The sequence below is a fragment of the Salmo trutta genome, chromosome 21 (genome assembly GCF_901001165.1).
Source record: "Salmo trutta chromosome 21, fSalTru1.1, whole genome shotgun sequence".
Classification (NCBI taxonomy): Eukaryota; Metazoa; Chordata; class Actinopteri; order Salmoniformes; family Salmonidae; genus Salmo; species Salmo trutta.
The window spans coordinates 27,614,453-27,744,774 of NC_042977.1; the positions used below are offsets into that span (position 1 = coordinate 27,614,453).

At 42.7% G+C, this 130,322-nt stretch overlaps 1 protein-coding gene across 2 annotated transcripts; it reads left to right on the forward strand.

Moving 5' to 3' along the window:
* Positions 1–62,543: 62,543 nt before the first annotated feature.
* Positions 62,544–119,558, forward strand: LOC115157098 (pre-B-cell leukemia transcription factor 1). Of its 2 annotated transcripts, XM_029705024.1 has the most exons (9): positions 62,544–63,228; positions 64,210–64,283; positions 109,857–110,110; positions 111,353–111,543; positions 111,708–111,843; positions 112,133–112,292; positions 113,418–113,530; positions 114,558–114,647; positions 116,665–119,558. In XM_029705024.1, the coding sequence occupies exons 1-9, from the start codon at positions 63,044–63,046 to the stop codon at positions 116,755–116,757; spliced, it is 1,296 nt and encodes a 431-aa protein (XP_029560884.1). In that variant the 5' UTR covers positions 62,544–63,043; the 3' UTR covers positions 116,758–119,558. The 2 variants fall into 2 exon arrangements, with proteins under 2 accessions (XP_029560884.1, XP_029560885.1); XM_029705025.1 differs by lacking the exon at positions 113,418–113,530 and having other exon boundaries at positions 62,546–63,228.
* Positions 119,559–130,322: the final 10,764 nt, after the last annotated feature.

The following is a 130,322-nucleotide window of genomic DNA, read 5'->3' on the forward strand; positions in this document are numbered from 1 at the left end:
CTCACGGGAGTGAATCCCATGTGGCTTCAGCCCAGGGAGGAGCGTACCCTAGTGGTGAAGGGTCCCAACATTTGACCTACGGTTTACACTTATGATATCCAATCAATGGAGATTGTATGGATTATCGTCTCATTCAATTTAATAAGTTAAATTGTCGAACATTCCTTTCTAGGTTCTTCCAATTAAATGAGACAACTTAAACTTTGCATATTAACCTGGATGAAGCAACCTCTCAGGTAATTCAAGTTTAATACCCAGATAGCCTACCCAGGTAGGACTAATCATTGGCATTGATTAATTCAATTTGCTTTTGCAAATTCATTCACGTCCTACTTCCACAGTACTGTACAGTACTGATGGTTCATTAACGTCTATAAATAGATTAAAATCGTCTTTGCAGCTCCCCACATTCCAAAACCAAATTTTGGAAAATTAGGAAAAACATTTTTTCCTTTCAAATGTTCTAGTAATGTGCAAGCTATCAGAGGGGGTGGTCCCCACTCGCCCGCTAATTAGTGAACCTCCACCCGTAAATGGATTGATCTCTGACCTCAGCAGCGATAACAACCCTAATTATGCCATTAGTGGAAAAGCAGACAACAATGCTTTCCAAAATCAACCATCGGGCGCAGGCCTCGTAAAGGTTCTCTCCAGTCTAGCTCTGATGTCTTGCCATCCGAGATTGCCATCTGTCCAATACCGCAGTGCACAGCTGAAGCACGAGCAGGTAACGGTAGACATAAAGGGACAGGTGGAGAGAACCGGGAAACCAATGACCAATGCAGACAAGGGAAAAATTCTGCTAGCTATGGAACTGCGTTCGAAAACTGAACAATTAAATGTAATTGCAAAAACGTATGACGATGAACAAGCACAAGCTCTTCAACAAAATCGTTTTCTACAGGAACAAAATCATATGCTACAGGAACAACTCGATTTAGCCAAAACTAAATACGATGATGTCCACGCCAAACTAGATAAATCTGAAGAGTTATCTACAAACAGGAGCGCTCAACTTGACAACATGCATGCTGTTTTGTTGAATGTTACTCAAAATAACACGGTTCTCCTCAAAGCGCTGCAGACCAAAGACGATCAGTTAATGAACACAGTGACAAAGTTGGATGATTAATCAGCAGAACTTATTGAAGTCGCTGACCAAATGAATGATGAGAGAATTCAGGTGATGAGGATGGAAATATTGATTGCTAAGCAAGCAGAGGAAATCTCATCACTGAATCTCTCGCTCCGTACTCAAGACCTCTATCTGCAAACCATGACAGATAAGTTTGAGACCGAAAGGAGCAGGTGTGACACTCACGTGTCCAAAATCAGTACTCTAAGCGCTCAAGTGGACTCTGCAATGCAGCAGAATTCCACCCTTAGGAACCATCTGGAGGAAATCCAGAATGGTCACGCTCTACAGCGCGACTACCCATCCAAGCAACCGGAGCCCTGTACTCACAGGAGTGAAGACAATAGGTTTCAGACCTTGCCTCCCTCATGTGTCCCTCAGTCTTCTCCTCTTGGCCCTTTGGCCCTGAGTAATATGGCGCCTCTTGGCCAACAACAACAAGGCTTGGCTTCCTCTCTTGGCCTTTCGGCCCCAATCTCTCCACAGGATGAAGCCAACCCTCTCCGCCCGCTTGGCGCAGAATACCTTGACAAACTCGTCAAGAATTTCCCCACCTTTGACCCCGTTCCAGGTCAGCCAAACGATACTGAGACGTTCCTAGCTGACATAGAGGACGCGTTGGATGGCTACCCGAACGCTACGGGTTCTGACAGGGTTTACCTGTTGAAGCGAACGTCGAATAGACATGTGACGAGTTCATTCGTCTACAACAGCAACACGTGCTAAATGACTACGCTAAACTTGCCACAGCTTTGAAATTAGAATTCAGTGGTTCTGCGACTCGCAAACACGATAGCTCACTGGCTAACACCGTCAAACAAGCTCGGAACGAACACCCACAAGCTTACTATCATAGGCTTCGTTCAGCTTACTTTGGCCTACTCACTGAAACAGGAATGGAAGAGCTGTTACCATTCAAACAAATGTTTCTGTCAAACATGTATCCCACCTTCATTACCTACTTGGGCCCTGCAGCCCACGTTGGCTTGCCTATCTTACAACTCAGAGAGCTTGCAAGCACAGCTTTTGAGGCATCAAAAGTTCACAACGCTAAGAGCCCTGACCACTCGGTTTTGAAGTTTGACCAGGAGCACTCACTCCAGTTAGAGGGTGCATTATCAGGTATTGGAGCGTCGAGAGATGACGCACAACAACAGTTTCTACCACGAAACCATGGTTCCAATAACCTCCGCGGTCGAAATAACTGTAAAGTACGTAGCCATCAACATGACTACCGCTACAATCGACCCGTTCGCTACGTTCCTGCACCCAACCCACAAAAAGTGTCAGAGCACAAGGGTAACAAAGGGTTGAAGGACGATCAAAACGTAGACCAATGTTCTCCAGAAGTCCCACTACGGGAAGAACTTAAGCGAGAACAATTTGAGAAAAGGGTAAAAGATAAGTCACAAGAACTAGACGGGGAATTACTGGACACCAGGTCCGCAGGAATTAACACCCATAGCAAGGACGTTAAAGTTCAAATTTCTCCCGCTCTCATTCAAGACCCTATCCAGGGCCCGCTTGATCAAGAAACAAGCCCCCGGGCTCTGTCTATAGACTCTGATACAAAAGTTGCGAAGAAAAAGGTTAAACGCTTCGTTAAAGCCAAGCCCACTCAAAATCGGAAAAGTCAATCTGCTTCCATCTTGAACAAACATGGCACATCACGTCGTTGCGAACGACCACTCCACTTTGTGGGGAATATGTCCACTAACCACGAATCTAAACGGCCATACCTGGAAACAGTCCTGGAGGACTGCTTAGCTTGTCATGCGCTAATTGATTCGGGTGCGACAATATCACTCATCTCTCAAACATTGTTTGATGATCTCAAAAGGGCTTTGAAGCCAACTAAACGTTGGTTAAAAGTGGAACGATGCGACACTAAACTTCGAGGGGTCACTCAGACTACCTCGCCTCTCACATTGAGAGTTATGCTGAAACTACACTTCCAGGACGTATCGCTCGTTCACCCTGTGTATGTTACCAGCCTCGAAACTGTACCCCTGCTACTTGGAGCAGACTTGATGGATCGGTTACTCCCATTGATGGATTGGAAAACCAACCAGGTATGGTCACAGGCCACAGTGCCTTCTCCACTGACCACACTGTCTTCCCCTAACGCTAGCTGCAACGCAGTCCTTCACGAGGGGTATCTGTCGAAAGCACCCCTTGGGAAAAAGACGTTTAGAAACCTCTTGGTACAGAATCCGATCCATGGAGATATTACGATATCTCGACACATTCCATCAGCAAACCTGATTGACCATTCTTTTCATGATTTCGAGCCAGCTGTCTCTGTGAATGAGCAACTTCCCTCCTCCTTGCAGTCGTGCAATACAGTAGTTGAGATGAACTTCTCTTGTCCTTCGGACACTTCCGCAAGCACTGCGGCCGTCTCAGCAAGTAAAACATTGATGCACAGAGTATACTCTGCTTCCGATGATACACCTTCCGCTTTGTTGGGGACTGTCACCCCTTACAATGACACTAATGGCATCAGTCCAGCAACTGACCCGATGACTCCCACTGGTGAAACACTTTGCGATATCACAGACCGATATCCTCGTCTCAGTTCGCAGGTAATGAAGAGGTTGCCACACGCGGACGCGGTGGTGACTGACATGCCTCGACAGCCACTGAGCGTTTTGAAGCACAAACACCAGGAGATTTGGTTGAAAGGCTACAGCCATTCTCATAACAACGCGGCCGCTGAAAACTCGTACGTAGGGTCCGATCTTCTCGTTTGCGCATCGGACACCAACACCACCCGCTGGTGGGGGGGTCCCGAGGCACAAAGGGGGGGAATAGTAGCCCAGACCCATGATGAGCCTCATCGAGGCCGGTGGGGGGGTCAAGACATGGACAACACCGTACGAGGCCGCCAGAGCATAAATCAAATCTAGTTGTAAACTCCCCTATGAGAACAGTGAGGAGCAGACAGGCCCCTAGACGGGGATTATCTTAGAAGACATCTAAGAGTACTGAGGTGTAACACACTGGTCGTAAAGGAAGTCCAGTGGACTTGTCCACCTCCAAAACAAATGGCATCAATAATCATTCTTTGCCATGTGTAGGTTCAACTACAATACAACTAGTAAAATGCTCCAATCATGTGTTCCGGTAGATAATATTTCAGAATAATCGGTAGGATAACTGGTCCCCTTGAGTACCAGTACCAATACTAGCAACAGTCAGTCCCGCTACAATCAGTAAGAAGGTTAGAGACCTAACCAATCAAATTACCATTGACAACAGCGACATAGGAGTCACTCAGAGTGCAACACGTGGAGGGGAATCTCCAGTGCACTCTCCCAATGGTTAACACACATGTCACTAATAAATAGGACCCTCCATTCAGGAGGAAAATTATTAGAAGTCATGAACCATGATCACACCACGTATGACTGGTCCAATACTTAAAGAGTACTTCCGTCGTGAGGTTAGCTCCTCCGTGGATAACATAGCTATGAAATAGACTTCCTACCTATCGCCACTACAATAGTGGAAGACACAGTGACTTGTAGAAAAACTACTACAGACTCCCTTGACACCAATTCTGACTGACCTCCAGGCATTGACCTGAAAATTACCTGACTACGTCAGACTCATTCTGAACAAGTTGTAATCTGCCCGGATACTTGGTTTTCTTCCCTTGACATGCGCGCTTGTGTAAGCATAAGCGCACATGCACAACGGAACATCCAATTAGGATTTATGCTAGGACCACTTCAGGGCCCAAGCAATATACCAGCCTTAGTAAAGTTGAACATTTACTTCTAGGCCTTTGACTCTACAGCACTCACCAGTTTTCTTCCCAGAAGTCCATAGGTCATCCTGTAGACTGCACAAAACTAGTGCATTACAGATGTAGACTTATCATATAGTTATCAACTTAGGATAGCGCCTAAGCAACACACCAAGTAGGAAAACCCTAGATATGGCATTAGAGACAATGCCATGATAATCATTTTGCCAGAACATTGGACGTATATAGAATACAGTCCAATTAGATGATTTTTTTTGTGTGAGAACTATATTTTGTATATTTTTTTTGTTTATGCTTTCATTCCTTTTCGGTTCAGTTCCTTTGACACTTAGGAAGTGATAGAGCCATAAACAAAGTCCCCATACAACCATCACTTAGTGCCACAACGCCGCTCATTTGGGAATTAATGTAATTATATATATTTAATGAGTGTGTGTGCGTTGTTAACATCTGCCTAAGTTACTGCCCAGATCTTCCAGTCTGGACGACGGGTCCGGAACGGCGACCCCAAATCCGGACACCCACAGCCTATCCTTGTGGCGGCATGCCCGCTGTCAGAGAGCCTACCAAGGTAAACCACCAGAGGGGGGGGACCGCAACGGCGATCACCAACCAGGACATCCCCTGGCCCTTCCTGGGGTACTTTGCAGCTTCCAGGGAACCTACCAAGGTACACCACTAGAGGAGACAGCAACGGCGACCACCAACCGGACATCAACTGCCCATCCTTGTGGTGGACTGCTCCGTTTCCAGAGAGCCTATAACAGTTCAACCACCAGAGGGGACTGCAACGATGACCTACCAACGGGACATCACGTGGTCATGATTTTATGTTGATTTGTAACTTGCAGGATAAAGAAGATCCAAACCACCAGGGGGGGTATGTCATGACGTTGGCCTCTTTGGGTACAGGGAGGACAGTTGACCCCCTCCCCTTTGTACCATCCCCCAACCTACCTTCCCCAACCACCCAGGCCCTGTGTGAAAGGGTTGTAAAAACTCTAAGAGGAGAATCTCCTACCACATGTTTCATAGAGAGACAAAGGAAATTCTTCCAACTCATAGAATTGGAGAACCGAGCGACATTTGTGTTCTGGAGAAGGTATGGAAGATTGGTGAAGAATCCAGCTACGAACTGGTCCGCTTGGAACAATTTTGTGATACTCAGAAGAGACAATATAGCCATATTACCATAAAACTGTTTATATAATAGCCTCAGCGATGAGACTTGCATCCACATGGTTGTATAAAATGTATTAATAAGGATAAAGCTATTTGTAATACATTGAGATGCTATGTACTGATGTTAATGTGATAGAATTGTATTTCTGTACCAAGCTTAACTCAGTCATCGGCACGCCCCCCAGGGACACAGACAGGACCAGGCGTCATGTGACATGTTCACTATAAAACTATACCCTGATTTACTTTCTTCAGACCATGCCTCCACTCCATTAGTGAGTTGGCCAATAGGTTTTACCATCCAATTCCTCTACTGAAAGTGAACTACACCACGTGGTTAACTTTTAGACTATCGAGACCAACAGAATAAGAACAAGTCTTTGATATTAATTATTAGTCTGCAGCTACGTAAATTATATCATCGAACGCGAAGACCAACGTAACATCCATTCTATGAGGACATTAATGAATGTCGCTCTGAAAGATCCATTCTAACCGAGAGAGAGAGAGAGAACGCGGACAAAACTCTCCAACAGAACGACGCTCTGACAAGGATCCCGGCGACACACTGAGCGTAAATATATAAGGGCACATTCCTCTACCAATTCTTTGTGACGATAATTACTGTTTGTATGTTTTCTGTTAATTACTTAGTGTAGTAAATAAATGATTTTAAGACAATTGATGTATGGATGATTTTAGTAAAGACTGGGTTCGTGCAGATACAACAATTTACGATGTTTGGAATGAGACTGGACGCGAGGTAAAATACACCATTTAAACCAGAAGGTAATCGGCCTATACTATAATATATAATGTTATAATATAGGAAAGTTATATTAGGAAAATTATAACTTTGTAATCTGAATATTTTCCTTGGTGCCCCTAGTTAATTACAATTAAACGATTAATCAGTTTAATCGCGTGATAATAATTACAGGGAGTTAATTGATAAACATGTCTTCAGTTTAATGGTACCCCAAAGACACGACACCTATGTAGATATTTCATAAAAAATCTGCTGTTTCCAGCTACAATAGTCATTTACAACATTAACAATGTCTACACTGTATTTCTGATAAATCTGATGTCATTTTAATAGACAAATTTTTTTTTAAATAATTTCAAAAACAAGGAAACTTCTAAGTGACCACAAACTTTTGAACGGTGGTGTATTTTTGTTCAGTGTATAAAGCATGATAATGACATGTTTAAGCCACTGCAAATGGTTCTCAAAGTCAAAGCAATTAAGATCATTGAGTGAGCATTTGTGAAGCACTACCTGCCAAGTGAGTGAGACCATGTACAGTGCATTCGGAAAGTATTCAGACCCCTTGACTTTTTACACATTTTGTTAAGTTACAACCTTATTCTAAAATTGATTAAATATACTTTTTTCCCTCAATCTACACACAATACCCCATAATGACAAAGCAAAAAAGTTTGGAATGTAGTAAAAAAAATATTTACATAAGTATTCAGACCCTTTGCTATGAAACTAGAAATATAGCTCAGGTGCATCCTGTTTCCATTGATAATCCTTGAGATGTTTCTACAACTTGGTTGGAGTCCACATGTGGTAAATTAAATTGATTGGACATGATTTGGAAAGACACACACCTGTCTATATAAGGTCCCACAGCTGACAGTGCATGTCAGAGCAAAAACCAAGCCATGATGTCAAAGGAATTGTCGGTAGAGCTCAGAGACAGATTTGTGACGAAGCACAGATCTGGGGAAGGTGTACCAACATTTTTTGCAGCATTGAAGGTCCCCACGAACACAGTGGCATCCAGAATCTTCCTAGAGCTGGCCGCCCGGCCAAACTGAGCAATCGGGGGAGAAGGGCCTTGGTCAGGGAGGTGACCAAAAACCCGATGGCCACTCTGACAGAGCTCCACAGTTCCTCTGTGGAGATGCGAGAACCTTCCAGAGGGACAAACATCTCTGCAGCACTCCACCAATCAGGCCTTTATGGTAGAGTGGCCAGACGGAAGCCACTCCTCAGTAAAAGGCACATGACAGCCCACTTGGAGTTTGCCAAAAGTCACCTAAAGGACTCTCAGACCATGAGAAACAAGATTTTCTGGTCCGATGAAACCAAGATTGAACTCTTTGGCCTGACTGCTGAGCCCCACGTCTGGAGGGAACATGGTACCTACGGTGACGCATGGTGGTGGCAGCATCATGCTGTGAGTATGTTTTTCAGTGGCAGGGACTGGAAGATGAGTCAGGATCGAGGGAGAGATGAACGGAGCAAAGTACAGAGAGATCCTTGATTAACCTGCTCCAGAGCACTCAGGTTCTCAGACTGGGGCCAAGGTTCACCTTCCAACGGGACAACAACCCTAAGCACACAGCCAAGACAACGCAGGAGTGTCTTCGGGACAAGTCTCTGAATGTCCTTAAATTGCCCAGCCAGAGCCCGGACTTAAACCCGATCGAACATCTCTGGAGAGACCTAAAAATAGCTGTGCAGCGACGCTCCCCATCCAACCTGACAGAGCTTGAGAGGATCTGCAGAGAAGAATGTGAGAAACTCCCCAAATACAGGTGTGCCAAGCTTGTAGCATCATACCCAAGAAGACTCAAGGCTGTAATCGCTGCCAAAGGTGCTTCAACAAAGTACTGAGTAAAGGGTCTGAATACTTATGTAAATGTGATTTCAGTTTTTTATATATAATATATTTGCAAAAATGTCTAAAAAACTGTTTTTGCTTTGTCATTATGGGGCACTGTGTCACGATCACTGTCCTCGAACTCCCTGTCATAGATCAGCCAAGGCGCAGCGTGCCGGTAATTCCACATACTTTATTTGTGAACCCGAACAAAACAAGAAACAGGTGAAAACAGAAAGAAACGTGACGTTCTGGGGCTGCTCAAAGGCAGCTACACAAAAACAAGATCCCACAACTCAAGGAGGGAAAAAGGGCTGCCTAAGTATGGTTCCCAATCAGAGACAATGATAGACAGCTGCGTCTGATTGGAAACCATACCTGGCCAAAACATAGAAACAAAATACATAGAATGCCCACCCTTTATCACACCCTCACCTAACTAAACTGAGAAAAACGGCTCTCTCAGGTCAGGGCGTGACATACTGTGTGTAGATTGAGGGGGAAAAAAACTTCTTAATCCATTTTAGAACAAGGCTGTAATGTAACAAAATGTGGAAAGTGAAGGGGTCTGAAAACTTTCCAAATGCACTGTACATTGTACATGTATCACCATAGACACTCTTGCTCATCTCAACAAAGTGCATCAGCAAATGTTTGGCATAATCAAGGTCATGTCTCCTCCTGTCATCTGAATCTAGCAAAATTGACATGCCTATACTGCAGGACATAATGGTGATAGACCTCTTTGAAAACAACATCCTTCAATACTATTGGACACGTGTAGAGCAAAAACTGCCTGTACTCAGTGGCCTTCCATCGGTCAAGTTCTGCCAGTGACAGAGGTTGTCAGGCAAATTATTTTGGCAATAAGCCTCAAAAGGAGATCAGAGCCTCTGACAGTTTGGTTTTCTGAGAGGAAGATGGTCTGCATGTTTTTGGACCTCGTTTAAGGAAAATCAACATCCTCATGACACCTAGGCACACCATATAAATACAATCTAATGGAAACCCTGAAATACAAGAAACGCCAGTGTCTATCAATGGAGATGCAGCTACAGTCATTGATGGCTAGCCATATAGGCCAGCCATCATTTATCTCCCCTCAGAGTGCAACACTATCCTTCAGTTCCAAGAGCCTTTACTCTGATATCTTTCACATGCAAAATATCCAGTATAGAACTTGATAGATTTTAGCATGGCTCGCACTGGTGCATCAAAGAAAAGCTTTGATTGTGACATAACAATGACGATTTGTCAGATTGATACTTGAAACTATGAGCACATTCAACTCAGTACACCAGTCAGGTGATCATCCACAGGGACTGGCTTATCCTCTCCAGTGAATAAGGCAACAACAAAAGAATGGAAATCATTAAAGCTGCATAAAATAGGCCAAAGTTGGCAGCTAGATGATTTGGAGAGGAACACCAACATTGATTTTCAGATCCTCAATGAAATCTGAATGCTCAGCGTCTTCACTATACCCTGCTTAACACCATAATATGGATAGTTACCAGAGGTGTGGATTCGAGTCACATGACTTGGACTCGAGTCAGACTCGACTCACAAATATGATGACTTGCAACTCGACTTTGACTTTAACACCAATGACTCGTGACTTAACTTGGACTTGAGCCTTTTGACTCGAACTGACTTGATACCCTCCCCAAGCCCAGATATAAAAAATGATGCTATTTAAAAAAGTGTGCAGCGCATCAACTCTTCATTTAACGGATTACAGTTTGAATCGGACAGCAGCCAATCAAATTGTGCCAGCTGAGAAAAAGTGGCGCGTGGCAGTGCAGAGGAACGTCGGCGAGTGAATTCAGATGGAGCCCTTGGAAAGTTGATACCCAAAATTATTATTTTCGGATATAAAGACTATGCTGTGTCAACAAAAAACGGATTGCAACTTGCAAAACATGCAGGAAGTAAATGACAGACGGAGGCGCAACATTTTCCAACTTTGTTCGACATTTGAAGCTGCAAAAAGAACGGTAAGTCGTGGCTAATATAGCCAATGTTAAATCAATGAGCCTCCACACAGTCAGTCAGTGCGGGAACGTGTTCATTGCACCCAAGATTGAGCTACAACTGGCTAGGCAGTTGGTAGCCTAAATCCTGCCTGATGTTACTACTGTTCCAAAAGCCATTGACATATGTAAGCCTACTGTAACCAGCCATTGACATATGTTAGCCTACTGTAACCAGCCATTGACATATGTTAGCCTACTGTAACCAGCCATTGACATATGTTAGCCTACTGTAACCAGCCATTGACATATGTTAGCCTACTGTAACCAGCCATTGACATATGTTAGCCTACTGTAACCACACACTGTGTGTGTGTGTGTGTGTGTGTGTGTGTGTGTGTGTGTGTGTGTGTGTGTGTGTGTGTGTGTGTGTGTGTGTGTGTGTGTTAAGGTTGGGCGATTGTGTACAAGCCTGCATCGCCCCATAGCGATCCTCAATAGTCGATCGCTATTGAGGGGGGGGGGTCTTTCTTATGGCTATCCATGTATTTCCATGGAAATATAAAAGTTCATTTGGAAAGTAATAAATATATTTTTAAAAGCATTTATGATTTGTAATTAAAATTAAATGTAACATACTAACTATTAATCTTGTTAAAAATATGAAATGGTATTACATTTGGTGAAGAGCACATTATGACTTGTTTAGGACTCGAAACTCAAAGTTTAGGACTTGAGACTTGACTTGATACTTGTCGGTCTTGTCGGTCTTGACTTGAGACTTCGGACTTGCCTGTCTTGACTTGGGATTTGACTTGGGACTTGAGTGCTAGGACTAGAGACTTACTTGTGACTTGTAGAACAATGACTTGGACACAACTCTGATAGTTACCCCCACATTTCTCAATAGGGTTGTACTCTCTGGGTGCATGCTAGCCAGCAGATCCGACCCACTTGCTTACAGCTGCACTAGGGTCGGATAGACTTCCTGTGTAGATTAAGACATCGCAGAGTCAGAGTGAGATGTCTCTGAAAATATACCTCAATAAGAAATGCTTCGTACTCCGAATTGTCCCAACTGTTACCCGGGGGTGATTGAACGACTGCTACTTAACTAGAGAGAATTACCTCTCAGAGAATTACCAATTAACAACTTACCCAAGACGCCAGCTTCACACATATACCACCCTTTGTTGCAGTTTGAGAAGATGCTGCTTCACACACTATCAGACGACCTCTCAATCGCATCACTATCAAACAACCTTTCAGTATGATCACTTATAACACTGGAGGAGGTGTCACTCAAGTTACCATCTACACTAGTTTCAGTAGAAATGTCAGATGTTCCGTTACTGCTAGACTCTGCCAGAGCTACAGTAAAACATCTGCATGGAATTTACGCCACCGTTTATGATTAGCCAGAGCTAAATTGCAGTAATCCAACAAACAATCAAACTAAGTACCATTTGCATTCATAGTTGACCAAATTATTGTGTCTTACCTCTTCAGCCATTGTCGTCTTCTCCACAAGGCTTGATTAGCTTGAAATTGGTTGTGCTCTGTGTTAATGATCATAGGATACCCATACTAATAAGGCAATCATGTCATTCGGCTGCATCTCTCAGACGACGTCACAAACAGGTTGACAAGCAGCATACCACTCTGCATCTCACAGCTGGCTTGCTTCTGAAGCTAAGCAGGTTTGGTCCTGGTCAGTCCCTGGATGGGAGATAAGATGCTGCTGGAAGTGGTGTTGTAAGAGGCACCCTTTCCTCTGGTCTAAAAAAAAAATCCCAATACCCCAGGGCAGTGATTGGGGACATTGCCCTGTGTAGGGTGCTGTCTTTCAGATTGGACATTGAATGGGTGTCCTGACTCTCTGTGATCACTAAAGATCCCATGGCACTTAGTGTAAGAGTAGGGGTGTTAACCCTGGTGTACTGGCTAAATTCCCAATCTGGCTGTCACCTTATCCTCTTCCCTGTAACTATTCCCCAGGTCATTGCTGTAAATGAGAATGTGTTTTCAGTCAACTTACCTGGTAAAATAAAAACAAGATCTGTTTTTCACTAGTGTGGCAACACTTCATGCAATGTAAATCACAAAACATCACATGGGGACTTAGCCCTATAAATAGAATGCCAAATTCATGATAATACATTTGGATTTGTCTTATCCATATATATTATGAATAACATATTGATAAAGACAATATCTAATGGCAAAAGTTTATTATTAATATCATGAATTTGGCATGCTATTTATAGGGCTACTTTTGAACTTCTAAAGATCAATCATGAATGAATGATTGTATACTTATCTACACATTGAAATGATGGTGTGCTTTGGGCAAATCAGATGTCAATGTACTACATTGAGTGTAGCCTACATAAACCCAACCTCACTATCAATGTACTTTCACATAGATTGTGGAAAATAAGTTAACTTTCAACTATTCAATGTTAAGGTAGAGCATAGGTATGCAAATGAGTATGAAAGCTGATCACTTTTGTAGATGTTGTGTTGACATGATAGCTCAGTAGAAACGAACACAGCTTGTTTCCAAAGCTAAGCAGGGTACATAGAGGTAAGTATCTGGATGGTCGACATGTTCTCATATACCAATAGGAGTCACAGTTTAGGCAGGAATTGTTGACTGTGGCTTTAAATATACCTCTAGGTATCTCTTTATTTTGGTTGATGGCATGACATTGAAATAATGACGTTGATTCAAACATACATACACTATCAACATTGAAACAAGGTCAAATAAAATATGTCTAATCAAATATGAAATTCAACATTATTTCAACCACCCACCTTTTGAATATAGGATGAATAACAGATGTTGATTAAACAGTGACAATATACAAAAATGTCAACATCTAAAACATGAAAATGGGACATGGATTGTATGTTGCATGTTCAAAATATTTACATAACCACATGACTTGAATTGTGTTGTAATTTCCACTTAGATTCTACATTCAATTTTTTTCCATTCTACGTGGAATTTTCAATGCAATTTCAACATATATATAGTTTTGATGATTGTGTTAATGAAATTGATGTAACAACCTGTTAGTTAGGTTAAATCATTGTATTTAAGTTGAAGTTTTCCCCTAATGTCAATGCTGGTTGAAATGATATGAAAACAGTACTGGTTGATGACTATTTGCAAATCCAGATTCAACGTGATAATACACTGACAAATTACGTCGAAACAACATTGATTCAACCAGACTGTGCCCAGTGGGTTACTGTAATTTTCCATTAAAGTATTTCTCACGCAATCATTTTGCTAGGAATGTCTGGGAGTGGTCTGAGTGGGGAGGGGAAAACTGAAAACTTGCTGTTATTGACAGAGGTTTGGAACCATCTTCGTCTATATTAACTAAGCCAAAACTCCACCCATGTAAAACCTGCTGATTATAAGGTCCTGTGTAGATTGTATTTTCAACCAGCAACTATCAGGAAATAACAATGATAAAACAAATTACACACTTTTACAGTGTTAGATTCATCAGCTTTTGTACAATATGATTTTATTTTATTTTTATTAAAAAAAGCATTTTGACTGCACTGTGCCTTTAATAAAACCAACATTTTGGCACCTTATCCTTTGCCTCCTGCTGCCTGCCTGCCTTCCCTTGAGACCGTAAAACCTTTTCATACACTGAGCCAAGCTTATTATTAATAACCAGTATTATTTTGGTCCCCTGTCTGTGTGTCTGTCATTGTAGAGGATTATTTTCAGTGCAGTGCCAACCTCATCTCACAGATCCTGAAGATGAGATAGGTTCCTCCCAGCTCCCTCTTTGTTGCTCAGGATCTGGTTATCAAATCTCTGGAGGCAGACTGGTAGGCAACTGAAAGTTGATAAGTGGTATCAATTTTCCTTATTTATTACAGCAGTTTATATTATATTAGTTCATTTTTAATGCCCTTTTTCTCCTTGCTGTTCACCACATGTAGGCCAATGTGAATTTGAGCTATCTTTCGACACTATCTGCAGTATGCATGACACCTGCCTTTTACAGAGTGAAGTTGGATCATAACATGCACACAAAACAGAGGTAGGCAGCTAGATTCAGCCGCAGGCTGATTTTTGTTGGAGCAGATGGTTGGGGGGCCAGAACATAATTCAAATAATTTGTACACTGCAAATTGACCACAACTAAGCCCCAAAAGAGATTTTAAAATAATCATAATTTCATACCCTGATTACATTGAGTCATGATCACATTTGTCTCTTTTTTTATTCGTGGGAATACTTTGGAACAGATTTCCTAAATTAACAGGTTTTCCTGAATTACATATTCTTTTATGAATTCCTGGTGATTTTACAGTCTTTTCTGACCCAAAACTAAAATCCTTTCTTTGGGAGGCCCCCCAAAAAATCACTCACGGGACGGTTTTGGCTCACGGGCCGCAAGTTACCGATCCCTGCAATAAAACATGCATATTTTCCAACAGACGTTTGACTGATTGACTTCAAAGCATTAAAGTTTAATGGACACAGATGTTATTTTGTAAGGCAAAATTGTGCTGTCCTCTTTTGTACTAAGTAAACACTTAGATTTTTCTTTATAATTTATTAGGTATGGCACAGCAAAGTAGCAAAACATTATGATGTTGTACTATTATGATTAAGTCTATTTGAACAGGGACAATGTACAACAAAACAGAAGTCTCAGTACACTTGAGAAAATATGTGTAATACCAGATTTAGCCAACAGATCATTTCCGTCTGCAGTTCCCGGGCAGGTGAACATATAAACATTATTTACGAACAGACAACATCAGTACAAACATCAGACATACATTTTTTTCAATCTTTTTTTTAAGGTCGGGACATACAGATGAGTTTTTCCACCAAACTTTTGATTTAACATTCTGTCATAAAGAGCGCATGTTCAACTGATCAGAGTCCACCTGTAAGAATATACAGTAGTCCATAGTGTATACGCCTATTAGTGTGACATCACTGAACATTTCTGCTTAGATCCTCACAGTCTAAAGCAGTGGTTCCCAAACTGTTTATAGTCCCGTACCCCTTAAAACATTCAACCTCCAGCTGCGTACCCCCTCTACCAGCAGGGTCAGCGTACTCTTAAATGTTTTTTTTTTCCGTCATTGTAAGCCTGCCACACACACACTATATGATACATTTATTAAACACAAGAATGACTGTGAGTTTTTGTCACAACCCGGCTCATGGGAAGTGACAAAGAGCTCTTATAGAACCAGGGCACAAATAAGAATATAATAATAATCAATAATTTAGCTCTTTATTTAACCATCTTACATATAAAACCTTATTTGTTCATGGAAAATGGTGAATAACAGGTTAATGAGAAGGGTGTGCTTGAAAGGATGAACTCTGCAATGTTGTGTTGGAGAGAGTCTCAGTCTTAAATCATTTTCCACACACAGTCTGTGCCTGTATTAAGTTTTCATGCTAGTGAGGGTCGAGAATCCACTCACACATAGGTACGTGGTTGCAAAGGACATCAGTGTCTTAACAGCACGACTTGCCAAGGCTGGATACTCTGAGCGCAGCCCAATCCAGAAATCTGGCAATGGCTTCTGATTAAATTAAATTTTCACAGAACCGCTTGTTGCAATTTCGATGAGGCTCTCTTGTTCAGATATCGGTAAGTGGACTGGAGGCAGGGCATGAAAGGGATAACAAATCCAGTTGTTTGTGTCATCCGTTTCGGGAAAGTACCTGCGTAATTGCGCATCCAGTTCACTCAGGTGCTTCGCTATATCACATTTGACATTGTCTGTAAGCTTGAGTCCATTTGCACACAAAAATCATACAATGATGGAAAGACCTGTGTGTTGTCCTTGTTACCGCAGACAGAGAAGAGCTCCAACTTCTTAATCATAGCCTCAATTTTGTCCCGCACATTGAAAATAGTTGTGGAGAGTCCCTGTAATCCTAGATTCAGATCATTCAGGTGAGAAAAAACATCACCCAGATAGGCCAGTCGTGTGAGAAACTCGTCATCATGCAAACGGTCAGACAAGTGAAAATTATGGTCAGTAAAGAAAGCTGTAACCTCGTCTCTCAATTTAAAAAAACGTGTCAATACTTTGCCCGTTGATAACCAGTGCACATCTCTATGTTGTAAAAGCGTTACATGGTCGCTGCCCATATCATTGCATAGTGCAGAAAATACACGCGAGTTCAGGGGCCTTGCTTTAACAAAGTTAACTATTTTCACTGTAGTGTCCAAAATGTCTTTCAAGCTGTCAGGCATTCCCTTGGCAGCAAGAGCTTCTCGGTGAACGCTGCAGTGTACTCGTTACCACTCCACCATGTCTCTGTCAGTAGAATTCACACAAGAGGGTAACAGTTAATGTGATTGGATTTTAATCATTTGACTGGTCTACCTGTATTTAACATTGTGTTGTTATTTCGCTGAACACTAGACGGTTTAATTTTATTTTTGGCAGTGAAACGAGGCTACTCAGGCGAGAAAAAAACCTCACTCAAATGTATAGCCCCGTTGGAAAATATAAATGGACAGTTTGAAAATGTGAAGAAAAAAAATGTCAAAACATTTTTAAAATGTGAATCACATTTTTATTTGGCATTATCCCCAGTACCCCAGTTTGGGAATATCTGGTCTAAAGTAAATTCCCCTGAAAATCTTCATTTATAAGTTTTAACATTTTAAGAATATAGAGACATTTACATCAATACAACATCCCCAGTCCTTTATTCCACCCGCCCGCCCATCCCTTCCTCCCTCCCATGTACCCGCCCGCCCACCCATCCCTTCCTCCCTCCCATGTACCCGCCCACCCATCCCTTCCTCCCTCCCATGTACCCGCCCGCCCACCCATCCCTTCCTCCCTCCCATGTACCCGCCCGCCCACCCATCCCTTCCTCCCTCCCATGTACCTGCCCACCCATCCCTTCCTCCCTCCCATGTACCCGCCCACCCATCCCTACCACCTACCCACCCAACCAAGGCATCATACTAAAAAACAGCACAAGAACAATGACAGAAACAAAAAACTAAAAAAATATATGCAATTAATTAAATAAATAAGATACACAGAAGAGAAAATAAAATACAATGAATACAATAAAATAGGTGTCACAATAATAATGGAAACCTATTTACACAATGTATCCATTGACATATGACATCAGCCTATACTGAAAAAAACTATAGCCATTCTCCACTAGCAGAACAAACACCATCTGTCCCATAACAGCGTCCCCCAGTCCTGGCCCCCATCCATGCCCCCGCATCCAACTCACTCGACTCCAGTCAGAAGTTAGGTCATGAGTTGGTAAATTTAACCAAGTGTGCCGACGCTGGGGCAAGAACAAAGACTTGCACCCAGGACCAGGAGAATTCAGTCCATACAGAAAAAAGAAGGCAACAGTGCTTGGATGACAGAATATTAAAAAGAACAAAGATAATTAAACAGGTATGACAGTACCAGTGGATTCCTATTAACACATCACAGCCACTTACACAGGACATGACTGCCTATACTGACATGTGAGAGCTAAACTATGTGAAAGATAGGCTCTCTACATGTTCAAAGAAAGGGGACCAAACTTCTCTCGGGAGCCCCACACAGCGTATCTAACCATTGCTAGTGGCAGAGATGACATCACCTCCTTAACCCACTATGTAAGAGAAGGAGGTCCTGCCGACTTCCAATTAAAGAGGATAAGACGGCGAGCTAGAAGTGAAGGAACTGCTACTGCATTAGTCTGGTGGGTGGTAACAGTACAAGCCAAAGGTGGTATGCCAAAAATAGCACTGAACACATTGGGGCCAACAGTTTTGTTACATAGATGTGAAAATGCCTTAAATGTGGGGTCCCAAAACCCCCTCAGAGATTGGCATGGCCAAAACATATGCCCCACAGTTGCTGGACTCTGATGGCATCTCAAACACTTTGGGTCCACATTTGGATATATTTTTGCCAGTCTGTCATTTGAGTAATGGAGACTGTGTAAGACTGAATGAGTCCATGCCTTATGCAAAATGACGCTCTATACGACGTTGTCATATGTCATCGGGTAGCTCGCCACCCATGTCTTGTTCCCATGCAGACTTGGTATTTGTGCAGAAAGGCGCAATAATGTTCCGTATCCTAGGGGTTAAGGTCTAAGCACCTCTCAACGTGAATATTTGCAGGCAGGGGCGGAAATGATGAAAATGTATTTTAGCAAAGCTGCAAGTTTGGAGATACCTAAAAAAAAAGTTGGTATTGGGAATATTATGGTCAACCCACAGAGTTTCGAATGAGACAAATGTGTTATCAAGGTCAGTAAAAAAACACCAGGCCATTCCTATGTCAGGACTGGAATGCCGTGTCTATCTGCGATGCTGGGAAGAGATGTTAATGGGGAGAAGCAGCTTGCTTGGTTAAGTCTAAAGTTATTTTGGAACTGGGACCAGATTTTAAGGGAGTTCTTGACAATGGGATTCAAAACATGGGTGCCGAGGTTTATAGGCAGTGGCGAGCACAGTAATAAGACAGGAGAAGTTGGGAGGCTTGACTGTAACTCCATGATAGCCCAAGTTGGACCATCCTTGTTTTCAGATAAATCAAATAAACACATTTAGAAATGTTTTCTGACCAGTAGTAGTTTAAGAAGGTTTAGGTCTCTCTAGATATACCTTCCTCATTCTTGGATTTGACTTCCAAATGTAGTTGGAAATGTAGCTGTCCAGTTGTTTCAACATTGACTTTGGCAGAAAGAAAATGATGATTTGGAATAAGTACAAAACCTAGGTAGGACAGTCATCTTGACAGAGTTAATGCGACCTGCTAATGAAATGGGAAGAGACGACAGTCTTATGAAATCCTGCTTATTGCGTTCCAGGTGTGTTTTGAAATTTTGTTTAGTTTTTTTCTGCAGTTGGGTTAATACAACACAGTTTAATTCAAATGTATATAAATTGTCCTCATTACATGGTTATATCTATGAAATACAATGTTTATAGAAATTCTTGGAGTGAATTTGAGAATAAACAAAACCAATTTATATAGAAGCTGTATTTGTCTCTTCAACCTCGTTACCATCTTCAACACCATTACCCTACTCTCAACCTCGTTACCATCTTCAACACCATTACCCTACTCTCAACCCCGTTACCATCTTCAACACCATTACCCTACTCTCAACCCCGTTACCATCTTCAACACCATTACCCTACTCTCAACCCCGTTACCATCTTCAACACCATTACCCTACTCTCAACCCCGTTACCATCTTCAACACCATTACCCTACTCTCAACCCCGTTACCATCTTCAACACCATTACCCTACTCTCAACCCCGTTACCATCTTCAACACCATTACCCTACTCTCAACCCCGTTACCATCTTCAACACCATTACCCTACTCTCAACCCCCTTACCATCTTCAACACCATTACCCTACTCTCAACCCCGTTACCATCTTCAACACCATTACCCTACTCTCAACCCCGTTACCATCTTCAACACCATTACCCTACTCTCAACCCCCTTACCATCTTCAACACCATTACCCTACTCTCACATCTTCACCCATTACCCTACTCTCAACCCCGTTACCATCTTCAACACCATTACCCTACTCTCAACCCCGTTACCATCTTCAACACCATTACCCTACTCTCAACCCCGTTACCATCTTCAACACCATTACCCTACTCTCAACCCCGTTACCATCTTCAACACCATTACCCTACTCTCAACCCCGTTACCATCTTCAACACCATTACCCTACTCTCAACCCCGTTACCATCTTCAACACCATTACCCTACTCTCAACCCCGTTACCATCTTCAACACCATTACCCTACTCTCAACCCCGTTACCATCTTCAACACCATTACCCTACTCTCAACCCCGTTACCATCTTCAACACCATTACCCTACTCTCAACCCCGTTACCATCTTCAACACCATTACCCTACTCTCAACCCCGTTACCATCTTCAACACCATTACCCTACTCTCAACCCCGTTACCATCTTCAACACCATTACCCTACTCTCAACCCCGTTACCATCTTCAACACCATTACCCTACTCTCAACCCCCTTACCATCTTCAACACCATTACCCTACTCTCAACCCCGTTACCATCTTCAACACCATTACCCTACTCTCAACCCTGTTACATGACCATTTTGGTGATAAAATACTGGAATGTTTATGAAATATCAATTTAATGTTTTTTGAGCTCAGTCTGAAATATTTAGAGTAATAATGAGAATATTGATTTTAGTTCAAATTCTGAAGTGAAACCATACTTTTAATAAAAAAATTATGAGGCTGCTGACACACAAAGTGTCCATTACAGGCTTTAATATAGCAAAAGTGTGAGATTTTATATACATTTTATATTTGCAATTATTGAATTAGTTTGAGGGACATATGGGAAATGTTGATTTTATTACAAGTATCTTTTATAATCACATTCAGACAACGTCCATATTGTCCATAACTGGGTTGAAGACAAATGGTGTCCATATCAGAAGATAATGAATAATAATAGGTCTTTGATGCCTGAGATGGGAAAATATGTTTTCTTGGAGGTTAAATATGTCCTTCATGTCATGGGGTGTTCAAGAAAATGATTTATTTTGGTAAACAAATTGAAAAATGTAAAAGTCCAAATGGTACCGTTCTGGTGGAATGACCCACACATACAAACGATGACATCATACAAACATTAACTACATCACACCTGCCCAGACCCACTAGCCCTCACCCCTAACTCCAGCACCTTAATACTTTCCGCCACATGGCAAAACTGTCTCTTCATTGCACACGCATTTTCAATTTTTAGATAGTAAAGCATTTTACCTTTCCATTGCGTGAATATCAGAGGATAGGTAGATTTCCAGTTAAGAATTTGTTTTTTAAGATGATTGTTGAGAAAAGTATTGTCCAACCCATCAGGTATCTCATTGCACTCTCATATGCCATGTCTTGAAATAGGAAGACAGACAAATTAAAAGTACATTTACATTGTAATACTTCTGACAGCAATCTTTCCAACTACACCCTCAATTCCTATTGTGGCACGTCTATATTTCTCAAATGTTAACTATTCGTTTATCACAAAATGATTTCCTTGTTTTCTTCTTGAAACATGTGTTGAGCATCTTCTCAGGACATTTTGACCAGGAGCCAGTTTGAGGCCTACTTCAGACACAACTGGCGTGACTTCTCTCTAAGTAAGTTCCCCTGTTTAGCTTTGCCATTCCGGTATTTGACTTGTGGTGTAGCTAATGCTATTAGGGATAGATTTAGAGTTAGGGTTGACAGTTTATCCTCTGTCGCCCATCTAGTAACAAAGGTGTCTTTTCCCATGTTTCTCAGAGTGCATGCCGTTAATGAAAATGAGACCCTAGTCTCTGTATGACTTCTCTGTCAAAATAAAGGTTTTCAAAAAAATGGAAAGCCAGCAGATTGAATCAGTCAGCTTGTGTTCAGAGGATGGAGAGTCCTCCCACTTGAAGAGGTGGGTCGACAACCACAAACTGATAGCAGTGGAATTCCAAGTCAACGACCTGTCATTTTACCTGGAGCGAGAGAGTTGACTATTGACGATTGTTTTTTTTATTATTGAATATGGAGATGATTTTATGGAGAAGGATTGTTTACTAACTGTCACAGTTGTCTTCATGAATGGACCAAGGCGCAGCAGGTATGTGAATACTCATGGTTATTTATTACCAAAAAAAGGAGTAGAGCATCCACTTGAAAAACCCAATGACGGTGACAACAGTAGCAGTTTTACAGGCTATACATGCAGTGTAAAAACAACCACCCACAACCCCAAAGAAAAACACACACACCTATATAGGACTTCCAATCAAAGGCAACTATACACACCTGCCTTCAATTGGAAGTCCCAATCATCCACACAAACCTTTAACAAACACAAACCTGCCACGTCCTGACCCCAAAACTAAAACACTAGCTCCATCTGCTGGTCAGGACGTGACACTAACTTGAATTGAATTTTTTTTGTCAACTGAATATGGAAAACGTATTCATATTTTATGAATATTTTGCCTACTTACCATAATTGGATCATTAAGTGACAGAGGAACTATTTTTGTGTTTGTGTCTACTGTGAGGGCGTGTTCGTGTCAGGAACATGGCCGACTCAGGCCCTATAATGGCATCAGTGGGCATGAAGTGGAGAATGACCATGCCCTCCTCCACCAGAAAGCTGAAATGATCTGCAAACTGTTCCTCAAGTCAGAGATCTCTCCCGAACTCAGGGTATGTTTTCTTACTAACTCATACTCTGACTGTACTGTATCCCACCCCGCTCAGTCCCCCTGACCTCCCATTGGAACGCTCTTAACATATTACAGCTGATCAATAACATGTGAAGTACTTACCTTGCTATTTACATTGCAATTCAAGGAGGATGATATTAGATTAAAAACTAATGAGAACACAGATATAGTTATAATTCCATAATTTTAAATCCTCTATGTCTATCTCATCTATCTCATGATTCTGATTTACCGGTATCTGATAGTGTCCTCATTGTCTCCTATAGATCAACATAGCAGAGAGTGCCAGGGAGTCCATCCAGCAGGCCTTTGCCATGGGCAAGGTGGACTGAGGACTCTTCTATGAAGCCATTATGGCTATCTTCCCTAACCTTGTCTTCTGTTGTAAAAAGTGAGTGTGTGGGCATCATCTTGTCCCAAGTGTGCCCAGTACCTTCTAAAATGCTCCCCACCTTTTGCCCACAGGAATGATAAATTATGACTAAGGTCAAATGTTTTTTACCGACCATGTGACCTTTACTATCTGATGATGGCTGTATTTTCCTTGCAGGTTCTATAGCCAAAAGGTGAAGAAAGGTATAGTTGGAGATAATGCTGAGAAAGAAGCCTCCACAGCTCTTCCTGACTACCTCCATCCCTTCATCTCTGACTGGTACCAAAAGGTCCAAACTACCAAGACAGGTGAGTCCTGAGCGATGTTATTTCAACACAGTGTTTCATATAAAATGATGAACCCTTATATAGTTAGGCTTATGGAAAGCGAATTATTTAGTGGTGTGTAGAGTTTTGTGTTGTAAGTCTGTTTATTTAAATACACTAAGATTGTCTTCTATCTCTGTCCACAGACGAATACACCACCCTTAGGTTTACAGTGCATTGTGGTCTCAATATGGTCCTTGCTCAAATCCGCTCCTCAGAGTAAGTACGAAGTTCCCAACCCACTGTCATGAAGTAGTGGTGACCCATGCAGTGATCAGTTCAGTTGTTTCTCTGGGGTTTTATTGACTTCTGTACTTACTGTTCATCCGTTATCGTTTCTGTTAGATTTCCACCACTGGAGGTGTCCAACCAACACAGAGTCTGCATGTCCCATTCTCAGGTAAGCCTATAAAAGCACCTCATAGAGCTTAGTGGTACATATCTATTACAGTGCTGCAGAATCCATTTTGTTTTATGTTGTTTTAGTCCTCAAACGTCTCTGCCTCGTTCTGACCTAATCCACTCGTTCTCTGGATCCTCGCTCTCAAAAATCCAGGAGGACGACTAGTCTATCTTTTAAACAATAGAACTAAAGACTATATATTTTCTATATGAATGATACGGCAAGTTTGTTAAAATATTACATGAATGGTTAGGATAAATCAGCACCAACAGCTACAATACAGATGTGAATGGGAAAAGCCTTTTTAAACACGCCTGCTCATTCACCAGCAGGGGGAACCACTGACCAATACAGAACACTGCTATAACATCTAGGACATTGATTATTTGCCATATAGATTTTTAGCATACAATATTGTTTTGGTAGTTATTTCTCTAATTCCATTAGTAAGAAAATATATTTACTGTAGTCAAACGTTTAGTACGGACTGTGTGTTGAAGTGATGTGTGCTGAAGTGCCTCATCCTGTACAATAATCTCGCTATGGAGCTTTGTACTCTTTGTCCCAGGAGGGATAGAGGTTTGTCTGAGGCTAAGATCAGTAGAGACAAAGCATTAAGCGAGATTCACTTTCCATACAAGTCTTTCATCCATGACACTGACCCTTCCCTTCCCCCCAACCTCCCAACTGCACAGACTAAATCTTTTCCCCCTCTCAAAACACTCCTCCCCTCCCCTCTCTTCTTTCACCCATCATCCCCCTCCACAACCTCAACCCTTGTTGTCCCATGTCTGTCATATATCAGTATGTCTGGCGATACTCAGGACCCATCTAAGCTCAGGATAAGAGTCCACCTTCAAAATGAATGAGGCTAACAATGTGCCTGTCTCTTAGCTTTAAATGTCCCATGCATTATATCACTAAACCAATGACCCAAGGTCTTCCCCTGTGACTAGTCACCACTGGAGTTGTAAATCAAAGCTAAAGGGGTATTTTAGGATGCTGCTTCTCTAATCCGCTTAACAATTTATTTGGATCATCAATAACCAAAGACCATACATTAATTAATATGGCATCATTAAATACTGTAAATTGTGCTTGAAAAGGCCATTTGCACTAATATTGCTTGGATTCAATACTTAGTGCCGTGACTCAGATCACAAAGTGCATGATTTTCATTTAGAGTTTATTTTATATTGTGGTTACAGTGAGGTCCAAAAGTATTGGGACAGTGACACATTTTTGTTTTTGTTTTGACTCTGTAGTCCAGCACATTGGATTTGAAATGATACAATAATCATGAGGTTAAAGTGCAGGCTGTCAGCTTTAATTTGAGGGCATTTCATCCATATCGGGTGAGGTAAGAAAATTACAGAGGCATAAATATCATACCCCACCCCCCAAAAAAAAACAAATGCTAACCTCCCATTTATTGGTAGTGGAGGTTAGCATGTCTTGGAGGTATGATCTTTGTGCCTCTGTAACTTTCTCACTCAAAATCATTCATGATTCATTCAGGATTATCCGCAATCATGGTAGCATCCACGTTAATGTAGCATCCACATTAAGTGTTCAGAAACACACTCTACTGTTATAAAATTGACACAATACGTTATTTGACACAATACGTTATTTACCATTAATTTCTGTTGGGCACAAAAGAATCTGAAACACACCCAAAACAAACTGCAAATGCAAATGTGGTTGACTGTGAGCCAGGCCTAATCACCCAACATCAGTGCCCGACCTCACTAATGCTCTTGTGACTGAATGGAAGCAATGTTCTAACATCCCAGAAGAGTGGAGGTTGTCATAGCAGCAAAAGGGGAAGCAACTCCATATTAATGACCATGATTTAGGAATGAGATGTTCGACGAGCAGGTGTCCACATACTTTTGGTCAAAATCAAGATGTGATTTTTGAATGGAGACGTTGAGATTTAATTCCCATGATGCCTTCTAGAAGGATGAGGCATTCTACCTCTTCTATGTCAATATCAGAGCTGCTGACGGAGAAAGAGGCTCAGTGCTAGGCATCATGGGTTTTATTTAATCCAGCTATTTTCTTTGTGATAATAACTTTTTGCTTCATTCTGGACCTTGTCTGTCAGCTTGACATAGCAATATCTTCCAATTCCACTGTTTCATAGTCAGTTTCATTTATTTCAAAACACCATTTCACACCCTGCTGGCTTTAACTAGGTATAATACAGCGTTTGGGGAGAGGGCTGTAGATTGAATCGTGACAGAAACAAGGTCTTGTCCGGTGAAAAATAAGTGAATATTGTAAATGGCAGACTGTATAACATGTTTTTTTGTCCCTTTTCTCCCGATGATTTTTATTGTTTACTGTTCTTGTCTCTTATATCCGTGCTTTCTTTCATAACTTCATAAAATTCTGCTTGTTCAAAAGGCATTGCCATTCATTTTGTCTGTCATTATTGTTGGATTTTAGCATACACTGTACACTTTGGTGATGCATCTCCAAATCCATAGAAAACAATCAACACAAAGTTAGTTTTTTTTATCTCAAGCTTGTAATATTTCTTTGTAATATAATTGTTTAACCAATGAAGTTAAAATCAGAAGGGCAGATGTGAAGTTTGTCCATTGGATTCCTTTTTGTTATTTATAATACAGGAAGAAATGCACTTTTAAAGGTCCAATGCAGGCTTTTTTATCTCAAAAGCTAAATATTTTGGAGTAAAACTGAAGTACCTTACTGTGATTGTTTTCAATTAAAATGGTCAGCAACCAAAAATATATAGCTTCTTAGCAAAGAGCACTGTCTGGGAGTGGTCTGAGTGGGAAGGGGAAAACTGAAAATTTGCTGTTATTGGCAGAGAGGTATGAAACTCTCTTTCTTATTGGTCTATTAACGAATTTACCACATGGTGATGTCACCAGGCAGGCCCGAAGCTCCATCCCACCAAAGCAGGCGGGTGGTCTTTTGAAATAGCTCTTACACTAAAAGGGCATTATCATAATTTTCGCAATTTCACAGTATTATTCCAACCTAGTAGGTGGAAATATATATAAAACACAGGAGAATCATGTTTATGACTGTACTGGGCCTTTAGCTTTTTAATCTAATCCTCTTCAGTCTGTTCTTTTCCCTTTTGAGTTGTCTGATATTAGTCTGTCCTTCAGTAAAAACCCAGCCACTGGCAAAAGTCAAATATTATGCTAACATATTCTGCATCTTCCAGTGCCTCAGTGTATAATGAGACTAATATCCCCTAAGCATTACTGTGATTGGAGAGTTTTGGAAAGGGACTGCTGGAGTTTTGGCTGTTGCTTTGGCTGGGGGCACAGCTGTTGTCCTCTTTGACACACAAAAAAATAAAATAGTGTTTTGATGGCAGCTACTTCTCAGCTGAAGGTTGTTGAACTGTGGTGTGAGTCTTTGTGCTGTATTTATGAAACACATCTCAATAGTCGTGCATTCAAGTATCTTATTTAACCTTCAAACTAAACCATACAAGTAGCCTTCAGCCTCATCGCAGTACAATCGGGACTGTAGATTACTGGAACTCTCCTCAGCTTTGTACATTGAACAATTGCCAGGCAAACCCATTCTGACATTAACAGACAGTTATGGGTTTTACTGTCTGTGAAGTATTGATTCATACTTCATATCCTGCCTGTTTACAGTCTGATCATCACCTGGTGCTACCCTCCAGTGCCCCCCGGGGCCCCCTTATGGAGCGAGCTGCCCAGGGCCGGGTGTGCCAGGCCAGCCGGTGGTCCTGCCTGTGGGTGGGTGGGTCTGCTGGATTGGGTTCAGTCCCTCCTGCTGCTGCTGCTGACATATCAGCTGTGTTTATTAAGAGGATGACAAGTATATCAGGTCCCATAAGCAGGCCCTCATGCGCAGGAATTCCTTTGTTACTTTGCGAGGAGGGTGTCATCAATCTTGCTGCCAACGCTCCTCTCCTGAGCTGTTTATGTCAAACTCAGATTCCCTTCCTTTCTGCCTGGCCTCTTCCGCCTCTCCTCTTCTCGCCTTGCAGAGAGAGAGCTCCTCACTCTGACGGGGGGGGGGGGGGGGCAGGGACGGAGGGGGACCGAGCGTCAGCCACCACGGGTGGATAGGCTAGGTCTAGAAGTAAATGAGAAAATGTGATGAAAAGATATTGACAGGTGGTGCTTTGGTTTGTAAAGTTTCAAGTTGTGTTAATCGTATGTACAGGATACGCATAGTATACATCGTCCAACGAAATGCCTTCTTTCTCGACAATGCAACAACAATAAGAAATAGTAAAAAATAAGAATACAAACATAAAGTAAATGGCAGTAGAATAGAATAAACATTCTAGCATAAGTATAATACACGAAGGCTCAATTTACAGTACAATATTTACACATATATTAGAGAGGGAGGGGATGGGGAAAAGTGTATAAATTGATCAGTATAAGAAGAGTCTGGTAGCAACAGTGAGGTACGGTGTGGAGAATCAGAGCAGGTGGTCAGTCCAGTTCAAGTGTTCATTTGTCTGATGGATTGTACATAGAAACTGTCTCTGAGCCTGTTGGTATCAGACCTCATGTTCCGATACTGTCTGTCTGATGGTAAGGGAGAGAACAGCTCATGGCTCAGGTGTGTGGGATCCTTGATGATGCTACATGCCTTGCTCAGGCACCAGTTCGAGATTATGTCCTGGATTGGTGGATGCATGGTCCCAGTGATGTACTGGGCTGTCTTACTGCCCACTGGAGGGCCTTGTGGTCGTAAACGGAGCAATTCCCGTACCAGCCCATAATGCAACTGATGCTCTCGATGGTGCAGCGGTGGTACTTGGAGAGGACCTGGGGCGGCATACCAAATTTCTTCAGCCACCTTAGGATATAGAGACGCTGTTGCACCCTCTTGACAAGAGTGGTGGTGTTCTCAGTCCATGTCAAGTCCTCTGTGATGTGAAGATTCCTGAAGTCAACAATCAACTCCTTTTTCTTGAGTGAGAGGTTGTTGTCATGACACCACAATGCCAGTTCACGTACCTTCTCCCTATAGGCTGACTCGTTGTTGTTGGTTATCAGGCCTACAACCGTGGTGTCATGAGCAAACTTGATGATGGAGTTGCTGTTGTGTAAAGCCTCACAGTCGTGGGTGAACAGAGAGTATAGCAGAGGACTGAGGACACACCCCTGGGGGACCCCTGTGTTAAGAGTCAGTGTGGAGGAGGTGTTGTTGTCAAACCTTATAGCCAGAGTTGTGACTGAATACATACATTTCTCTCTGCTGTGCATTCTAACACACACACACACACACACACACACACACACACACACACACACACACACACATGCACACACACACACACACACACACACACACACACACACACACACACACACACACATGCAAACACACCCTTTCCAGGCAATTGGATACAATTGTGTTGTGTACCGTATGTGCTTCACATTTATTTCAGTATTTTAATTTGATCTTCTTATGTAATGAAATCATATCTTCCCACAAGTTCCCACAACCCATTATCCGTAGCAAGTGAATCCTTAATTCCCCTTAGCATGGCCACATGTGGTTGCTGTAGATGTATGTACAGTACTATATCTGTAGTGTCTCCCGTCCTCTACTGGACTCCATGTACTGAGCCTGAGACTCAGTGTGTTTAACAGAGATGGACTGTGATGTATGGCCTCCCCACTCTAGGATTGACGGAGGTCAATGACTTCATACATTTGTTTGACAAGTCTGTTATTTCTTTCTTTAGTGAAAGTTCAAATCAATACTCAGGGCAATAGTACTGCCAAGATATCTTATGATGGCTTTTCATTGTTGAATATTTGAAAGTTAGGCTGAAATGTTAAGGAGAGATGAGAGAAATAAGAGATGGAGAGAAAAGAGGAGGAGAAAGATAAGGTTAAGTTGTAATTGTGGCTGTCTCTTCATTCTTAAAAAACTTTCTCAGAATGTGGATGATGATAACCATAGAAATATAAGTTATGGTGATAAGCCAGACAATAATGTTCTGAGGATCACTGATTGTCTATGCAATGGAGGAGGGAACAGTCCATAGAAATAGAATTACTATTCTATTGAATTACTATTCTATTTCTATGGAACAGCCTCAGAGACTAGATTTCCATTTTATTCTCAAATCAAGGCCAAGCTGTTTCATTCGTCAGTCAACAATAGGCAATAACAGGGGAGGTGTGAGGCTGTGCTGCCTTTGTGTGCGAACTGTGCATACAACGCCAAAAATATCAAGTCAATCTCTTACATTAACATTGCAAATGTGTTTGCCAATGGTTTCCCAGACGCTGTATAATTGTCTAGGAGATATTGTTAGTTCAGGTGTTCCACGTAATTGAATTCTGTAATGACAATCCTGTGAATGTGAAACGGCAAAATCATTTATTGAAAATAATAATTGTGTATCTGAGGTTTCTTAGAAAGGGACTGATCAAACCTCTCTAGATTGGTGGGTTCATTTCTTTTCTCTATCAATGTGTAATATTAGATGCAATTATAGTTGCCTAATTGTTTGGCTAATGTATTTTACATAATCATGTGGAACACAATAGTTTTTTTTTCAAAAGTCCATAGTGGAATTGGTCCCCGTGTGTGAGTCCACGTTAATGGATGGTAGTTCGTATTCCTCATGTGTTCTCATGTTGATTATCACCGTCCTTAGTTAGACTTAGAGGAGCATAGTTGATCCAACTTTTTGATTAATAGCTTGTCATATTTCAAATGTTAGAGGTGGTTTTCAATTATAATTATGTCCCTGTGTAAGTGATTCGGTTTGCTAGTATTGTCGGGGTAACTTGCATTGTACTTCAAAGAAGACAGATTTGTACCATATTTCATTTTCAAATTAACAGACTCATTGAATGACATTATATTGATTACCTAGATTTATTGTTCATTTTCCACAACTACTAATATGTGTTCCATAAGTGTTCGTGTTTGTGTGTGTGTGAGAGCGTACTTCTGTGAGTGTGTCTGTCCCTCTTCATATCCACATGTGTAAGTATTAAGTTTACTGCATCCAGCTGGACGGAACTGTTGACAGAGCCAGACGATATATCTGATAATAGTTGGGGGGAAAAGCCTTGACTTAGTTTGATTCAGCTGCCCAGTGCTGACCTGCTGCCTCGGCCCAATCAGTCACCTTGTCCTCCCTTTGACTTCTCACCCCCTGATCCTTCTCTCCAGCCTCAGAGGACCAAGAGAAAACAACCAGAGAGCAGTTCGCCTGTCAACTATCTCTAGCCTTCCCTTAATCCCCTCCCAACTGCTAAAAGCTTTTAGTCACTTCCAAACTCCCCGTCTCCTCTCTGCTAGAAATGAGATTGGAAATGGAGGCGATTTGATATCTCAAGGCCCTAGGACAGTGAACAATCAATGTAGGGGAAAACAAACAAGAAACACCACATGCTGTGAGATAATGCTTTATATACTTTATACTGGAGTTAGGACCTCCTATGCATCATGACTTCTGAATCTGTGCTTTCTAATTCTATGATTGTGTATTTGCCTACAGCTCAACTCTTAGGGATAAGCCCTATATGGTATTTTTCCTCTGCATTTATTAGACAGTGTGAGTAGTGCCTAACAACGATCAATGACGGAGATGTTCCAATGACGGGACAGAGAGACAGAGTGCTATTTGCCATAACTGACATCTTCATTCGATAACTTTCCTTGTTTCTGCACCTTTGTGAATGCTGGCATCTGTGGTGTTTCCAGGTGGATACGCTGCAGTGGACTGGGAATTCACAATATTCAGACAAGGCCACAGCAGCTTGGGCAGGTGGAGAGAGAGAGAGAGAGAGAGAGAGAGAGAGAGAGAGAGAGAGAGAGAGAGAGAGAGAGAGAGAGAGAGAGAGAGAGAGAGAGAGAGAGAGACAGAGAGAGAGAGAGAGGTCTCTCCAAGACCGAAAAGAACCAAGACCTCCTTTGTGTTTTGGGTATCTCATCATGAATAAATACTGAAAAAGAGACAGCTAGTGAATAAAAGAACAACATGAATCAAAACCAAAAAGGAATTGATTGCGAGCAGAGCTGGCTGCTGGAAAGACTATTGTAGCACTTTATCCACTGAATAACAAAAACACAAATAGGAAAGTTGGAGAGAAAAATATATAAAAAGGCCATGCAGATATCAACCTTTCAAACACGTACCCTCGATAAATGCCAAAGTATTTCTGCACTCTCAGCTAGCTTACTCAATTTAATTAATTCCCCACAGTTTCGATTACATTTGAATATGATTTATACCAGCAAGTATGACAAACAGGCAAAAAAACTGGCTTCATAAATTGCATACAGTGCTCCTAGTAATAAGAAAATATTTTCCTTTGCTCTCATCTGATACACAATGTACTGTATGCCTTATCTGTACATTATATAGTATGTTTATTTTTATGAAACGTTTTTGCCTTGCCCTGGCTCAAAGGTTCATACAGTACGGCTCTGTTGAACCTTTTGTAGTAGAGAATAGCTTTTGTTCCTAGAACACTCGTAGACTACCAGTTTCAGGGCACGTTTGCTTTCTCTGTGGGGGAGAAACGTCTGGTTCGAGACTACGACACCAGAGATTGTCCTTCTTCACGTAACACATTCATATGGATTAGTATCTATCAATGTCCCCGCTCGCTATTTCTGCTCTAATTAGACAGTTAGACAAATGTGAAATAGATTAATTTGTAGATACACTATAATTATCTTGGACTTTTACGACTTGCAAGATGTAAGTTTCACATCTACTAGTTTTGGTCTAACCTCTAGGTCAGTGCTGACTCAAAGACAGACAGACAGACAGACAGACAGACAGACAGACAGACAGACAGACGCACGCACGCACGCACGCACACACACACACACACTGTCTCTCTTTTATCTACATCCTTTCATCTGTGCCGTCTTTATACTGCTCTCTGCTCCAGAGATGTTCGCTGTGTCCGACTTCCACACACTCATCCACTGGCTGCTTTGATATAGTCCTATATGATAAGTACTGTATATGAGATGTTTTCTGTGGTGCACTGTAAGGAATGTTATTGTACATACCCAGGGTTAGGGCCAATTCCATTTTAATTCCAGGCAATTCAGAAAGAAAACCAAATTCCAATTACAAATGTTCCTCATTGAAAAGCATTGAAAGGACTTCCTCAATGGACTGGAATTGAAATGGAATTGGCCCCAACCCTGGTACATACTCTGTTGAGGCATCAGTTCAGTCAGTACAATGCTACACAATTAGACAATAGAGCAGCGCTTCTTAAACCATTCTTGAATGCAGCTTTCTGAATCAAACTCATCAGAAACACATCAGTATGAAGCATTAAATGGCTTTATTGTGCATTATGACATCTGAACATCCTTCATGACGATATGGTTGTCTTGTTGGTAATTGAAGGACAGTAGTTGTGTCCTGGAGAGGGAATAACTTCAGGAGTAATTTGCGTCCTGCGAATGTCTTCAGTTATTTTTCGTCAGCACTTGTACAGACAGAGTGGATGTTTGTAAGGGTCAAGAGAGTAAACTCAGGCTAGTTAACAGAGCCTGTTGTGTTGCCAGAGACCCACGGTGTCTGACCCTCTCCTCTTTTGTCCTTACTGGCACTGTGCTCTGTTTTTCTTTATCTCCATGGCAACCACCAGTGCATGTCATTGTGTTGGTGTTTGTCCACTGCTAAGGTGTTGCCTGTGTGTTTGATAGACCACAGCAACACAAAGGCTTTGGGAACCACTCTGCATCTGCATTGCCCATTTTCCACAGTCTGCTAGCATGCCACAGTACATTCTGTGCCCAAGCTAAATTACTGCCCTCCCAACCTCTACCAACATATCAAAGGGTCCTTTCACTCAGCAGGCAGCGGGAACACTGACATTTGCATAGTGCGGAATAGAAAGGATATAACCTGTACAAGTGGTATACTGTAGTCCTATATTTGTGATTGTGGATTCATGTCATTATAATGTTTTTAAAATTGATTGACAGAGCCAGAGCAACGTTCCTGTCATGTAGCTCTATGGGTTTTCCGTCTGAAAAAATTGAGAATGCTTCTCCTCCATTATAGCTTTTACCATTTTCCTGCAATGAAATGTGAATCTAAGTCTTGCAGAGAAAAGCCATGTATTGTAGTTTAGGGAGACAATGGTGCATGGATTTAACAATCAATAATACAGAAAGCCTGTTAAAATGGCAAGAAATAATATCTGAGCCTAATGTGCCACAAATTCTCATCTAAGACCCGGTGTTCTAACCTCCTTAGCGCAGCCCCTTGAGGAAATGGGGGATATGATTAGGAATTCGTTAGCAGGCTTCTATTTTTATGCTGATGACACACTTTCTCCTCCCGGGCTCCCAATGTTGCTGGCTCTTGACTTTCTCACTGTCTTTCTAAAACTAGATCAGCTCTTTACCACCATGTTGAAACGTGACATGAAGTTCACTGACTCGAAGTGCCCAGAGGTGCAGAGTGATACCAGTAGAACTGAGGAAGGGGAAAAAATGAAATAAAAACCCTTTCATCTAGTCTGGTCACACATGTTGACTTCATTCATGATCTTCTTGGATTTTTTAAATAAGAAACAGCTACCAAGCACATATTGGCAGACTTGATTTAGATTTTATTCTTTAGAGTCCTGCGTGCAGCTCGATTAAGCCTATTGATGAAATGACACACAAAGGACAGACAAAACCAATACACAGAGTTAAATGGTTTTGTTGCTATTCAGCCTGTTTACATTGTGTGTGTATCCCATCATGTTTGGAGTAGATTACAGTGTCCACAGCCCCTCCTCCTCTGGCTTGGTCGAGCCCTCTGTGGTTCAGTTATTGTGTACTTTCCAGGCAGGCAAACATAGCCTTTTCACACTATCGTGCCAACCCGAGCCGTACTGTGCTGGTTTGGTTATTTTCCTTTCAGAGCACAATTCCTTTCCAGCGCAGTTCCAGAAACTATGGTGGATGCATAAGCGGTACAATACAGTTTAACTCTGCTTGGTTTGGCTTGGCTTAGTAGTGTGAAAAAGGTAAGGCTTGCCTTGCAGCTCATAGGCCCTGTGTGCTGAGGGAATGGACAGACAGTCACTAGCCGGCCGCAGCATTTGTTTCCCATTGAAAAGGATTACAGATCCTGACGGCCATGATTAATCACCCAGCAGCAGACATCTGAATACAGCCCGGGAAAGGTTCAACTTTTTAATTCATCCCACACGCAATCTATTCAAACCAGCTGTTGGCGGCTCTCCTCTATCCCTCTCCTCATTTCCCTCTCTCTCTCTCGCTTTCTCTCTCTCTCGCTCTCTCTCTTCTCAGTGACCACAGCCTTCTACCGTCTTTCTCTCCTCATCTATGCCTCACATAATTATCTGGGGAAAAATGCTTGTTGCAATTGTGCTGGTTTTGGACATCATTTGGGGCTTTTTTTCTGTTAGAGATGGATTTCTTTCTTCTTTTGTGAGAGAATAGTTAATTGACTTTTTTGTTGATGCGTTTTGGGATCACAGTTCTCTCAGCAATGAAGGACCTTTATGGAGCTCTGTGCATCACATTGTTTGCTATATGGGTGTGCAGGGTCCTCACTAGGAAAATACAGTTCTTCTCAGTACAAGGTGTAGAAACATCAGAGTCAAATAACTTTTGAAAAACACATTTTATTTTGAATCAATAACACATATATTTAGGGGTCATTATACTGTAAATAACTACTGTATATGTTTAGAAGCAAAGCTGTCACCATTTTCATAACCGGCAGCCATATGATCCTTATGAGTCTTATTAAGAGTCAGCAGGTTATATCATGGTACAGACAGATATCCCAGAAGCCAAATGAACAGGGACAGCTACACTGCTTAATGCAACGTAGCCTAGCAACAGATACCGTGATGGCTGTTGGAAACATACTCTCATATTTATGTTTACATGAGAGAAGGATTTGTCTGTCAGCCTGATGGTTCCTAATGTTCTCTTCTCCCAGGAGCATTCTCTTTGCAGCGAACCCTGGCTGACACTCACACTTAAGGACAGCCTGTCCCGTCCTCTCTTCCCAAAAGTCATGAATAGTTAATTCTTTAATACTGTAAGTATGTAAATACTGGGAATGGCATTTGATGTGGAGCAGGGTAGCTTGAAAAGCACTGAAAACAAGACGTGCGTTGAAAATTGTGAGCATGTGAAACAGTAAGAAATTGAGAACTTACAGTACAAAGAGAAGGCTTGTTGGCTGGATCAATAAGTAAGCACTATAAATATAACATGTGGGAGCAAAGAGAGAAAGTTATTTTACAATCAACCTATTCTTTATACCTGGGAAAAGGTTTTATGGCACAGCAAAGTGCATTTTACAGCATCCACTGAATCTGGTGTCATGTCCATATTAGCATTATATAACAATCTTGACACAAGCGTTGGATTTCCTGGATGACGATAATTAGTTTCTGAATAGCTTTTTTCTGGTCAGGTCACATGGTCAGAAAAAACTCCTAGTCATAGATCTATAACATCTTGGGCCTGTTTCCCAGTTTTCCGTGGAACATGCTTTTTACATAGTCTATAGGCTTAATCGTGTCCGGGAAACTGACCCATACAGTAGCCTATATGTACTGTATATATGACTTAACAGATCTCCTGTCTCTCTTTACTGTATGCAGAGATCCTCTAGGGACACACAAGGCCTACATCAACTCAATTAACTGGGCACAGCCCCAGTATTACCACCATAGATTAGATTTCACTGTGCGTTGTTTACCGGAGAAGAGTGGCCCGCAGAATAATATCTTTACAATTTGTGTTAAAGGAAAATGATGATGTTATCATAGTGCAGAACAATAAAGATAGACCTACTCCTGCGTCTGGGTTAGAGATAACGGCTGTAGGGGGGACTCGTAGAAATAGAAATCAACCTTTTGTCGCAGAGTTCATACCTACACCTGGGAAAGTTAGGATCTTGTCTCCATGGTTACATTAGTGCTGTTGAACTGGTGGAAACCAGATCGTTTAGCTGATGGACCTTTACATGGACTCTTGTCCCATCCTCTTTTGATTTTCAACCAGCATACAGTAAGACAAAATCAACAATCACAAATACTTTTAGGTATTTTGCCAGGACTGAAAGGCTGAAAAATAAGTGAAAGAAGTGTACTGCGCTTGACTAGTGGTTGACTTAGGAAAGGCAGAATGACAAAGTGTCATCTCATCCAGTGAAGGTCGTCTAAAACTGTCAGTCTCTGTCATTACAAACAGAATGCATGAACGCAGCTTTGGCTACGTGCTAATGGTTTCCCCTAAAGATCGATCATTGCTGTGTTGTTAGCCACATGCTAATGTATTTATATTATGAGAGCTCCTCAATGGCATGCTGTTAGCTTCATGCTAATGGCCTTAAAAGAGAGTTAATCACTGCTGTGCTGTTTGCCACATGCTCATCTATTGCTACAGCATCACAGTGATGTGTTCCAGAGGTTAGCAAAACAGTGACTTAACACATGATCGCTCTTTATGAGTCTGGGGCCAGGAAGAGAGAGAGGGCCCACAGACGATGCTAAAAAGACGCTAATGACAAGCCATTCAACGCAATCCAATTATGCAAAAGGGGGTCTAAACAATTCCATCATCCCCTAAATTAGATTGTCCTAACGAGATAAAGGCACCAATTAATCCTGGATTAATATCCACAGCTCATTTTCCCGCAGAAAACACTCTAATATGCAAATGAAAAATAGAGAGAGACATACAAGTGCCCTTCTGCAATTTCAGATAGGTTGTTGTGTTTTGGGTTTAATTGAGCTTAGCATAGAGGTCTGTCAAAAAGGAAGAAAGATAACAGGAAATGGGTGTTGGGAAAAGGAATAATTACTAACAAATCTGAATTGATTTCAGTGGGTTCAGTTTGAGAAAAGGGTCACAGGTGTTTGTGAAAAGATCCTTCACATACTAAGGGATTCTGACCAACTCAGGAAAGTGAGAAGAGCATCATTAGAGTCAACAAGTGTGCTTCTGCTTCTGCAATACTTAGGTTGGAATGTTAACTAAGCAGATTTCAAATGTCCATATATGCCTGGGATTTCTGGCATTACTTCTGCTTAAAATATTACATTTCAATAGATAATAATCGATTAAATAGATACATACAATTTAGACCTGAGCGCTGTGTAGGCCGTGCACTAGTCAGAATTTCCCTGCTTTCTTTAAAAACAAAGCAATTAAGAATTCAGTTCATCATCATCATCATTATCATCTTCACAGTCCTAATTGTTTGCCTGCCAGCTGTCGAGAGTGGTGATAATTGAGTATTCTGACAAATTTTTTACTATAGCTTTTCTCAAAACAACCTTCCATCATGAGTGAGCGCTTGTTTACAGAAAGGCACAATTTAGAAAGCTGTGATTCACATAGTTGGTTTTTAAGACATTCACTCAGATCTTCCATTCCCCTGATAACCTTATCATTTCAGTTTGAGACTAATGGTCGAGGGAGAGAAACAGCCATGAGTGCTGGTCTCACTAAAGGTGAAACATTTAACCCTAATGTGACAGGTTACAGGATTATCGTAATTTTTGACAAAAACTGTTCTTTACACTTTATAAAAGTACAGACTCGGAGCTTCAAAACTGGATATCATATGTATCCACAGTAAAACGAGTCCTATGTCGACATAACATGAAAGACCGCTCAGCAAGGAAGAAGCCACTGCTCCAAAACCGCCATAAAACCCAGACTATGGAGAATGGTGAATAAGAGCACCTCCTCCCAGCTGCCCACTGCATCGAGGCTAGGAAACGTTGTCACCACCGATAAATGCACTATAATTGAGAATTTCAATAAGCATTTTTCTATGGCTGGCCATGCTTTCCACCTGGCTACCCCTACCCCGATCAACAGCCCTGCACCCCCCACAGCTTCTCGCCCAAGCCTCCCCCATTTCTCCTTCACCCAAATCCAGATAGCTGATGTTCTGAAAGAGCTGCAAAATCTGGACCCCTACAAATCAGCCAGGCTAGACAATCTGGACCCTCTCTTTCTAAAATTATCTGCCGAAATTGTTGCAACCCCTATAAGATACCCAAAGATTGGAAATCTGCCGCGGTCATCCCCCTCTTCAAAGGGGGAGACACTCTAGACCCAAACTGCTACAGACCTATATCTATCCAACCCTGCCTTAATAAAGTTTTTGAAAGCCAAGTTAACAAACAGATTACCGACCATTATGAATCCCACCGTACCTTCTCCACTATGCAATCTGGCTTCCGAGCTGGTCATGGGTGCACCTCAGCCACGCTCAAGGTCCTAAATGATATCATAACCGCCATCAATAAGAGACACTACTGTGCAGCGGTATTCATCGACCTGGCCAAGGCTTTCAACTCTGTCAATCACCACATTCTTATCGGCAGACTCAACAGCCTTGGTTTCCCAAATGATTGCCTCGCCTGGTTCACCAACTACTTCTCTGATAGAGTTCAGTGTGTCAAATCGGAGGGCCTGTTGACCGGACCTCTGGCAGTCTCTATGGGGGTGCCACAGGGTTAAATTCTCAGGCCGACTCTCTTCTCTGTATACATCAGTGATGTCGCTCTTGCTGCTGGTGATTCTCTGATCCACCTCTACGCAGGCAACACCATTCTGTATACCTCTGGCCCTTCTTTGGACAATGTGTTAACCAACCTCCAGACAAGCTTCAATGCCATACAACTCTCCTTCCATGGCCTCCAAATGCTCTTAAATGCAAGTAAAACTTAATGCATGCTCTTCAAACGATCGCTGTCCGCACCTGCCCACCTGTCCAGTGTCACTACTCTGGACGGTTCTGACTTAGAATATGTGGACAACTACAAATACCTAGGTGTCTGGTTAGACTGTAAACTCTCCTTCCAGACTCACATTAAGCATCTACAATCCAAAATTAAATCTAGAATCGGCTTCCTATTTCGCAACAAAGCATCCTTCACTCATGCTGCCAAACATACCCTCATAAAACTGACCATCCTACTGATCCTCGACTTCGGTGATGTCATTTACAAAATAACCTCCAACACTTTACTCAACAAATTGGATGCAGTCTATCACAGTGCCATCCATTTTGTCACCAAAGCCCCATATACTACCCACCACTGCGACCTGTACGCTCTCGTTGGCTGCCCTCGCTTCATACTCGTCGCCAAACCCACTGGCTCCAGGTCATCTACAAGTCTCTGCCTTATCTCAGCTCACTGGTCACCATAGCAGCACCCAACCGTAGCACACGCTCCAGCAGGTACATCTCACTGGTCACCCCCAAAGCCAATTCTTCCTTTGGCTGCCTTTCCTTCCAGTTCTCTGCTGGCAATAACTGAAACGAACTGCAAAAATCACTGAAGCTGGAGACTCATATCTCCCTCACTAGCTTTAAGCACCAGCTGTCAGAGCAGCTCACAGATCACTGCACTTGTACATAGCCCAACTGTAAATAGCCCATCCAACTACCTCATCCCCATACTGTATTTATTTATTTATCTTGCTCCTTTGCAACCCAGTATCTCTACTTGCACATTCATCTTCTGCACATCTATCATTCCAGTGTTTAATTGCTATACTGTAATTACTTCGCCACCATGGCCTATTTATTGCCTTACCTCCCTTATCCTACCTCATTTGCACACACTGTATATAGACTTTTATGTATGTTTGTTTATTCCATGTGTAACTCTGTGTTGTTGTATGTGTCGAACTGCTTTGCTTTATCTTGGCCAGGTCGCAATTGTAAATGAGAACTTGTTCTCAACTAGCCTACCTGGTTAAATAAAGGTGAAATAAAATAAATACGGTTTGCAACTGCACATGGGGACAAAGATCGTACTTTTTTGAGAAATGTCCTCTGGTCTGATGAAAGAAAAATAGAACTGTTTGGCCATAATGACCATCGTTATGTTTGGAGGAAAAAGAGGGAGGCTTGCAAGCCGAAGAACACCATCCCAACTGTGATGCACGGGGGTGGCAGCATCATGTTGTGGGGGTGCTTTGCTGCAGGAGGACTGGTGCACTTCACAAAATAGATGGCATCATGAAGCAGGAAAATTATGTGGATATATTGAAGCAACATCTCAAGACATCAGTCGGGAAGTTAAAGCTTGGTCGCAAATGGGTCTTCCAAATGGACAATGACCCCAAGCATACTTCCAAAGTTGTGGCAAAATGGCTTAAGGACAACAAAGTCAAGGTATTGGAGTGGCCATCACAAAGCTCTGACCTCAATCCCATAGAAGGTTTGTGGGCAGAACTGAAAAAGTGTGTGCGAGCAAGGAGGCCTACAAACCTGATCCAGTTACACCAGCTCTGTCAGGAGGAATGGGACAAAAATCACCCAACTTATTATGGGAAGCTTGTGGAAGGCTACCTGACACGTTTGACCCAAGTTAAACAATTTAAAGACAATGCTACCAAATACTAATTGAGTGTATGTAAACTTCTGACCCACTGGGAATGTGATGAAAGAAATAAAAACTGAAATAAATCATTCTCTCTACTATTATTCTGACATTTCACATTATTAAAATAAAGTGGTGATCCTAACTGACCTAAGACAGGGAATTCTTACTAGGACTAAATGTCAGGAATTGTGAAAAACGGAGTTTAAATGTAGTTGGTTAAGGTGTATGTAAACTTACAACTTCAACTGTAGCTGTATCGTTTCAAAAATCAGCAAAAGTTGATCTGTAGTGAGCTCCAAAAGATTGGGACATTGACAGTTTTGGCTCTATACTCCAGCATTTGAAAGGGTACTATGAGGTTAAAGTGCAGACTGTCAGCACTTTAACCTCAAGGTGTTTTAATCCATATCGGGTGAAGCTTTTAGAAATTACAGCACTTTTTGTACATAGTCCCCCCATTTTAGGGGACAAAATGTATTAGATGAAAATACCCTCAAATTAAAGTTGAAAGTCTTGCACTTTAATAGCCTTACAGTCACTATCATTTAAAATCCAAAGTGCTGGAGTACAGAGCCATAACAACAACAAAAATGGGTTACTGTCCCAATACTTTTGGAACTCACTGTATATACTGACTGACCACGAAAGCCCCCATGCTGTTCTAGACAGAAGCCTGTAACATGAGAGACCAGTTAGGACGCATCTCTCAGCATATCCAGCCCCTCATTATCTCAGCTAATAATGTCTAGCCTAGAAGGATCCTGTCTTTCTTTTCAGATCACATACACATTTATAATTAAGGCAAATGAAAGTTCACGTGTAAGCCTAGTTTTGAAATGGAACAATATTTTTGTTAGACTTTGCACTTGGTAACGTTACTTTTTTACATGCCTATACTGATTGAATCTTTCTCTTTTCATTGACCTTGTCCCTGTCGGGAGAAGGGAAAACATTATTATTTTGTTTGACATCATAACTGGCTGTACATACACTGATGATGTTTCATAAAGTGACAACAAAGCGATCTAAACACAGCTGACCTTAGCACTGCTGTTCCTGTTATTGTGTCCGCTTTGACTTATCTCGGAACCCAGAACTAAATCTTGTGCCAGACTAGTTTGAGTGGAAAAGTGAGTGAGAAAGTTACAGATGCACAAAGATCATGCCTCTAAAACATGCTAGAATGTCACCATTACCACGGGGAGGTTAGCACTTTGGGGGGCCGGGTATGATATTTATGCCTCTGTAACTTTCTCACTCATCATCATTCACGATTCATTCATGATTATCCATAATCATGGTAGCATCCACATTAATGTAGAAGTGTCCAGAAACATGTTACATTCTTATTTACAATCAAAGTGACTCCAAAATGACACAGTACATAATCTACCATTAATTTCTGTTGGGCACAAAATAATCCATAGCACAACCAAAACAAAGTGCAAATACACCCAACAAGTTTGTAGAGTCACAAGCTTGATGTAATCATTGAGTTCCAGGAATATGGGACCAAATACTAAACTTTTGACTACATTTAAAATATTATAAGTACATTTGTCCCAATCCTTACGACACCTTCAAATTGGGGGACTAGATACATAAAGTGCATTATTTTCTGAACTATATAACTCACTCAAATAAAAACTGACATTTGATCTCAAATCCAAAATGCTGCAATTTAGAGCCAAATTAAAAGTATTAGCTTCACTGGTCAAATAAATATGTAGGGGAGGGAGTGTATATATTGTGTAAGTGTCATTTTCACATAGGGTTTGTTTACACTATGTAGATCGCTTACAGGGTCAGTAGTATTCTCTCTTCATGTTTTTTAGTCTGTGATGTCTCCTCGCTCACTTTGAGCCTCTGGAATGAGAGAGGAAAGACTAAACCAATGAACTGTGACATGGAGAAAAGATCATCAGAGATCAGAGCCTTTCTTTCTTCCCACCTCTCTCTCCCCTCACCTCTCCCCTGTTCTCCCTCTCACCCTTTCCATGTCTTCCTCTTTCTCTCTCTGTGCTGTGCAGTAGTTATTTTTCATCTCTGTGAGGCGAGGCAGTAAATACCATGCTCCTCAGACCATGGGCCCGATATGACCCTGCAACCTCTGTGTCTCCAACGTCTCTCCCAAGGTCCCTGGTTCCAATGCCCTCCTGATGCACCGATACTATGGCTGCAGCGCGGCCCAGGCATGTAATTCACCTTGCTGCTAGATCGCCTGCCAGCAGCTATTGATTTTTGTTTCCCCAATCTCCAGGAGAGAGGGAAAGAAAAGATTAAAAACACTTTGTCAGTTTGGTGGGGAATAAGAATTCTGTGCAAGGGGATACCTAGGAGGGCAAGGGGTCAGGGCTGAGGCACTGTATATCTTTATGGCTTTAACCGTTTCCCTGCCAAATACATTTGTAAAAACATCTCTCTCTATTCTGTCTCTATTCTGTTTCTGTGATTTCCTGCTTAGTGGGAAGAAAATACTGCAGTGTTGGAGAAGGGATGAAGGTAGGGGGCTTGTAACATTACCCCCCCTCCTGGTAGTCTAGCTTCTGCTTTATGAGTGTGTCTAATGGTTATGAGTCAACACCCAACATTTATATCACATCCCTGCCAGTTAGGAAGGGTGACATGATCAGGCCCTGTTCAGTGCAGAGTACTGTATGACATTGTCTTAACCTAGTGTTGATGTCCGCGCCCGCATGGAAATCTATTTAGCATAATAAAATTATCCCCATCAAAATTTGTCTGTTTAAACTAGAGATATCTTTTGCATGGGCTGCGTCTCAATTCATCGCATCTGCCAATGTCGGCTTGCCGCATCTGCGGTGGAAGGTGGCAGAGCTACAGCGGTGTTAGTTAGACCAGGAGACATCCCAAAAATCGTCCTTCTCACAAAACAATGTCTGTAGTGTCCGAACGGAATATGACCTCACCATCAATAGCAGAGAATCCCACGAACACCTACAGTACCAGTCAAGAGTTTAGACACACCTACTCAAGGGTTTTTCACATATGGAATCATGTAGTAACCAAAAAAGTGTTAAACAAATCAAAATAAGTTTTATATTTTAGAATCTTCAAAGTAGCCACCCTTCGCCTTGATGACAGCTTGGCACACTCTTGGCATTCTCTTAACCAGCTTCATGAGGTAGTCATCTGGAATGGATTACAATTAACAGGTGTGCCTTCTACAATGTAGTACACAAAATAAAAACTGGAATGAGTAGGTGTGTCCAAACTTTTGATTGGTACTGTATATGTTCACACGCTTCACGGAAGGTATCTGAAGTTGGTACCGCTGATGTGTCAACTTCTGTCTGTAGCGTCCGAACGGTTTGGGCTGCAAACTAATATGACCCCACCATCAAAATCCACAAGACTCACAATCCGTTCTTTTAAAGCTCAATACTCACAACACTCTTGAAGGTAACCCAGTACGAGTTTGAGGAATGAAACAAAAGAAGGGTTTAATATGGGTAAAACATATATATATATAATAATTTCCAGATCTTTTGTTATTGTCCTTCGGTGGCTTGCTTTTGGAGTCAGGTCCAGGAGTGGTTGTTAAGTCATAATGTCTGTGTTCAGATGGACCTACAAACAGTACTGTTAGGAGATCGGAAAAACCACGATGGGAAATATGATTATACTCTTAGGTAAAGTATTTATATTTAGGACAATATCGGTAGAAATGGTACAAATAGGGATGTTCAAGACCCTGGTAAGACATCATACTAAAATAGGATGTATTGCAAAAGGAAATAGTAAAATTGTAGTGTATTGGGAAAGATGGGTTAGTCTGTGGATATCTGAAAGTGGAATTAAGATTGTAGTCTTCAAGGAACAAGGCCTAACAAAACAAATAAACCTGGACTTATAAATCCCATACATTTTCTTCCATTTCTATAACCTTTTACTTCAGTGGACTAAATCAGGGTCACACAGTGTTTCTTGTTAGTCTTAAACAATTCTACCTTGAAACAAAAGTATACACCTCATACACATGGTTATGGGCTTAAAAAACATGACACCTGTACCATGTCAGATATAGGGCTCTAGTTTAACAAACCTAAAGCAATGATAAATCTAAGTGCTCTAGTTTAACAAACCAAACACAATGATAAATCTAAGTGCTCTAGCTTAAAACCTCTTACATCTAGATGTTCCGCTAGCGGAACGTCTGCTTCAATATCCAATGATGGGCGGGGCGCGAAATACAAACTCCTCTAAAATCCGAAAACTTCCACTTTTCAAACATATGACTATTTTACAGCTATTTAAAGACAAGACTCTCGTTAATCTAACCACACTGTCCGATTTCAAAAAGGCTTTACAGCGAAAGCAAAACATTAGATTATGTCAGCAGAGTTCCCAGCCAGAAATAATCAGACACCCATTTTTCAAGCTAGCATATAATGTCACAAAAAACAAAACCACAGCTAAATGCAGCACTAACCTTTTATGATCTTCATCAGATGACACACCTAGGACATTATGTTATACAATACATGCATGTCTGTTCAATCAAGTTCATATTTATATCAAAAACCAGCTTTTTACATTAGCATGTGACGTTCAGAACTAGCATTCCCACCGAACACTTCCGGTGAATTTACTAAATTACTCACGATAAACGTTCACAAAAAGCATAACAATTATTTTAAGAATTATAGATACAGAACTCCTCTATGCACTCGATATGTCCGATTTTAAAATAGCTTTTCGGATGAAGCACATTTTGCAATATTCCAAGTACATAGCCCGGCATCACAGGGCTAGCTATTTAGACACCCAACCAGTTTAGCCTTCACCAAAATCACATTTCCTATAAGAAAAATGTTATTACCTTTCCTGTTCTTCGTCAGAATGCACTCCCAGGCATTCTACTTCAATAACAAATGTTGGTTTGGTCCCAAATAATCCATCGTTATGTTCCATCAACGACGTTTTGTTCGTGCGTTCTAGACACTATCCCTATGGTAAATCACGGTCACGAGCATGGCGCAGAAAGTGACAAAAAAATTCTAAATATTCCATTACCGTACTTCGAAGCATGTCAACCGCTGTTTAAAACCAATTTTTATGCAATTTATCTCGTAGAAAAGCGATAATATTCCGACCGGGAATCTGCCTGTCTGTAAACTGAGGGAAAAACCGAAAGCCGGGGGCGGGGCATGTCGCGAGCGTAGGCATTTCCCCACTGAGAGACCACTTAGCTTTTGCTCTCCTTTGTTTCAGCCAGGGCTTTGAATTACGTCATTCCTGTTTTTCCCGGGCTCTGAGAGCCCATTGGAGACGTGGGTATTGTCACGTAACAGCAGAGATCCTTAGTTTTTGGAAGAGATGTCAAAGAAAGCAAATACATGGTCAGACAGGGTACTTCCTGAACAGAACCTTCTCAGGTTTTTGCCTGCCATAGGAGTTCTGTTATACTCACAGACACCATTCAAACAGTTTTAGAAACTTTGGAGTGTTTTCTCTCCAAAGCTAATAATTATATGCATATTCTAGTTTCTGGGCAGGACTAATAATCAGATTAAATCGGGTACGTTTTTTATCCAGCCGTGAAAATACTGCCCCCTAGCCATAAGAGGTTTACAAACCTAATTTAATGATAAATCTAAGTGCTCTAGTTTAACAAACCTAACGCAATGGTAAATCTAAGTGCTCTAGTTTAACAAACCTAACGCAATGGTAAATCTAAGTGCTCTAGTTTAACAAACCTAACGCAATGGTAAATCTAAGTGCTCTAGTTTAACAAACCTAACGCAATGGTAAATCTATGAGCAGGTGGTAGCGCTATAAGTACAGGGCTGTGTCAGAAATAGCTATGCTATTTTCACTATCACAGTTATTGGCGCACTTGCTGGCATTGGCACAAAAGGGCTGGGTTTTGGGTGTGTCAAGGCTAAGTTGTGGATGTGTTGAGGCTTGGCCCCTCACTGGCCAATCAGAATGTGCTCCATGGAGAAATACAGTTGAAGTCGGAAGTTTACATACAACTTAGCCAAATACAATAAATCTCAGTTTTTCACAGTTCCTGACATTTTATCCTAGTAAACATTCCCCATCTTAGGTCAGTTAGGATCACCACTTTATTTTAAGAATGTGAAATGTCAAAATAATAGTAGAGAGAATGATTTATTTCAGCTTTTATTGCTTTCATCACATTCCCAGTGGGTCAGAAGTTTACATACACTCAATTAGTATTTGGTAGCATTGCCTTTAAATTGTTTAACTTGGGTCAAACGTTTTGCGTAGCCTTCCACAAGCTTCCCATAATAAGTTGGGTGAATTTTGTCCCATTCCTCCTGACAGAGCTGGTGTAACTGTGTCAGGTTTAGTGGCCTCCTTGCTCGCACACACTTTTTCAGTTCTGCCCACCAATTTTCTATGGGATTGAGATGATGGCCACTCCAATACCTTGACTTTGTTGTCCTTAAGCCATTTTGCCACAACTTTGGAAGTATGCTTGGGGTCATTGTCTATTTGGAAGACCAAACTTTAACTTCCTGACTGATGTCTTGAGATGTTGCTTCAATATATTCACATAATTTTCCTGCCTCATGATGCCATCTATGTTGTGAAGTGCACCAGTCCCTCCTGCAGCAAAGCACCCCCACAACATGATGCTGCCACCCCCGTGCTTCACGGTTGGGATGGTGTTCTTCGGCTTGCAAGCCTCTCCCTTTTTCCTCCAAACATACCAATGGTCATTATGGCTAAACAGTTCTATTTTTCTTTCATCAGACCAGAGGATATTTCTCCAAAAAGTGCGATCTTTGTCCCCATGTGCAGTTGCAAACCATAGTCTGGCTTTTTTTATGGCGGTTTTGGAGCAGTGGCTTCTTCCTTGCTGAGCGGCCTTTCAGGTTATGTCGATATGACACTGGGCCGTAGCCTGTCTGTCGGTTAGTGAGGAGTCATGTAGCTCTTATATTAATGGTCATATAGTACATTTAATTTAAATGTACGTTCTTAACTAAGCTAAGTTTCACTGTGGATATAGATACTTTTGTACCTGTTTCCTCCAGCTTCTTCACAAGGTCCTTTGCTGTTGTTCTGGGATTGATTTGCACTTTTCGCGCCAAAGTACGTTCATCTCTAGGAGACAGAATGCGCGTCTCCTTCCTGAACGGTATGACGGCTGCGTGGTCCCATGGTGTTTATACTTGCGTACTATTGTTTGTACAGATGAATGTGGTACCTTCAGGTGTTTGGAAATTTCTCCGAAGGATGAACCAGACTTGTGGAGGTCTACAATTGTTTTTCTGAAGTCTTGGCTGATATCTTTTGATTTTCCCATGATGTCAAGCAAAGAGGCACCAAGTTTGAAGGTAGGCCTTGAAATACATCCACAAGTACACCTCCAAATGACTCAAATTATGTCAATTAGCCTATCAGAAGCTTCTAAAGCCATGACATCATTTTCTGGAATTTTCCAAGCTGTTTAAAGGCACAGTCAACTTAGTGTATGCAAACTTCTGACCCACTGGAATTGTGATACAGTGAATTTTAAGTGAAATAATCTGTCTGTAAACAATTGTTGGAAAAATGACTTGTGTCATGCACAAAGTAGATGTCCTAACTGACTTTCCAAAAGTATAGTTTGTTAACAAGAAATTTGTGGAATGGTTGAAAAATGAGTGTTAATGACTCCAACCTAAGTGTATGTTAACTTACGACTTCAACTGTATGTAGTTGCTTCAAGTTGTGTGTATTTACAGTCGTTTATGTATTGTCCTGTAATCAACTCCAATTCCAATGTTAGTCATTTATAGTTTGTTAAATGTCTTACAGAAACAAAAGAACAAAATGTAGACCTATCTTTGCTAAGTATGTTAATCATCAACCCTTTTTCATTCCACATTGTTTTGAGTGATTGCATGGCTTCAATAGCATTCACACTGATTTGGGGGCTAGGCCTACTGTAAATTACATTATGGCTGAGCGTGGACATGACAAAAATTGTCAATAAGCAAAATTAAATTCATTATTGATAAGGCCTAAAAAGAGAGAGAATAATTCCAGTGGCAACCCGTCATTTAGGGCAGTTAATAAATCTGCAAACAAACATGGTCTCTTTTTTGTTTTCTTGAGTAAGACAGCGCCAAAGAAAATGTATTGTATGCTGCTGCATAAATGATGTAATATGCCAGGAAGATATGTATACTGTAGCTAAGAAAGTTATACTAAGTGTATATTGTGTAGTAAGATGTTAGTAGCCCATGTGCCTCACCCTAATAATTTGGTCTATTTACCCCTCTTAATTTCACCTACTGTTCTAACTTGGTGGTGCACCTGTAGCCTATAACCTGTTTTAGATAAATGTAATCATCGAATATTGTAAGAGTTTTCTTTGTCTGCTTATATGCCTCCTTTATTTATCCTACGGTTCTGACTTGGTGTACAGTGAGAACACTGTAAGGACTGCCCATGTTCTGAATTCTGTCCTATACATTTCATAAGTGCTGAACAAATAGTTATATTGACTATGTCCGTCCTAGCTCGCTCATTAATGTCTTAATCGAAATTACAGATTGCCTCTTATCCGCTTGTAGTCCCCTTATGCCATAGTTTGTACATCTCAATTGTCATTAGAAACCACATTTGTTTAAGCAAATCAGCCATATCAGCTATGTTTTTTTAAAGGCAGTAAATGAGGCTGAATGAACTGTTTCTCTGCCAGACAAGGCTCTGCTGATAGCCAGGTGTAGCAGTGTTATAGTGCAATTAATGTATTGTTTAGTGTTGTGTTGTGTTGTGTCACTTTGCTGGCATGCATCCCACATTTTGTTTTTGCTCCACCAAGATTTACAACAACAAAAAAGGCGCCACTGCATATCAGCTATGGTTTTTAAAAGGTAGTAAATGAGGCTGAATGAACTGTTTCGCTGCCAGACAAGGCTCCGCTGATAGCCAGGTGTAGCAGTGATAATATTTTGGGACTGCTGTTAGGACAGCTTTATGTAGGCCCTAACAGTTTGTGGGCGCCGTTTGTCACCGTTATAGTACAATCCGTGTATTGGTTCGTGTTGTGTTGTGTAGGGGCTTTGCTGGCATGTATCCCACTTTTATATTTTTGCTCGACCAATATTTACATGCTAAAATCGCCACTGAATAATTCTAATCAAATTCTAAACAAAACGAAACAACTTATTTTAAATAGGCTATGTCACACTTACAAACACCATAATTTCTCCCATTGGGCATATAATATTAAAACAACGCGGACTACGGATGTTTTTACGCACATCAAAACGTTTCACAGTAGCTGGACAAAGATCCAATATAAATAGAAAGTGAGAATGTCCACTCGTCTTTATACTACTTCCAAATCGGCCTATGTTTTATGAACATCATCAGAACCATTTAACAGATCAGATCACAGAAGTTGCATTGCAAGCGCGCCACGGACATTGTCACCATTATACTAGGAAGGTGAATCATTCTAATACGTTTGGTTGTAATCAAATTAAACGAAAAACAAACAATATTATTTTTTAAACAACAATATGTAATGTAATGATATCATAAAATCTCCAGGATGAAAAGATACAACTTGCCGTTGACCAAGCCTCGGTTATAGTAGGCCTAAGGGAGGGCTTGGGTTTTGAACATTTGAAACGGAAAACAAGCCATTTTACAGGTTACAGATAACTTCTAAATATGAGGTTCATGATGGGCATGGACACGTAGCCTACACCATGGAGAGGTTTTTATGCACTTCCAAAACCGGACCTGCATAGCTAAAATAATATGGACCTGACTACGATGCAAAGATTAAAAGGGAATGTCAGCTCACTGTTTTACTCCTCTCAGAATTGATATTTTAATAACGCTTTGGTGATTAAGATTTATTTTGAAGCAGTCTCAGGAGGCAAACCCTTTATCGACAGTATTTTGGCAAATTGCATTGGGCAGACAAAGAATAAACCTTTGAGAGGAGGGAAGTTTTGTATATTTCAAAATACGAATTATACATGCACCAAAAGCGCATTAGTCTACTCTTGTTCCATGCGCCTATGGGCAGTGTGGATCACGGCTGGATAGGCTGCGTTTCCGCTGTCAAAATTCATACCATAACCAACTGCGTTACCGCTAAAACCAGCTTTTATAGTTGGTCTTAAATATCCCTATCAGTGCTGCCTGAAATTAGCACTTTGGATAATGTTTTTAAGGACACACCTCAAATATTCACACCACGCCAATCTGAGCGCAAGTGAGCTGATTTAAGACAGGTAAATTGCCGAACCTGGCGTTAGGGGTGGAAAGTGCCAGCGCACCAGTTTTTACAGGACCAAATTGCAAACTAACGTGTGTTTGACACTAGCGCTGCTTTAACGCCAGCCGAAAATAGAGCCCATAGAGTTGACATGTATTAAAAGTTGAGTTTGTGTCCCAATATTACACTTTATTTACATAACAGAAGATTGAAATATAACAAAACCGTTTGACATAGAAACACCAGATTTTCAGCAATAATTTTGTATGTATGTTTATGAATTGTGAAATGATGAAAAATATGAATAATATTCCACCCATGAGGCCACTAGGGCACTTGACTACAGGAAATGGCTACACTGTTGAGAATGAGTTGGTTGTCCCAGAAATTAGGGTTGATATCATTGCCTTACATGACCTTTATTCTTTAGAGATAAAATATGTATTTATTGGGGTGTAGGACACACTCCAAGGAAGCACATTTGAAATGTGAATTTATGGATTCGGCTGACATTTGTTCAATATTTGATGGGTTCTACAACTCTGTAATATCATGTCCCACCTTTAATCCGGATGTTCAATTTCCTATTGGGTTTAGATCAGTCCACCTGTCTTCAGTTTCTAATGTTGCATGCTAAGCTCTCTAGCTCTGAGTAGAGGTCTTGTCATGTCCAAAAAGTTGGACCCGTTCCAAAATGGATCCAGGGCTTTTCTGCCCAGATACTCCCCAAATAAATATATTTTTAATTATGGAGACCTGGTCCAAACAGACCCGAGGACAACTAGACCCGGCCCCGTATAGACCCGATCGTTCTAGATCCGGTCTGATCTGATCCGAGTAAGGGGAGGTAGCAGAAAACCTGTTGGCTCTTGGTCGTTATAGCCTATCCGTCTGATTTAACTTTTAATTCTTCCATTGACTGATCTAACTTGCTTGCCTTGGCACACACAGAGCCAGAGGCTATTTCCGCTTTGATTGCTTGTGATTGGCCAACAACAACAACAAGCTATGCTCACCACTCTCATAAAAAGCCTGAGCAACAGCTCTCTAGGGTCCTTACCGGCAAATCCGTTATTATTACATATACCCGAGACCCGTGACAATCAAATCAGATCCGACCCGGATCCAACAACACATTATGGAATTTCGGGCCGACCCGGTCGGGTCCCGGATAATCAGGTTTGGCTGGACCTGTGAATACCTCTATATCTCTGAGTATTTTCACTTAATCTTAGTGGAAAAAGTAACCCCTTATATTAACAGCCTCAGTAACAAAATATATGGGTTGGGTAAATTGTAAATGGTCAATTTAGAATATCCTTCTAATGAGAAGTCCAAGGAACCGCTCATGACTGATGTCCATCGTTCTGCTTCCTACTAAATGTCTGTCTGCACCATGATAAACTGTTGTCATGCAACACTTCTCAATCATATTTAGACATGTTTATTTGAATTTACTTTTTGATCAAAAATATTCTAGATTTTTTAACAGATCAACATCTCTTTAGCATAATTGAATGTATCTCATCAGCCCATAGAAATCATCCTGCTTGTGTTGTGTTGCGTGCTAACTGCCAACAGATAGAATGCTTGGAAGTACAGGTATCCTAAGAGAACTGGTGGTCTGCTCAGAGGCATATCGTTGTATTCTCTCATGCATATTCACTTATTAATATAAACCTCTGTGCATGCAGATTAGTCATGTCTCCACAGTGGACTCTTTTACCGTGTCCTGTTGTTTTTGTTTGATTATGTGCTATTTGTGCACCCTTTTGTACTGTGTGTGTGCGTGCATGCGTGCGCGCGGCTAGGTGGTACATGCTTGTGTGTATATGTGTGCATGCGTGCGTGTGTGCATGCATAGCTAGGTGGTACAGTACGTGCTCGTCCATGCCTAGACACATGGCTTTGTCTTGTCCTGGCACCATGCTCAGCTCACCAGATGTTCCCCTGTTTCATCATGCTCCTCTAGCACTATATGTTACAGAGGACAGTTGTGCTGTGTTAAGAGCTTCCCGCTGGCTGCTCAAAATACAACCTGCACTCTTTCATTGTAAAGTCTTGCTCTGTAGAGAAAGAAATGATATGGAATAATAGTTATATGGAATAATAGTGATTGACAATGTCTTGATAAAAAATAGGTCAAAGAAATAAAAGACCTCTGACTATGGCTGTTTTAATTAGCCTACCTGTGATCCTTCTGGGTTCAGTGACATGGTACAATGGGTTACCAACCGCATTATTAAGTGTTGTTTACTGTGCTCTGGGCCTCGCTGGTTATAAGATCACAGGTGGACCTTGTGTAACGGAGAATTGTCATGATAAAGGGGAAGGATACGCACGCGCACACGCACGCACGCACACACGCACACACACACACACACACACACACACACACACATGCTAAGCAGCTGAGATACACCCAGGTTGAATTGGAGCAAGCTGTCCCCCTTGTCCACCCCGCCAGTCACCCACCCTTCACACACTCACAAACACATAAAGTGGAGCTGTCATATAAGGCACCACTTGTTATGAAGGGGAAGATTCAGACTTATTAATTCAAAAATGAAGCATGCCTTGGGATTTTTGGAGGGAGGCAGACATGAAAACAAGGAAAACTCTTCTGACAAGGAGAGGAGTAGTCTCTTTATTAATGCAAATGAGTGTGTGAAAATTCAAGGAGCTGCTAGTGGGCTCTGAGGCTCCTACATCAGTCACATCAGCCTCCCACACCCCAGCAGGCATAATTAAAGCAGAGTGATCTATAAGACCTAGTAGTGTAACATTAAAGGGCCTATAGCTAATGTTAACAGGCTCATAGTGCATGGAAGTCCTGTGGCTGGCTAGCTGGCATTTGCTGTGTATATCATTGATTTCTGTTTGTTTCACAAAATTCTAATAATCCCTTTATACTTTTAACATTGGAAGTAAATGACCATGACTGGGTTTGTATGTGGCATTAGCAGCCATATACACCAGCCATGAACTTTCTCAACCTTCAGTCTCTTGACCGTCCATCTACTGATGATGATTAATGATGTTGTTGTTTTTAAATAGCTTGTTTTTGTTGTTGTTGCTTTACAGCAATTTGAGATTTCTTTATGTAATGAATAGCGCTATAATAATACATTATTATTATTATATTAGATTGCCATATCTGTATTCTGTATTTTTCTTGACTTGAGTACTGGAATAGAGGATCAGTGCAGTCCAGAACCTGAGATATGAAATGTTGAGTTCACTCCTGCCCTCTAATCTGTTTGAGGCTTGATTAAAGTTTAATTAGTGCCCATCTCGACCAAATACCACTGACTGTGTGTGTGTGGGGGGGGGGTTCACCATCGGTCGGTCGGTGAGTAGTTTTAAGCTAAGCTGAGGTCTTTTCTCTTTCTCTCTCTGGGCCCCACTTTATTCATGCCTGAGGGACACTGGAAGCAGCAAATAACTAAATTTTTCATCAAGGTTACTTCCCGGAGAGTTGTACTCTTATGTACCTTACAGTCATGACTTTCTACGTCAACCTGTATATAACTTGCATTTTCCTGACCTGCAGTTCTTTGCAGTGAGTTGTTTGATCATGGTACTGTTAGATAGGAGAGTGTGTACAGTAGTCTGTGTAGCTCAAGATAGGGATTTTGTTCAGGAAGTATTCGATACCCTGAAGTCTATCAGAGTCTGTATAGTCTTTTTTCTCATTCAAATGGTTTGGCTGGGGATGATTTTGTATAATTGGAGGCAATGAAACTAGCTCCTATTGCGACTGGGAATCTAGAACTGCTTAAATATGAAACGTTTTAGTTTTTTACGAAAACAACTCTTCCCATTTACTGTATGGAAGCAGGAAATATCAAATATTTATAAGAATATTTTTTTTGTGAGCTTCATTTGCAATTCTAATCAAATCGGGCTGAATCATTTTGGGAGACTTATAAACACTGCATCAACACATTAGGTTTTAATAGAGGGGATGTGCAATGTCAGTAATTTTTTTTCATTTCGGCTCCACTGCTGTTTTCCTGAATTTGGAAGTAGTGTAGTGCCACAAACAAGGTCTTGTTTATTCAGTTATCCTTCTAATATCTGTCTTATAACCGTAATGAAGGGATAAAATGCTTTTTAGAGAGATAGGTACTCCAGCTAACCGACTCCACTATTGGGCCGGTATAGCTCCAATCAAACATTTTACAAATTGAAACCACTGAACTTTTATCCCACTAACTTACACATATCTGAAATATATTATTTTCTCTTGTACATTAGTAAATAAACAGAATTGTGAATTTGAGTGGAACCTGTGAGTGACTGAGTGACATATGTGGGTCACCATTATGGGATCAAATTCCATTTCAATTTAAAGGCTGTTACACACAACATTCCACAATAGATTTATCCAACACTATTGCTCCACCTCAAGGCTCTTTGGAAAGAGATTACAAAGATAGATATATGATATGTTCATATGGCAGAAATATATCACAGTTTTATCACATAAAGGGGCTGTCACGACTTCTGCCGAAGTCGATGCCTCTCCTTGCTCGGGCGGTGCTCGGCGGTCGACGTCACCGGTCTTCTAGCCATCATTGATCCATTTTTCATTCTCCATTGGTTTTGTCTTGTCTTCCTACACACCTTGTTCCAATCCCATTCATTACATGTTATTTAACCCTCTGTTTCCCCTCATGTCCTTGTCAGAGATTGTTTTGTTTGTATGCTCATGTATTATGGATTGGTGCGCGACGGGTTCTTGTACCCACTTTTATTTATTATGTACTTTGGTTTTGGAGTTTTGTTAAACGCTATTAAACTACTCCATTTATACCAAGTTCGATTCTCCTGCACCTGACTTCCCTGCCACCTACACACACGACATTACTGTCACAATCGTCGTAAGAACTGGACCAAGGCGCAGCGTACGTAGCGTTCCACATCTTTATTATAAAGTGAAACTTCAGCAAATACATAACAATAAACGAACAAACGAAACGTGACGTTCTGGAGGGCTCACAGGCAACTACACAAAAACAAAACAAGATCCCACAAAACACAGTGGGGCAATGGCTGCCTAAATATGATCCCCAATCAGAGACAACGAAAAACAGCTGCCTCTGATTGGGAACCATACCAGGCCAACAAAGAAATAGACAACCTAGATTACCCACCCTAGTCACACCCCGACCTAACCAACATAGAGAATAAAAGGCTCTCTATAGTCAAGGCGTGACAATTACAGAATCTCTGACCAGTATATGGAGTCAGCAGGAGAAGGTACCTCCTTTCTCGCCTGAACCCAGTGGGATCCGTCTCACCTTGCCACAGGGGTACGACGGTAGTGCTGCCAACTGCCAGGGTTTCCTCCTGCAACTAAACCTCTATCTTGCCACGGTCCACCTAGCTCCATCAGACCGTGACAAGGGTTTCGCCCTCGTCTCGTGCCTCACCGGGAAAGCCCTGGAGTGGGCCAATGTCGTGTATAGAGGGGGAGATGCAGATGGACCATTTTGAGGAGTTCACCCGCCGTTTCCGGGCAGTCTTCGACCACCCACCTGAGGGCAGAGCGACGTGTGAGCGCCTCTACCATTTGAGGCAGGAGACGAGGATCGCCCAGGAGTTTGCCCTGGAGTTTAGGACCCTGGCTGCCGGCACGGGATGGAACAACAGGGCCCTGATCGACCATTACCGGTGCAGTCTGCTCGAGGACGTCCGTCGGGAGCTGGCCTGCAGAGACACCACCCTCACTTTCGACCAGCTGGTGGACATGTCCATCCGGCTGGACAACCTGCTGGCTACTCGCGGACGTCCAGATCGGGGTCTGGTGGTTCCATCCTCCCGCACCCCCTCTCCGATACCCATGGAGCTGGGAGGGGCGGTGCGCAGGGAGACCGGAGGGGGTTCCCGCTCGTGCACCATATGTGGCCGCAGAGGTCACACTGCTGGTCGGTGCCGGTTTGGTTCCTCTGGGAATCGAGGCAGCAGGCAGGGCGCTCTGGCGTCACCCCAGGTGAGCCGGCACCATTCTCACCCAGAGCCCTCTGTTGCATATATGTTTGTGTCTGTCACTTTTCCTGAATTTTCCCTGCATTCCCAGCATAAGGTGCTCGTAGATTCAGGCGCGGCTGGAAATTTCATTGATAGAACGTTAGCTCATAGTTTAGGGACCCCCATTGTTCCCGTGGATGTGCCCTTTCCATTCACGCCTTAGATAGTCGACCATTAGGGTCAGGGTTTATCAGGGAGGCCACCGCTCCTTTGGGCATGTTGACGCAGGGGGGTCACAAAGAAAAAATGTGTATTTTCCTTATTGACTCTCCTGCGTTTCCCATGGTGCTGGGCCTACCCTGGTTAGCTTGTCATAACCCCACTGTTTCTTGGCCACAGAGGGCTCTCACGGGGTGGTCACAAGAATGCTCAGGTAGGTGTTTAGGGGTTTCCGTTGGTGCTACTACGGTGGAGAGTCCAGACCAGATCTCCACCGTGCGCATTCCCCCAGAATATGCCGATTTGGCTCTTGCCTCCTGTAAAAAGAAGGCGACTCAATTACCACCCCATCGATGGGGGGATTGTGCGATAAATCTCCTGGTAAACTCTGCACTTCCCAGGAGTCACGTGTATCCCCTGTCGCAAGCGGAGACGGTGGCTATGGAGACATATGTCTCCGAATCCCTGCGTCAGGGGTACACTCGGTCCTCCACTTCACCCGTCTCCTCAAGTTTCTTTTTTGTGAAGAAGAAGGATGGAGGTCTGCACCCGTGCATTGATTATCGAGGTCTCAATCAAATCACAGTGAGGTACAGTTACCCGCTACCTCTTATCGCCACTGCGATTGAGTCAATGCACTGGGCGCGCTTCTTCACTAAACTGGATCTCAGGAGTGCTAACAACCTGGTGCATATCCGGGAGGGAAACGAGTGGAAGATGGCATTTAGTACCACCTCAGGGCATTATGAGTACCTCGTCATGCCGTACGGGTTGATGAATGCTCCATCAGTCTTCCAATCCTTTGTAGACAAGCTTTTCAGGGACCTGCACGGGCAGGGTGTAGTGGTGTATATCGATGACATTCTGATATACTCCGCTGCACGCGCCGAGCATGTGTCCCTGGTGCGCAAAGTGCTTGGTCGCCTGTTGGAGCATGACCTGTACGTCAAGGCCGAGAAATGCCTGTTCTTCCAACAGTCCATCTCCTTCCTAGGGCATCGCATTTCCACGTCAGGAGTGGAGATGGAGAGTGACAAGACTCTCGTTAATCTAACCACACTGTCCGATTTCAAAAAGGCTTTACAACGAAATCAAAACATTAGATTATGTCAGCAGAGTACCCAGCCAGAAATAATCAGACACCCATTTTTCAAGCTAGCATATAATGTCACATAAACCCAAACCACAGCTAAATGCAGCACTAACCTTTGATGATCTTCATCAGATGACACTCCTAGGACATTATGTTATACAATACATGCATGTTTTGTTCAATCAAGTTCATATTTATATCAAAAACCAGCTTTTACATTAGCATGTGACGTTCAGAACTAGCATACCCACCGCAAACTTCCGGTGAATTTACTAAATTACTCATGATAAACGTTCACAAAAAACATAACAATTATTTTAAGAATTATAGATACAGAACTCCTTTATGCAATCGCTATGTACGATTTTAAAATAGCTTTTCGGCAAAAGCACATTTTGCAATATTCAGAGTAGATATCTCGCCATCACGGGCTAGCTATTTTGACACCCACCAAGTTTGGCCCTCACCAAATTCAGATTTACTAGAAGAAAAATTGGATTACCTTTGCTGTTCTTCGTCAGAATGCACTCCCAGGACTTCTACTTCAATAACAAATGTTGGTTTGGTTCAAAATAATCCATAGTTATGTTCAAATATCCTCTGTTTTGTTCGTGCGTTCAAGACACTATCCGAAGGGTGACGAAGGGTGACGCGCCCGACGCGTTTCGTGACAATTTTTTTTTAAATATTCCATTACCGTACTTCGGAGCATGTCAACCGCTGTTTAAAATCAATTTTTATGCAATTTTTCTCGTAAAAAAGCGATAATATTCCGACCGGGAAACCCTGTTTTCGTTCAAAGACGAAAAAATAAAAACATGGTGTCGGCTCGTGCACGCACCCCAGTCTCATTGTTCTCTGATCGACCACTATCCAAATGCGCTACTGTTTTTCAGCCAGGGGCTCCAAAGGCATCATTCACCGTTCTGCCACCTTCTGAGAGCCTATGGGAGCTGTAGGAAGTGTCACGTTACAGCAGAGATCCTCAGTTTTCAATAAAGAGAGTGTAGAAGGCCAAGAAATGGTCAGAGAGGGCACTTCCTGTAAGGAATCTTCTCAGGTTTTTGCCTGCCATATGAGTTCTGTTATACTCACAGACACCATTCAAACAGTTTTAGAAACTTTAGGGTGTTTTCTATCCAAATCAAACAATTATATGCATATTCTAGTTTCTGGGAAGTAGTAATAACCAGATTAAATCGGGTACGTTTTTTATCCGGCCGTGCAAATACTGCCCCCTACCCTAGAGAGGTTAAGGCAGACGCACTGTCCCTGCTGTATGACGCACTGTCCCAGCTGTCCGGCACTACAGGGTGCCTGAGGATATAGTGTCTGATCGGGGTCCCCAGTTCACGTCAAGGGTCTGGAAGGCGTTCATGGAACGTCTGGGGGTCTCGGTCAGCCTTACCTCGGGTTTTCACCCCGAGAGTAACGGGCAGGTGGAGAGAGTTAACCAGAATGTGGGTAGGTTTCTGAGGTCTTATTGCCAGGACCGGCCGGGGGAGTGGGCAGAGATGGCCCAGAACTCGCTCCGCCACTCCTCCACTAACCTTTCTCCCTTTCAGTGTGTACTGGGGTATCAGCCGGTTCTGGCTCCTTGGCATCAGAGTCAGACCGAGGCTCCTGTGGTGGACGACTGGTTCCGGCGCGCGGAGGAAACATGGGACGCCGCCCACGTCCACCTTCAGCGCGCCATACTGCGCACCGCAGTGAGGCCCCGGTGTTCGCACCGGGTGACAGGGTCTGGCTCTCGGCCCGAAACCTGCCCCTCTGCCTGCCCTGCTGGAAGCTGGGTCCGCGGTTTGTGGGGCCGTTTAAAGTCCTGAGGAGAGTGAACGAGGTATGTTATACGTTACAGCTTCCCCCCGATTACCGCATTAACCCCTTGTTCCATGTGTCTCTCCTCAGGCCGGTGGTGGCTGGCCCACTCCAGGAGGCTGAGGTGCGGGAGGTTCCTCCGCCCCCTCTGGACATCGAGGGGGCCCCGGCGTACTCCGCGTTTGATCCATCCTGGATTCGAGACTTCGGGCGAGGGGCCTTCAGTACCTCGTGGACTGGGAGGGGTACGGTCCGGAGGAGAGATGCTGGGTTCCGGTGGAGAACGGGTTAGATCCTTTCCTGCTGCGAAAGTTCCACCGTCTCCATCCGGATCGCCCTGCACCTCGTCCTCCGGGTCGTCCCCAAGGCCGGTGTCGACGTGCTGCTGGAGCCGCGCGTCGGGGGGGGGGGGTACTGTCACGACTTCTGTCGAAGTCGATGCCTCTCCTTGTTCGGGCGGTGCTCGACGGTCGACATCACCGGTGTTCTAGCCATCATTGATCCATTTTTCATTCTCCATTGGTTTTGTCTTGTCTTCCTACACACCTGGTTCCAATCCCATTCATTACATGTTGTGTATTTAACCCTCTGTTTCCCCTCATGTCCTTGTCAGAGATTGTTTTGTTTGTATGCTCGTGTATTATGGATTGGTGCGCGACGGGTTCTTGTACCCACTTTTATTTATTATGTACTTTGATTTTGGAGTTTTGTTAAACGCTATTAAACTACTCCATTTATACCAAGTTCGATTCTCCTGCACCTGACTTTCCTGCCACCTACACACACCGTTACAGGGGCATTGGTGTAAAGAGAGGGCAAACTCCTGAGTGTAGTGTCAGGGTGCAGTATAGAGGTCGCACACACACACACACACACACTCACGCACGCACACACACACACACACATACATACATACATACATACATACATACACACATACACACACACACGCACACACACACACACATACACACATGCACACACATACACACACATGCACACTCACACACACACATACAGATGCGCGCACACACACATACACACACACACAGACATACACACACACACACTCTGCCCCATGTGACAATTACTGCCTCACCTCCTATTCAAAACTTTAGGAGAAAATGGACTGAAGGATTTAACTCTGGTCATAACAAGAGAGAAGGGCAGCGCCATGATAGCATAGATCAATTGTCCTGCTCTTTGGTATCAAAAACATCCAAAACACCAACTCTGGTGTTAACACAAATGTTGTTTCCACGGTTAGAACCAGGTCCTTTCATTTAAAGGAGTATTTATAATAACAGCACATACTATATCTATATAGACCTAAATACATAAATAGAGCTGTACTGAAAATCTGCTTTATCTATTTTAGGGTAAAAAGAAAAGTAAACATATTTTTACTTGGCATATTGATTGATTTGAATAAGTAATAGCCAGGTTAATCTGTAGTGGAACAAGACAATGCATTATTTCAGACAGGGGAGTGTCTGTTCCTTGTGACATAAAAAGCATACATCAGTAGCAGAGTGTTGGTGCCAAGCAAAATAATTTATTACATATTCAGTCTCTATCCATCATTGTATTGCCATGCACCCCGTCCAGACCCAATGTTAACCGTCATATCTCCTTACGTGTATTGCCGCGTCCCACCTTCCCGAGAAAGATGATCGACGTTTCCACAGAAGACCGAGGTAGGACTTACTTATTTTCTTCTTCTCCAATCGTGGTTTAGGGGGCGGAGGCTTTTATTCCATACTCTGGTTATGTCAGTTGCTAGACATAAGCGAAACAGTAACAGTTTACAGTTGGTGTTACTTTCAACATCTAACCCTCAGAGAGAGTGACTACATGTTTCGTCCATCAAGCTTTCAAGGAAATTGGGAATTGCATATTACATACAGGCTTTGCGCACGTCACTTTTGACACGACACGACCCTTTAAGTTGAATCTGCTTTTTTCTACAGTAGGCTAGCTGTGCAGGAGTGGTCAGAGCCAAAATCAGCTATTCAGATCGGATTTCACCCAAACCAGCTGGGAGAGAGAGCGGAGAGAGAGAGAGCATTTGTCATTTTGATTCCCTCCCGGATCCAGGAAAGCTTAGGCTACCAGGGAGAGAGAAAAGAGAGAGAGTGGGTGAGAAAGGAGGAGAGAGACGGGGGGGTTCCAAAGGAATTTCCAAGGATATTTATTCTGTTGCCGTAAGAAAAGTGTTGGTCAGTTGGGGGCGAGGCAGAGACCGCGGTCAAGGATGGACGAGCAGCCTCGGTTGATGCACTCCCACGGCGTAGGCATGGCCGGACACCCCGGCCTGGCACAGCATATGCAGGATGGCACGGGAGGGACAGACGGAGATGGAAGAAAGCAGGACATTGGAGACATATTACAGCAAATAATGACCATCACAGACCAAAGCCTGGACGAAGCGCAGGCCAGGTACGGTGGCATAGAAAATTACAATATGTTCAAAGCGTTATCAAAAGAACCTATTCATGAATTAAGACATAACTACTGTGCTGTAAACTGTAACAGTATGATGTGCGTTCATTTCAGTGGGCTATCCAACGAAAACAATTAACGCCCACCCCAACGCAACAACTACTCGTAGGAGATAAAGTGCGTGACGTTAAACTCCCTTCAGCCTAACAGTTTTTATCTTGTGAAAGTGAACTTTTATATTAACAGTGTTATCAAACATGTTTTAATGTTTAAACATGAATGACATTATTAAGCCACTGCAACTATAGCTATTCTGAACTGTGGAGCGGGTTGCAACCACTTCTCAATTTCCAAATCGCCTTATCTTGTTACAAATGAGATTACGCAGTAATTCTTCGCCGTAATACATGTTGCGGATGCATTTCTTTTGGATACTTTGTTTCTTTTTAGCCAATGGCAATAAGGATTATCAAAGCACCAGTGCTGTGCGTCGAAATTGAGCCAATGACATCTATTCACATGCTCCTGTGCAAGAATAGATTACATAGGAGAGACTGTGTCCTATTCATTACTGACATCCCACTGTGTTTTGAAATTGCAATGACCCTTTCATGTTAATAAATCATAGTTAATTAGGGATCAAGTGTAGTGGCACGACAAGGGTTCCAAATGTGGTTTGATGAGACAAAAGTATTTTCTCTATTGAAGAATAACACTATGCTATACAATAGGTATTTCGTTTAGATCACTTTGATAGAAGGGTTGGTTGGTCAAGTGTGTAAAATCCGAACAAATATACAATATCAACACCCATTGCAAAAATGAGCTTTATTCATCCTCATCAAATTGACAGTGGACAAACCAGTCTGCTCATTTTAGATATGATACAAGCACAAGCAGGACACTTTACCACTAACTATTACCATCTCCTGATCTTATTGAATATGGCCTAAAGTTGTGTGTTTTCTCTTTTTATAGGAAACATGCCCTGAACTGTCACAGGATGAAACCTGCTCTCTTCAACATCTTGTGTGATATAAAAGAGAAAACGGGTAAGGTGATATTCACCACATTAAAACAATGACTTGCATCAGCATTTTTCTGAAGTAATTATGTCCTGGACAACTTCTAGCCTACACTATTTATAACACCATCTTTTGAATATGAGAAATATTGATATCATATTTCTCTACATATGTTGTTCAGGTGATCACCCCATAGTCTAACAACATGGTTCGACAACACAACATGAGGCTTTGTGGCATCCTACTGTATCTACTATTATCTTTGCATAGTCACTTTACAAATGACCTCGACTAACCTGTACCCCCGCACATTGTCTCGGTACCTGTACCCCCTGTATACAGCCTCATTATTGTTATGTCATTTTCTTGTGTTATTTTTTGATTTGATTAGATTTTTTAACTTTAGTTTATTTGGTAAATATTTTATTAACTCAATTTCTGGATCTGCATTGTTGGTTAAGGTCTTGTAAGTAAGCAGTTCACGGTAAGGTCTACACCTGTTGTATTCGGCGCATGTGGCAAATAACATTTGATTTGATTTACATTTATTACCTCAAAACCAAATGTCCTTATGTGTGTCAGTCAGTATTTGAATTTATATTTGTTATGGTGAGCCATAGCAGCCACCAACATTCAGAACAGACAGTAGAGAGGAAAGGACTTTACAGTGGGACCAAGGTGTTGTCATTGAGACATTTATTAGGGCTGTACTTATTCGATCCGTTCTGCATCATCATGTTCTTCCTTGCCAAGTGTTTGTTTGGGATGAGCTTTTAGTGTTTCTACATGCTGATGCTGGCCAGGGGGATTCTCTCTGTGTGGGTTTGAAGCGACGGTCAAAGTCATGTAGAGGAATGTGGGAAATATAGGCACTTAACACAAGATTAAATGAAAGATGCGCTTGTCTCTGTTTATGAAAGAAAGCATGTGAATATGCCTTGAAGAACAGCCCAAGTTCTAACCTACTAAATATGTATTTTTAGAAAATGGAAATCAAACTGCAATCTCTAATACATCTCTCTGAAGGCATATATCTCTGAACATGCCTTTTAACGGGATCCTCTTTTGAAATTATTAGAGGATGTTATCACTTTAAAGTGAGCAGTGTTACCAGCTACTATTATGACTGTCTATAACCAGCCAGAGAAATCCGAAAACAAATGGAAGATCAATAAAATGAGTCCGTTGTATCGTCTTCCTAATTTGCCCTAAAGGCTAATTTACAGACATTTCATTACTGTGAGTCAGACTCTGGCGCAGGGCTTTAAAAAGACGAGTTATTAACAGAAGACACTGTGTGATTTTCATTTTAGAAAAAAAGGGAGAGAAGAAATGAAGTCCATTCTGAGAAGTAGCCAGTGAGTTTGGCCCCCTGCCCACGGCCCCCTTACTTCTCAGGAGAATGCTTAGAGCAGGGAGAGAATTATGCCTGGCTCTTTTTAAACTGCCTGGCGTCGCTCTGGGTTCAACCAGAGTTCGTTTCCAAAATGAAGAAGAACAAAGTGACTTGGCCTTTTTCCTGCCCCCCCCCCTCCCCCTCCCCTGCTTCTCGTCTCTTCCCACTGTTCCTGGCAACCAGGAACCTGGGGGCTTCTGACTAGAGCAGCTCTCTTGGCCTGCTGACTCTGAAAAATGGTGTTGAAGGTAACGTTTCAACATAGATTTCCGTCGTTTTTGGGGGGAGTTTTCTACTCCCCTTTCTACTATCTTGAGTGAATTTAGTTTGGCTAATGTTTTGGTCTCTGTCGAGTGTTTAGCCTCCTTTGACAGGTTTTCAGTTGGTCGGGCGGAATTCAATGTACTTGGGCCCTCAGGATAAAAGCACCATGGGGGAATCCCTTTTGAAGAGGTTACTGGTTCACCCCCCCTTTCTGTTTTGGTGATACTCGAGCGCTGCATGCCTTGTGTTGCTGGCGAAAGTCATACTGAGTTAGTTCTCTCATTTCTCTCGTTGTTACATTTTATCTGGATGCTTTGTCACGTAATACTGATTTGATGCTTCTCTCAATGTGCTATCAGCATGTGGCTAAAGTATTTTAGTGCAAAAACGGAAAGCTTTGTTATTTGGATGAATTTTATCCAAATAGAATAAAAAGTCCTAAGACAACTTGGTATCACACTATTCCTTCTGTATCATTTCACCCATGTGTCTAGTTGCTGTTCATCTTGTGGGCATAGATAGTTTTCCCCCTGTGCAGACAGAAGCCCAGAAATCCACTGCAGCGACAGTAGAAAATGACTCAAACCTTCACCATGACATTTACAGCCAAATGTGCTGAGCGCAGTGTGCAAAAAGAACAGCCCGTAATTTGTCAGGTCTTTTTTCTATTATTTTATAAAGAGTCAGCTTCTCCTCAGTTTTACATTGTTGCAGCCAGAGTCTCTGGAGGATTGAAAGGAGAGACTATTAAATCAGCAGGTTTATGCGACTGTTGTGTCCCCTTCCGTGAAAGTACTAAGAGGATATTATAGATATGCCGCTGTAGGTTGGATATGACGCTGTATGTAGGTTGGCTTTCCTTCTGTAGATCGGATTTAGCATTTAAAGAAAATGTTTTTAATTCAATTGTTTTAAGTAACATCACCTGGATATAATGCAACAATTTCAAAGATTTTACTGACTTATAGTTCATATAAAGAAATCAGTCAATTGAAATAAATAAATTAGGCCCTAATCTATGGATTTCACATGACTGGGAATACAGATATGCATCTGTTGGTCACAGATACCATAAAAAAAAGTAGGGGCATTGATCAGAAAACCAGTCAGTATCTGGTGTGATCACCATTTGCCTCATGCAAAGTCACACATCTCCTTCGCATGGAGTTGATCAGGCTGTTGATTGTGGCCGGTGGAATGTCGTCCCACTCCTCATCCCAAACATGCTCCATGGGTGACATGTCTGGTGAGTATGCAGGCAATGGAAGAATCAGATCATTTTCAGCTTCCAGGAATTGTATACAGATCCTTGCAACATGGTGCTGTGCATTATCATGCAGAAACATGCTGAAACATGAGGTGATGGCGGTGGATGAATGGCACGACAATGGGCCTCAGGAATGCACAGTATCTCTGTGCGTTCAAATTGCCATCGATAAAATGTAATTGTGTTCATTGTCCGTAGATTATGCCTGCCCATACCATAACCCCACCGCCACCATGGGGCACTCTGTTCACAGCGTTGACATCAGCAAACCACTCGCCCACACGACACCTTACACGCTGTCTGCCATCTGCCCGGTACAGTTGAAACCGGGATTCATCCATGAAGAGCACACTTCTCCAGCGTGCCAGTGGCCATCGAAGGTGAACATTTGCCCACTGAAGTAGGTTACGATGACTCACTACAGTCAGGTCAAGACGCTAGTGAGGACAACGAGCATGCAGATGAGCTTCCCTGAGACGGTTTCTGACAGTTTGTGGAATTATTTTTTTATTGTGGAAACCCACAGTTTCATCACCTGTCGTGGTCGCTGGTCTCAGATGATCCCTGCAGGTGAAGAAGCTGGATGTGGAGGTCCTGGGCTGGCATGGTTACACGTGGTCTGCGGTTGTGAGGCCGGTTGGACGTACTGCCAAATTCTCTAAAACAAAGTTGAAGGTGGCTTATGGTAGATAAATTAACATTAAATTCTCTTGCAACAGTTCTGGTGGACATTCCTGCAGTCAGCATGCCAATTGCACGCTCCTTCACTTGAGACATCTGTGGCATTGTGTTTTATGAAACAACTGCACATTTTAGAGTGCCGTTTTACTGTCCCCCGCACAAGGTGCACCAGTGTAATGATCGTGCTGTTTAATCAGCTTCTTGATATTCCACACCTGTCAGGTGGATGGATTATCTCGGCAAAGGAGAAATGCTCAATAACAGGGATGTAAACACATTTGTGCACAACATTTGAGAGAAATAAGCTTTTTGTGTGTATGGAACATTTCTGGGATCTTTTATTTCAGCTCATGAAACATGGGACCAACACTTTACATGTTGCGTTTATATTTCTGTTCAGTGTATATGTGTCTATGTATGCATGGCGTGTTCCCTGGTTGCTTCTCTCCTTGGTGTGGCATGTAAGTGGTGGGCGCGTGTTGACAGCAGCGATATGGCCTTCCTTTGGCAAGAAGCTGACAACTGAGGCAGGACTGCATTCCAATAGCAGACAGAGCAGGCCTTAACTCCTGACCCCGTTCCCCGACCCCCCACGCCCAGCCCACCCCCATAGATTTGTGCTCCCCACAGATCTGTGCTGCGGTCGGCCGGGTGTCATGGCAGAAGATATTTAGCCAGCTTTAACAAGCACAGGGCTGCTCATCAGCTGTGAAATTTACAGGTGGATTGTGTTACTGTTTTCAGCTATTTCAGGAAAGCGTGTCTTTATTTGTAAAATTCCTGAAAGTGCTTAGCATTGTGTTTTTTTTGGCCATGTGTGTATGTATGTGTGTGTTACCTGTACTTGTGACAGAGGGAAGAGTGTGAGTCTCTGTGGAACCATTGCGGATAGTGGAGCTGGCACGTACAGGTTGACCAAGTAAGAGAAGCCAGACACTAAGACTATGTTTCTGGGTGTCAGGTTACAGGCCAGAGCTCTCTCTCTCTCTCTCTCTCTGTCTCTCTGTCTCTCTGTCTCTCTCTCTCTCTCTCTCTCTCTCTCTGTCTCTCTGTTCTCTCTCTCTCTCTCTGTCTCTCTACTCTCTCTCTCTCTCTCTGTCTCTCTGTCTCTCTCTCTCTCTCTGTCTCTCTCTCTCTCTCTCTCTCTCTCTCTTCTGTCTCTTCTGTCTCCTCTCTCCTTTCTGCTCCTCTCTCTCTCTCTCTCTCTCGTCCGTCTCTCTCTCTCTCGTCCGTCTCTCTCTCGTCCCTCTCGTCCATCTCTCTCTCTCTCTCGTCCGTCTCTCTCTCTCTCTCTGTCTCTTTGTCTCATCTCTCTCTCTCTCTGTCTCTCTCTCTCTCGTCTTGTCTCTCTCTCGTCTCTCTCTCTCTCGTCTCTCTCTCTCGTCTCTCTCTCGTCTCTCTCTCTCTCGTCTCGTCTCTCTCTCGTCTCTCTCTCTCTCGTCTCTCTCTCTCTTGTCTCTCTCTCTCTCGTCTCTCTCTCTCTCGTCTCTCTCTCTCGTCTCTCTCTCTCTCTCTCTCTCGTCTCTCTCTCTCGTCTCTCTCTCTCTCTCTCTGTCTCTCTCTCTGTCTCTCTCTCTGTCTCTCTCTCTGTCTCTCTCTCTGTCTCTCTCTCTCTCGTCTCTCTCTCTCTCGCTCTCTCTCTCTCTCTCTCTCTCTCTCTCTCTCTCTCTCTTTCTCTTTCTCTCTCTCTCTCTCTCTCTTTACCAGGCCAATGTGTGTCAACAGCCACACATTACTCCCAGACTCTGGTCAAATGAATATCTCCTGCATGTTAAATATGATCCCACTTTGAGTTGTCAGAGCTAAAGACCTGGTGAACTCAGTGACCCATGCCATCAAGCTACTAGTTTTCACATTACTGGATAATATGATTGCTGTGCTTTCTATGTTGAGCATATTGCAGCACTGTAAATTGTACCTGTGATTGAAGTTGAAGTCTGGGTTGGTTCTTATATACTTTAGCACACATCTGGAGAACACTGCTATCCTTTCATTAGACTAGACTAGGGCAAACTTGCACATATTTTCTTTGACCAAATTTGCGTTGATGGCTATGTATTTACTAGCTAATGATTTAGTGGTGGACTTGCAGTAAATTTAGTGATACTAGAATGTCATATAACTATTCAGTTGATTCCATAGCCCAGTAAGCTACTGTAGTAAATGCATCAGCTACATCAGTATTGTGGATTATGGTCTGCCTGGTTTAGCCACGGAGAGTCTGGACTGGACACTGGTGTTGTGTTGTTGTAGCTGCAGTTTTTCACTATTTCATTGACATGGCTGTCCATGATGAGTTCAGAGGTTAGTGTTCCCTCTCTTTGTTACTCTCCACTCATCTCCGCTGACAGATGGAGGCATTAGTCTGTGATGTGCCGCGGTCTGTCCTGAAACTAATGGCTATGTCCTTGGTTTCCCCACCGTGTTAGCAGGCAGACAGTATATCTGGCCTGGCCTGTTGGAAGTGCAGAAGCAGCATTTTATCCCATCCAAGGTTTTAGTTTCAACAGAAATAAGAGTGAACACAGCTCTCTCTGTTCTCTCATAAACGTTTCCCAAACATCTTTCGAAGTTTTTCCAAAAACGTACGTAGTTTCTACATTGATTAGCCTAGTAGTTTCAACAAACCTCTCAACGCTCTCCCTAGTGAATGTAAATATAGGATAATGAACAAGAGTGAATTTATTTTGTATTTTCAGAAAATATCTGTTGTACAGAAATAGACTAGACACCTTTACCGGTGGGAAAACGAATGCATTGTCTTTCCCTTCTGGGATGCTGAAGAAGATTCTCTTCCTATCTACGGTGTACGACTTTGACAGAGCAAGCAAACAGACAGACACACTTCAGAATCACTTCAGTTGTTCAGAACCAGCAAGACATGTCCAGTGTTTCTGCTGTTCCCCATTCTACCATCATCTGAACCCACACTTGCAATTAGAACAGTTTATAAATTATGCAAATGGTGAGTGTGGTAATTGAGACATGTTAATCATGTTTTAATAGGCTAATTACACCCTGTATATCTGAGGTGGGAGCTGGTAATTTGCTATGATAACAGGTCTGGCGATTGGAATGGTCTAGGTAGCCTAGTGGTTAGAGCGTTGGACTACTAACCGCAAGGTTGCAAGATTGAATCCCTGAGCTGACAAGGTAAAAATCTGTCGTTCTGCCCCTGAACAAGGCAGTTAACCCACTGTTCCTAGGCCGTCATTGAAAATAGGAATTTGTTCTTAACTGACTTGCCCAGTTAACTAAAGGTCAAACATGGTGGAATAGTGTGTGGGTGGGGGTGGGGGGGTTGTACACTGTTCCTCTGGGTCATCAACAAATAGTTACATTAATTCAAATAATTTCCCTTTGGGAGGAATAATGTTCAGTATCGATTCCTCAGGTGAATGTGTCATTTGTTTTGAGTGTGCATAAATACCTAGATATTGGGAGTATTTCGTAAAAAAAGCTAAAGGGGAAGTTGTTCCCATTGATTTTGCCACTTGAAACAGCCCATCATCCCTGTATCTACATGTAGCCTACTGTTCAGTTTGTGCTGAACCAAACATTTTCCTCTTGTGTTCTCCCCAACATGTTATACGCCCTACCGCTCTATGGGAACAGGTAGGAAAGAGAGAGAGAGAGAGATTTCATTGTACAGTACTTATTCAACAATCATATGAATGTGTTGTATTTCCATTTACAGTCTGTTTACTGCACTCCTCTCAATTTGGTCATCTGATACAGCAGTATCGTATCGGCCATTCTGCAAACGCGGCTTTTATAAAAGGCTTTGTTCTTACTTGTCTGACAGATATCATATTCAGATCCATTACGGTAAGAATGCCTTCCCACTTATCTGACACTAAATTGCTTTAGAGAGGAAATTTGCTTCACAGCGCAGTGGAGTTTTTAGTTTTATCTGATGTTTGTCTCTAATGCAGTTTTCAATCCTAGAAAACAACAACAATAACAACTTAATCACAGTGGAGAGTCTCCTCGACTATTGTTCTTCTTTGGGAGCAATTTGAAGAGGTTTTCTTACATGGTTTCCTTAATGTTCATTCATGCAGTCTGAAATTCCATCTGCTTTATTTCTGTCTAAAAAGGTGGTCAAATCACGCTCAGTTACTGCAGTACTGTGTAGTTAATATGTGGAATTGAAATGTGTGGAATTGAAATTTAAATAAAATGCATCCCCCAATTACAATGTCTGCCTAATGTCTCAATACATGTTTAGATGTTTAATACCTTCAAACACCAGGTTAGGAATACCTAACTTCAGAGTAGGCCACGGTATCATCACTGTCATTAGTCAATGATAATTCTTCACGTTTTACCAGTGAAAGGACCAAACTGCATCTGTATGTCAATCATTTGATCTCAATCAGTTTAATGGGAATGTGCATTTAGATGTTCTTTAGTTACTGTTTCATGAGTAAATTAGAGCTTATGGTGTTAACAAACTATATAGCCTTCCTGTATTTTGTTTAAATCAAAGCCCATTCTGCCTAGTGTGCGCGTGCTGTTGAGTTTTGGCTTCAAGAAATGAGGTGGTGTTTTTGGTGTAACAGTAACGTTATACTATCATTGTGATCTTCCAAGACATTGATTCAGCTTTGATCTAACTTTACTAAACGAGCACCAGTGTGAGAAGTTGTGCTCCGGTGTGCTCCAGTGTGCTCCGTTGGGCTTCGTTGGGCTCCGTTGGGCTCCGTTGGGCTCCGTTGTGCTCCGGTGTGCTCCGGTGTGCTCCGTTGGGCTCCGGTGTGCTCCGGTGTGCTCTGGCAGCACTCTTAGCCTACTCTTGATGCAGAAACGAGAGACCACGTGTGGCTGTTTTATTGAAATCTCTGAATATTTGGCCAAGGAAACATTTCTGGTTGGTCTCAGGGAATGTAAAACAGTTAGGTTTGGAGTTTTTTAAGACTGGATTGAGTGAAGTATAAGCAAATATGTTGAATGAGCAACTAAGATCCTCACAAGTTTGACGAAATGACCTGATATATTTCAGTCTAATAATGCTATTTACTTACTGTTATATATCTTCATCAGAAGCACGCTGTTTGGAAGTAATTAAGTGGTTAGGATGCCTAACTGTCCTCTCCAAGTTTAGCCGTAATATTGTCCAAAAGGATTTGAGAAAAATGATTGGTTTACGATAGGCCTATGACATTGGCCTATGTCTTATCTTGCGCTGCACAGGATATCAGATCTCAACAATGATTGGAGAAGTGTTTAACATCACCAGTGGGCTTAGCTACCTCATCCTTATGATATACAGTACCAGTCAAAAGTTTGGACACACCTACTCATTCAAGGGTTTTTCTTTCTTTTTACTATTTTCTAGATTGTAGAATAATAGTGAAGACATCAAAACTATGAAATAACACATATGGAATCATGTAGTAACCCAAAAAGTGTTAAACAAATCAAAATATATTTTATATTTGAGATTCTTCAAAGTTGCCACCCTTTGTCTTGATGACCGCTTTACACACTCTTGGCATTCTCTCAACCAGCTTCACCTGAAATGCTTTTCCAACAATCTTGAAGGAGTTCCCACATATGCTGAGCAACTCATCCCAAACCATCACAATCAGGTGATTGTGGAGGCCAGGTCATCTGATGCAGCACTCCATCACCCTCCTTCTTGGTCAAATAGCCCTTACACGGCCTGGAGGTGTGTTGGGTCACTGTCCTGTTGAAAAACAGGCAAACGGTGACTAATTTGAAGAATCTCAAATATAACAAATATTTTGATTTGTTTAACACTTTTTTGGTTACTACATGATTCCATATGTGTTATTTAATGGTTTTGATGTCTTCACTATTATTCTACAATGTAGAAAATAGTGAAAATAAAGAAAAACCCTGGAATGAGTAGGTGTGTTCAAACTTTTGACTGGTACTGTACATACTTTCAAGTGCAACGGGACTGCAAGAGACAGGTTGGAATGTCTGACTGAAATATGGGGAAAATCAACCTTTTTTTCTAAATTGGTGGTGTTTGAATTTGTTGATAAAATGCGGGAAACGATTGTTTGGTTGCGGGACGCGGGACAAAGGGCCACATGTGGTCACCCTGTGTCCTATGTGCATGCCACTACACAGTAACACTTATTCACAGCTGTCGCTTGTTAGGATTTATTTCTCTAGTTTGTAGGCTACTATGTAGTAATGTGGACTGTTGTACCGCAATGTATTTCAACCTTATCCAATCAGATTGATTTTTAAATATCTTGGTTGATTGCCATATAAACACAGCGTTTTTTAATATTGTTTAATTTGAGTGTCTGGGATCATGTCTCTCGCGCCCTCTGCTCACATTTGACTAGTGCAGCGTTTGGCAGCATGGTGGTGTATAAAGGAACCCCCACAGCTGCGGTGAAGAGTCAAACATGAAATGGTGAGAGGCCCTTCCCTGCCCGACTTCGTAAAAATGACACAAATTAATACACTCTACTTAAACCAGAACAAGAGTAATGGTTGCCTTTCGCTGCGGCTTAGGAGCACTGTCAGTCGCTGCTCACTGCCCAGACGGAATCAGCACCAATCAATGTTGCTGCTTCCTCCCTGCCTCTGCTCTCACTGGTTAGGATGGTAACAGGACTGCTGTAAAGGCGCATATACACACACACACACATGCATACACATACACACACACACACATACACACACATACACACACACACACATGCATACACATACACACACACACACATACACACACATACATACACACACACATGCATACACATACACACACACAATGTATTCTTTCACACTCACACATGGACGTGGAAGTGTAAAATCAATGTCTGTTTGTGTGTGTCTGCGTATCTATCATATTTTATTTTATTGATAAAAAAATAAATATATATATATATAAAAAATTCGTACTGTAATGCAGTGTTTGCCACAGATGAAAGCTACTCAGTGTATTTCTATATTATTTACATGGTGGCATGCTTAATCAGGTGCTACATAGTCAGATGGGGAAGCGCACTGGGCCCGATGCTTCAGCAGTGATTGGATGTTTCAATTAGTGATATTAATGCCTTGGTGTAGTGACTCATGCAGTGCAGATAGCACCATACATTTCCATCAGGACAGGGGGGTTAGATGGGTGTGGAAATGTCTCCCTCATCGCAGAGTAGTTTCCCATTTAAATGCCGGGAGGTGCTGACACAGACACACACGTGTCGTGCGCACACACATACACACATACATGCACACACACACACAGCCAGACACGCATACACACACACACACACACACACTCCCTCTTTCACACACACATGTTCAGGTGGATTGAGAATTGGAGGAGAGGTTACCGAATAGCTCTCTGTTAGCTATTCTAATTTATGTTAATAAACCTTGCTGTTGCCGTGAGAGACAAAGGGGCCACAGATGAGTCTCTGTCAGCCTCCCACCTTCAGCAGGAGGAAAGGATGAGAGAGAGAGAGAGAGAGAGAGAGAGAGAGGAGAGAGAGAGAGAGAGAGAAGAGAGAGAGAGAGAGAGAGAGAGAGAGAGAGAGAGAGAGAGAGAGAGAGAGAGAGAGAGAGAGAGAGAGAGGAGAGAGAGAGAGAGAGAGAGAGAGAGAGAGAGAGAGAGAATAAATTTAGCATCCATCCTGAGTCGTTTGGGGTCTGCAGAATCAAACCACCTCACATCCACAATCCCCACCCAGTGTGTGTGTGTTTGCGTGAGTCTCTGTACTCCGTCGATGTGTTTGTGTCATTGGGGAATTGAAATTTGGTTTTGGATCACTTCCTGAGGCGGACATGAGTGACATCCCAGGTAGTGTTTAGCACAGCGGGGTGAGAGCAACAGTTTTAGCACAGGTCAGCACTTGGCTTGGCTGCTTGGCAACAGATCACAGGAAAGGTCATCTCTGGGAGCCAGATAGTAGGGGTCCTCTGAAGTCCCCTTAAAACACCCAGGGAGGGTTCTTCAAGGAGGGCTGGAAACCCAATAACTTGGACTGAGAGTGTCCTGTGACGTAGACTTGGTAGTAAGAACACAAAATACTGTCGTTTCAGATGGTGGATCAGGAGGACCAATGCTATTTGGTGTAGTTTAAGTGTGTTGTGTGTTATACCGATTTTCACAGTTCTATTGTGAGAAGGATGTGAATGTATAATCTGAAATGGTTTGGCTATTTGTGGTGTGTATGATATGTCCAAACCAATACCTGTTGACCATGACGACAACCTATAGGATGAATCTAAATCTCATGCTACAGATTAAGTACACTTTGCATCACGCAGCTTATTCTCACTATGTCGTACTGCATATATCCCAAAGATGTTAAGCTGTTGGTTCCCCCACCCCTCCCTGCTGTCTGCCAGCTTGCCTTTGGCAGTGTTAGTTCTGGACAGTTAACTCCCACTGATATGATGTTAATTGCTGTCATTTTCCTTTTTAGCTTGAGCATAATCAGAAAATTATAGACTTCTCTAACATGTACTATTAGACCACATCCCCATCACATGGACACCTTACCCTTGGAGCACAGAGTTGGGAAAGGCACAGGTGGCAGGTTTATGTGAGTGTGTGTGTCTGTCAGTGTGTGTGTCATGTACTATTTGATGTGGGGGCGAGATGCATTGCATAACTACTTCCCCTCGGAAAAAATGGAAAGTGAGTCGAGAGGCATGTGTTGTGAATTTAACGAGACTTCACGTGAGTATGTCTCCATCAAGTGTAAAGCTGACATTTGCAGGCCCTGTTGCCCTATCTGACTATCTCTATACGTTTTGACATATGATTGATCATCAGATGGTGTTCTTCATTTGCCTAGGTGTCATTTCTCCTTCATTCTCTTCCTCTCTCGTCGTCACTGCTGTGCTCTATGGTAAACACGGCTGTTTTACGACACAGGGGCGTAAATAGATGTTGTGGTGATATTGAGGGCTGGCTAACTACTGCAGTCACCGAGGCTAGGGCGTACGTTTTGAATGAACTTAAATGTATTTAAACCACATTAAAGTGTATACCGTCCATTAAAACTAATTGGATTTGAATGTGTAGCCAAAACCCATCAAAATAAAATTGGGATGTGCAAATGTAGCCATAGCCTACACATGTTTTATTATTATTATTATTATAAAAAATGTTTTATAGACAATACATACACACAAGTACAGTTGTCCTGTTGCAGTACATTATAATACATTTTCCAGACCTCTTTCCTCTCAAATGTCAACACTAATATCCAAAGTTATTTTGGCCAATATTGGGTCACTGTTGATCTGAAGAGCATTTAACTCTTCTATTGTGACCTTTGATCTTTGATCTCCTTTTGCCCTCTTTACAGCCTCTACTAGCCTGCTCGTTTTATAGGAGATGGGCTTCGACAACATGTTTAGCAGTCTCCTTCCACGAATACATAAAGTCCTATTATGTCCCCATTACTTCCCTTTATAGTGTCCCTCCTCTCCTTCCCCCTCTCTCTTCAACGATACTATGAAGCCAATTCGTAAAATACATTTCAAAATTTGCCTTGAGTCTACAGGTATGTGATGCCGCAGTTAGACACGTTTCCAAATCAACCACAAAACAGGGAATCCAAAGCTCCGATAGTATAAAAACAAACAGAAATGTATTTGCCAGACAAAGGCTACACGTTTCCAATTTAAAGCCTAATTTCATATGCTATATTCCATCCATGAATAAAGCAAAAGTGATCAGATTGAAACAGAACACATCAGGGTGTAGTAGCAGCTTTCTTTAGATCAGATTTAAACAGAACACATCAGGGTGTAGTAGCAGCTTTCTTTAGATCAGATTTAAACAGAACACATCAGGGTGTAGTAGCAGCTTTCTTTAGATCAGATTTAAACAGAACACACCAGGGTTTAGTAGCAGCTTTCTTTAGATCAGATTTAAACAGAACACATCAGGGTGTAGTAGCAGCTTTCTTTAGATCAGATTTAAACAGAACACATCAGGGTGTAGTAGCAGCTTTCTTTAGATCAGATTTAAACAGAACACATCAGGGTGTAGTAGCAGCTTTCTTTAGATCAGATTTAAACAGAACACATCAGGGTGTAGTAGCAGCTTTCTTTAGATCAGATTTAAACAGAACACATCAGGGTGTAGTAGCAGCTTTCTTTAGATCAGATTTAAACAGAACACATCAGGGTGTAGTAGCAGCTTTCTTTAGATCAGATTTAAACAGAACACACCAGGGTGTAGTAGCAGCTTTCTTTAGATCAGATTTAAACAGAACACATCAGGGTGTAGTAGCAGCTTTCTTTAGATCAGATTTAAACAGAACACATCAGGGTGTAGTAGAAGCTTTCTTCAGATCAGATTTAAACAGAACACATCAGGGTGTAGTAGCAGCTTTCTTTAGATCAGATTTAAACAGAACACATCAGGGTGTAGTAGCAGCTTTCTTTAGATCAGATTTAAACAGAACACACCAGGGTTTAGTAGCAGCTTTCTTTAGATCAGATTTAAACAGAACACATCAGGGTGTAGTAGCAGCTTTCTTTAGTACATGTAGTAGCAGTCAAAAAAATAGCTCCATACCTGAGGCCTAGCTGAGCCGTAATGCCACACCACTAAATACTGTAGCTATAAGGAAGGTAAACTTGGGGGAAAAGGGGTGTGCCCAGGTGAGACTCCATATTTCTTTCAAATAACCATGAAAACCAAAAACTTGATTTCATCAACCATACTCCATAATTGATAATGAAATATTCATATTTATATTCAATAAGTCAATATTTCATTATTCTAATTAGGCAAAACATAAACATTTATTATAAGACTAAAAGTAAGAGAATTTGGCTCCAGCAGATACGATCATATTGATAGATTGATATTGGGAGAGCCTCTGCGTTGAAAAGGAAGGGGGGTTAAGAGCTGTGTGGATAGTTTAACCTTGATAAAACAGTTGTTTCAGGGAGCCTGATTTTCGCCCATCCGTCTTCATCCGTCTTCATCCGACACGGCCCTGCTGAAGTATGCTAATGAAGCCAGCGGAGGGGAGCGCCGTGTGCGGTTAAATGGGGCGTTGCGAATGTGCGGTGTACCGCGCTGCTAGGGTGGTACTACTTACTGTCCAAATTTACTGTGTCTTCTGTGAACGAACAGGACCCCTCAACCCCCCTCCTCTTTCTGTTCCTCAACGGCACCACATTCAGAATATACAGCCCCTGGGTGGATGGGGCCTCTCATAAAACATTACTACCATGTAAAGAATTTTACACTTCCACCCACGTCCTTGTTGATGTTATAGCTGTTTAATGTGTTGTGCTCTGCCATTTGTGTATATGTGTGTGAGAGAGAGAATACAGAATATGTGTTTGTGTGCGTGTGTGCGTGTGTGTGTGTGTGTGTGTGTGTGTGTGTGTGTGTGTGTGTGTGCGTGTGTGTGTGTGTGCGTGTGTGTGTGCGTGTGTGTGTGTGCGTGTGTGTGTGTGTGTGTGTGTTTCCAGTTTGGTCTGTTTTATTGTCATTTGAGGAGTATGTCTATCTATAGAGATCATTTGGGGAATATGGGTGTGTAATAGTAATCATTTTTACCATAATAACTGTTTGTGTTTTAAGAGTAAACGCAGTGCAATGAGCTTCCGGACCCCATCACCAATAAATCAGGTTCACTGTTTTATTGTTGGTGTTTAATATATATTTGCTTCCACTGTTTGGTGTTAACAACCAATGAAACTGGGAAAAAATTAGATTGACTTCAAATGAATTCAAAGTCATTAGAAGTAATAAACAGAATCGGGTTTCTTTTTAATGTTAAAAACATGCCGAATTGTTATCGTCAGCTTTTGGTATGTTGAATTCATTGGTTTTGGCTTCATTTGCCTGATAAGTTGTGTTGGTGTTTGTGTTTGTGTTTTGTTTGTGTGTTTGTTATCGCTCATTTATACTCACGTGGCAGCATTATGATTGATTTCCTCTCTCACTCTTTATTTTGTTGTTCACTTCACAACTCATTTCAGAAAGTAGGCCGCTGGAGAGGCCTGGCTGGAACAAAAACCACACATCTCTCCTCCATCGTTACCGCCACCACACATATAAAGCTGTCAATCAACTACTCTACTGCCTGGCCCTGTGTTATGACATACTGGCTGTGTGGGTGGGTCCTCAGTGTGATGGATGGCTCCCACAGCCTATCAGGCAGCACGGAGCATCCATCTCTGTCTGGAGCCTGTAAAACAAGCTTGGGAAAGCAGCCATGTAGTTCTAACCACCATTGGCCTCCACTAAAAAAAAACATTAACATTAATGAAGGATGGCTTTTAAAGTTCCCTAGTAATAGGCTGGAATTAAATTTATGAGTCAGACGGTTGGCCGGAGAGACGTTGTGATTAACGGTTGTGGTGGATGGATGGGAAAGAGGCCTTTAAACCGTTGGAGACAGAGATCAATTTGAAGGGGAGATTTGACTGGCAGATGAGCGTATACATAGATAGAACATGCTTCTGTATCATCATGCCTCTCTCAGTCCTCTTCCTTCTGTCATCGAGCTGTAAACTTTTTCTCCTGTCTCCTCAGTGGCTCATTGGAGAAACAGAAAGGTGTGTGTGATGTTTGAAGTGACCACAGAAATAAAAGCTGCCACTCTGTGCTGTTGTTTTGATAGTGACGTTCACGTTGGACCCCACTGTTATTGAAAAGCCTTCCTTAAATGCTTGCGGTAGGTAACTGTTGAGCTTTTGGTGCTAGTGAAAATAGCCACGCTATTTTAATACAGTCTACCTGCCACTTTACCTGTCTGACAGGTCATTTTTAGACAGGTGACTTCAGCCTGCCATTGACGATGGCACTGCACCTTTCAGTGGTGGAGGCCATAGATTACTGTAGCAGCACAGGGTAATCAAACACTGAAAAGGTCTGATTGCACAGGCAGAACATCTATTTCAGAATGCTAAAGCATCCTCCACCACTGTATACTGCAGGAAAGTACTTAGATTGTCATAGTGCATCAAAGGGAGAGGGGTTTTGTTTTATTGCCACCTTCCGTCATCAGAACTGGCATTTTAAAGGGAGATTTAGAAATCTATTTGGACCAAACTGTGGCCTGGTATGTTACATAGTAGTAAGGAATATCAGCAGACCATGAACAGCCTCTCGCTCTCTCTCTCTCTCTCTCTCTCTCTCTCTCTCTCTCTCTCTCTCTCTCTCTCTCTCTCTCTCTCTCTCTCTGTCTCTCTGTCTCTCTGTCTCACATTCACTCACTCACTCGCTCACTCACTCACTCACTGACGTTTTCTCTCTCTGTCCCTCTCTCTGCTCGCCCCTTCTCTGCTAACCTCTGATGCCATTAGCATTGGATGAAGGGTTGAGGGGGAGGCGGGGAGGGTGGGAGGGTGGTAGAGAGGGTTCTAGCCTTAATGAATTCCACTGCGTCCTCCCACTCCCCCACCTAGTTAACCCCACCCCCTTCGATGCTCAGGGTGTCAAATTAGAACAGCCTGGAAAGGAAAGCGCAAGGAGAAGGGATGGAGCGTCTCCTCTCTCATCCACGCCTTTGAATCACCTTCAAATCACCTAATGCAACATGACATTCATAAAGAAAACCTACAGAGCTACAGTAATACTGATTTCATTCCCATTCACTCCAAGTCGTAATACCTACTCAGTGTTACTACAATACACGGTACCTAGTCAGTGTTACTACAATACACAGTACCTACTCAGTATAACTACAATACACGGTACCTACTCAGTATAACTACAATACACGGTACCTACTCAGTATAACTACAATACACGGTACCTACTCAGTATAACTACAATACACGGTACCTACTCAGTATAACTACAATACACGGTACCTTCTCAGTATAACTACAATACACGGTACCTACTCAGTATAACTACAATACACTGTATCTACTAAGTACAACTACAATACACGGTATCTACTAAGTATAACTGCAATACTGTCACATTCGTCGTAAAGATGGGACCAAGGCGCAGCGGGAATGTGAATACTCATCTTCTTTATTAAGATGAAAAACCAAAACAAACACTTAAACAAAACAACGACGAGAAAACAGTCCTGTGAGACATACAGCTACACTTACGGAACAACTACCCACAAAAACCCATGAAAAAACACCCCTACTAAATAGGACCTTCAATTAGAGGCAACGAGGAACAGCTGCCTCCAATTGAAGGTCAACCCAATAAACTACACATAGAAATAGAAAGACTAGAACGAACATAGAAATATACTAACATAGAACATTAACCACAAACCCCGAAACACATAAAACAAACACCCCCTGCCACGTCCTGACCAAACTACAATAACAAATAACCTCTTTACTAGTCAGGACGTGACAAATACACATTATCTACTAAGTATAACTACAATACACTGTATCTACTAAGTACAACTACAATACACGGTATCTACTAAGTATAACTACAATACACTGAACCTTCTCAGTATAACTACAATGCACTGAACCTACTCAGTATAACTACAATACACTGCACCTACTCAGTATAACTACAATACACTGAACCTACTCAGTATAACTACAATACACTGAACCTACTCAGTATAACTACAATACACTGAACCTACTCAGTATAACTACAATACACTGAACCTACTCAGTATAACTACAATACACTGAACCTACACAGTATAACTACAATACACTGTACCTACTCAGTATAACTACAATACACTGAACCTACTCAGTATAACTACAATACACTGAACCTACTCAGTATAACTACAATACACTGTACCTACTCAGTATAACTACAATACACGGTACCTACTCAGTATAACTACAATACACGGTACCTACTCAGTATAACTACAATACACGGTACCTACTCAGTATAACTACAATACACTGAACCTACTCAGTATAACTACAATACACTGTACCTACTCAGTATAACTACAATACACTGAACCTACACAGTATAACTACAATACACTGTACCTACTCAGTATAACTACAATACACTGAACCTACTCAGTATAACTACAATACACGGTACCTACTCAGTATAACTACAATACACGGTACCTACTCAGTATAACTACAATACACTGAACCTACTCAGTATAACTACAATACACTGAACCTACTCAGTATAACTACAATACACGGTACCTACTCAGTATATTCAGAGTATCAGTATTATGTCCTGATACTAGAAATGTAGCATACTCCATTAACCTAACCAACGCTGATCACAGTACTGTATATGGGCTACCTGATGTTGTTATTTAGTTCCATAATGGTTTGATGGCTGACATTCCTGACTTAACAGAGATGTGTCATCATCGTGCCGCCCGGTGCTTACTCACTCCCCCTGAGCCCTGCGTTTAGTTTTCCTTGGCAGGCTCAGGCCACAGCTCATTAGACTAAGAGAATGCGCCGCCTTAATTAATGATATGTAAATATCCTTGAATTGGCCACATTTGCATATTAAGAGAGATTTGCGGAATCTGTGGAGTAATATATTTTAATTAGGGATTAATTAAAAAATAATGGGAATTTAATTTTGCCTGGCAGGTTGTGTTTGGTGTGAAGCGCACGTCTCGCCCAGTGTCTGACTGCTGAATCAAGCTATACCAAAACATGAAGGAAAGGAAGCTTTTCTCTCTCGCGCACACTCGCACTCGCACACACACACAAACCACACTCCTGGAGCTGCCAAAGGCCTTCCCAGGGGGTCTCCACATCACAACATGCTAGCTTGGAGGGGGGAAATCAAACACAATCACACACACCACATACACGCTTTGTGTGTGGTGTGTGTTGTTGGGGGGTGTCCCAGATTGACTTAATTTCCTCTCCTCTCATGTTTTCCTTTTTTCTTTCTAGAGTATAGGGAATGGCCCTCAGACACGGAACACTAGTTGTGTTGGCAATTATGTTAATAGAATGCCATTAGGCCATGATTCTGTATGAGCGATTGGGGAGCGAGGGCACGTTTTCACAGACCAAGTCAATGCCAATACCAAGTCAATGCCAATGCTGCTGCATCTGCTTGACACCTTTCCAGTGGACTAATTTACATAAACATACAGCCCTACTGTACCTGGCAAATCATGGAGAGCTTTCTCTTTTCTTTGTTGTGATTAAAATCAGTCTTGTCATAAACTAACACAAAGCCGTGTGTCATGAAATGAGACAAACTGTTAGTCATAGCAGATGTTTGTACTGTTTTAGGGTTTCATTACTAAAGCTTTTATGACATAGACAGATGAAGAGTTACAGAGGCCCCTGAAGTTATTCAACTGATGAGGGTGTATTGTTTCTAATAGGTGTTGTAGAATAGACATGTATTAATAAGGTCTATGTTAGTGTTAGCTAGTACCAGAGCAGGAGTAGACACACGAAGGGAGAGAGATCCTTTGGCATTTCTGATGTGTAGTCAGCAGCTTGCTGACATTATTGATCCACGACCTCTGGATTCATTATGAGAGCTGCTGGTGGAACTGCAACCGCACACCCACCCACCCACCCACCCTCCACCTACCCACCCACCACCCACCCCACCCACCCTCCACCCACCCTCCACCTACCCACCCACCTACCCACCCACCACCCACCCTCCACCTACCTACCCACCCACCCACCCACCCACCCTCCACCTACCCACCCACCACCCACCCCACCCACCCTCCACCCACCCGCCACCTACCCACCCACCTACCCACCCACCACCCACCCTCCACCTACCCACCCACCACCCACCCTCCACCCTCCACCTACCCACCCACCCTCCACCTACCCACCCTCCACCCACCCTCCCTCCACCCACCCACCACCCACCCTCCACCTACCTACCCACCCACCCACCCACCCACCCTCCACCTACCCACCCACCGCCCACCCTCCATCTACCCACCCACCCACCCTCCACCTACCCACCCACCCACCCACCCTCCATCTACCCACCTACCCACCTACCCACCCTCCATCTACCCACCTACCCACCCTCCAGCCACCCACCCACCCACCCACCCTCCACCTACCCGCCCTCCACCCACCCACCCTCCACCCCACAACAGCTTTATTTATGCTGCTTCCTCCTCTCCTCTCCTCTCCTCTCCTCTCCTCTCCTCTCCTCTCCCTCTCCTCTCCTCTCCTCTCCTCTCCTCTCCTCCTGCATGGCACAGCCTCTCCTCTCCTCTCCTCCTGCATGGCACAGCCTCTCCTCCTCTTTTATTCTCCATGCATTATTCTTTTATTATTCTTTTACAGCCGCCTTATCGGGTGTATTTCAGCGTGGATAAGACCTGTCATCTTTAGGCCCTGCCTGGGAATGTGATGGGGGGGTGAGAGGGAGGGGGTATAAAGTGCCCCAGTCACCCCCTCCCTCTCGGTCTGTGAGATGGACTCTCTTTCTCTCATCCCTCTCTCTGTCTCTCATCCTTAATGAGAATCCCCCTCTAATTGTGTGAGCGGGCAGCGGTGTGCAGGCGGGGGTGAGGGTGAGGGAGGCTGGCGGGGTTATATTGTGATACTGGCTACGTGACCGCTATGCTGATGGAGGCAGGGGATCAATAATTTATGCCCTGACCTTAATGGTAGTGTTAAAAAGCTCATCCGTCTGGAGTCTGGAGACTCAGACCCTTAAAGGTGCAGCGCAGAATAAATTGAGACTGAGGAGCTAGCTGAGGCCATAGGTAGGTGTGGGGGATGGTGGGAGAACAGAGGATAGATAACAGAGGAGGAGTGGTAGGAGAGTCTTTCATCAGTGGCTCCTTTGAAAGGGATAAACTTTGATTTGATTTGTGGATGTCTACTACACTGTCTCCTGCATCCACATGCATTTCCCCAAACATTCATCCTCTTACTTATTTAAATGAATGCTGCTATAAGCTTTTGCTCGTATTTTTGTCTGGTTGTGTTGGTGGTAATCCGTTCCATGAAAAATCCATCCCTCCATTTTATCCACTGAGGCTTACAATACTTGACCCAGTCAGAGACACCAGAACTGAACAAAGAAAGAGAGCTGTAATGAGTAGCTTTAATCTGGTTCTGGAGCTTGTTTTCCTCTCCGAGCCTTGAGGCCATACACATTGAGAATTCGGACATCCATCGATTTGATTCGGGATATTAATGTCTCTCTCTCTCTCTCTCTCTCTCGATCCTCAAGCACAGGCGGACGAGGCTTTCATTCCCCTGATGGCAGGATGCAACCATCTCAGTCCCCCTCCTCTCCTCCCTCACCCCCCTCCATCTCCTTCTCTCCACTTCCCCCTTAGGGCATGATATATTAGATATAACCAATTCAATTTTATGCAGCCCGGACAGACGCCCTGGGGACATAAACACGCAAATGTTTAATACACTCCTCACCAGGAAGTCCAATGCAGTGGGAGCCTGGCGGAGCCTGCTGCCTGCCCGCGGCTGCCCAGAGTCTCCTCTCACACACTCAATTATTAATGTAACGGCCAAAGTGACTTAATTAAATAATAAAGACAACCTCCCTCCACGCAAAGGAATGGGACAAGGACGAGTCACGGAAGGAGGTAGCTTTGCCAAAAGTCATATGCTGTAAAATGAGGCAGAAAATAAACAGGGGGACTAACCTTCAGTCATTCTGGCTGATGCAATATGATGAAATGTAACATTTATGTGAATGTGCAACCCCCTATCGCCTTTTGAAATGACCCGTTTTATAAGACAGCAAGAGAAAATGTTTTAAGGCTGGGGGTTAGCTAGGGATTTAATCATCAACTTATCACCATGCGAGTTAGGTCAGAATCCAGCATAGGCATAGTTGAACTACTGCATGCTACTTTGAAAAGGCTAATTTCCTCAGTATTCTGTATTTCTGCCACCTCCAGGGTCGCTCAGAGGAAGTACAGTCCTCTGTCTTTGATGTGATGAAATGTGGCGTTATCTTTTACTTGGTTTCATTAGATTCACTAGAGATTGCACACTCTGGCTCTCCCTACCCTCTAAAAGTGGCTGGTCTAGCCCGCTCTGCTCTGCTCCAATACGATGACAAATCCACTGGCCCCGGGGCAAATATATTTCCTTCTCCTATCCCGAGATCGTTTCTCGGGTTCATGCCTGTTTTAACGTGTAATTAATTATTCAAATTAATTTTGAATCACAAGTTACATTTGAGTGGCTCATTCAAGGGCACAGGCAGTTTTTTCCCGCTAATGGCTAGTAAGCTCCGCCGTTAGATTGAAGAATAGGCCCATTGTGTCCTTTGGTGTGGTGGCGGGCTGCGATAAAGGATGGCGACAGACTGAAGTGTTTAAATCTGAGAATTGAAATGAATGCCCCCTCAAAGCCAGCACTGCTGACGATACATTAAAGCTAAGACTAATGTTTGTTTACACACATTAAATACATTGAAAACAGAACCATTGGAGAGAATGGAAAGATTGAATTTCACCAAAGCAGATTTTCCCTCAGAACTCAAATCATAGAGGAGGGAACTAAATGTTGTACAACAACATAAGGTCACGGTGTTCATTTCTAACTTTGCATAGAGTTGATTATCATTATTTTTTCTACTGCTTTCTTTAGAATCTATTTCATCTTTAATGCCTCTATGGTCATTTCATCTTTTAATGCTCCATATTTAATGTCGGTATGTCCCTTTCCTTCTCTTGTGCTACTGACATGTTGAGACACCTTCAGAGGTCATGCATCAACTCTCATCTTTTATTTACACTATTTTTTATTTATTCATGTTACTTTTTCACTGAATAATTTAGTCTGTTGAAATGTTTCTTTTTTCCCCGCTAAGTGCCCTCCAGTGTGACACATTGTGACACTTAAAAGTGTCCTGTGACAAGCCTTTACAATGTATGCTGTTGTTGTTGTCAGTAAAGTCTGATGAATATATTGATTGAAATTACCCTGCATTTGCACTTGTAGCTAAAGGCCAGAACAGAGACAGACCGAGCCATTGTAATTGGCAGAGACTACAAGAGTCTCTTTTTGTCCCTTTTCCTTTTCCCTTAGAATTTACTGCCGAAGGCTGAGAGTGGTATTTATTTTCCTCAGTCTCTGCTCTGCTATCCCGGAGTTGGCAGAGTGATTTTGTAGAATAGAAACATTATAGACTGTTACTGTCAAAGTGTTAAATGTGATGTATAGAGCTAGGGGTTCAGAGGGAGGAGGAGGAGGAGGGGATGAGGATGAGGGGGAGGTAAGGAGGTGAGCAACGGCATCGCCAGGCAGCCGTGACTGCAGCAGCAAGGTGCTCTGGGAGTAAGGAGAGAGAGGGTGGGGGGAGATAGAGAGGAAGCGAGATGAAGTAGAGAGAGACGATGTAGAGAAGAGAGAGACGACAGAGAGAGAGACGAGGTAGAGAAGCGAGAACAAGAGAGGGAGGGAGAGAGACAGAGCGGGATGTGAGGGATGGCAGGGTAATGTAGCGGGAGGTAATGGTTTCTCTCAGCCCACTGGAACAGAGGGGAGATCATTAGGGGGAGGCTGTCGCCCCTCACTGTCACCATCCCCGTGCTGTGCCTCGACGCCGTTTACCCCCCTCACCTCCCCAAAAGCCCCCGTCAGGGTGGGGAGACAGGGAGGTAGACACACAGTGTTTGTGAGGAGAGACAGGGAACGAGGGAGACACAATGTGTTTGTGTGGTGGTAGCCCACCGTAGCAGAAGCACATTGGCAGAGTGGCGCTCCAAGGAGGCGATAGTGATTTGATGAGTGGCTCATCGTACGCTCCCTCATAGGGAAGGATAGCCCACATGCTTTGTTTTAGTGGCACTCCCACACAGACGGGCAGACACCCATATATATATTGACTCACTCCTCCTGCATCCCTTCCATTTGGATTAGATGCATTCAACTGTACTCTATGTTCTATGATTCACTTGTTAATTTGGCCCCAATTTAAAAATGATTAACAAGTATTAGTGAGGACGTTTCTCTGGTTGCTTTCCTAGACGCAATTCTGGCAATACAGACAGTGCATTTGCAGACTTGAATTTACATTTGATTCAGACCACTGTGTCATTTTTGTGTGTAGATTTCTTCCACTCATTAGAGTCAAACAATGTCATGTTTGCGCCTGAACGTGTAAGGAATAAAGGTGTGCGTGGGTCGGGCAGGGAGGAATCCTCCTCAGACAGAAACGGTTAACAGCTCTCTGAGCTGCAGGTCGATTTATCCCCTGGTGAGCTCCCAGCTCTCTGTGACAGGAGATTGGACGTCATTAGTCCTACACTCTGCCCACTACACTGCCTGGGGGAGAGAGGGAGGGATATGCTGGGTTCTTGAGGGAGCTTGTCTGGTATTTTCTGTGTCTACATTGTATATTATAGAGACATTGTACATTGTCTATAGCCTACTGTTTATAGACATTTTATCAGTGGAGGTCAGTGCCTTTTAAGATGAGGGAGGATGATAAAACAAATTATGAGCATGGCCTTATTTCTATTATAGCATATTGGATGACTGCTATTCATATTCCATTCACCCAGCTCAATGTAACATCGATAGGTTTAGGCTACTACATTACATTTTTATATACCCATCATGAGGTTGCTACAACATAGCCTTTGAGTAATCAAGGTGACAGACAGTGACACATACAGTACCGCCTTGTACACACTTGCCTGCATCTAGCTGATCTAGGGTTTAACCATTAGTCCAACAGTTGCAAACAATAGTTTCTAATGGAGATATTCCGGTATGTTTATCCCCGTTTGGTTCCGTTTGCTTCCGTTTAAGAAAGGGTTTTCAACAGAATCCGCGGAATGAATACACCCCTGATCACATGCAAACACAGTTGACTTTCATAGCAGCCACATACAAACAGCATGATCCATTTTCTTGTTGTATAATTCCTTCTCACATCTACGCTCTCTCCTCCTCTCACCTTTTCCCTTCGCTTGTGGACTTCAGTGCACAACACATCAGCTGTCTGTGACCAGGCGTTTGTGGAAGTGAAAAATATACAACAAAATATAGCTCTCTCTCTCTCTCTCTCTCTCTTGCTTCTTCATTTTTAAAGAAATTAATTTGTTCAAAACACTTTAACTATTGTCTTTCTCTCTCTTTGATTCAACTTCTCACCACATTGTATACAGTGCAGTGCTATCTAGCTGTAGCTTATGCTTTCAGAACTAGATTAATTCTCTGATCCTTTGATTGGGTGGACAACATGTCAGTTCATGCTACAAGGGTTCTGATAGGTTGGAGGACGTCCTCTGGAAGTTGTCATAATTACTGTGTAAGTCTATGGAAGGGGGTGAGCCTTCTAGGTTTTGTATTGAAGTCAATGTAGCCAGAGGAGGACGGTTACACTATGTTACTACCCTACAGAGTGCTGTTGAGGCTACTGTAGACCTTCATTGCCAAACAGTGTGTTTTAATCAATTATTTGGTGACGTGAATATATTTACTATAGTTTAATCTAAAAAGGATAACTTTTTTGTGTTTGTTTTTTTACCCCCTTGTCTCATTGCTGCAACTCCCCAACGCGCTCGAGAGAGAGGCCAAGGTCGAGTCTTGCGTCCTCTGAAACATGACCCGCCACACCGCATTCCTTAACACCTGAACGCTTAACCCGAAAGCCAGCTGAAACAACTTGTCAGAGGATACACCGTCCAGCTGGCAACCGAAGTCAGCTTGCAGGCACCTGGCGTCAGCTTGCAGGTGCCAAGCCCACCAGAAGGAGTCGCTAGAGCGCGATGAGCCAAGTAAAGCCCCCCTGGGCCAAACCCTCCCCTAAACCGGATGACGCTGGGCCAAATGTGCACCACCCTATGGGACTCCTGGTCACAGCCGGTTGTGACACACCTTGGGATCAAACCCGGGTCTGTAGATACGCCATAAGCACTGCGATGCAGTGCCTTAGATCACTGCGCCACTCGGGAGGCAGAAAGGATGTCTTTATTTAATCTTTCATAATTTATATTTGTATTAAACTCACTGAGGAGGATGGTCCTCTCCTTCCTTCTCTGAGGAGCTCCCACTGCATTGTATAGACATTGTGACATTGTACTGTATATCTAAGATTACGGGAGCTTGGGAAGCAACTACAGCAGCTGATTGTCATGCCATAGCATCTCTGTATTTTGATATTTTATTTCCCTCCGCTCAGTTATAATGGCTAAACGTTAAAGACAACATGACTTAATCCGTTTCACTGATCCTCCACATGTCTTATTCAAGACTGATTCATACTGCGGACGGGGAAAAGCTTGTGAGAAATATGATAACACTAATAAACCAGACCAATTACTCCCCATTGACAACCTTCAAAACCCTTTTTTTATGGCTGATTCAGTCAAATAAAAGTTAATTGCACCAGTGGAAGGGGACACTGTCATTTTTGCATATATTTTCCAAGCCGCCGAGATTTTATATGATCACGGTTATTGCACCTCTGACATTTTCTACTTTATTGAACAAGACTAAAAATTCTGGTAGGCAGTATATAAAAAGTGAGGAATTTATTTATCTGTTTCAGAGACCTGACTGAAACAGACTGTGACGATTGTTGGTGTGGGTGTCTACTATTCAGAACCAATAACTCATTCATTAATTGGACCTCTGAAAGCAGGACGTTGTGGTATAATCCTTATTTGAGACATTAGGGAAAATCCTACATTAAAAAAATCCACCGTTCTCTCACTTGTCTGTGTGCAAGAGAGAGGAAGAGAGAGACAGGGGGAGAGAGAGAGAGAGAGGAAGAGAGAGACAGGGAGAGACAGAGAGAGGAAGAGAGAGACAGGGAGAGACAGAGAGAGGAAGAGAGAGACAGGGAGAGACAGAGAGAGGAAGAGAGAGACAGGGAGAGACAGAGAGAGGAAGAGAGAGGAAGAGAGAGGAAGAGAGAGACAGGAGAGAGACAGAGAGAGACAGGGAGAGACAGAGAGAGGAAGAGAGAGACAGGGAGAGACAGAGAGAGGAAGAGAGAGGAAGAGAGAGACAGGGAGAGACAGAGAGAGGAAGAGAGAGACAGGAAGAGACAGAGAGAGGAAGAGAGAGACGGAGAGAGAGAGAGGAAGAGAGAGACGGAGAGAGAGAGAGGAAGAGAGAGACAGGGAGAGACAGAGAGAGAGGAAGAGAGAGACAGGGAGAGACAGGGAGAGGAAGAGAGAGACAGGGAGAGAGAGAGAGGAAGAGAGAGGGAGTTAGAGAGAGGGAAAGAGAGTGGAAACGAGAGACAGAGACAGAGAGAGAGAGAGAGAGAAAGGGGTCCTGTAATTAAAAGGAGGTGTCTGTCAGGGCGGCTGGGTCTTTGTGTGGGCCCATATGTTTGGGTGCTGATACAGGGAGGATTATTCTGTTTGGAAGGCTGATAGCAGCCTGTTTATAACCTTGGCACAGACCGAGCCCTAATCTGTCAGGAGCACATCTCTTCCACCTCCTCCCTCTCCACTACTAACACACACACACACACACACACACACACACACACACACACACACACACACACACACACACACACACACACACACACCAAATTCTTACAGAAAAGCACATTGGTGACTGTCACAAAGGGGTGATAGTCTTGACCCAAATAGAAAGCTACTTCACCCTCTACACCTCATCCGTAAAGATGGATATTCTGTATGTGTCCTGTGCCTGTAGAAAGTCTACACCCCCTTGGATTTCTTCACATTTTGTTGTTTTACAAAGTGGGATTCAAATGGATTTCATTGTAATTTGTTTGTTAACAATCTACACAAAATACCCTGTTAGTTTTCTTCTTTTTTTTAAAGATGAATGAAAAATAGAACACTAATATAGCTTGACTAGATAAGTATTCACCCCCCTGACTCAATACATGTTAGAAACACATTTGGTAGCAATTACAGCTGTGAGTCTTCTTGGGTAAATCTCATAAGAGCTTTGCACACCTGTATTGTGCAATATTTGCCCATTCTTATTTTCAAAATTCTTCAAGCTCTGTCAATGTGTTGGGGATCATAGCTAAACAGCAGGTCTTGCCATAGATTTTCAAGCAGATTTAAGTCAAAACTGTAACATGGCCACTCCGGAACATTCACTGTCTTCTTAGTAAGCAACCCCAGAAAATATTTGGCTTTGTGTTATTGTCCTGCTGAAAGGTGAATTCCTTTCCCAGTGTCTAGTGTAAAGCAGACTGAAGCAGGTTTTCCTCTACGACTTTGCTTGTGCTTAGCTCCATTCCGTTTCTTTTCATCCTGAAAAACTCCCCAGTTTTTGCCGATGTTAAGCATACCCATACCATGATGCAGCCACCACCATGCCTGAAAATAAGGAGATAGTGACTCAGTGATGTGTTGTGTTCAATTGCCCCAAACATAAGGCTTTGCATTTAGGCCAAAAAGTGTATTCCTTTGCCATGTATTTTTTTTTCAGTATTACTTTAGTGCCTTGTTAAATACATATGCATGTTTTTAATATTTTTATTCTGTATATTTGTATTCTTCTTTTCACTCATTTAGGTCATTATTGTAGAGTCATTACAATGTTGTTGATCCATCCTCAGTTTTCTCCCATCACAGTCATTGAGCTCTATAGCTTATTGTTATTTTCAGTGACGGCCTAGGAACAGTGGGTTAACTACCTTGTTCAGGGGCAGAACCACCGATTTTTACCTCGTCAGCTCGGGGATTCCATCTTGCAACCTTTCAGTTACCTGAAGGATGACTGCATCTTTGCAACAAAATGTGAAAAAAGTTCAAAGGGGTGTAGACTTTCTATATGTACAGTGTGAAATGTTTTCTACATATGCAGAGCGTACCATACTTTTAATGATAACACCATTTAAAGGTGTAGTGGTGTGTTGTTGCTACCTTTTCCCTCCTTTTCTAAACTGAACTTGCCACTTAATGTGGCCTTGTGACTGTATTTCTTATCCACTGTCAGTCTCTTCAGTTTACAGTTGCAACTCTCATTATTTCTTTGAACATTCTGCTATTGACTGTAAGCTTACACTCTTAGAAAAAAGGGTTCCAAAAGGGTTCTTCAGCTGTCCCCATAGGAGAACCCTTTTTGGTTCCAGGTAGAACCATTTTTGGTTTCTTCATGGAACCAAATCTAGTTATTCAAAGGGTTCTCCTATGGGGACAGATGAAGAATCCTTTTAGGGTTTAGATAGCATCATTAGATAGCATCTTTTTTTCCTAAGAGTACACCTAGCGTGTAGTTTTTTTCCCATTAGTGTATACTATTTATTTAACATTTTTCTCCACTTCCTATTTCTCTGACTAACATGTTCCTGCTTTTTTCTCATTCCACATCATATAATTGTTTTCTTTTGATTGAATGAGCCAAGGTTTTGTGTGTTTAAAAGTCATTTCTATTGTGTTTTGAGAAACTTCATTTTGAGTGCATATTTTCGTTATCTCTAGAACATTCAAATTAATCTAGTATTATGCTAATGTTGACATAATTTATGTTTTGCATTAATTGAACAATGCACAAAAGCACTAACAATAGTTCTGTAGAATAGTATTTTAAGATACAGTACTTTGAAGGCATTTTAATCTACACGCTGATTTAGGTGTGTCAGGCATTACATTGAGAAAGAGAGAGAGAGAGAGACAGACACAGACCCAGAGAGAGAGACACAGACCCAGAGAGAGAGACACAGACCCAGAGAGACCCAGAGAGACACAGAAAGACACAGACACAGAGAGACACAGAAAGACACAGACACAGAGAGACACAGAAAGACACAGACACAGAGAGACACAGAAAGACACAGAGAGACACAGACCCAGAGAGACCCAGAGAGACCCAGAGAGAACCAGAGAGACCCAGACCCAGAGAGACACAGAGAGACCCAGACTCAGAGAGACACAGAGAGACCCAGACCCAGAGAGACACAGAGTGACCCAGACCCAGAGACACCCAGAGAGACCCAGAGAGACCGAGACCCCGAGAGAGAGAGACCCAGACCCAGAGAGACCCAGAGAGACCGAGACCCCGAGAGAGAGAGACCCAGACCCAGAGAGACCGAGACCCCGAGAGAGAGAGACCCAGACCCAGAGAGACCCAGAGAGACCGAGACCCCGAGAGAGAGAGACCCAGACCCAGAGAGACCCAGAGAGACCCCGAGAGAGAGAGACACAGAGAGAGAGAGACACAGAGAGACCGAGACCCCGAGAGAGAGAGACACAGAGAGACCGAGACCCCGAGAGAGAGAGACACAGAGAGACTGAGACCCAGAGAGAGACCCAGAGAGACCGAGACCCAGAGAGACCGAGACCCAGAGAGACCGAGACCCAGAGAGACCGAGACCCAGAGAGACCGAGACCCAGAGAGACCGAGACCCAGAGAGAGAGACCCAGAGAGAGAGAGACACAGAGAGAGAGAGAGACCGAGACCCAGAGAGACCGAGACCCAGAGAGAGAGAGACCCAGAGAGAGAGAGACCCAGAGAGAGAGAGACACAGACACCCAGAGAGAGAGACCCAGAGAGAGAGAGACACAGAGAGACCGAGAGAGAGACACACAGAGAGACCGAGACACAGACAGAGAGACAGAGAGACAGAGAGAGAGAGAGAGAGAGAGAGAGAGAGAGAGAGAGAGAGAGAGAGAGAGAGAGAGAGAGAGAGAGAGAGAGAGAGAGAGAGAGAGAGAGAGAGAGAGAGAGAGAGAGAGAGAGAGAGAGAGAGAGAGAGAGAGAGAGAGGAGAGAGAGAGAGAGAGAGGAGAGAGAGAGAGAGAGAGAGAGAGAGAGAGAGAGAGAGAGAGAGAGAGACCTTAACCAACCCACCACAGGGACTGCTACAGTTTGAGTGGCAGGAAAAGAAAACTGTCAACATGTGACATTTCCCCCCGCTTCTTCCGTCTGATAAATGAAAGTTACACCGTGTGCGTGTTGTGTAGCAGTGGAAGGGAGAGGAAGGCTGTGCTGTGCATCAGAAAGCCTGGCATCGCAGCGTCGCAGGTCTCAGGAGATATCAAGCAACTAGGTCAGACTGATAATGTAATCCGCTGACTGCAAGGATCCTCAGCCCAACACATCCGGAAAGAAAAAATGACAGGAAAAAGGAAATATAGGAGGAAATAGAACTTTATGATGATGTTGTTGCACTTGCTTTGTCTTAGTGTTGCTGCCTAAATAAAAACTCAGGGGGAGGAATCTGTTATTTCACTGTTTTAGGAGAGGAAACTGATGTTGTGGTGCTTTCTTCAACAGTAGGGACATTTAACACGATCATTATCAGAATTATTATAGTATATAGTGTGTTTTAAATGATAATGGGAAAGGTAAATCCACATTGATACTCTGACATCAGTTTTCAGATGCTCCCATGGTGTCATCCCTAGTGATGGGATAAAATCAATACAATTACATATCACATATTATTTTTGGCCAATATTATATAGATATTTGACTCCAATTATTGATACAAATAAAAAATACACATCAAATCGCAATAAAATCACAGTATCAAATCACAATACATATAGAATTGTGAAAATAGCAATACATTATCATGACTCAGGATATTTTTATTTATTTAACTAGGCAAGTCAGTTAACAAATTCGTATTTACAATGACGGCCTAGGAACAGTGGGTTAACTGCCTTGTTCAGGGGAAGAACAGATTTTTACTCTGTCAACTCGGGGATTCAATCTAGCAACCTATCGGTTGCTGGCCCAACGCTCTAACCACTAGGCTACCTGCCGCCCCCAAACGCACTTTCCCATTGTTTTTGATATGACCCAGGTGAAAACACAGGAAGCGGATAGTACAGTTCTCAATAATGTATTATAGAACGGGGCAAAGGGCAGATTGAGGACAGGCAGAGGTTCGTAATCAGATCAGCGTCGTGCAGGTACAGGACAGCAGGCAGGCTCGGGGTCAGGGCAGGCAGAATGGTCAGAACCGGGAAAACTAGGAAACAAACACTTGAGAAACAGGAAAACGGGTAAGCACACTGGTAAGACCTGACAAGAAAAGATGAACTGGCAACAGACAAACAGAGAACACAGGTATAAATGCTCAGGGGATAATGTTGAAGATGGGTGACACCTGGAGGAGGGTGGAAACAAGCACAAAGACAGGTGAAACCGATCAGGGTGTGACATACATATCGTATCGGCACCTAGGTACCGTGATAATATTGTATCGTGAGGTCCCTGGCAATTCCTAGCCCTACCCACAACATCAGCCTATAACTGTACATTATCCACCATACATACCGTATATCAATAACATCACAGTCTCATTCCTGGGAGGAGAGTGAGGATGAGAAGAAGTTACTGCATCAGCAAAGTGCATTTTCATTCACATGCATTATTCCAGAGAGGGTGAGGGACAGTGAGAGAGAGAGAGCGAGCGAAGGAAAGAGCGAGAGGAGAGAGAGTGAGAGATACAGCCCGACTGTGACAACTCTCCCTCTCCGCAGGTGTGGGAATCAAACGGGAGCTAAAATAAGCCTGGCAGCTGGGAGTTATTCACAGTGACGGGAGGGGGAGGAGAGGGGTTGTGGTGGGGAATCAGGGGGGAATCAGGGGGTCCAGCTGGGAGTTATTCACAGTGACGGGAGGGGGGAGGAGAGGGGTTGTGGTGGGGAATCAGGGGGGAATCAGGGGGTGCAGCTGGGGAGGCAGGTGTGTACGGGCTGACCGACAAAATACACCTTATATCCCACTGTGTCTTAAAGACATCTTCACTTGGATTCTGATATGTAGTCGGTGGTCGTTCTGTAGTCTTGACCTAGCCTGGTCTGGGCTAGTGTTGACTTGGGCTGTTGCGGTGACCGTATTATCGCCGCACCGGCAGTCATGAACATGAAGGCAGACAAATTCCACGTGACCATTTAGTCACGGTAATTAGGCTTCTCCAAGCTTTGATGCCTCTGATGGTCATTAGTAGCTTACCAAACTTGCTAACTACCTGGTACTCAGCACTCTATTGTCCCTCTAATCATTCTGACATCAATGCAAACGTTTTCGAAATGTAATCAAACACTTCATGAGGGCGCATGAGCTCATGCTGCGCAACATTTCAATAGGCTATGCAATTACACAAAAAAACAATAGTGATGGCCTCTACTAGAAAGAGGGGGCTCAGCTTTCTTTAGGCTACTATATTTATTTCTAAACTTTCCTAATATTAAGCACATTGCTTAATGAAAATAAACCATGGGGAAAAGCATCCTCCATTTGCTATTTAAGTGCATAGATGACATGTATTTTTCCCCGCTGCTCCTGTTTGGAGGTGCATGATAATGGTCCAGTCTAAATCAAAATCAAGAATAGTCTGATGGGTGACAATATTAGCCTATCACTTGTGAATTATATATTATCACTCGTGAATGATGCCCAGCATAAGAAACAATGCCTTTTTTTTGTAACTTTTTTAATCATAGTTGCACACCTCATGTAGCCAACCCATAGGCCTATATGTTTTAATACGGTTTGTATATAGCCTAACAGTTTATCAACATTTTAAGCTAAACGTTCTGATCTGTTGCGTCAGCCACATTGCGTAAAACAGATTTTTTGATGCTAGTGGTTGTATTAATTTGGGATCTGTCGCATCCCACAACAGTCCCAGACTATGTTTGGAATATTTATTTATCGCACAGAATAGAATAGGTTGACCTTTGTACTATGGGGGATAGTAGATTGGCATAGGCTAGTGCTTTCGCTGTTCGTTAGGCCTACTCATCTTCTTGGCTGACGAAAAGTAAATATGGACAGTTCTTCCAATATCTTCAATGTGCACCTCGGAATTGGATAAGGACGCACAATGTGTCTGTCTTCACTTGTAGCCTGTGAGAAAGACCCTATCACCTGATGGAGAGCCATGTGAGTGAAAAGGGGATTCAGAGCGCTCAGCACTTAGGGAGAAGGGCACAACGGCCGCTGGCTGCAAAAGACATGGAGATACCGCCGTGAAATTTTAGGCATTATCAAGTGCTTGTCAAATTGTGAATGAGTGACTGATGTAGTGTGTACAGCCTGGGGAAAAAGCAAAGCAGAGGTCATGCCTTTCAAGTAATTTTTTTCAAATCATCATTAGAGTTGCATCTTGCAGCCTTACAATGTATTAAAAATCAAAACATATAGCCCAACGTTTGTAGAACAACTAAAGTTACATTAAAAACTCTAAATTAAGCATATAGAAATACCTATTGCTTTGTTAACCGCTCAACACAGAATAGCCGTATGTGTGCACTCCCTCAAATCGTTTGGAGAAAATATCCTTTCTATTTTATTCAGGTTTGTTCAAATGTATTCTTCATACTCTAAAATTATGCCATGGAATCAAATCTTGTCTGCTAAATGAACTAGTGTAGCCCACAGCCATTTGCCATGGCCAGATCAGGACCTAACATAAGGGCAACTCAGAGTATGCTATTCTGTTCTTCTGAAATAGACTACATGTTCTTCATATCATGCTTCTTTAGACCTGTCTAAAATAAATAATACATTTATTGTGAAGGTGTAGGCTATATTGGATGGATTTATTAGACTTTTTAAAATGTAGATGTTCGAAAGGTCTGCATCAGTGTGTGGAAGCAAGGAGATGCTAAATGTGCTTATGTTAATTAACGGTCAATGACCGTGAGACCGACAGTTATTTGCTTGACAATCACCGGCTGACGAAATGTTGTGACCGCCACAGCCCTAGTATTGACCTGTCTATAGTATTTTGTATTAACAGAGTTATCACCCTCTTGGGGTGGCAGGTAGCCTAGTGGTTAGAGCTTTGGGGCCGTAACCAAAGTTGCTGGATCACATCCCCAAGCTGACAAGGTAAAAATCTGTCATTCTTCCCCTGAACAAGGAAGTTAACCCACTGTTCCCTGGTAGGCTGTCATTGTAAATAAGATTTTTTTCTTAACTGACTTGCCTAGTTAAATAAAGATGAAATATAATATAAATAAATAAATAAATATATATATATTTAAATATACGGGACCAGGTCCTCTCTATTTGTGTGATGTTCAGGCATGACAGTCACTTGTCTGCATGGTGTTGCTAGTACTGCTGTTTGTTGACTGCCCCAGGGCCAGCAGTACTGTAGACTGGAGACTTGAACCTTCCCAGGGCCAGCAGTACTGTAGACTGGAGACTTGAACCTTCCCTGACAGTTAAAGAAAAATATTTAGACTATGTTTTTCAAAAGGGATGACTTGGCAATTGGCTTTTGGTGCAAAAATGCAGTTTTCTTTCATCTCGTCGACTTGACCTGTCTCTCATGCAAATGACGTCTAGCACGTCATTTTCTATCTCTGTTTTGCATTAGAACTTTTCGCTCCCGTTAGGCTGTACCCTCGCCATGGCTGGAGGCTAATCCCATGACCCTACTGCCAAACACACACACACTGATGATTGACAGCAGGGGCTCCCTGTGACCCACTATTCTTGCATCAATTCAACCCCCCAACGGCCTGTGGCTATGATTAATGACTAGCTGGGTCTGCTATATTGGCGGTAGTTTGGGGCAGGGTGTGGGGTGTGTGAGGGGCCTGTGCCAGTGCCACTGTCTGCTAGGCATGGCCACGGATTGCCTGTCATATCCAGTATCCACCTCTCCAGTCCTATAGGAGCCCCCCCTCTCCCTCTCCCTCCCTCCCTCCCCCTCTCCCTCTCCCTCTCCCTCTCCCTCTCCCTCTCCCTCTCCCTCTCCCTCTCCCTCCCTCCCCCTCTCCCTCTCTCCCTCTCCCTCTCCCTCTCTCTCCCTCTCTGGATGATGATCCATGCAGCTAATTACTGTGATTAGGCTGATTGCTAATCCTTTTTATTGAAGGCAATAGTGGTCGACTATTGAGAAGAAGAAACTTTGCGATTGAAGTCTGAACGAAGGGTCAGGGGGTAGTGGGCTCTTAGTCAAAGCTCAAATGTAATAATTTCACAGCGTTGTGTCATATATCTACTTTATATTATGTAAGCGGACTAAAATTAGGGTTAGGATGTAAAATAGACAGCCAATACTCTGAAGAAAGGAGATTATTGGACGTTATTAAATAGTTTTCTCTTTTCTCCTGGTTAAATATTGGTCCTGTCCAAGCTGACCCCTTGTAATACAGTGTGATGGCTCACATTGTTTTCCTCCTGTGACTGCCAAGAGCAGAGTAAGAGTTAGCAGCAGCAAGACTCAGTCGCAAAAACAGTAAGCCTCCTGGGGATCTCAGGCAGCTAGTGACAGCCTCTAAACAAATCGCACTCTCCAGACTGACTTCAGCCTTGATGGCATTGGAGCCTCCCTGATAAATGCAATGAGGCAATATTTACACCCAGAGCAGCTACACCTCTCAAGATTTACAATATTAATGGTCCTCACCCTGAGAGACAGAGAGAGAGAGAGAGAGAGAGAGAGAGAGACCACCATAGGCAATAGTGTGGTTGTTTACGAGTGGCCATATGGTGGATGTCCTCTGCCTGGTAGCTGCAGGGAGACTTTCCCCTGGGGATGAGATGATGTTGTTCTGAAAATATATCTGTTTCCCAGCAACCCATCCTCACCTGTTCCTTGTCCCAGGACCCTTATCTCCCTCATAGGAGCGTAAACTGCAGAGGAAACTCAGGAAGGTCCCAGGTAGGCCTAACCAAACGCTGTCAGATGGAGTCAGCGTCTCCCCCTTGTCAAAAATAAACCCGCCCGCCCTGGCTTGTACAGCCCCGTTCCTTCCCTGCCTCCAGATGTGGCTTAATTTACTGCGACTCGGCTAATTACTGTAATTAAGGATTAATTACTGTTAATTACCTTCGCATAAACTCATCACCAGTCAAAGAGTGGAGCCTTATGAAATGTGCCATGCACACGAACACACACCACGGGCCCCAGAAGGAGCATGTTGTTGGCTTCTCGTTGGATGTGTTGCTGAGAGGCCTCGTGTAGAGCCACAGTAAAGGGCAGGACTCCAGCTACTCGTGGACAGTCACCTCTGAGCTCCATACGGTCCTAACTACTAACTATCCATCGCTTCCCCAACTCCTGGAGCACTGCGTCTGGCTCTGGTGTCTGCTGTCATTTGCTGCATGGCTTTCAGGCTAACAAGCCCTTGCCGAAAGTTAGGAAAACCATTCAGGGCATATTGATAAGGCCTTGAGTTTTTCGTGACCTCACCAAGAAAAAACTCCTGGCCCTACTTATGACTAATTCTGACTACCCACCCATATTTTGGGGGTAATCTAATGGGCGAACCCTAAAACAATCAGGTGGGCTCCCGAGCCTAAGGCACTGCTTCTCATTGCTAGAGGCGTCCCAACAGACCCTGGTTCGATTCCAGGCTGTATCACAACCGGCCGTGATTGGGAGTCCAATAGGGCGGCGCACAATTGGCCCAGCGTCGTCTGGGGTAGGCCGCCATTGTAAATAAGAATTTGTTCTTAACTGACTTGCCTAGGTAAATAAAGGTTAAATAAAAAATAAAAATTCCCATTTCCGTGCAGACAGTCAGTCAGTCAGTGTGTCGTGTCGGTTATAATTAGTTAGAGCTAGGATGGGTAGATGGTAGACGCCAGAGGCAGCTATTTTAATGAGCGTACCCCCCGCTGATTCCCCCTTAGGAATGGAAATTAAGTCACAAGCACCCGGTCCCTATGGTACACCAGTGACACACACACACATACACACACACAGAATTAACAACATTTTAAAAAGTGACTCCTCCTGTCAATGTTATTTGATTGTTCATCTAGAGTTGGGAGGAATGGTGATAATTAAATGTGATTTAAATCTCTATGGTCTTCCTCAGATGAATAAGTCCTAGGCCCTATAGTATATGTGTCACATACACCATGTAACAGAACACATCAAATATATGACATTTCAACACAGGTCAACACAAACAGATAGTAAGATAACAGGTCACTGTAGTAATTCACCAGCTCGATGACGCACTACACTCGAGAGCACAACTGGTTTCATCTCTCTGAGATGAGAGACCATTAGTAAACTAAGCATTATTCACTTGTTTTTAATAGAACAGCAAAGCTACCAGTCACTGTGTTGCTGTGTTGTACTCTATGTTGTCAGCTTACATAGGGTACATAATACTTCATATAGAGGCCTTTGTCTCTCTCATAGTCGACTGACTATACAGCTCCCTGCTCAGGAACACCCGTGACTGATCAAGAATGAGATATTCAGCCACCATGATTTCCAGTGCCGCCCCGGGCAGATTAAAACGACATGGGCCGAGCATGGGTTTAATTAGATCAAGACGATATATATTTGAAGACACCTTAAGAAAGGACCGATGATTGCTGGGGGGCTAATGTATTGCCTATTTTAAATAATGAATAATTTTAATGAAGGGGCCTTTAACTGTGGAATGCTTGGTGGGGGTGGGGGGGGGGGGTGTTCTGAATGGTCTTTCCTCCTCTGGCGGGAGGGAGGCGTTGGCTGCTGCTGCCTCGTTATCGGGACCGGCCCCTCAGGCCTCAGCCTGGCCTGCTTAAGCCTCAGATGACCACCATAATTACTGTTATTATGAATAGCTGGAGGGGGAACTTGCTCTGAAAAACACCCACTAAGCCGAGTGCCCTGTGTGGACTGTGTCTTGCCCTGCCATGCTCCCTTTACCCTGCCTTGCCTTTCCTTTCTTCGCCTGGCCTCTCTCATGAGGAACCACTGGTCGCAGAGGGGGGTGAGAGGGTAAAGGAGGGAATGAGGGGGGAAGAGAGGGAGAAGGAACGGCTACCAAATCTGCCTAATGTGACGCCTGTCAGCTTGTCTCTTACCAGCTATCACCTCCCAAATGCACTGGCGTTCATTATTTTAATTGACACCTCACTTTCCTATTCTATGCCTTTCCTCTCTCTCTCCATCCATCCATCCCTCTACTTCTTTTCCCAATCTTCCTTCTTCCTCCTCTCTCTTTCTTGTTCCCTTCTTTTTCATTGTCCTTGTCGTCGTCTGCCCGGCCTCTGTCAACTGCTATAACACTCTGGGTTCTGCCCACTTTTGAACATGACACTGGAGATGGCAGATAAAGCATAACGCAAGTGTTTTAGAGGGTCTTTATGGCTTTACCCTTGTGTACCGGAGTTGTTCTAGTCCCCATTATCTGATGATAGAGTGGACATTTTGGGCCATGGAGACTTTCCTGTGAACACAGTGAGGAGTAAACCTTTCTAAGGACAAAACTGCTTTGTGATTTTCTTAAAGGAGCAGAACATGCTTGTTGACTGACTTTAATAGGCACTGTGCTACCGATATCAGTAGACACACATGCATTTAGTAACTATTGCTTAGCATCAGTAGCTTACGCGTCTATCAGACAAACCACATTGAAATGAATAGAATTCATTGTTTCAATGCTAGCAGATTACTCATACCATGCTGCCATCACATGCAGAGCAGTGGATTATGTTGATGGCTTGAACAATGAATCCTTAAGGACTAGGGAAGTTAGTTGACAATTTGTTTTAGATGTGATACTCGTCATGTCCATTGTAAATCATCACACTGCTTCCTCAGAATTCCAGATTGTTGTTTTTTCTGTCCCAGAATGCTGTGTGGCAGGGATGAATGGTGGTGATGTTCAATTATCATGTGTCTGTCGCTACCACTCCCGCTGACTGGCCTGTGGCAGGCCCACACACACACACACACACACACACACACACACACACACACACACACACACACACACACACACACAGACAGACAGACAGACAGACAGACAGACAGACAGACAGACAGACAGACAGACAGACAGACAGACAGACAGACAGACAGACAGACAGACAGACAGACAGACAGACAGACAGACAGACAGACAGACAGACAGACAGACAGACAGACAGACAGACAGACAGACAGACAGACAGGCACTGCGCGCCTGCGTCAGGAACACGGCTGATTTATGAACTGCTGAAACCCTGGATGACGTGTGCCCACAGAATCAATACAGACTGTGCTTATAGGCCTGGCCTGATGCTGTGACGTGGTCCAGAGATATGCACACACGCACACACAGACAGATACACACACGCAGACATACACATACACACACACCCACAGAAACACACACACGTACACACAGCACTGCGGAGGAGTGTATTGCGTTACTGTATCGACATGAAATGGATCCGATCCAGCATTGGTTGCTAGCTGCCAGTCAAAGGCGAGGAGGGTAAACTTTCATCATGGCTGTCAGGGACATCAGTGCTGCCTTGTTTGGCTGTTCATCTTCCTAATTGTGACAGAATACTTCAACATCATTAATTAAACATGCTTTCATTTGAAAGCGCTCACTGGGAGCCAGGGCTGGAGGCTGAGAGAGAGGGGAAAAGTCTGCCAATATGCAGAGAAGGCTGTTTTATGTATGGGCATTTTCTCTGTGTGTGTGTTTGTGTGGTTGGCTGTGTGGAAGGTTTTTGTTTGTGTACATACTAGTGCTTTGCAAACATCTTACAGCCCAGTAAGACAGAAAGGTATGACTATGAGCCATCATTTAAACAAAAAACAAACAATAGTCTTAATTCAGAACGTGATATTATTTCAGTTATTTCATCAGATGGATGGGTATTTCACCATTTTTCTTTTTCATATTGCTGCTCTGTGGGGGAAAGATAGAGGTTGAATTAAACATGAGTACAGAGGGAGGGAGAGGGGGATTGTGAGTCCTCTCACTGTTCAATTAAAGTCTGTCTGTAACGGTCAAGATGAAATGATCGCAGTCTTTTTATAGAGACACACTGCTAGTCTTAGAATACTGGCCTGAGGGACCTATCAATGAAAACAGACCAATGGGAAACAGAAGGAGACATTCTAACAATAGTACGGTATTTTAAAGGGGCAAGCTGGGATTGGTACATCAATGTTTGGACATTTAAATGATTATATAAAGCCATTGTTTTTTGAAGAATCCACCTCCTATTGCCAGATGATTATGATGTAGTGTTTTAGGGTGGTAGAGTTCACTCTATGATGCTGGACTGGCGATGAGGACTTTCATCTAATTCATGGCCATTACTGAACAGGAATAAGTCAATCTGATGGCTATGGTTAGAGTAATTATGCCACAGCACAGTGAATTGTATCATTATCTTTATTCATTGTATTTATTTAATCAATTTCATGCTTTTAGTGTTGCACTGGAGGATACTGTGAACGAATAAATCACTGTTTGCCTCATTAGGTTTCCTCTCCACTTGGAGGTAGCCTACATGTTGTTGTCAGAAAAACCTCACAGTATTCTACTTTTCCTAGTCTGCGAGAAATAGCAAGGCAATATTTTATTTGTTGTTCTCCATCTCGTCTCAGTCAGATTCAGAGTGGACAATGAGGTTAGAGATAGTGACATTGACTGGGAGATTGTTGATTGGTCGGTTGGGAGGGTTCTACAGCTGAGGAATGAGAGATTAGTTAGGAGATGACTGACTGAGGTGAAATAGCTTTAGGGCTTTTTAAGTTTTAAGGAACGCAAGCAGAAGAAATATTGCAAGTGGACAGTAGTCAACACCCACAACGCAAGCAAGTACACACACACACACACACACACACACACACACACACACACACACACACACACACACACACACACACACACACACACACACACACTCTCCTTTCTGAAACCCTGACCTTTCCAGTCTTCTGATAACCATTGACATTTTGCCTCCTGAGTCTGCATGCTCAGATGGTGAAGCTGATCGGGTGTGGATGGGGGAAATGGGGGAGGGGAGGGGGGAGGGTAGAGGCTTCATGGGAGAGACAGGTTCTCCGTGAGGGCTTGGGAATCCATCTTGACCCCACTCTAACTGGAGAGGTCAGCTGGCAGACAGCATATCTCTGTGGACATAGCCACAGACAAAAGCATAGAGCAACATACAGTAACATGGGCCAGACAGACAGTGTACTCCAGCACATCTCTCTCAGCAAGCCACCTCTTTCATTTACTGCCATTCTGTCGAATTGTCACTCTTAGCAATTGTAAATACTGTATGTTTAAAGGTAGTGATTCACCCCTTATAGTAGGTATGCATATATATTAATTGATGCAGACATGTACTATGTCCAGGCAGTGTAGTGTATGCTGCCAGTCTGTGTAAAGATGGTGGATGAAATGAACAGGCTACACCTGGTTGTTTTTACCACCTCTGAGAGGAGACAGATAGCTCTGCTCCTTTACTTAGGGAGCCTTCTAGTGGCAGACAGAAGAAGAGCAGTGTGGTCCACGTCCACACACCACTCACAGCCCTGCTGGTACCATAGTGAAACACGGCCCTGTTGGTACCATAGTGAAACACGGCCCTGTTGGTCCCATAGTGAAACACGACCCTGCTGGTACCATAGTGAAACACAGCCCTGCTGGTACCATAGGGAAACACAGCCCTGCTGGTACCATAGTGAAACACGGCCCTGCTGGTACCATAGTGAAACACAGTCCTGTTGGTACCATAGTGAAACACAGCCCTGCTGGTACCATAGTGAAACACAGTCCTGTTGGTACCATAGTGAAACACAGTCCTGTTGGTACCATAGTGAAACACAGCCCTGTTGGTACCATAGGGAAACACAGTCCTGTTGGTACCATAGTGAAACACAGCCCTGTTGGTCCCATAGTGAAACACAGCCCTGTTTGTGCCATAGTGAAACACAGTCCTGTTGGTACCATAGTGAAACACAGTCCTGTTGGTACCATAGTGAAACACAGCCCTGTTGGTACCATAGTGAAACACAGTCCTGTTGGTACCATAGTGAAACACAGCCCTGTTGGTACCATAGTGAAACACAGCCCTGTTGGTACCATAGTGAAACACAGTCCTGTTGGTACCATAGTGAAACACAGTCCTGTTGGTACCATAGTGAAACACAGCCCTGTTGGTACCATAGTGAAACACAGCCCTGTTGGTCCCATAGGGAAACACAGTCCTGTTGGTACCATAGTGAAACACAGCCCTGTTGGTACCATAGTGAAACACAGCCCTGCTGGTACCATAGTGAAACACAGCCCTGTTGGTACCATAGTGAAACACAGCCCTGCTGGTACCATAGTGAAACACAGTCCTGTTGGTACCATAGTGAAACACAGTCCTGTTGGTACCATAGGGAAACACAGTCCTGTTGGTACCATAGTGAAACACAGCCCTGTTGGTACCATAGTGAAACACAGCCCTGTTGGTACCATAGTGAAACACGGCCCTGCTGGTACCATAGTGAAACACAGTCCTGTTGGTACCATAGTGAAACACATTCCTGTTTGTGCCATAGTGAAACACAGTCCTGTTGGTACCATAGTGAAACACAGTCCTGTTGGTACCATAGTGAAACACAGCCCTGTTGGTACCATAGTGAAACACAGTCCTGTTGGTACCATAGTGAAACACAGCCCTGTTGGTACCATAGTGAAACACAGTCCTGTTGGTACCATAGTGAAACACAGTCCTGCTGGTACCATAGTGAAACACAGCCCTGTTGGTACCATAGTGAAACTTAGCCCTGTTGGTACCATAGTGAAACACAGTCCTGTTGGTACCATAGTGTAACACAGCCCTGTTGGTACCATAGTGAAACACAGCCCTGTTGGTACCATAGTGAAACACAGCCCTGTTGGTACCATAGTGAAACACAGCCCTGCTGGTACCATAGTGAAACACAGTCCTGTTGGTACCATAGTGAAACACAGCCCTGTTGGTACCATAGTGAAACACAGCCCTGTTGGTACCATAGTGAAACACACTCACAAATGTGTTGTCCTCAATAGATCACACTGTTGGCTGAAAGGGGCTGTAGTGGACATGTTTCTCTCTTAAAGATGCTCCACTTCATGATTTCACTGTGGAGTACACACCACAGGAGGTTGGTGGCACCTTAATTGGGGAGGAAGGGCTCGTGGTAATGGCCAGAGTGGAATCAGTGGTATCAAATGCCATTCCATTGGCTCCATTCCAGCCATTATTATGAGCCGTCCTCCCCTCAGCAGCCTCCACTGATACGCACACCATTTAACTGTATAAGAAAACAGGAGGAAAAGTTGAAGGAATGTTATCTTCAATCAACCTTTTGGTGTTTGCCTTTGTAGATGTGTGTGTGGGCAAGCGTGTATCTGTGAATGTACGGGGGCGACAGGTGTTGTTCGCATGTTCCTCTGAGTGAATATACTGTGGAACATCATTTTGCACACTGTGGTACTGGCTGATGTTGGTGTGTGGCATGTCACAGCCACCTATCTAGTGGAGCAGTGGGGGAGGGGTGAGGAGCAGGGCCAAACTGGCCACCACACCTATCACTGAGACTGAACACCCCAAACTGTGTGACCAGTGCCAGAAGTGGACCGGTAGCCGTAAGGGCCAGTCGCCTAAATAGGACTGACAACTACCTTGTTAGCACCCTTTCAGCAGCCGTTAGGGGAGTCTTTCCATTTTGCTGCTTGTTCGCTAACTGTTATTCAAAATCTAGCTTAGCATTTATTTAGTAGGTTAGAAGCGATGGTCGTGGTGTGACAGTGACCCATAAAGAAGACTAATCCAGCATATCTTTGCTTTTCCTGTTTGTCTGGTGTTAATAAATACTTTTTGTTCCTTATCACTGAGATGATCCACATTGATATTAGACGTGAGTCATTTTATTGCTCTTCAGCTGGAGTAAATCATTATTGTACCATTTTTACCCCGGTCAGGTTGTGATAATAGTATTAGTTTGCCTGACCAGGAAGATTATTATCTTTTTATGAAAATATGTTATTGTTTTAGCCACTAAGTAAATATCATAATCTGCTCTTCAGGAGTGCAAAGAAAAATGAACTCTCTTGGAAGTCTGTGTTAATTATTTACATGAAATTATATTCAAAATCAATGAGATGATAGTTTTATTATCGTGGGTGCTGCCAGGCTCAGCAGGATCCAGGTTTTTATGGCACAGACGTGGGCTATTAAAGAGACGGTCATATTTCAGAGGGAACAGGTTGAAGACTGTAGAAAGAAGAAAGTACAGTGGTAGACTGCAGTCACTTCACTTCTCACCCAAATAGTATTTTTTTTATTACAGCGCTGTCCATTAATGTTAACTTTGCCTCTTTCCTTTGCAGTGCCACTGCTAACAATCAGATGTTGTGTTAGCGTCAGTATTGTGTAAGATTTTACATCACTAGTTTGTTACAAACTGTTATTTGTCTTCTCTATTGTCTCTACAGTGCTCAGTATCCGTGGTTCCCAGGAGGAGGAGCCTCCAGATGCCCAACTCATGCGATTGGACAACATGCTTCTGGCGGAAGGCGTGTCCGGACCGGAGAAAGGGGGTGGGTCTGCGGTGGCGGCGGCTGCAGCGGCAGCTGCAGCGGGAGGAGGAGTGGGCTCGGACACCAACTCGGCAGAACACTCAGACTACCGGGCCAAGCTGACTCAGATCCGCGGGATCTACCACACAGAGCTGGAGAAGTATGAACAGGTGAGGACAGACCACGCCCCTCATAACCACTCTTTCCCTTCCCATAAACCCCTTCGGCTCTAAGAAGACCCTCACAACTCCTCTCACTTCCTATAGGCAACCCCCCTCTCCCTTAAGTCCTGTCTGCTCTGAGTTCTGCCATCTCACTACATACTGACGACCAAGCCACTTGTAACTGTCCTCTCTCGCGTCCAATAGACAACCCCACTGCCGTCTCACTACACTCACACTGCACACAAGTTTTGTTATATGCAGATAATTCTTCTCAAATCAAACCCCCCAAAGCACCTCCTGAGCAACCACGCTTTCAGAAATCACTTTTCAGCTGGCAAACATTTTATCAGTCACACACTCATCCTTCGCCAAAGAGAGCATCCTGTCATATATATTACCGCCTGTCATCATCTCAAGCAGACTCGTCATCACTACCTGTCACAGTGTTACTTATGCACCTGAGTATACCCATGTCACTACTATGTGTACTACTGATACAGTGTGTACAGGCGGAACGGCTGTTGCACTGAACTGTGTCTCGTTTCAACTGACGCGACCCCGGTGCTGACAGTCAACAGACTCCCCTGTCCCCAAACACAGCAGACACTTCCCAGTGACTGATTCTGACAGAGAGAGGGAGAGAACGAGAGAGACACTGAGTGAAAAGACAGAGAGAGAAGTGAAGAGAGAGAAACAGAAAGATAGTTCAAACCTGGTGAACAGGAAAGAAAGCCTCCTGTCATTTTAGACATCTTCATTTTTTTCTTAACTGTTGAAGAAAAGTCTCCTCAATATACGAAGAAAGTCTCAGCTTAGCTGTATAACTAATCCAATGCTTTAGTGTCTGCCACAACACTGCAATACTTGTATTACTACTACTACTCATTAGTACTTGTAGTACAACTACTAGATTTCTTCATTGTCGAATGAGAACCTATTTTCTCCAAAACAGAAACTTTTCAGGAAATGGAAAAAACAGATTTCTTCCCCCATTAACGAACATACAATTATGAAGCTATTTTGAATACATTTTCTATCGTCTCAAAATGTTCCGAGTACATTGAGGGAAGTTACTGCCTTCAATATTACAATAATGAAAATTGGTAAAAGTGTTGTTTTCCAACAGCGACATACTACGACTTATTACTAACATTACTTACAATGCTTGCAGTGTCTTACTTCTCTGCTGTATTCAAGTCAGTGAGATTGCTATCTGCCTCATATGAGTGCGTCTGTCTGTCTCTTTAGGCGTGTAATGAGTTTACCACCCATGTGATGAACCTGCTGAGGGAGCAGAGCCGCACACGGCCCATCTCGCCCAAAGAGATAGAACGCATGGTGGGCATCATCCACCGCAAGTTCAGCTCCATCCAGATGCAGCTTAAACAGAGCACCTGCGAGGCTGTCATGATCCTACGCTCCCGCTTCCTCGATGCCAGGTGTGTGTGTGTGTGTGTGTGTGTTTCTCTAATTTAAAATGATTGTTATGAAAACAGGCAAAACCTTTGTTATGATGCAGTTACATTATTTGGACAGCAATTGTCTGCCTTGTGATAGTAAATATGTTCTCTCTCTCTCTCTCTCTCTCTCGCTCTCTCTGCAGACGAAAGAGGAGGAACTTCAACAAGCAGGCAACAGAGATCCTAAATGAGTATTTCTACTCCCACTTGTCCAACCCTTATCCCAGTGAGGAGGCCAAGGAAGAGCTGGCCAAGAAGTGCTCCATCACAATGTCACAGGTATGTGCCGCCAATCGCAAGCCTCGTATCCTGTGTGTGATGAAGCGAACTCTAATCTTCTGTTGTGCCTGTACATGTATGGAAAACACAGTATGGCTCCTGTCATGCCACAGAAAGTCAGCTAGCATAGGGTCATACAGCTCCAATGTTTAATCCTGCATTCTGTAATGGATTCACATAGGCTGTCTTATGATAGCATGTGATAGCTTTCTCAAATAATTGTTTCAACAAAACAAAAGGCGATTTACTATAGACATTTCTTCTCACATAATTTGTACCTGTTTCACAGGTATCGAACTGGTTTGGAAACAAGAGAATCCGATACAAGAAAAACATTGGCAAGTTCCAAGAGGAAGCCAACATGTACGCCGCGAAGACAGCCGTCAGTGCAACCAGTGTATCAGCCCATGGGAGCCAGGCCAACTCCCCCTCCACCCCCAACTCTGCAGGTCAGTATCAGTACCAGCCAGCCATAGTGGATGTGACCAGTATAGTACCACGTCAGTACTGTTAATGTTAGTTTGGCTGCGTACCCCCAATTCAACACGAGCACAGATCATCATTATAAAGGGCTGAAGCATTATATATGCTACATTGGTTAGGGATCCACATTGCAGTAGTATGGACAAATCAATTCAGAAATACAACATTTTTGAGCAGAGAGGTGTAGAGCACTGTCATCTCAACCCTGGGCCCCAACTCAAGAATCCAGTCGTGTCTCTGTTCCTTTTGACTAACAAAATGCTGTCTGTACCCCCCCCTTTCTGAACTAACCCAATAACTTCTGGCCCAGTGGTACGGTCCGTCTCGCTCTCTCTCTCTCTCTCTCTCTCTCTGGGGTTTGTCTGGTTAACACACCATTTCGGGTTCAGTCTTGGTTAGAGAAATAGTTCATCCATCCTGTGACTTGTCTGGTTGACCTCTTGTGTGTCATTAAGCTATTGACGGGGCACTCCAGCCTAGTCCTTCGTCATCATGGTGACCCTTCAGCTGTATTGGATTATGGCCTTGTCTTGTGTTTTTTTTCTGCCTTCAAATCAAGTTAGGCTGCGTTCTCTTTTAACATCTGTGGAGTTTGGCTCCATTAAAAGGACAAAGAGGATTCTTTCAGTCTTCCTGTCGATCAATTAGCATTTCCTTAATGATCCAACCAGTCCGGTAGCAAGGAACTTAAACAACAAGACAATCCATCTATTCTGTTTCAGTTTCATCCCGGTTTTAACCCCTAACCTTATTCTTAGTAATATGATTGGCATCACAATAACCACAGAAGTAACAGTTGGTGTAGTGTTGATCATTAGTACAGTATAGTTCAACATTTTCTTAGAATACCTCTTAGCCAGATTTTTCAATTACATTTCCATAGGTACATACAGTATAGTAGACGGTGGCTGGTCACTGATGTGGTTCCCTGTTCACTAGACCATATTTTGCTTTTCAACCCTCCTACTAACCCAACTGACTGCTCTTTTTCTGCTGCATGATCGTGTTAACCCGTCGTTCCTTTCTTCTCTTCTCTCTCTTCCTCCCTTCCCCCTCTCTCTCTTTCTCTCTTTCACTCTCTGGCCTCCCAGGTTCTGCTGGCTCTTTTAACATGTCAAACTCCGGAGACTTGTTTATGAGTGTGCAGGCTCTGAATGGGGACTCATACCAGGGGGCCGGGGTTGGGGCCAATGTTCAGTCCCAGGTAGGAACCTCGCGGAGACTAGTACGTTATCTACGTAATCCATACATTAGTACACTAGCTGTCATGTAGATAGATACCTAGCTAGCAGTCATACACTAGTAGCCTATTAGTGGCCTGTTGAAGACAGTCACTGACCCGCGGCAGACAGCCTTATGAGGTCTAGTATTAAAAGACTGAATCTCCCTGCTCAGTTGTTCAAGCACTGCCCGGCCTACAAGGTTTCATTGAAATCTGAATCCAAATCTCTTGACCTAGTCCGTGAGACAGAGGTCATATGTGGCTTTAGCAGTACACTGATGTGGCGGCCATTGTCAGGCTCATGAATGAATAGACGACTGCAGACAGATGTAGAAACAATACAAGACTCGTCAACACTGCTGACAACAGTTGTCGTAGCCACTGGTGTACAACAGTCCTCTGACCTTGCCCCGTTGGACAACCATGACTAGCACAGAGTTTTCTGAGTTTTGGGATTGGGAGGAAGTCTCATTCACCATAGGTTGGGTTGAAGAGTCACCACCTGCTTCGTCTCTCCATCCATCCCACCTTTATTTTTAAATCAACTCTCCAAATGCTTGAGGTGTTTCATGAATATGCATAGTATTAACCCCTGGGGTAGACAAGAGATCTCCTGGGTTGATACTGGGTTGTCCTTGTCAGGAGGTCATTTGGCTGCACACTCATTCCCAGCCACTGAGGAGAGGAGTTTTGAGTCGTAGAAGCAATTTGATTTGTTTCATTTTCATTCCTCTTTGAATTGTAATAAGATATTCAAATGAGTTCCCGTGTGATGATATTTGTGGTTGTTTGTCATTGTTCTTTTGTGATATCTATTGTGTTGAACCTGTATTACAGGCCAAATCATTCTAAACTGTTGCTGTGGTAACCTTTCTCAGTGCATGATACCCTTTTGCTATCAGACTGACCTTTCTTATGCATGAAGGACTTTTTCATCCGGAGCTTATGTCTGTCTGACCCGCCCTTTTCTCTACGTGTGTCTGTGTGTACGTGTGTGCGTCCGTTCCAGGTGGATACTCTTCGCCATGTTATCAGCCAGACAGGAGGATACAGTGACAGCATTGCAGCCAGCCAGATGTACAGTCCACAGGGCATCAATGTAAGAACACCAGCAAACAACAACTTTCTTTCATTTCATCACAATATTGCCCAGTCTTACTTTTGTCTCTTTGAAAGAAAAATAACTATTTCTATACTATACTTCTATAGCTATTCTTCTTTTGTTCCGATGCAATGTGTTCATACATTTAACCAACAATTCGATAGAAAGCTGCCTTTATTAGGGTTTCAGTTTGTCCCTTTGCCCAATTATTTGGAAGCCAATGTGTGTGGGATGTCACTTAGTTAGCAGTGGCCTGTTGGTGGCTGGGCTGTTGTCCAGGCGACGGCCCTTGTGTACTGGTAATGCCCCGGGTGCCAGGTGAGGAGGCAGGAGTCAGACGGAGCGAGAGGCGGCCGGCCAGGCGTACGGACACGCTCAGAGCCTGCCTGTCTGGGGACATTAGTGTTAGCGAGGCACCTGCAGCCGACAGGAACAAGGCCACAGGTGACATCTTGCCTGTCCAACACTCAGCTCACGTGGCACCAAATGAAAAGAAACACAGACCTAATTTCTTCCCCATTCCAAGAGCCCCCCCAAAAAGTAATGGCCCCAGAGTACAAGCTTCAGTCAAATCTATCTACCACCCTAAAAAAAGACTGCCACGTTCTGACGGGGTTTTGGCAGGGCAAGGCTGGGAACACTGGAGGGTGTGTGTGTAGTGTTACGATCTACAGTGACAGGCTGTGTTGTAGAGAGGGGAATCAATAAGGCAGTCACAGCAGGGTGAGAGGGGGTCTGGGCCAGCAGTCTGAGTGCATCGGTCGCGTCATTCGTCCAACAACCACAATGACACTGACAGCAGCGAGCCCTGCAATGTCCAACCCAAGATGCTAAAAAAGGAAGTGGTGGTGGACTGAAGACGTTCTACTGAGCTTCCTCAGTAAACTATGCTGTAACTAAGCTAAATGAGGGCTGATGAAAATGGGCAATGTTAAGATCACTGTCTGTTATTCAGTGGATGCATAGTAGGTGGTTTCTGTGAGGCAGCCTTTGACAAACCAATACGGGCATTCACATTTGCAGCACATCAGTCGTCAACACCTGTCTGTGTAGATATTGTGACCCTCTGCCCCATACCTCAAAATCTGAGCCGAATCCAAATTAACTTTTTATGCAATTATGTTTTTAAACAAAGTATTCAAACATCAAAATATGATGTCCTTGTAAGACACTTCATTTATATTGTAGAATCATATTATTATTTTGATGTTTAGACTTTTCTATAGAAGCTTTTAATCTTGGATGGATCTTTTATTGTGCAGCTAAACAATTTCCCCTCATTCTGAGGTTTCTAATGACTGAGCTGAGGCAGGAAGCAGCCTTCACATGCCGGAGCTCTCTTTTATCCTTGAACAGTAATTACGGCTGTGAAATAGGCGAAAGGTGTCACCAAAGCTGAAGATTTTAAAAGTGTTTTTCGCTCCCCTCGGTTCTAAATGTGATGAAAGACTTGCTCTATGTGAAATAACAGGGTTTGAAAATAAGAGGGTGCCAAAACCCATCTCCAACAGCTTTCACTGATGGCATGGAAATTGCTATTAATGTCCCAAATGCTCTTTAAATCGACCTATCTTCCCGGGATTGGAAATTGCCTCCTATTTTACGCACCCATTATATTTTCATCCCAATAGCCGATGAGATAATTTGCTATAATTGATTCTCCCATCAACCATCTTGTAGGTTTTGTGTGTGTGAGGTCTGTGCGTTCTCAATAACATGTCTCTATTGTCTCTACATGAGGCCATTTTGAGACAGATGGGAGATGAAGTCTTGATAGAGGAATTGTACTATAGTGTATTTTGAAGATACATAATCCCGCTGAGTGAAAAAGGGTATATTTCAGTTAAAGAGTTTCATGTTAGCTATCGATGCAGCTAAGAAAATATACATATGTGTTGTTATTTCTGTATCTTTTAGGAAATTTGACCTGAGGCATACAACAAATTATCTCACAATTTAATCTCTAGATTCCAAAATATATATTTTTGAAGGACTTTTGTCTTTGACTCCACAGACAAACGGTGGCTGGCAGGATGCTCCGACCCCCTCGTCAGTGAACTCGCTCACAGAAGGACCCGGAAGTGTTCACTCGGATACCTCCAACTGATTATTTTACCCTCCACACCTTCCATTCCCACATCCCATCGATGAACTGGCAGAGCCAATCACAGTGTTAAACATAGAGGCATACTACACAGTGTTAAACATAGAGGCATACTACACAGTGTCCTGTAGATTTCAGGGGTGCGTAACTAAAACAACCTTTCCTAAGCTACAGTATCATGGGACATTTGAGATACATACAGTAATAGGAATGTCAGAACAAAAATCTAAACAATACAAAAAGGATGAATTCAAATGTTTGTTCAGATTTCACAGGATATTTAGAGGGCTCTGGTTGCTTACTCACCTGTGATTGTTTCACTCATATTGATGATATTCAGTGATAAATTCAGACAACCCAACCTGTATACTTCAATTTAAATGCTTCATTCTACCTCTCAGCAACTAAAAAGTAAAACAAATAATATGAAAGAACATTATTTGTTTTCTGACTAAAACATGAACTTTGTCATTGTATGAAAGAAGCACTTCGTCATGCTTTGTTTTGCGATCCCTCGCCCGTTCTATGGTACGACATTTAGGATTTTAATGTTGCTCCCTTGTTTACAGTGTGTACTTTATAAACTGTGTTCGCTTTACCATCTCCCACAGAGAAATAACCAGGAAGACTTAGAACTTGATTTACTAAATGTTTTTGTATTCGTTTCTCCATAGAGGACTTGTTGGGAAAGCAGGTCAGCCTAGTGAACTCTGAGGGCCCTTCACCCTGACTAGCAGGTCTTCAATCTGGGTGGAAGGCGTTAGAAAAGAAAACACGCTGGTACGAGAATGCGCATTGGCTGATCTAAGGGCTTTAATGGAAATTGAGTAGACAATTGAATATACATTGTAGATGTGTGTCTTCCTGGTTTATAAACGTATGCCCCACGACCCCTTTGATATCTTATCAGAATGTGGGAGCGCTGTGGGCCCACAAGCACTCACAGGGCTCTGTTCCAATATCCATACTAGTGTACCACTTAGAATGCATGCCCAATACATGCTTCATTCTAAGTATGCTAGTGTGGATATTGGAAAAGGGGAACAGAGTGTGTGCTATTGATTGTCTGAGGGCCTGTGAACAAGAGGAGCGCCCTCCTTTTAAACAACCACCTCATTGAGTATCCATGTGTCTCATCAGAGGTAATCGTGTGAAGTTACAGTCATGTCGTGTAAAAAAAAATCAGAAATACAATAAACACCTGTCATCAAAAACCCATACGAGCTTGACTCACATTAGTCACCTAATGTTACTGTTAACCAAAACCTTTATACTTATTGATCTATTGTTGACATTTTATGTGTACTTTCAAGAGGTCCTAACCCATCTAGCTATATTCACTCATGTACTTACATGTTGGATTTTTTACTGTACCTTTTGCTAATTTTCCCAATTCTGGTGGGGGATGATAACCAACTGAACAATGCTGCCTAATTGAAAAACAATGTTGTTGAACAGTCCAATTCAGAAGAAACCATTTCTGTAAAAAAATCTTTCAAGGATCTGTGTAGTAACTGAGTTTGTTTTTAAGTACATTGCATCAGAATCCAGTTAAACAGGGAAGTCGTTACGTTAATAGGATTTAAAACATAAATCTGCGGATGCAGGTAACACCAGGACTGAACTTACAGTAGCCATGATGCACAGGTCATGCATGAGATGCTTTGTGCTCCATGATTATGCTAAACAGATACAATGTTTTCCTGTGATTCAGTGTTCATTACTGTTCAATGCCCTCTCATACAATGGAACTTTACTGTTCTTTAAACCCAGAGTTGATTTCTCTTTCTCTTTCCAGGCATTTTTTGGGCAGTTTAATATGTATTACAGTATATGACAGCATTCTTTCTTCCACTGTATTAAGAACCAAAAACCTACATTATAATGTCACCTGTATCCTTGCTTTTCACTCCTTCAACTGACTTGTATGAATCCTCAGAATTCAGAAGCATATTGAATGTTGATGTGCTGAAAGGTCTAATGTCCATAGCAAAACTAGAGGTGGGAAAATGATTTCAGACAAACAAAGATGATATTTGGACATTTGATATACTGTATAGTACTTGTCCTTTTGTTGTGTGGACTATATAGTTATTATTTAGTATTTGGTTATTTACTTTTTATGGTATGCTATTGTATGTCATGGTTCCCATATTCTTGTCAATTAGCTCTCTCATGATGTGATTATGTGAACATTGCCACATTGTACTTGACTTGCTTTGTTGAACAATAATTTATGCAGTTTCAACATTAAACTTATTATACTACGTAATACATCAAGACAAATCAGTGGCATTTTATTATTGAACATTTGAGTGAGAAAACAAGAATAATACACTGATGGTTGCCAGTTGGCAAAATGATATATATTTTTATATGTGATATAGATTGAATGCACATATTGTAAATTCAGCTTCACAAACAATGTAAGTTCAAGTAAAAAAAACTCACTTTTCATTTCCCCTCTAATTCATTGTTTTGTTGTGCCAAAGTAGAAGTATTCATAATTCATTCATTTTGAATAACTCTCAATAAAACTGTTTGTAACTCCCCTATTAAATACAAGTGAATCTCAACTACTTGATAGTCTGTACAGGGGCCCTGAGCTCTACAACCCATTCGCTCCACATCCAGATTTTAAAATATGCTTGTTTGCCAATAAATGCAATATGATAATGACGCATATAATATAGCTTTTTAGTTTTGATAGCTGAAAAAAGAGGTTCAGGATTCAGTCATTTGTAAAAAAGTTTCCTTTGTTGCATGTAATGTGTTCTTTAATAAAATACTGCAGTGTTTTTTAACCATTCGTCACATATTTACATATTTTTTCTGTTAGTAGTCTGGTTCACTTGGTCTTGTAAAAGTTATGACAGGAGACAGGTATACTGATAACAAAACCATATTTGTATTCTATTTATAACATTATATCTGATATGTACAGTCAAACATAGGCATGTCCCAGTGCTCCAGTTTCAACTGTTCTGCCTGCGGCTATGGAACCCTGACCTGTTCACCGGATGTGCTACCTGTCCCAGACCTGCTGTTTTCAACTCTCTAGAGACAGCAGGAGCGGTAGAGATACTCTGAATGATTGGCTATGAAAAGCCAACTGACATTTACTCCTGAGGTGCTGACCTGTTGCACCCTCGACAACCACTGTGATTATTATTATTTGACCCTGCTGGTCATCTATGAACATTTGAACATCTTGACCATGTTCTGTAATAATCTTCACCCGGCACAGCCAGAAGAGGACTGTCCACCCCTCATAGCCTGGTTCCTCTCTAGGTTTCTTCCTAGGTTCTGGCCTTTCTAGGGAGTTTTTCCTAGCCACCAGGCTTCTACACCTGCATTGCTTGCTGTTTGGGGTTTTAGGCTGGGTTTCTGTACAGCACTTTGTGACATCAGCTGATGTAAGAAGGGCTTTATAAATAAATTTGATTGATTGATTGAAACATGTACAGGTAACTGCCTGCTTAAAGGAGTCACCAAAATACAGTGTCTTAATAGGGCGTTGGGCCACCGCGAGCTGCCAGAACAGCTTCAATGCTCCTTGGCATAGGTTTTACAACTGTCTGGAACTTTATTGGAGGTATGCGACACCATTCTGCCACGAGAAATTCCACTATGTGTTGTTTTGTTGAGGGTGGTGGAAAACACTGTCTCAAGCACCGCTCCAGAATCTGCCATAAGTGTTCACACACACCCTTAAAAAAAACCCTAAGGTTGATGTCCGCCGAAATCCAGTTAGCATAATAAAATAATCTCCATAAAAATCGGTCAATTTAAGCTAGAGATATCAGTTTTTTTGCATTGGGTGCGTCTCAATCCAACGCATCCACCTTTGTCGCACTTCTGCATCTGCAGTGAAAGAGCTGGAGAGGTGTTTGTCAGATCATGAGGCATCCCAAAAATCGGTCTTCTCATGAAATATTACAATATAGCAATTAAACACTGGATGATAGATGTGCAGAAGATGAATGTGCAAGCAGAGATACTGGGGTGCAAAGGAGCAAAATAAAAAAATAACAGTATGGGGATGAGGTAGTTGGATGGGCTATTTACAGATGGGCTATGCACAGGTGCAGTGATCTGTGAGCTGCTATGACACCTGGTGCGTAAAGTTAGTGAGGGAGATATGAGTCTCCAGCTTCAGTGATTTTTGTAGATTGTTCCAGTCATTGGCAGCAGAGAACTGTAAGGAAAGGCGGCCAAAGGAGGAATTGGCTTTAGGGGTGACCAGTGAAATATACCTGCTGGAGCGTGTGCTACGGGTGGGTGCTGCTATGGTGACCAGTGAGCTGAGATAAGGCAGGGCTTTACCTAGCAAAGACTTATAGATGACCTGGAGCCAGTGGGTTTGGAGACAAATATGAAGCGAGGGCTAGCCAACGAGAGCATACAGGTCGCAGTGGTGGGTAGTATATGGGGCTTTGGTGATGAAACAGATGGCACTGTGATAGACTGCATTCAATTTGCTGAGTAGAGTGTTGGAGGCTATTTTGTAAATGACATCGCCGATGTCAAGGATCGGTAGGATAGTCAGTTTTACGAGGGTATGTTTGGCAGCATGAGTGAAAGATGCTTTGATGCGAAATAGGAAGCCGATTCTAGATTTAATTTTGGATTGGAGATGCTTAATGTGAGTCTGGAAGGAGAGTTTACAGTCTAACCAGACACCTAGGTATTTGTAGTTGTCCACATATTCTAAGTCAGAACCGTCCAGAGTAGTGATGCTGGATGGGCGGGCAGGTGTGGACAGCGATCGGTTGAAGAGCATGCATTTAGTTTTACTTGCATTTAAGAGCAGTTGGAGGCCACGGAAGGAGAGTTGTATGGCATTGAAGCTTGTCTGGAGGTTAGTTAACACAGTGTCCAAAGAAGGGCCAGAAGTATACAGAATGGTGTTGTCTGCGTAGAGGTGGATCAGAGAATCACTAGCAGCAAGAGCGACATCCTTGATGTATACAGAGAAGAGAGTCGGCCCGAGAATTGAACCCTGTGGCACCCCCATAGAGACTGCCAGAGGTTCGGTCAACATGCCCTCCAATTTGACACACTGAACACTGTCTGAGAAGTAGTTGGTGAAACAGGCGAGGCAGTCATTTGAGAAACCAAGGCTGTTAAGTCTGCCGATAAGAATGTGGTGATTGACAGAGTTGAAAGCCTTGGCCAGGTCGATGAATACAGCTGCACAGTATTGTTTCTTATCAATGGTGGTTATGATATCATTTAGGACCTTGAGCATGGAGCCATGACCAGCTCGGAAACCAGATTGCATAGCGGAGAAGTTACGGTGGGATTCGAAATGGTCGGTGATCTGTTTGTTAACTTGGCTTTCGAAGACCTTAGAAAGGCAGGGTAGGACAGATATAGGTCTGTAGCGGTTTGGGTCTAGAGTGTCTCCCCATTTGAACAGGGGGATGACCGTGGCAGCTTTCTAATCTTTGGGGATCTCAGACAATATGAAAGAGAGGTTGAACAGGCTAGTAATAGGGGTTGCAACAATTTTGGCGAATAATTTTAGAAAGAGAGGGTCCAGATTGTCTAGCCCGGCAGATTTGTAGGGGTCCAGATTTTGCAGCTCTTTCAGAACATCAGCTGTAGAGTCCATATTCTCAATGGACTTTACAGTGTCCCAGAACTTTTGGGAAATTGTGCTACAGGATGCAAATTTCTGTTTGAAAAAGCTAACCTTTGCTTTCCTATCTCCCTGTGTATATTGGTTCCTAACTTCCCTGAAAAGTTTCATATCGCAGGGCCTATTCGATGCTAATGCAGTACGCCACAGGATGTTTTTGTGCTGGTCAATGGCAGTCAGGTCTGGAGTGAACTAGGGGCTATATCTGTTCCTGGTTCTACATTTTTTGAATGGGGCGTGCTTATTTAAGATGGTGAGGAAAGCACTTTTAAAGAATAGCCAGGCATCCTCTACTGACACACCTACTCAACACCTACTCATTGAAGGGTTTTTCAAATTTTTTTACAAATTTCTATGTTGTAGAATAATAATGAAGACATCAAAACTATGAAATAACACATATGGAATCATGTAGCAACCCAAAAAATGTTAAACAAATCGAAATATATTTTATATTTGATATTCTTCAAAGTAGCCACCCTTTGCCTTGATGACAGCTTTGCACACTCTTGGCATTCTCTCAACTAGCTTCACCTAGAATGCTTTTCCAACAGTCTTGAATAAGTTCCATATATGCTGAGCACTTGTTGCCTGATTTTCCTTCCCTCTGCAGTCCAAATCCTCCCAAAGTATCTCAATTGAGTTGAGGTCGGGTGATTGTGGAGGCCAGGTCATCTGATGCAGCACTCCATCACTCTCCTTCTTGGTCAAATAGCCTTTACACGGCCTGGAGGTGTGTTGGGTCATTGTCCTGTTGAAAACAAATGATTCTCCCACTAAGCGCAAACCAGATGGGATGGCGTATCGCTACAAAATGCTGTGGTAGCCATGCTGGTTAAGTGTGCCTTGAATTCTAAATAAATGACTGACAGTGTCACAAGCAAAGCACCCCCACACCATCACACCTCCTCCTCCATGCTTCACGGTGGGAACTACACATGCAGGGATCATCCGTTCACCGGGGGTTGGAACCAAAAATCTCAAATTTGGACTCATTAGACCAAAGGACAGATTTCCACCGGTCTAATGTCCATTGCTCATGTTTCTTTTTTTTCTTTTTTTTTCTTGGCCCAAGCAAGTCTCTTCTTCGTATTGGTGTCCTTTAGTAGTGGTTTATTTGCAACAATTCAACAATGAAGGCCTGATTCACACCTGATTCATGCTTCTCTGAACAGTTGATGTTGAGATGTGTCTGTTACTTGAACTCTGTGAAGCATTTATTTGGGCTGCAATCTGAGGTGCAGTTAACTAATGAAATGATCCTCTGCAGCAGAGGTAACTCTGGGTCTTCCTTTCCTGTTGCGGTCCTCATGAGAGCCAGTTTAATCATAACGCTTGATGGTTTTTGCGACTGAAATGTTCCGTATTGACTGACCTTCATGTCTTAAAGTAATGATGGACTGTCATTTCTGTTTGCTTATTTAAGCTGTTCTTGCCATAATATGGATTTGGTCTTTTACCAAATAGGGGTGTCTTTTGTATACCACCCCTACCTTGTCACTATATAATACTGAATGCCCATGTAAATGTGATATTTCCTTTTTTTTTATTTTTATAAATTACAAAATAATTTTACAAACCTGTTTTTGCTTTGTCATCAAGGGGTATTGTGTGTCGATTGATGAGGTCGAATAAAAAACATGAGCTGGCGCACACCCAGATAAAATGATTTCATGTGGAGGTGCTGACTAACGGCGAATAAACTATAAGCTATCAAAATAAAGACAGTCGCACACTCCATATATAAACTCCCAGTAATTTATTGGGTAAATCACCAATGTTTCGGCATCACTGTGCCTTCTTCAGGGTGAAAAACAACAATTTAATGAATTTTAGAATAAGGCTGTAACGTAAGAAAATGTGGAATAAGTCAAGGGGTCTGAATAGCTTCCGAATGCATTGTATATGATCATAGGAGTCACATCTGAGAAGGAGAGCATTGTGAAGGGATTTGGCTCTCACAGTTTATATGCTAAAATACCCTTTGGTTATGGAAATGTTGAATCCTGGAGTGTTTGGTTACACTTCACATGAAGCACATTCAATTTCAGTGTCTCCAAGAGCTTTTGTGTCAATAAAATCCCTACAACTTTTAAACAAACCAATGGTCTCCCTTTACCACATGTTATCTGACATTTCCACAGCTCTTTCAGTAGAAATAAACAGGGCCACGGTACAAAGTGTCTGGCCAGATGTGCTCTTCAGAGAGCTTCCCTGGGAAGGTCTGGTATGGCCTTCTTCACACAGAGGGAAGAAGGCCATTGGAGGGAAGAATTCCATTGCCATCCAAAGCAGTGATATTTCACATAGTTTATCTGAATTGGACGATATTGGACATATTGAAAAATACAATAAAAAACCATGGCTATGGAGATGTCTGTGCTATGCATACCAGTACTATGGTGTGGTGGTTTAAAGATTGTGAGGAGTTTCTTCTCTCCACAGGGTTGATTGGATAAGGACTGGCAGTTGGAGGACTGCAATATCTCACAAGTTATGTCTTCTGAGACCCTTTCACATAAAAAAAGGGTGGACAAACAAGACTTGACCAGTGTGTGTGTGTGTGTGTGTGTGTGCTTACTAACATGTGCAGGGTATTATTTCTAATACTGTATGTATGTCCTCCAATAACCCAATCACCTCCTCTTATTGTCTCGTACCTTGAAATGAGATCTGAATGACACAGGCAGCGGAGCCGGATTGGCCACGTCGTTGTTGGGTTTCACCCCTATCCTACCAACAACGACATTGACATTATTTGGCTGGACAGTGGCATGTCTGGCAGAATTACTTTCACAACTGCTACATATTCATAATTACCTAAATATAGTGTGTGATGGTGGGGGAGAAAGGGATATTGGGCAGAGAGGGCTGTAGAATAGATGGACACTAGGCTTGACTGCTGAGCGATGGTGAAATGCCAGCACTGGACTGCCCACCGGCCCCAGGGCTGTGAGGAAACAAAACCCTTTCTCTCAGAGCAGAGACAGCATCAAAACGATTTGACCACACATACTTGATCAGTGTCCAAACCTTGATCCCTCTCAGCTCAGGCTAAATTAGAATGCTGGAAACTAAAGGAGAGCATTGCCCATCACTTGATGTTCATACTATGGTATACGGTTTGTGACATGATCAAACTCTGACATCCATTCCACAGAACCATACTTGACAGCTTGCTGACACTTCCGAATGTTTAATGTACCACAACAACCTTATCATTTAATTCAGGACATTCAATGACAATGGCCTGCAATGAATGTCAAAACTCATTATTTCCATATTTAAGAACTGAACTCACATGGACAAATCAAATCAAATGTTATTTGTCACATGCATCAGAAACAACAGGTGTAGACTGACAGTGAAATGCTTACTTATGGGTCTTTTTCCAACAATGCAGAGTTAAAGATAAAGACAATAATAATACAAATAAAAATAGTGACACGAGGAATAAATACACAGTAAATAATGAATAACAATAAAGAGTAAAAATAACATGTATATACTGTATACAGGGAGTACCAGTACCGAGTTGATGTACAGGGGTATGAGGTAATTGAGGTAGCTATGTACATATACTGTAGGTAGGGGTAAAGTGACTAGGCAACAGGATAGATAATAGACTGAGCTGTAGCAGTGGTGTATGTGGAGCAGTAGCAGTAGTGTACGTGTGTGAGTGTGTGTGTGACATCAGTATGCGTTTGTGCTCATGTTGTGTGTGGGTGTATGTAGTGTGTGGGTGTATGTAGTGTGTGTGTGTGTGTGTGTGTGTGTGTGTGTGTGTTGGGTTGTCTTTGCAAGTATGTGTGAGTGTGTAGGTAGAGTCCATTGTGTGTGCATAGAGTCAGTGCAAGAGAGTTAGTTCAAAAAAGGGTCAATGCCGGTAGTCCGGTTAGCCATTTGATTAACTATTTAGCAGAGTTGTTTAACAGTCTTATGGCTTGGGGGTAGAAGCTGTTCAGGGTCCTGTTGGTTCCAGCCTTGGTGCACTGGTACTGCTTAAAATGAAGTAGCAGAGAGAACAGCCTATGGCTTGGGTGACTGGAGACTTTGACAATTTTTTGGGGCCTTCCTCTGACACCTCCTGGTATAGTGGTCCTGGAAGGCAAGCCTGGTCTCATAGACTAGACGTAACATAGTAGATGTAAATCCGGGACACTCAAAATAGTATGATATGTTACGTTTGGTATGGTTACATAAGACAGATGGTTACTTAAGGAAAAAAATGTAAGTAGAGTGTGTGGTCGGGCATATAACGCGAACGTCTAGCAACCCAAAGGTTGCGAATTCGAATCTCATCAAGGACAACTTTAGCATTTTAATAATTAGCAACTACTTAGCATGTTAGCTAACCCTAACATGTTAGCTAACTACTTATTACTACTTTTTAGCTACTTTGCAACTACTTAGCATGTTCAGCTAACCTTAACCCTTTTAACTAACCCTAACCCTAGCCTTAACCCTTTAACCTAACTCATAAACTTAACCCTAAACCCTAGCCTAGCTAACATTAGCATACTAGCTAACATTAGCCACCTAGCTAGAATTCGTAACATATCATACATTTTTGTAGACATTTATAACATATTGTACTTTTGGCAAATTCATAACATATTGTACATTTTTCAAATTCGTAACATATAATAAATACAAATTGTAATTCATAAAATATCATACGAAATGGGTGATGAATATCCACAAATTAATACATACCATAAAAACATAACATAGGCTAAATAGAGTCTCTCAGATTATCCTACAGAATAATTCGAAATGCTCTGAGACCAGGTTGGGATGGCAGGGAGCTCGGTCCCAGTGATGTACTGGGCCCTAATCACCACCCTCTGTAGTGCCTTGAGGTTGTGTGCCTTGCAGTTGCCGTACCAACAGTGATGCAGCCAATCAAGATGCTCTCAAATCTTTTCATCCTTCTGAGGTGGAAGAGGCGCTGTCGTGCCCTCTTCATAGCTGTGTGGATGTGTATGGACCATGTTAATTCCTTAGTAATGTGGACCCTGAGGAACTTGAAGCTCTCAACTACAGATCTTTGAATTATTTTTAGAAACCCTGGGTTAGTGTTAAACTACCATTCCTCAGAGGTGACACATCAAACGGGCTGATCAAAATCAAATGTTTCTCTCTGTTGACATCTGGCTCTCCAGCTGTTATTACATCCCTGTTTAATAATTACAGCTGATGTGGATGGGCCCGCACTGTGCTGTATGGCGCAGGAGGGTGGCCCAGACACCTTCTCCAACCATCTTAAACAACCCCCAGCAGCCGCCACTAATGTGGAGCGACAGAGCTATTCCACAACAGACCTCCTGGTGTAAAACAAAATAAACAAAAAGGATCCTGTCTGGTTTTATAAAATGGGAGAGGAGAGGGGTCTCGGATTCTTGGCCATGACCTCTCAGAGGAAGTTGGGATATACAAAAAACTAATTTCCAATTCACACATGCATATAATATGCACTTGTATGTGTGTGAAATTGGACAAATATAAGCATCCACCTTATTACATGAACTTATATGGTTAAATGTTTAAGTGGAACAATAGTGTTTGGTATATGTGTGGGGCCAGTGGACCTCTAAGCAGAGGCCTGCACCGCAGTGTGATGTGCGTCTGTGTGTGTGGGGAGTGTCCCTTAATCCTTTAACAGAAGTCCCTCTTGTGGTGAATGGATATACTACATGGATGTACTCACATCAGTAGCTCTATGCAAAAACAAATTCATACCGCAAGATGGCAACGTTAATCCACTTCCCTCAGTAAATGAAAAAAAATCACATGGGAGTTTAGACTGATTTTGAAGGTTGAAATACGAGCAATTAGATGGACTATTTATACATGATTTAAAGAAATGTTTTACTTTTGTGATCTTTTAAAAGTGTATCCATGCACGTATTTACCTATGACTTTCTCTAACGCTTGGATAGGGGTTTCATCCATTATAAGGTGTTTCATGCATTGCCTGGAAACCCAGCAATGAATTGCATAGAATTTCACATTGGGCAGTTTGAATCAGGAAAGTTTCCTCTCATGACCTTTACAAGCCAGAATGTTCAATAAAATAATATTTTAACGTACTTTACCGTGCAGCTGTTCATTTTGGCGGTAGGAATGTGAGACAATATAGCCAAAGGAGAGTATAATTACATCAGATTTTCGAAGCACTGGTAGTGCATTCAGAAATATAGTTGAAGTCGGAAGTTTACATACACTCGTTTTTCAACCACTCCACACATTTTTTGTTAACGACTATAGTTTTGGCAAGTCGGTTAGAACATCTACTTTGTGCATGACACAAGTAATTTTTACAACAATTGTTTACAGACAGACTATTTCACTTATAATTCACTGTATTACAATTCCAGTGGGTCAGAAGTTTACATACACTAAGTTGACTGTGCCTTTAAACAGCTTGGAAAATTCCAGAAAATGAAGTCATGGCTTTAGAAGCTTCTGATAGGCTAATTGACATAATTTGAGTCAATTGTAGGTGTACCTGTAGATGTATTTCAAGGCCGACCTTCAAACTATGTGACTCTTTGCTTGACATCATGGGAAAATCAAAAGAAATCAGCCAAGACCTCAGAAAAAACATTGTAGACCTCCACATGTCTGGTTCATCCTTGGGAGCAAATTTCCAAACACCTGAAGGTACCACGTTCATCTGTACAAACAATAGTACGCAAGTATAAACACCATGGGACCACACAGCCGTCATACCGTTCAGGAAGGAGACGCGTTCTGTCTCCTAGAGATGAACGTACATTGGTGTGAAAAGTGCAAAACAATCCCAGAACAACAGAAAAGGATCTTGTGAAGATGCTGGAGGAAACCGGTACAAAAGTATCTATATCCACAGTAAAACAAGTCCTATATCAACATAACCTGAAAGGCCGCTCAGCAAGGAAGAAGCCACTGCTCCATAAATAAGCCAGACTACGGCTTGCAACTGCACATGGGGACAAAGATCATACTTTTTGGAGAAATGTCCTCTGGTCTGATGAAACAAAGACAGAACTGTTTGGCCATAATGACCATGGTTATGTTTGGAGGAAAAAGGGAGAGGTTTGCAAGCCAAAGAACACCATCCCAACCATGAAGCACGGGGGTGGCAGCATCATGTTGTGGGGGTGCTTTGCTGCAGGAGGGACTGGTGCACTTCACAAAATAGATGGCATCATGAGGGAAAATTATGTGGATATTTTTATTTTATTTCACCTTTATTTAACCAGGTAGGCAAGTTGAGAACAAGTTCTCATTTACAATTGCGACCTGGCCAAGATAAAGCAAAGCAGTTTGACACATACAACAGAGTTACACATGGAGTAAAACAAACATACAGTCAATAATACAGTAGAAAAATAAGTCTATATACACACAATGTGAGCAAATGAGGTGAGATAAGGGAGGTAAAGGCAAAAAAAAGGCCATGGTGGCAAAGTAAATACAATATAGCAAGTAAAACACTGGAATGGTAGATTTGCAGTGGAAGAAAGTGCAAAGTAGAAATTTAAATAATGGGGTGCAAAGGAGCAAAATAAATACAGGGGAAAAGGTAGTTGTTTGGGCTAAATTATAGATGGGCTATGTACAGGTGCAATAATCTGTGAGCTGCTCTGACAGCTGGTGCTTAAAGCTAGTGAGGGAGATAAGTGTTTCCAGTTTTAGAGATTTTTGTAGTTCGTTCCAGTCATTGGCAGCAGAGAACTGAAAGGAGAGGCGGCCGAAGGAGGAATTGGCTTTGGGGGTGACCAGTGAAGTATACCTGCTGGAGCGCGTGCTACAGGTGGGTGCTGCTATGGTGACCAGCGAGCTGAGATAAGGGGGGACTTTACCTAGCAGGGTCTTGTAGATGACCTGGAGCCAGTGGGTTTGGCGACGAGTATGAAGCGAGGGCCAGCCAACGAGT

Coding starts and splice junctions, on each gene's coding strand:
- LOC115157098 (XM_029705024.1), top strand. CDS start 63,044: ATGGACGAGCAGCCTCGGTTGATGCACTCCCACGGCGTAGGCATGGCC. Junction 63,229..64,209: donor CTGGACGAAGCGCAGGCCAG/GTACGGTGGCAT, acceptor CTCTTTTTATAG/GAAACATGCCCTGAACTGTC. Junction 114,648..116,664: donor ACAGTCCACAGGGCATCAAT/GTAAGAACACCA, acceptor TTGACTCCACAG/ACAAACGGTGGCTGGCAGGA.